The sequence below is a fragment of the Myodes glareolus genome, chromosome 1, assembly GCF_982192425.1.
Source record: "Myodes glareolus chromosome 1, mMyoGla1.1, whole genome shotgun sequence".
Taxonomy (NCBI): Eukaryota; Metazoa; Chordata; class Mammalia; order Rodentia; family Cricetidae; genus Myodes; species Myodes glareolus.
The window spans coordinates 106,158,688-106,302,866 of NC_142026.1; the positions used below are offsets into that span (position 1 = coordinate 106,158,688).

Genomic DNA, 144,179 nt, shown 5'->3' on the forward strand with positions numbered 1-144,179 from the left:
TAAATTTTTAGATTAACTGTATAGGTACAATATCTTAAAATATCAAAACATGTATAAAGTTTAACAAAATTACCTTAAATTTGTATTAAGATATAAAAATTTATATCAATATAAAGTATTTGAGACTAATGGTTGTTCACAAAAATCCACCCTTTTATTCTATCATTTCTAAACTATATCCTACTTTTTTCCCTTCGAAAAGGGATATCTAAATCTAATATCCTTTGTTTAATTTTTTCGTGACCATGACCAATAACAACTTGTAATAAACTGTCCCTAAGTAATAACAAACATCCACAACCCACCAAATGAACATAAACCACCTTCCCTACCTCTTGGGAATGTAGGTTTCATGTTCTCTAGACTGCTTCCTGTTATCTAGGGGTGACAGCATCTGAGAAGTTGGGATAGTGGTCGAGTCATGGGAGAGCTAGATGTATTTTTCTTGTTTAGTCTCTGTGAGATGGGAAAGTGTAGAATTCTGAATTCTGGATAGAGTAGAATGTGAAGCTGGATTATCTCAGCTAACAGTTTTAAAGTTGTTCTGAATACAGAATTTTGAAGAAAATGTAACAGAGACATTTTGAGAGGCTGGATCACCTGGGATAATTTTCTTCATTGGTTTTCAGTCTTTTTTTCCTGAAAATACACAAAATTTTAAAGGTAATATATATATCTGCATTAACACAAGTGTGGAATGTGTGATATATACAAGTTAGTTAAAGAAACATTTTGTTTTACATTTGAGCAGGTATCTGTCAACTTTATAACTCCCTTTAGACTGTATAAACAAGCTATAATATAAATCTTGATCCATCCATATGACATGTAATAAATCTTGTGGATTCTGTAGCCAACAAGATTTATCATGTTTTATCTAGTCTCAGTGTTGTTCCCATAGTAGAGAAATTAGAATATATGTTCTGTGTGCTGTAGTCTTTCTTAGTTTTTCTTTTTATGTCTGTATTCAAGATTTCCAAGTAGTCTTACTAAATCAAACTTGAACTTCACCAATTTTGAAGAGAACTATAACTTTTTATTTCCTATGGAAACAAATACACAACCTCTCCCCCAATGCAATATATTTTTGACTTACATTTTGATGGTAAGACATTTTTAAGATATACAGGTTGTTTTAATTTAGCAGTTTTCATAAACCAATGTCTCTCAGCAGCTATTTTTTGTACATTAGCATTTAAATATTCAAAGTACATTTTTATCTTTTTTTTTATTTTTCGAAGCAGGATTTCTCTGTGCAACAGCCCTAGCTGTCCTAGAACTATCTCTGTCTCAAACTCATAGAGATCTGCCTGCTTCTGCCTCCTAAATGCTGGGATTAAAGGCATATACCATTACTGCCAGGCCTAAGTACATTTCAAAACACATTGTAGCCTGTTAAAAGAGGTTATGTAAGACTGGACTTGCTTTTTTCATGTCTGTCGCCTCTTCTGACCTTGTGAGCGTATGGCATGCTGGTGACTGGCTCTGCCATCCTTGTTTCTGTGAGAGTCCAGTCTCATGTCAGCAGGTACAACCCTCAGAACCAAATTAGCCCAATCCAGTACTGGGACTTTGTTGTGTCTGCCTGAAGAAAAAGTTTGTACCCAACGCCTGCTGCTCAATGTGCAGTGACTACACAGCAGGGCCCCTTAACAGAGCCACACCTCTGGAAATTGAACTTAACCAAAAGACTGCTTCTTAAGCTCTAAATGGATATTCAAGCTGCATGTTGGGGGCCATGTGTAATGAGTTTTTCTCTGTCCCATCATCCAGTTCCCAAATGATGACACATAATTATTATTTATAAAAGATTGGTCTTATTTTAGGCTTGTTTTGTAACTAGCTCTTATAACTTAAATTAACCCATTTCTATTAATCTACATTCTGTCATGTACCACCCATCTTGCTTCTTCTGTGTCTCCTGGTTTCTCTATTGCTTGCCTAGATTCTTCCTCCTACTTCCTCTCTTGTGGTGATATTTTGTTTGTGCTGAGGGTCAGAGTGCGGAGCAAGTCATTATTAAGCCATAGAGGCCAGTCAGTGGTGGCACACACCTTTAATCTTAGCACTCAGGAGGCAGAGGCAGATGGATCCCTGTGTGTTCAAGGCCACCCTTGGTTACACTAGATTGGTTCAATCTCAAAAAGAAATAGAACCTGGTGGTGGCAGTACTTGGAAGTCACATGTGTTTAATTCCAACACTATGGAGGTTGAGACAGGAAGGAATATAGCTAGGTGGAGAGAGGAATATGAGGCAGGAGGAGATAGGAGCTCAAAGCATTCATTCTGAGGACTTGTAGAGACAGGATATTCCATTCTGTCTGAAGATTTTGTAGAAGTAAGAACCAATGGCTGGCTGCAATGTTTCTCTGATTTTTCACATTTCATCCACAAATATCTGACGCTAGGTTTTTATTATTAAGACTAATTTTTTTATGAAGACCAAGAGAGTGTAGGGAGAGAGTGCTCTCTCTCTCTCTCTCTCTCTCTCTCTCTCTCTCTCTCTCTCTCTCTCTCTCTGCCTGGAAGTCTTGTCTGTACCTCCCTCCTAGCTATTGGCCATTCAGCTCTTTATTTTAAAAAAAAATCACAACACTATATTTTCATACAGTGAAATATATTCCATGATAGTGATCTGCAGGAAACCCACTTCCCTCTTTCACTTTCAAAAACAAGGATCTCCAGTCTAGTTTTTGCCATCAATTTTAGCTACTGCTAAGTTTGATCTAAACTTGTTTTTTGAAACTAGAGAATTTCCATCCAAAATTGCCAATATTTGTCTGTATGTTAATACTTGGTAAATTTCTTCTTAAATCCTGTTTCTGAAAATTTCTGCTATTCATCCAATGAAGATTAGTTTTCAAATTTCATTCTGTGACTTTTCATCCAGATGTGTATTTTTCTTTCATTTTTTTCATTCATTTCTGCACACTTATAGGACATCTCTTTTGCTAAAGAAAAGAGTTAGGAGGCTATTGTTTTGGACTTAGCTCCTTTACTAGACTCTGGAAGACTGAACCAAAGCGAGATATTAAAATGACTCGGTTAGGCAGGCAGGGAGACTTTTGACCAGCGAGGGGCTCTGATCCTGTACCAGAAGATACAATGGAGGGATAAGTGTGCTGTTCCTGACCGCCACACAAGTTCGGTTAGGGAACACAGAATATTCCCGCCATCTTTACCTCCCTGGCTACTCCAAAGGGGCAACTTCCCCCAGCTAAACCCTCTCTCCTGCCACGCCATCCCAGCTTTCTGCCTGGAACCCCTTCCCTCCCCTCTCCCTTTTTCAGGGCTTAAATTCCTCCATCTCAGCCGGGGTGGGCACCGCGGGCTGGACAGGCGGTGAGTGCAAAGGGAAGGAAGTCCCTTTGTTCTAATAGCCTACCTGCAGCAAGCTAAGGCTGCAGGCAAAGTGATTCCTGGATAGCAAGGGGCACTAATCCAGTAGAAGAAGACCCAGCGGAGGGAAGAGCCATTGGAGAGCATCTGAAGGAAGAGATGGGCAGGCGCCAAGGCAAGAATTCCTCCAATAATCTGAAAAACAACATGAAAACGCCAGATCCCAGAGATCTTACGACAGAAGGACTTGAGCTCCCTATTCCGGAAGAAGTGGAAAACAGTGTCATTATGAAAGCAATAGAGTCTCTTAAACAGGTTATGAATAACTCTCTTAAAGAAATAGAAGAGAAATTTACCAAAAAGATGGAAGAAATGAGTAAAGAAATGGAAGACAAATATAACAAAAAGTTTGAAGAAATGAGTAAATTCGTAAATGATACCCTGGGAAACCAAGAAAAAACAATCAAACAGGTAATGGAATCAGTTCAAGAATTGAAAACTGAAATGGAGGCAGTGAAGAAAACACAAACCGAGGGCCGGCTGGATATGGAAAATCTAGGTAAACAAACAGAGACTTCAGGAACAAGCATAACCAATAGAATACAAGAGATAGAAGAACGAATCTCAGAGTATGAAGACACCATAGAGAAAATAAACGCCCTGACCAAAGAAAACAGCAAATCCAACAAATTCTCATCACAAAACATTCAGGAAATATGGGACATAATAAAAAAACCAAATCTAAGAATAATAGGGGTAGAAGAAGGAGAAGAATTGCAGATCAAAGGTCCAGAAAATATATTCAACAAAATTATAGAAGAAAACTTTCCCATCCTAAAGAGTGATATTCCTATGAAGGTGCAAGAAGCATACAGAACACCGAATAGACTGGATCAGAAAAAAAACCATCCCCTCGCCATATAATAATCAAAACACAAAGCATTCAGATTAAAGAAAGGATATTAAGAGATGCAAAGGAAAAAGGTCAAGTAACCTATAAAGGTAAACCTATCAGACTTACACCAGACTTCTCTATGGAAACCATGAAAGCCAGAAGATCCTGGATAGAGGTACTGCAGAAAATAAGGGACCATGGATGCAAGCCCAGACTACTATACCCAGCCAAGCTTTCATTCACTATCAACGGAGAAAACAAAATATTCCAGGATAAAAACAAATTTAAACAATACGTAACTACTAATCCAGACTTACAGAGAATATTAGAAGGAAAATTACATCCCAAGGAATCCAACATTGCCAACACTGCCTACAATAACTCAGACATCTAGCGACCCTTCACTCGCACAACCCAAAGAAGGAAAACACATACACTCTACTACCCAAAAAAAAATGACCAGAGTCAAAAACCACTGGTCATTAATATCTCTTAATATCAACAGACTCAATTCACCTATAAAGAGGCACAGACTTAGAGATTGGTTACGAAAACAGGATCCAACATTCTGCTGTTTACAAGAAACACACCTCAACCACAAAGACAGACACCTACTCAGAGTAAAGGGGTGGGAAAAGGTTTTCCAAGCAAATGGACCTAAGAAACAAGCAGGTGTGGCCATTCTAATATCTAACAAAATCGACTTCAAACTAAAATCAATCATAAGAGATGGAGATGGACATTTCATACTCATAACAGGAACAACTCATCAGGAAGAAGTCTCAATCCTGAATATCTATGCCCCTAATATAAAGGCACCCACATATGTAAAAGAAACTCTTCTAGAACTCAAGGCAGTCATCAAACCACACATGCTAATAGTAGGAGACTTCAACACTCCTCTCTCACCAATGGACAGGTCAATCAGACAGAAATCAAACAGAGAATTAAGAGATTTATTGGAGGTATTGAATCAAATGGACTTAACAGACATCTATAGAACACTCCACCCAAATAGGAAAGAATATACCTTTTTCTCTGCAGCTCATGGAACCTTCTCGAAAATTGACCACATACTTGGTAACAAAGCAAACTTCCACAGATACAAAAAAATATTAGTTACCACCTGTGTCTTGTCAGATCACCATGGATTAAAATTAGAATTCAACAACAATGCTACCCCCAGGAAGTCAACAAACTCATGGAAGTTGAACAGTCAACTACTAAATCACCCCTGGGTCAAGGAAGAAATTAAGAAAGAAATTAAAGTCTTCCTTGAATTTAATGAAAACAAAGACACAACATACTCAAACCTATGAGACACTATGAAAGCGGTGCTAAGAGGAAAGTTCATAGCAATAGGTACCCAAATAAAGAAAACAGAGAAAGCACACATGGGAGACTTAACAGCACACTTGAAAGCTCTAGAAAAAAAAAGAAGTTGATTCACCCAGGAGGAGTAGAAGACTGGAAATAATCAAACTGAGGGCTGAAATCAACAAAATGGAAACACAGAAAACAATCCAAAGAATCAATGAATCAAAAAGCTGGTTCTTGGAGAAAATCAACAAGATTGACAAACCCCTATCCAAACTAATCAAACGGCAGAGAGAGAACATGCAAATTAATAGGATCAGAAATGAAAAGGGGGACATAACCACAGACACAGAGGAAATTCAGAGAATCATTAGATCTTACTAAGAAAGTTTATATGCCACAAAGTTGGAAAATGTAAAAGAAATGGACATTTTTTAGATAAGTACCATATACCAAAGTTGAACCAAGAACAGGTGAACAATCTAAATAGACCTGTTAGTCGTGAAGAATTAGAAGCTGTTATCAGAAATCTCCCTACCAAAAAAAGCCCAGGACCAGATGGTTTCAATGCAGAATTCTACCAGAACTTCCTGGAAGAGCTAATACCTATACTCCTTAATGTATTCCACAATATAGAAACAGAAGAGTCATTGCCAAACTCCTTTTATGAAGCTACAGTTACCTAATACCAAAACCACACAAAGACACAACCAAGAAAGAGAATTACAGGCCAATCTCACTCATGAACATCGACGCGAAAATTCTCAATAAAATCCTGGCAAACCGAATCCAGGAACACATTAGAAAAATTATCCATTATGATCAAGTAGGCTTCATCCCAGAGATGCAGGGCTGGTTCAACATACGCAAATCTATCAATGTAATCCATCATATAAATAAACTGAAAGAAAAAAACCATGTGATCATTTCATTTGGATGCTGAAAAAGCATTTGACATAATTCAACATCCATTTATGATAAAGGTGTTGGAGAGACTGGGGATACAAGGATCATACCTAAATATAATAAAAGCAATATACAGCAAGCCGACAGCTAACATCAAATTGAATGGAGAGAAACTCAAAGCCTTTCCACTGAAATCAGGAACACGTCAAGGCTGTCCACTCTCTCCATACCTCTTCAATATAGTGCTTGAAGTTCTAGCAATAGCAATAAGACAACATAAGGAGATCAAGGGGATTCGAATTGGAAAGGATGAAGTTAAACTCTTGTTATTTGCAGACGATATGATAGTGTACATAAGTGACCCCAAAAACTCTACCAAAGAACTCCTACAGCTGATAAAAACCTTTAGTAACATGGCAGGATACAAGATCAACTCCAAAAAATCAGTTGCCCTCCTATACACAAAGGATAAAGAAGCAGAGAGGGAAATCAGAGAAACATCACCTTTCATGATAGCCACAAATAGCATAAAATATCTTGGGGTTACTCTAACCAAGGAAGTGAAAGACCTATTTGACAAGAACTTTAAGTCTTTGAAGAAAGAAACTGAGGAGGATACCAGAAAATGGAAAGATCTCCCCTGCTCTTGGATTGGGAGAATCAAGATAGTAAAAATGGCAATTCTACCAAAAGCAATCTATAGATTCAATGCAATCCCCATCAAAATCCCATCAAACTTCTTCACAGACCTTGAGAGAACAATAATCAAGTTTATATGGCAAAACAAAAAAACCCAGGATAGCCAAAACAATCTTATACAATAAAGGAACTTCTGGAGGCATTACCATCCCTGACTTCAAACTCTATTACAGAGCTACAGTATTGAAAACAGCTTGGTATTGGCATAAGAACAGAGAAATCGACCTTTGGAATCGAATAGAAGACACGGATATTAACCCACAAACCTATGAGCACCTAATTTTTGACAAGGGAGCTAAAGGTATACAATGGAAGAAGGAAAGCATCTTTAACAAATGGTGCTGGCATAACTGGATGTCAACCTGTAGAAGGATGAAAGTAGATCCATATCTATCACCATGCACAAAACTCAGATCCAAATGGATTAAAGACATCAACATTAATCCATCCACTTTGAACCTGATAGAAGAGAAAGTGGGAAGTAATCTACAAGATATAGGCACAGGAGGCCTCTTCCTAAGTAGGACCCCAGTAGCACAGACAATAAGAGAAACAATGTATAAATGGGATCTACTGAAACTGAGAAGCTTCTGTAAAGCAAAGGACACTGTCAGTAAGACAAAAAGGCTGCCTTCTGACTGGGAGAAGATCTTCACCAACCCCTCATCAGACAAAGGTCTGATCTCCAGAATATACAAAGAACTCAAGAAACTAGACACTAAAACTCTAATTAACCCAATTAAAAAATGGGGTACTGAACTGAACAGAGAATTCACAACAGATGAACTTCGAATGGCCAGAAGACACTTAAGGTCATGCTCAACCTCCTTAGCGATCAGGGAAATGCAAATCAAAACCACTTTGAGATACCATCTTTCACCTGTCAGAATAGCTAAAGTCAAAAACACCAACGACAGCCTATGCTGGAGAGGATGTGGAGAGAGGGGAACTCTCATCCATTGTTGGTGGGAATGCAAACTTGTGCAGCCACTGTGGAAATCAGTGTGGCGGTTTCTCAGGAAACTGGGAGTCAACCTCCTTCAGGACCCAGCAATTCCACTCTTGGGAATATACCCTAGAAATTCCCTAACATACTACAAAAGCATTTGTTCAACTATGCTCATAGCAGCACTATTTGTAATAGCCAGAACCTGGAAACAGCCTAGGTGCCCCTCAATAGAAGAATGGTTAAAAAAGGTGTGGAACATATACACATTAGAGTTTTACTCAGCGGTAAAAAACAATGACATCTTGAATTTTGCATGCAAATGGATGGAAATAGAAAACGCTTTACTGAGTGAGGTAAGCCAGACCCAAAAAGAGGAACACGGTTTGTATTCACTCATAAGTGGATTCTAACCATAATTAAAGGTCTTTGAGCCTATTATTCGTGATCCTATAGAAGCTAAATAAGAAGATGAACCTGATGAAGATTATTTAGCTATCCACCAGGAGGTAGGAAATAGACAAGAGTCCCAGGTAACCTCGGGTGCATGGGGGGGGGGTGTTGTTGGAAGGGGAGAGGGTTAGAGAGAAGGGAGTAGGGGAGGAATGGGGAAAGCTTGGTTGACCGGGACGGGGCGGGGGGTTGGGGGACGGAGGAAGGTTGAATATGGGATCAGGGAAGAATATATTTCAACTAAGGGAGTCATTTTAGGGTTTACAGGAGACTTGATTATATATGGGATTCCAGGTCCAAGGTGAGATCCCCAGATTGTTCTCTGGACAGAGGAGAGGGTGCCTGAACCGGCCTTGGCCCATAACCATACTGATGAATATTTTGCTTATCACCATAGATCCTTCATCTGGCGATGGATGGCGATACAGACGGAGACCCACATTGGAGCACCGGACTGAGCCCCCCAAGGTCCAAATGAGGAGCAGAAGGACGAAGAAAATGAAAAAAGCAAATAAGGACTGCGAGGGATGCTATCACCCACTGATACAAGGGGACGGATCTAATGAGAGTTTACCAAGGCCAGTTGGACTGCAACTGAATGAGGAAGTGATTCAACCAGATTCTCTGAATGTGGCCAGATTCTCTGAATGTGGCTGGCCCGGAGTCTTTCTGAAAAGCCATTGACAATGACACTGGGACTTGTTTCCTCTGCATATACTGGATTTTGGGGATCCAGTTTGTTTGGATACTCACCTTCCTGGACCTGGAGGGAGGGGGAAGGAACTTGAACTTCCCACAGGGCAGGAAACCCTGACTGCCCTTAGGGATGAAGAGGGAAGAGGAGAGGGAGTGGGGGGAGTGGTTGAGTGTTGTGAAGAGGGGCATAAATGGAAACTTTTATAATTTAATAAAATTACTTTAAAAAAAATAAAATGACTCGGTTAATGCTTCACCATGGGAACTGAACCATTATTGAGCCATTTGAAAGATTTTTTTTTTACCTTGAAGGTATATCTTGCAAATTTACTTTAGAATTCGTGTGTATTCCAAAGGTGCTGTTGAAAAAGATTAGAATGTTCTTTGTGTAAGCAGCTTGTGTGTTTTAAAAACTGAACTGAATATTAAATGATCAATAATAAAAATTGTAAATCAGTGATTATTATGTTAGATCAGATTTTTTTCAGCCCCTAAGGCATGTTAACAAGGAATTGGGTGCAAACTGTATAATTAATGTCACTGAAGTGACAGAAACAATTGGAAAATCTGTATCTGTTCACCCAATAGCTACCACTCATGGTATAGATGTTATGGCAACACACATATCACTTTGCATATTTCAGTTGTCACCTGTATAATCTTGCTTTCATCATGGACTTCTACATAATTTTATCTAACATGTATTAATTTTCTCTATCCTTTTCTTTAACTTTTTTTTATATAAAAGAAAATCACATTATCCAGTAAGAACATTTTTCTTCTCACAGAAAAATACTGGATATCCATCAATAATCAGTAATCTTAATAAGATCATACTATAAGGCAAAAGTGATCAGTTTGGGGATTAAAATAATTAGATCCAAAGCAAGAGCATAAATAGTCAGCTAAAACTTCAGACTAAGCCAGATGCAGCAGCATCTATTCCCATTATCCCAGTCTTCTTTAGCTTATCTCTCTGATCATCTCAAGTCACTCTGACTTGCTTTCAGTTCTTAGTTTAGCAAGCTACAGGGAAATATGGAAGGTAGTCTTCTACCCTTTTACCTCGTGGATTATTTCACCATGAAATACTTCTCTCACTCCTACACTTCTACCTTTCAGTCTATATTTTGCTTAGGGAAACTTTTCCTAATACTCTTTAGGCAAGATGTCTCCTTGTACACAATTGTAAACAATATGGTGGTGACCCTATTGTTTGATGTTGGGTCATAGGTGCCACAGTAGAGTGAGAAGCTCACCAAGACCTTAAACCTTTACTTTCTGGAGGATCAGAGAGGTACAGCCTTCTTGGCAAAGGCTGACTTCCAGCTGTCTCACTCCAGTTACTTTATTCAAACAATTACAAGGTTAACTGGGTCTGGGAAAGGTTCCAGCTATCAAAGTCATCTTGTTCCTGCTGCCCATGAGAACAGACAATCTACGCAAATCTCAGTCCATTTTGATTATAGCAAGTCATAATCAAAAGTAAGAATTCCAGGATTTCCATGAATGTCCTAGGACCAAGGTTGGTGCAACAGCAAGCTCTCCCATAGCACCAAGAGCAGACCCTCCAGAGAAACAGTTCTTGAACATTTAAACAGTCTTAAAACAATTTTGCAGCCTCTACTGATCAACACAATGTAGCAAAGGCTTTACTGAAACATTTCTATAAATGTCAGACATAAAGGCTTTACTATAGATTTCACTTAAAGCCAGACATTGCTATATCACCCCATATTTTTCATTTCTTCATAATATTTAAAAAAGTATAATTTAACAATCTATGTGATTATGAATTCAATATGTATTTTTCCTAAGCATTCTTAGCACACATAATATATGTTACTTGAATCAAAAATAGAAAGGTACTGATATGACTTCTTGTTTCAATGAATGTTTTTGAAAGTTTTTAGGCAACAGAGTATCCAGTATAGGCTTACTGTCGAGGCAGCTCATGTCTGGAAGGTTTGACATCAATATCATCACCTCAGGTTTGTCAATAGGAAATTTGCATCATAGAGTTCAACCTCTTTTTCTTTCCTTTTCTGGAGATGGTAAGAGACCTAGACAAAGGTTGCTTTTTCAGAGTACCAGTCAAAATTCTCTCTTCCATTCATGTGTCTCCAGGTGAAACCAAACATGTTCCCCTTCCTCTTTAATTCCTTTGCCCTTAAGTTGGATAGTTGCTGAATTGCATGGGAGACTGGCCCACTGCCTCTAACCAGCTAAGCTGAACAGTAAAGCTAGGGAGCTCCAGAGAAGCACTTTTTGTGGGTCATTGCTTTGGTTGCCTTTAACCAACCTGTGCTCCAGGAAACAGCTTCTGTCCACACTCCAAGGAGGTATGTCCCCTACAAAATCCATGAACCCTATATAAATGCTATCCAGGAAGAATTATCAAGATGAAACGCAGGACACAGAATTTAAAAACAATCATAAACTTCATTAAAGAACTGGAGAAATGTAAAGATGATACAAAGAAACTTAAGCCCAATGAATAAATGCCTCAGTGATCATCATCAACAGCAACAAAACAAACACAAAAGCTGATGTAAATAACAAAGACAATCCAGGACTTGAAAACAGAATTCAATAAAGAGATAGAAACCCTGAAGAGAGTTCAAGCAGAAATAAAGATGAATACAACTAAAAAACTCTAGTAAGAGCCTTACACATAAAATGAATCAAGCAATAGACAGAATAGCAGGACTCAAAGATAAAAATAAAGGATCCAGACCAGATAAACAAACAATGTGAAAAATTAACACACACGCAGACCATACATACATACGGGCATAGGAAACATACAGAAAATGTGGGACACCATGAGAAGACCAAACCTTCAAATTATAGAAATAGATGAGCCTAAAGAATCTTAATTCAGTGGTCTTTAACAAGTCAAGCTAGATCTTTAACAAGATCATAAAAGAAGACTTCACCAAACCATAAAAGTGTGCAACTATACAGATACACAGCGCACACAGAGCACCGAACAGACAGGATCAGAAAAGAAACTCCCATGGCATATCATAGTCCAAACACTAAGCATACAGAATTAAAAATAAGTGCTAAAGACTGCAACAGAGGAAAGTCACGCACATAGGTCACATATAAAATCCACAAAGGTCACAAACAAAAATCCACAAGGGTCACAGAAAATATATCAGAAAACAGCCAATTTGTCAATGAAAACTTTGAAAGCCAGAAGAGCCTAGAACAGTGGTTCTCTCCCTTCCTAATGCTATGACCCTCATGCTGTGGTGACTTACAACTATAAAATCATTTTTGTTGCTACTTCATAACTGTGATTTTGCTACTATTATGAATTGTAATGTAAATATCAGGTATCCTTTTTTAAATTATTTTTTTAACTCAATCTTTTCTCATTTTACATGCCAATTCCAGTTCCCTCTCCTTTCCCTCCTCCCTCAGAGTCACTGACTCTGAACTGAAGCAGGGGAACCTTTATAGTCTCAAACTAGGCCTTCTGAATGCAGGTGACAGCTATGTGAGGGGGGCAGTGGCAGTGGGACCAGAATATCTGTGTTTTCTGATGGTCTTAGGAGACCCTTGTGAAAGAACCATTTGACCCCAAAAGGGTCACAATGTGCAAGTTAAGAACCACTGACCTAGAGCAACACATTTCTTTTCCTTTCATCTTTTATAATTAAATCTTTTTTTAAAATTGAAAATAAATTCTTCTCTTATCCATTATATCCAGATCACAGTTTTCCTTCCTTCCATTCCTTCTAGCTTCCCCCTGTATCAGAGTTCCAGACCAAAGTACAACTGACTCCATGATGGAAGTACCATTCAGGCAGTAAAATTCAGCATCACCTACCAAAACTTAAAAAAAAAAAAATAAAAGACCCAATCCATTAATGTCCGTATAGTTCTGGGAACGTCTCAAAATGTAACCTTGTTTTGTATTTTCTGTATTTATACTCTGACTAACTTTTCTTGTTAAATTGTATCAACCCAGATCACTGTTTATGTGCGTACAAGATCACTCTAAGAAAGGCTCAGGCCTAATACAGGGTCCTGAACAACCAGCGTAGTCACTGGCCAGCTAATAAGACTTTCTATTGGTTTAAACCTATGTCCAAACAGTCTTCTCTGGTGATTACCCCACGACACCCCACCCACCTCTTCTCTCCTTCAGATTCACTCCCCCTCCATTTCCTCTTCAGAAAAGAGCTGGCCTCCAAAAGGCAACAGCCAGATGAGACAACACTGGATACAATGAGACAAGGCAAAGGCCCTCCCTCATATAAAGGCTGGACAGGGCAATCCAACAGGAGGGAAAGAGTTACACTGTCAGAAAAAGAGTCAGAGATATATGTGCGTACAGAGTTTTTGAGCTCCCACAAAAACACCAAGCTAACAGTCATAATATATCCTGTGGACCTGGTGCATCCCCATGCAGGCCCTGTGGTTGCTACTTCAGTTTTTGTGAGCCCGTGTGAACCCTGCTTGGTTGATAGGGGAGTTCAGCCAATCACATTCTGTTCGTGGGGCGTGTTGCCCTAAGGCAAAAGTTTACCTATAAACCTGGCGGGTGCAATTCCCTGCCCTCTCTCTCTCCCTCTCGCTCTGGCCTGGATCCAGCGTTCAGGATGGGTGAGATTCTGGTGTAAGTCTTTCCTTCTGTTTTATTAAAGCTGTATCTTTTATAAGACAGTCTGGGGACCTTTCATTACCGATCGCACTGCATCTTCACTTGGTTGATTCAGAGGAACATACTCTCTTGGAGTCCTCTATTTCCTCTGACTCCTGCAATCTTTCCTCCCCATCTTCTGCAGGGTTCCTGATAGATACCTCTAATTTAGACTCTTTCCTCTGCATAATGTCTGGTAGTGGGTCTTTGCACTTGCTCTCATCTGTTGCCAAAAGAAGCCTTCCTGATGACTAGAAAACACACTGATATAGCACAGACTCACGCTGGTTTCGTGAGTGCCACTTCAATCTCTGTGAGGCCCTGTGAGCTCTGCTGAGTTGGTTTTGTGGGGCCGTGTTCTTCTTGTGTTCTCAACCCCTCTGGTTCTACAGTTCCTCCCCCACAACCACTTCTGAAAGGTTTCTCAAGTCTGGGGGCAGGACTCAATTAATATCTCCGATTTGAGATTTCTGCCCTCCTAATATTTACCTGTAGGTCTCTCCATCTGCTCCCATCAGCAGCTGAAGGAAGCCTATCTGATGACGATTCGACTAGAACCAACCCAAGATTATAGCAGAATACCAGTAGCAATTATTTTATTGTTTTGTTTTTTTGTGGTGGTTTGAAAGAAAATGGTCGACTGAAAGAAAATATCTAGGAATAAACTAACCAAAGAGATGAAAGACCTCTACAAAGAAACCTTTAACTTTCTGAAGAAAGAGATAAAGGCAGTATAAAAGGTAAAGCTATCCCATATTCATACATTTTTAGAATTATTATTGTGAAAATTATCATCCTAGGAAAACCATTTAAGATCAAATCCAATTCCAGTTAAAATCCCTCTCTCATCCTCTGCAGAAATAGAATACAAACAGACAAACAAAAACTTCCAAACAAAAAACAATTAAAATATATCTGGAACCACAAACATCCAGGATAGCCAAGCAATCCAGAACAAATAGAGCAATATTGAAGTACAATTACAGACCTGAAGGTACGTTACAGGACCACTGTAATAAAAAGCAATATGGTAGTTGTTAAGTCGGGAGTGTAACCCCAGCCCCTGGCATCCATCCCAGATCCGTGGCCTGGGAGTTGTATTGGTCTAAACTCCAAATCCCAGCATGCCAGTTCCCACAGGGTATTTATGTGGTTTCCTAGAAGAGGAACACATGGTTCTGGGTTTGCGGTCATCCCTGCCATGCGCTCGGCCACCAGAGGGTGCTGTGCTTAATCAAACATGGGCATTTTATTTGGTTTAATCTGTTTTGATCTGATTTCTTTGTGCCAGTGTAGCGACTTGTGTTAGAAAATATTCCTAGCATCTGGAGGTCCCATTGGAGAATCGATGTGCTGTTCCTGCCAAGAGAGGTAGACTAAACCTTCCCTCTCACAGGAAAAATCTTTGGGTCTCTCGCATGCAACAGCTAATGGCAAATATTGCTTCTAAGACTGATATTCTCCAAGGACAAGGAGAGAACTTGGAATTACCTGCTAACCAAAAGCTGTCTTGTTTTTTGCTCATTTATTCCTGCCAGATCTGTCTAAAGGCAATTGACAACTCAAGGTACTGTTCTTTAACAGGTTTTATAGTCCAGAATTAACAGGTTTCCTTCTAACCTAAAGCAATAGCCTGTTGCTATGATACCAAGATATAAAATCTGTTTCAATTCCCTAAGCATATTTTGCAGGTTATTCCTGCTGCCTAAGTCAAGAGCAACCTACAAAGAAACACTCCTGGGACAACACTAAAAACACCTGTACCAGTTCCTGGGACTTCACCATTGGTACCAGCTCTCCCGGATCAAGAACAACTGTCAACTAAAATCTGGTTCTGTCTGCTATTGTGTCTCATCCCTTGGCTAGTCCCATGACATCAAGATGTAAATCTGTTCCAGTTCTGTTAGCATATTTTGCAGGTCATTCCTGCTGCACCTGTACCAGTTCCCGAGACTTCACCATTGGTACCAGCTCTCCCGGACCAAGGACACCTGCCGACTTTTGGAACAAGGACACCTGCCAACTAAAATCTGGTTTCAGCTCCTATTGTGTCTCATCCCATGGCTAGCCTCATTTCATAGGGCCGGTAATAACAATATTTTTTTTTCTCCTAGACACCTGCCTTCTTACCTCCCTCAAGACACAGATGCCTGGCATCTCCAGCATGGCAGCAAACAGGATGCTTTCCAGCCACACCTCCCGCTGGGCGTGAATCTGCCAACTCTCAGCTCTCCCAGCTCCCATGTCATCCCATGACTGCAGGAAGTAGCCAGACTTGAGTCTATGCCTTTTTTTCCAAAGGGATCCTAAAATGTTGGTCGTAATTATCACCACAACTTCCTGTCACCCCTATATTCAAAGAGTCTGGAATGTTAAGTTGAGAGCATAATCCCAGCCCCTGGCATCCATCCCAGCCCCCTGGCCTAGGAGTTGCATTAGTCAAGACTTCAAATCCCAGCATGCCAGGTGTGATCCCTCCTCGGGGGAGGTTCAGGACCACTCTTGCAGGGATTTTAAGTGGAATCCCAGAGGAGGAACACATGGTTCTGGGTTTGCAAGTGCTCCCTGCTTTCCTGTCTCCCCTGCAATGCTCTCTACCACTGGAAGGCACTGCACTTAATAAAACACAGGCATTTTATTTGGTTTAATCTGTTTTAACTAGATTTCTTAGTGTAGGCGTAGCGGCATGTTAGAAAGTATTCCTAACACTAGTGGTACTGAAGCAGATACATAGACCAATGGAATAAAATCAAAGGTCAATACATAATTATTCAATAATTTTTAAAACTTGTTAGTTTTTTAAAAGCCTAATATAAAGGTATACATTCATAAACTAATACAATTAAGTTTAGTTGATTGAATATATGATGGTCCCTCATTTAGAATAATAATTCATAATTTTTAGTTACTAAACAATATCCTGAAGAAGCCACGCCCACACTATATAGTCTACAAAGATGATTGACTACTTAGAACTTCAGTGATTATGGAGAGGTTCACAGGCAAATTTCCTGAATTATCTTACTCCCTTAAATAGTCATATATTACTTACTCTGTGTGCAGACCTACCATGCTCGGAATTGATAGGAAAAGCCTTTTAAATATATTAACATATTTTTAGCATTTTTGTCAACCTCAAAACTAAAAATGTCATAAGACAGTATCTGAGGCCTACAGCAGAGATTTTCAGAAAAAAAAAACTTCACAAAATTGTTTTGAACATGGTATTGGGGGCAGCTTAAATCTGAATCCACAAGCCATGATGATCACTCATATTTGGCTCTTGAATAGACTGTATTATTCTTGTTGAAAAACAAACAAAAAAGAATGTTCTGCTATGTTCCTTGTCTCAAAAATTGCATAAAAAGAGATGTTGTGTCAGATTTACTGGCATGTTCATTCTTACTTTTAACTAAAATGTAAATATAAATGTGTATTTTATAATATTAATATTAATATATTTTAATTATATTAATATATTTAAATATATCAATTTTAATATATTATATTCAATCGAACATATCTAGAATGTTATATTATCAGTATACAATCAATAAAAAATTTATTTGTAAGATGTTTTACTTTTTATTTTTATTTTTTTACCTTTTGATGTGAGGTTTTTTTTTGTTTGTTTTCCAAGACAGGGTCTCTGTGTAATTCTGACTATTCTGGAACTCACTCTGCAGACTAGGCTGGCCTTGAACTCATGGAGATCCTCTTACCTCTACCTCTGCCACCACTGCCCAGCAGTCACAAATCATAACAATATGGAAAATAAATGTCCTGAAACTTATGATAAGTTCGTAATTATGATTATTTATGTTTTTACTTATATATCAACTGCCTATGAACTGGAATGAATACCTTTCCACAGTTCCTTCATGATTCTCCTCAAGTTTTCTATTAGGATAACATGGAGGATGGAAGCTAGGGTCACATGTATCATGGGCAAATATGCTACCTCTGTGTAACAACCCTGTGGTTTTTTTTTGAAACAGGGTCTTATTAAGTCACTAATTATTCAAAGACAGGATGAGAAAATTGAGTGATTTGAGCAATGATTGGCAACTGGTGTCCTAAGGCTTCTCATGCCGAAGTTTGTTCTATATCTTCATTTTTATTGCTGTGTTCATCTATGATGTGGACCCAGAGACATGGCTGATAGAAAATCATCTTAACAATATGAGTAAGAAATAGAAAATAGAAGCTCATTTACTTCAGTTTTGTGAGACAAAAACAAAGAACATGGGAAAGAGAGAGAGTGAGGAAACCTTGAATTTTGGGTTTGAAATTTTATATTTTATTCTGATGACTGTGTGTTATTTTTTTAAAACTGAAGTGAAAAAAACTTTAGTTTTATTATTAAAAATGTTGTTCATTTGTTTTCAAGAACAAGCTTCATTCTCCTTTGTAGGACTTGGAGGAGAGATACATCATGCAACACACAACTTCCAATGAAAAACTCTTGTTCCCACACCTTCTTGTTGTTTGCTAGTGTTGGACAGAAGCACTAATTCCCCAGCTGGCTGCTCTGTGTAGACACTGCTGGTGTGGTCACCAAAGTCATGGAGGGTGGGTCGACCAGTTCTAATTGGCCCTATCATTTCTTAGCCACATGTGAACTGAGGGCGACTATGATCTCATCTTATACTAAGGAAAAGGCATTTACTTTTTACAATACATATGCAATACTTTGCTAGAGGCTTGGATTTGCTTATTTTCTTTGAGGGTCTCTGTTGTGATCTAGCTGCTCTTGTAGTCTGTAATTGACAAGGATGTTTGTGTTCTTTCTGGCCAGTGGTTTTCCACAGAAGCTGTAGAGGTATAAGTCTTTAGCTGGGGTAAAATAAAGCTTGCTGTTCTTCCACCTGAAAAGAAGCCTCCGTGTCTCAATCCTGGCACCCCCCACCAGTCTCAGCATCCAGGCCACGCTGGGTGCTGCAGGTCTCACTCTTTCCAAAGCTAGATCCACACTTATTATCTTCTTGCCTCAGCTTTCTTCATGCTGTGATCAGAAGTATGTACCTGATGCTTGGTTGATTCCTTATTTGAAAAGAAAAGGATTATATACCTTGCTTCACACTGAGCTAGACTGTAGAGTGCTTGTCTAATAAAAAGGAAGACCTGGGTTCAAGCCCTAGGACTGCAGGAACCAGGTGTGATAGCAAGCAAAGCAAAGCAAAAAAATGGAGTTAGATTTTTGCTTTAAATTCTCAACACTGCAAAGAAGTTATCTTAAAACATGTATGAAACCAGTGGAACCATATTTTTTTATAGTAGCATTCATGGGGCTATCTCAGGACTTGCCCGTCCTTTGTCTAAAATATTGTTTCTTTAGATATTTTAAAGAAATATCTCTCTTTTTTTCACTCTCTTACCTCTTTCTAATATTTGCTTATTAATTCTCTTTTCAATGAGGCTATTCCAGTCACTGTTCAAAAGACTCCCTAATTCAGCATACAGCATTCTCTGTCATGTTATATTCTAACTAATGAGCATATGTGTGTGTGCATGCTTGTATGTAGAAACCAGGACAATCTTGACTTTTAATTTTTAGGTACTGTCTTTCCTTCCTTTCTTTGTTTTCTAATTTTTTCTTTATTGTTTCTGTTTTTATTTTATTTTTTTTTTTGTTTTGGCAATGTCTCACCAAAGTAAAACTCTTTTCTTTTTACCTGAGACTCACCAAGTAAACTAGGCTGACTGCCCTGTGAGGCCCCCAGATATCTGCCTTCTCTACTTGCCTAGCTATACATGTTTTTTTTATTTATTTTTCTCTCATATAATACGTCCCAAACTTAGCCTCCGCTGCTTCCACTCCTCCAAGTCCCTCCCCACCTTGCCTCTCACCCAGATCCAGTGATCCAGTTTCCTATCAGAAAATAAAAGGCCTCCCAGTGATATCATTTGAACACAGCATGACAAGATGTGGTAATATTTATCAATGTCCTTTTGGGGTACCAGCCCCTCAGGTCCGTATAGAGTTTAGTCAAAGCACTACAACTACTGAAGGAAAAATAACCAACCAACCAACTAAATAAATAAATAAATAAATAAGTAAATAAATAAAAATAACTAAGAAGAACTACATTCTTCTTCTCCTCCTCCTTTTTTCTTCTTTTTTCTTCATTATCCTGTCTCTGCTAATTTCTGGGACTTCTGCTTCAGCTTCTGTTAACTCTTTTTGTTCTTACCTAGCTATAAAGACCTGCAAAATCTTGCAGGCATAAAGAGTAACCAGAAAACATATGTGAACAGACAAGAGAAGTTTATGGCCCTTGATCCATTAGCACATTCTTCCAAATGTAGCAAGATCTGAGAGACTTTTTTTGAACTGAAGTTTACACTTATTGCACTAAGCTGTTGAAACAAAGATGTATATCCAGTGGAGATTTGCCTTTCTCCAGGCTGTGGATAGACGGTAAATTAGTTTTCCTGATAGTAAAACACATGTTGTAAAGCTCCTGAACTAAAATCATCAGTGAATTGGGGTCAAGGTGAGCATGAGGAGTTAGGAATTTTTTAATGCAAGGTTAATTTTCAGTCATTGATTTCCTTATCTATAAGTGAGGGTAAACCAGGGCATGCTTATTTTTTTCTATCTATCTTAGCAGCTATGAATCAACAGCTCTAGGCATGTAGCAATTCTATTCTGGGATACCTGGGAATGCCTAAAATGGAGTACTTTTTCCTGTACCCTAAACACTTACCAAATGCCTGTCAATAAGGATAATTGCAGGAAGGCTATCTCTATGTTTATACTAAAGAAAGAAACAGAGACTTGATAGCAGAAAGCAGGTTCTTGACTGAGTGATTGTTTTCACACATAGCTAGGCGTTGTAATCAATAAACAAAAAAAATGTATGGAGAAAATTGTGCTCAGATCAAATAATGCTGAACTGTAGGAGATAAATCCCAAATTTGTAACAGGTGGGGATAAACTGCAGTGAAATCTGCAGCAAGGAACAGCCACTTTCTTTATTCACAAGGCAGTAATTTCAACCTGCCTTGCACCCTGGCCTAATCCTCTACACAAAGACCTTGGCTCTATTGGGTTGACGTGGGAAATGAGTTTGATTAATTACTGAATGATCTTATGACTCATAGCAGTAAGACTGGACACAAACCCTCAAATCTGGGCTCCACAAGGCAACCAGGTAGGAGGAAAAGGGTCCCAAAAGCAGTGGAGAGAATTAGAGACAAACCCACAAACCCCAAACTAAACAACCAAGCATGTATTCAGAGACCTAGCACAAACACATGTAGGCTCCATGGTTGCTGTTTCAATCTCTGTGAGCCCCCATGAGCCCTTCTTAGTTCATTCTGTGGGACATTTTCTCCTGGTGTCCTGGATCCTTCTGGCTCCTACAATCCCTCCTCTCCATCTTCAGCGAGGTTTCCCAAGCTCTGCCTAAAGTTTGGTTGTGGGTACTTGTTATGAAATTCACAAAGGTTACACAATAGAACTGCTGACATTTGAAAGGCCAACCCATCAGAGATTTATACATTGAATGGTGGTTACATTCATGTAGGCACAGTCCATAAAAGTACTACCTTTTGAATAGCTGGATGTCTCTAACTGCAAATTCTCATGTGTGATAACATGCTCCTTTTCTGGCTCTGCTTTGGAACTCTTTAAGCAGTGTATTCTTCACAGTTTAGAGACAATTTTTCCTGTGTTCTGTTAGTAGGATGACTTCCCCCCAAAACTGTGGAATTCTGCAAATAAATAAGACAGTCAAAACTTTTGTCCCACACTGCAATAAAACAAACAAACAAACAAACAAAAACTTAGAAGCCCGTTTTCTATAATTAATTCCCTGACAGTATGATTTGACCAGACAGAAATCCTTGTGGAGTGATCACAGGAGGGACTTTCACAGAACGGAATTGCAGGTATCTGGCAATTGCTAGATCTTGCTAGATCTAAGTCCTTATGACAAATATGACAAATGTGGGTGATATTAGAGGTGTCTGTCCTTGTTATATCACAGTCCTTCAGGAGATCAATAGTATCTATGTCTTCCTGAACTTCCTTAGTTAGGGTTTTCTAATGCTGTGAAGAGACAGTGTGTCAACAGCAGTTGTTATAAATGAAACATTTAGTTGAGAGGGCTCACTTACAGCTTCAGAGTTTCAGTGCATTACCAACATGGTGGGGAACATGACGGCATGTAGGCAGATGTGGTGCTGAGGAATAGCTGAGAGTGCTACTTCCTGCAGACAACAGGAAGTTGATTGGCATTCACACTGAGGGAAGCTTGAGCAAAAGAGACATTGAAGTCAGCCCCTATAGTGACACACTTCCTCCAACAAGGTCATGCCTCCTAATAGTGCTACTCCATTTGGGGACCATATTCTTTCAAACTACCACAGTTGGTGTCCCAATCCCATAACTGGGAGTCTTACCTGGTTTCAGAAGAGAGATGGTTCAGGGTGCATATCCTCCATTACTAGGAGTTCTCACTGTATTTTTTTATTTATGTACTTCTTTTCATTCTCTTTTTGTACTAGCATGTAAGAATCAAAGGAAGGGGTTTTGTCTTTTTGGCTCACAGTTGAATCTACCAAGACCCTAGACAGTGTCCAACATATGAAATTGCTCAACAAATACTTGCTGAATTAAATAAGCAAATTTTGAAATTTTCCAATAATTGAATGCAATACTTCATTGTATCTTTTGGTTTGTTAGAAAAAATAGCTACTGATGGCAGTCATTGCTAGGAGAAACTGTTTCACGGCAACTTTCTCATATTCTGGTTCTTAGAATTTCTGCCTTGTCTTCAAGATCAGAACAATAGCAATATGAATGTGCACGATAACATGGAAGGGGGAAAATTTCCTGCAGTTCCACTTTTATATAAAAAATTATAGGAAAATGTTAATTGCTAGAAGATGGAGAATTAGTCTTTCCCAAGGTTGAATCCCCTGATTGTTATCTAAGACAGAGTGGTCAGTCTTGAAACCATATACACACAAACATAAAAAAATGGGCTCAGCAGGTTCTATTTGTATTTATTTGTGCACATATATGTATATAGGTATGTCACAGGATAATCAAAGAAACAGGCTGTCAACTTGAAGGGACATGGGAGGACCTCAAATGGGGAGTAATAGGAAGGAGCTAAAGGGAAGAAAGGGAGTGGGGAAGTGATATAATTCTATTTCAACTAAAAATATTTTAAGAATTATCGATTTTAATGACTTGAGAGGACACTTTTCATCCTTCTGAGTATTTCTAGATTATTCCATATTTGACATCATATTCATTGGTCAGTCATATGTGAAGATGGTGCCTAGTTCATGTTATTGTCACTGTCAATTTTGAGAACAATCTTTTGAGACAGAATCATCCTGACAAAGAGGAGTTATTTTTCTTAAAGTAAGAAAGGGGCAGGGCAATGAGACGGCGCAATGTATAAAAGTGCAGTCGAAACTACTGAGCTGAATTTGATCTGTGGGGTTCAAATGGTGGAAGAAGAGAGAAGAGCCCTGTGGCTTGTCTTCTCGTGTGTGCTGTGGTACATCTATGTGCACACACACTACATAAATAAAATAATTTTAAAGGCAAACAATACACACTACTTCTTTTCATCTTTCTCCTAGACTGTCAATGCTGAGCTGAATCAAATGGACAGCACATCAGAATATTTCTCAAGTTTCTAGTTTCAGAGTGACTTCAGCTCAATCTGCTTACTGGGTGCTTAGTATATATTATAGCAGTGATTTTAACTGGAACTTGCTAACAGATCCAAAAGTGGACAATCTGGAGATGGAGTATGGAAAGAAATAAATCACTTAGCTTTAGAGGCACACTTTTCATATGCTGTTCACTGGATTCTTTTTGGGGACTTGAGGCAGGAGTCTCCTTGGGTACTTTAGTAGGAATCTAGGGGAAAGCTGTCAGTCTGAAACAAAACAGGGAAAACGTGTAAGATAAGAAGCTAGACTGTTTCATAAGCCATTCTCTTACATGTGACTGAGCAATCAATTTTTTTTATAAGCAGGAAATTTTCATAGGTAAACATTAAAGCTTCCAAAAGCAATTAGGGCAGCTTGACCTTCACCATTTATCCTGGCTCTGATTGTTGGTAACTTCTGTGTAGTTAATAGACATGGCTATTTGCGTTCCCAAAGGAAAGAGAGGGCTGTGCTGTAGAAAGAGGACAACAAACAGTGCAGTCATTCTTCTCTACGCTTTCGACTGTTTTAGAGTATGCCATCGAAATAAGAGGAGAATTTGTAGGACTTTAAAAATCGTGGAAAGAGTACAAGTGTTAGGTAGCTAGTTAGATATATTAACAGACTTGAAGGTAACCGAAAATGGATCCCTATCTCATAACTAGCAGTTTTATACAAGAATATATAAAAACCAGTGACCAATACTTCAGGACTGAGAGACAGAGACAGAGACAGACAGACAGATGGACACACACACACACACAGAGAGAGAGGGGAGGGGTGAGGGAGAGGGAGGGAGACACAGAGAGATATCTGAGTTATATCTCTTATTCTAATAGAAACACGGAGATTTTCTATAAATGCCGCTCTCTTTTCACACAAGAAGTAATCTAAATGGGTGCATCAGTCACTTGGACAGGTCCAGATGACAGGATTTAGAGCTCCGGGGAGAGCTGACTCTTCCACACTGTTTAAGAGATAACGCATAGCCTAAAGCATGCTGGTTGACACAATGGTCTCTGTCATTGTTCACTCTTCTTTCAGGAGAACATTTTCCTCCTCTGTGACTCCTTTGGCTACTGGACACTTTGACCTTCGAGAGGACCTCAAGTTGTTCTCTAATTATCCCTGCCTGTTTTATTAAGAGCTACACCTATACCTCTTCCAGATTAATTTGATAGTGGTCATAAGGACCTGGAGCTAAAGGGAGGCCAGAGCAGGATTCTGACATCACAATTGCCTAGCAAACATGGAGATTTACAAAAGTAAGGCATAGTAATTCATGGTATCTATTAAGAGCTTTAAATTGCTAATTTTTAATTTGTTCAGAATTCCTGTCCTGGTGATGTCTCGTAAGTAAAAATAAATAAATAAAAATAGGAAACAAATCAATTATTAGGGTATGTAGAGTAGGAAATGAGACATAATGTTTCAATTAAAACTCTATCGTTATATAGCACATTTATAACATGGGTTAACAAAAGCCAAACATATTTGGAATGTACTTTAAAAACTAAAAACAAAACAAATGATATGTAGTATATAAATAAATAAATAAAGCAAAATGTAAATAGGACACCGAGCAAAGACAGTAGCAAACCCTCTAACATTTCTGTAGATTTTGTAAAAACAAATAGAATAAAATAAAGGCTTAATTATTCCTGTAAATGAAGGGAAAAGCTCTCCATTCTTCTTATCAGAGTGGTTACTTTAGAAGGCTTATAATTGTAAGTACTTTCCCTTGTCTTTACAGACTCATATAAATCTTCTGAAAAGTAGACAGGTCTTTCAGCCATGGAGAGTTTCTTCCAGAACCTTGGAACCATCTCTTTGAAACACAAACATGAGACTGGTTGGTAGTCACCCCACCCCCAGCTCCTGGGGGAGGACAGGCGTCAATCCTCAGGGTTTATGTGCCTCTAAACTGCAAAACTGCCTGCTATTCTAAAAACATAAAATTCCCTCCTCCCCAAATAAGGTCATTTGGTGGAAGGAATGTCTCTCAATTACCAGATAGAGCTAAGGATGAACTGTGTGTGACAAACAGAGCTATCATTTTCCTTTTCCTGAGTAATAGTTCACTTGAAATATCTGCATTGGTTTGTTTTTGCATGATAATTATGGAGCGTGAGAACCCTTTCTATCTTTGGGATTGGTTCGTGGATTATCTAATATTACATTCTAGTTCAATGATAATTAAAAATTAGTACTTCCTCTCTATTATCTTTTTGCAGAGGATTTCTGAGTAGAAAGGAGATTTTGATTTTAATTATAATTATCAAACAATACTTTTAAAATTACACAATAAGCTTAATTATGTAATGGAAAATATGTATAATGACTATCAATATTCTATAGACTCACAATTTCTGCGTTTTTGTTTGTTTGTTTTTTGAGACAGGGTTTCTCTTTGTAACCTTGGCTGTCATGGAACTTACTCTGTAAACCAGAATGACCTCGAACACAAAAATTCATCTCTCTCCCAAGTCCTGGGATTAAAGGAGCGTGCCACCACTGCCTGGCTTAAAATTTCTTTATGCTTTGGTCTGAAATCATTTTGTAGCAATTTTATTATTTATTCACTTATTGTTGAAGCAACCAGCTCCTCCCTAATTGCCCTAAAGTCTTTAGATATGTGTGCTGTTTCATTTTTTTCTGAGGTGCAGGTGGTAGCATCTTCGACCTGAGAAACATGTCACTATCACATGGGATTTCTGGGAGAGATGCTAGACTCCTATCAACTGTCAATAAAACTTCCATTAGTATTCTTGACTACAATTTCCTTTGGTTTCTGTTTTTTGGTTTTGAAATACTTCTTTTTCTTTTTTTAAACAACAAAAATTCCTCTGGGATCGTAGGATGCTTATAGAAGTGGCATATACTTTATTGTTCAAACAGTTACTTTGAGAGTGAAAAGCAGAATTAATAATTACTAAGAAACCATTCTCCAATCAGATTTCTTCTAGATAAAACTGTATATATGTAGTTTCCAGGGAAAAAAAGAAGAAAAGAAAAAAAATCTACCAAAGTTATTGACCACCTAGGTATGTAATCTCACTTGCTCAGTTTTGTATAGTATGGTGAATCACATGGATTGTGTGGTGTTAAAAAAGTGTAACTCCCTATTCTCCATCCCATACACAAATGTCTTTTCCCTGTGGTCATAATTTATAAAAGACTAGTACCTATGAAAAAAAGGCTAGAACCTATGTTAATTTAGCTCTAAGACAGGCTAACTCAATATAAAGGTCTGAATGAGGATGGCCTCTGTTTTAGTTTTGGGTTACTTTTGCCATGTTATATTACCATGACCAAAGAAACTTGGGGAGAAAAGTGTTATTTCAGCTAACACTTCCAAACCACTGTTGGAAGTCAGGACAGGAATTGAAACAGGGCAGGAACCTTGAGGTAGGAGCTGTTACAGAGGCCATGGAGATGTGATGCTCCCTGGTTTTGTCTCCATGACTTGCTCATTCTGCTTTCTTATAGAACCCCAGGACTCCTAGCCCAGTGAGAGTATCACATATGATGGGCTGTGCCTCTACCCCATCAATCACTAAGAAAATGCCCTATAAGCTTGCCCACAGCCCAATCTCATGGAGGCATGTTCTTAATTGAGGCTTCTTCCTCTCAGATGGCTAGTTTGTATCAAGTTGTCATAAAAATTATGCAGCATAACCTCCATAGCTTCATATACTTGAATACTTGACTCCCACTTGGTGGAACTATTTGAGAAGGATTAGGATACATGGCCTTCTTGAAGGAGATGTGTCACTGGGTGTGGACTTTCAGGTTTCAAAATTCCATGCCATTTCCAGTGTTTTTTTCTTTTTTCACCGCATTCTTGGGGATCAGATGCAAGCACTCAGCTATCACTACAACACCATACCTGCTTGTTTGCTTCCATGCTCCCTGTCAAATAAGTGAATGTCAAAATATAGAAGAATGTAAATAGATCCATGTCTTTCCCCATGCTTCCCCATGCACAAAACTCTGAACTGCATAGAAGAGAAAATGGAAACTAGCCTTGAACACATGGGCACAGTAGACTACTTCCCAAATATAACACCAGCAACACAGACACTGAGAACAATAATTAATAAATTGGACCTGTTGAAACTGAGAAGCTTCTGTAAGGCAAAGGACACAGCCAAGAAAATGAAAACGGCAGTCTATAGAATAGGAAAAGATCTTCACCAATCCCACTTTGCATAGAGAACTGATCTCCAAAATATATAAAGAACTCAAGAAACTAGACATCAAAATACCAAATAATCCATTTAAAAGTGGGGTACAGATCTAAACAGAATTCTCAACAAAAATTCTCAAATGGCTGAAAGATATTTAAGGAATTGCTCAACATCCTTAGCAATCAGAGAAATGCAAATCTAAATGATTTTGGGATATCATCTTATACCAGTCAAAATAACTAAGATCAAAAACACCAATGACAGCTTATGTTGAAGAGAATGCAGAGTAAGGGGAACACTCCTTCACTACTCATGGGAATAGAAATTTGTACAGCCACTTTGGAAATCAGTATGACAGTTTCTCAGGAAAATTGGGAATCAATCTGCCACAATAACCAGCAATACCACTCTTGGGGATGTATTCAACAGATGCTCAAGCATACTACAAGGACATTTGCTCAAGATTATTTTCATAGCAGCATTATTCATAATAGTTAGAACCTGGTAACAACCTAGGGCCTCAACCAAAGAATGGATAAAGAAAGCGTGGTAATTTACACACTGGAGTATTTCTCAGTGGTAAAAAGAAATGACATCTTGAAATTTGCATGAAAATGGATGGAACAAGAAAAAAATCATCCTGAGTGAGGTAACCCAGGCCCATAAAGACAAGCATGGTATGTACTCACTCATAAGTGGATATTAGATGTAAAGCAAAGAATTACCAGCCTATAGTCCACAACCCCAGAGAAACTAGATAACAAGAAGAATCCCAAGAGAGACATGTATTGATCACCCTGTGAAGGGAAAATAGACAAGATCTCCTGATAAAATTAAGAGTGTGTAGGTGAGGGGAAAGAAGGGAGGGCAGAATGGGAGGGGGAAGAAGGGGAAGGAGGAGGAGAACATGAGGGAACTAGATGATCAAGATGTGAGAACAGAGGGAAAGCAAGGAATATCTTGATTGTGGGAAACATTATGGGGCTAGTATCCCAGGAATCCATAAGGATAATCACAGCTAAGTCCCTAAGCAATAATGGAAAGGGAGCCTGAACTGCCCTTCCCCTGTAATCAGGTAGATGACTATCTTAATCGTCATCATAGAACCTTCATCTAGCAACTGGTGGAAGCAGGTGCTGAGATCCAGAGGTAAGCACCGGACCAGGATTCTGGAGACCAGTCCAAGTGAGGAAGGAGCAATAATATGAGCAAAGGAGTTAAGACATGGGGGATACCCACAGAAACACCTGACCTCAGCTAGTGGGAATTCACTGACTCTGGACTGAGTGTGGGGGAAATTGCATAGGACTGGGCCCTCTGAATGTGGATGACAGTTCTATGGCTTGGGACCAGTGCTGTGGGAGCAGTGGAAGTGGGATCAGGATTTATCCCTAGTGCTTGAACTGACTTTTCAGAGCCTATTCTTTTTGGAGGGATACCTTTCTCAGTCTAAATAAAGGAACAAGGGCCTTATTTCTGCCTCAAATTGATGTGACAGACCTGTTGACTCCCCATGGGAAGCCTTACCCTCTCTGAGGAGTGGGTGGGGGTGGAGGGAGGTGAAGGGAGTGAGAGGAAGGGAGGGAGTGGGAACTGTGATAGGTATATAAAATGAGAAAAGATTGTGTTTTAAAAATAAATAAATTAATTAATTAAAAAAATCTTGGTATTGGCCCTGTGAGTTGATTCAGTTAGTAAAGGCTCTGACCATTTATCCTGGTGATCTGAGTTTGGTTTCTAGGACCTATTTGTTAGAAGGCAAGAACTGAGACCTACAAGTTATCATTTGACAGGCATTCTACAACAAGCATTTACTAACTCATACCTCTCATCCATTATATAAATATAATGTATATGCCAAGATATACCTCTCCTCCAACACACACATACACACACACACACACACACACACACACACACACACACGTTATGTGTAGAGGGTCCCTTGTTTGGGCAAAGTAAGTTATTGGCGGTGTTCATAGCAACCTCTCAGTAGGCCTTGGGCCATGAAACCCTGTTTGCCTAGAGGCAATCCATAGGTTCTTATCTTCTGTGAAAACAAAAGAACTTTTTTTTCCCAAGCAACATGTCCTTAGACCCAAATTCTGAAGTCATGATACCTTTATAATATACATGCTGGTTTAGCTTAGCAGCCCATACAATGAAATGTCTGTCTATACTTAGCTCCTTCACAGTCAAAAAAAAAAAAAAGAAAAAGAAAAGAAAAAGAAAAAAAGAAAACACAATAATATACAGAATCCAGATTCTGTGATTTTCCATTTTTATATGACTTATTTTTCTTTACTTTTTAATCTATCACTACCTGTACTCTGTATCTTTAAAGATTTTACCTCTTTTTTTAAAGCATTAACTTTATTTTATGATTCTCTATAATCTTTTTCTTCTCTCTCCCATGCCTACATACATTTATCCAACACCGTGACCCATTTTTAGGTCTTTTATGTCTGAATCTGTCCTTATTGCATTGACTATAATTATCTACTGTGTTGAAGAGCTTTTAAAATGCTAGGAAGCTTGGTTGCAGCTGCTCTGGATGTTGGCTCCGCCTCTCTCCAATTTTAAAATGATGGAAGTACCACCAGTGCTAACTCTGGGACCACCAGGCAGGAGCTGCACTCAGCAGTCCAACCCCAAGAATGAGCATGCAGCACATAAACCCTTTATATCTGAGTTACAGCCAAATCTGCCATGCAGAACACTGCACAGCCTGGAAACATCTCTGTGTATGGCGGCAGAAATCCACCATGTTCTCCTCTCCTTCTTGTGCATGCTAGTCGACCTGACCTGCCTCCTTCCCAGTCAGGGAGTGCCAAGTCACAGGCCTGGTCTCAGCCACTTTACTCCCAACCATAGTGGGCACAGAAACACCTGGGCCCACAAATGCCATTGAAATGCTGCATAGCTGGGGTTCATGCTGGTGGCATAGCTCAGGAAGCTGCGCTTTAAACCTACATAGTTTTTTTTTCTGTTATGGCTACTGAGTCAGGAAAATCTTTCTTAAATGAGCTGCAGCAGGCCAGCAGCAAACAGTAAGAAGATGTTTTAAACTCTGTATTTTTTTGTCTAGAATTCCTTTTTAACCCCTCTTAGTTGGCTACCTTTGGCCGCCAAATGTTACATGGTGAGGGTCCCTCGTTTGTCCTGGCAACCCGGCTAGCTTACATCCAAAATAACCACATAGAAACTGTATTAATTGAAACACTGCTTGGCCATTAGCTCTAACTTCTTATTGGCTAACTCTTACACATTTGTTTAACCCATCCCCATTAATCTGTGTATCACTATGTGGCTGTGGCTTACTAGAGATTCTAACTGGCGTCCATCTCAGACAGAGGATCCATGGCTTCTCTCTCTCTCTCTCTCTCTTCCCTTCTTCCCAGCATTCAGTTCTGTTTTCTCTGCCTACCTAAGTTCTGCCCTTTCAGCTAAGCCAAGGCAGTTTCTTTATTCATTAAACAATGAAAGCAACACACAAACAGAAGGAACTCCTACACCATTTGTTTGTCTTTAAGCTGGCATGGTTATTTCCCGAATCGAGCTAACACACACACACACACACACACACACACACACACACACACACACACACACACTGTCCTCATAACCAAAAGCAGAATGCATCTTTTTAAAACATGAGGATTACTTTTAACATTCCTGTTTAGTCTTGTACTCTATGCTCTTGTCAGGTCACGTAACTCAGGAAAAGTCCATATACCAAGGAATAAAACCAGCTTTAACAGTTTTAAAATAGTTAAAATCGTACTGAATGAATACACTCTCTTACCATATTGAACTCAAGTTAGAAATCAATAGCTGAAAGATAATAGTAAGTCTATAAAATATTTAGTGTTCAGGTGATAGTCTTCTAAGTAAGTCATTGGTTAAGGAGAATGTTTTAGACAGAGAAATAGAGCTGGAATTGAGCCAGAAGCTTTGTACCTGTCATATAGGTATATGGATTATATACATAGTACTGGATTATATTACTAATAATAATGGTATATGTCATATAGGTATATGTTCATAGTACTGGATCATATTACTAATAATAATGGTATATGTCATATAGGTATATGTTCATAACACTGGGAAGTGCTATGTAGCTGCTATGGGACAAAGGTCATCAAGGTTTTCCCAGTTGTGGACTATGAATCCTATAATACTTACTTATCTTGTAATATATACTGACCAGAGCAAAGTGGTTTGGATGTCCTAGAGAAAACCTACAATGTTCTAATTGGAACTGAGTCCTATTCCACAAGAGTAAATACATGCTTGATATTATACAGCCGATCAAAAAAAAAAAACCTATGGTTGGGATGCCACAGGTCTTAGTGGGAATATAGTGCTGGTATATTACTAAATAGACAGGCATTTAAACTGCCTTCTATATATTTATGTTTCTATTCTAGATTAGTGCTCCTCTCGGTGTTCAAGGGAACCTCTTTTTGTAGTGACAATTGAAGCAGTGATTCCTAACTGGTCCAGTACAGAGAACTGAGAACTGTTGAGTATTCAGCCCTAAATGGAATATTAGCATCACTCCTTACAAGGCCCAGGGAACATTATGGAAGAGGAAGTAGAAACTTAGAGAAAGTAGAGTACTTACAGAAATGCTATCCGCTGTATCTGTCATGGTCATTTCAGTCACAGTCACAAGGCAACTGTGACTACTTGCATGGACACATGAAAAGGGAAGGAAACAGAAGAACGGCAGGGATATTAACCTGGGTATTCCATTGCTGCAATAGGTCATGGCCCCATAAATTCACTGCAATATTGGCTGCTACATATGGCCTCAACCTTCCTTTCTGTCCTTCTGGCCCTATGCATTCAACCCACCTCATGTTTTGTTTCACTTGAGATAGTGTTCCAATTCCTAGGAATTTAATATCTGCCTCTTAAAAAGGCCAATCTGGATGCCAAGATTCTGGAGTAATGATAGTCACATCCACACCTGTGTCTAATAATCCTTTAATTATTAAATCCCTCATTTATATGCACTCTTAGGTTGGTCTTTGATTATTTATAGAAGTCAGCCAAAATATATGTTTCCTATTTCCTATGGCGTTTTTGACTCATCCTCCATGTCTGTTCCATCATCCAGAACAGTATGGTTTTTTTTATAGCAGGCACTAGATTGTTTAATTTTCCTGGTGAGACATGTTCTCCACAGTGACTGGAAATGACTGAACCTTGTTTGACATCAGGGCCTGGAAGAGGCCTCTGAAGGAGTTTCCTGGTGTTATTAGGTTGCCTTGTCTCTTTTCTGTAGATCTACATTCATTAGTCTGATGTTGGCTAATCACACCTCCTACATATGCAAGAATGCTGAGTCCTCCTATTCTTGTCATTCCTAGAGGAGACATTATTTCTAGGAATTCCTTGTCTACAGTCCCTTCTTAGATGTCCTATTCTTCCACAATTAAAACATTTGGCATTTTAGTGTCTCCTCATACTGTTGGAAATCACTTCTCCTACCCAAACTTCAGTACTATAGTCAAATATTTCAATATCCACTGTATGCAAGATCCATTCATCTATGGGTACTGATATGACCTTTAAAAGCTCAAGGATCTTCTTACATTCTAAGTTGGCATTTTCCAAAGCCAAAGATACAATTAGTACACATCTAATTTCAAGGTCTGTCACTACTAATTGTACAGCCTTAGTTAATCTTTGTAAGAAATTAGTAAAGTGTTCTCTCTGGCCTTGTTTAACCCTAATATATGACTCAGTTCTCTTTTCTAGTTCTTAAGTCCTGTCCCAATCATTTAAAGCTGCTGTGCTACATAGGGACAAGGTGTGTTTGCTGTAGCATGCCTGTTCCTAAGGATCAGAGTAATGACCCTTGCCAAGAATTTGATCTTGGGAAGTCTCAAATCCTTTTGCATTCCTCTATTACTCTAAAGTTTTTGCCTCTTCTTTCCAATAACACTACCAAAGAAGCTGAGGTCCATTTTCTAGGACTGCTGAGATTAATTGAAGCCCATCGTGTGGAGTAGCCTTAGTGCTTGAAGCCCATGTTTTCACCATTTCCCTTACAAATGCTGAATGTTACCCATAATTAACTATTGCTTGTTTTATTTCTTTTAGATTGCTCATATGTATTGGTTCCCATGCATAATCTTTGATTACCTAGCATACATTGTGCCAGATGCTCTTTCCTAGGAAATTACCAGATATGTGTTTGAAACTGTTTATGTTGTCCTATGGTCTGGTATGCACTGATGAGACTAAATCCTGTTCTTGTACCTTCTGTCTATGCTCATCAATTTCAATACATTTCTCAATTGTTTCATGTCTTTTTACTACTGCCTTTTGTAAAGTCTGAATATCCTGTGCCATGTTATCTTCTAATGCTCTCACTGAGGATTTCAAGATATGACAGTTGTTCAGTAAAGATAATGTCTCATCTTTGGAAATAATTTTGACTGTGTGCATATTAACTTATTGGAGATATATCCATTAATCTATCATAGCTTTTCAATATATTCCAATATTTAAACTCAACAGCACAAATTCTTTCGGATAATTTTGTCAAATTGATGCTATCCCACTCTGTAGTATTGAACTATTTTTTAAATGAGATAATATTGAAAACCAAACTAATTCCTAGAATCAAATAAAGAGATGTAGAAGGAAAGTCATGCAAGCCTTGCAGAATGCCTTCCATAGTAGAAGCAAAACAATTATTGAACTCCTGGATGTTGTCAGTCATTTTTTTCTAGTTTTTCAGATATTACTTGTCATAAGGCAATTATAATGAATTGGAGTGGGTGTACTAATTGTTATCGCCCTGCAGGCATTGCAGTTGCAGCCATGTGGCTGAGAGATGTTAGCAGCAGTTAACAGTGTGTGTTGCTTACTTTGGTACTGAAAAATATGCTTTGTTTAACAAATTAAGAGCAGTTATTAAGGTGATCAAATGATTCTGAGAGTTGGAGCCCAGGATAAAGAGAAAACCTAAAGTTTTCTGTCAGTTTGAGTTACAGACTGTGTGCACCATGGGGATTGCTGGCAGCAGCATGTGACCTGCATGCAAAGCACAGAGAGGCAGCCTGTGGGTTCTGAGCCAGGGAGCACTCGGCAGCCAGCAGCCTGCTACATTTGAGGGCTGACTAGGGTCCCGGACAAGACTGTCAGTGGACTGATCGCAACCAAAGAGCCATCTCTTCAATTCCTAACTCTCCCTCTTTTATATAATCCTGGAGTACAAACCTAGTGAATGGTGCCATTCATAGTGTGGAGCATGACACAAAAGTCTGAGGACTTCTGGATGAACTTGGAATAAGTAGCTTGGACCTGTGTGGCATCCAGTGGCTCTTGTGACCCAGATCTGCCTCAGGAAGCTTCCTGGTTCTGCATGGATTAACTTTATAACTAGAAAGTTTGTTCTCTGTCCCTTGTCCTTCCCTCTGGACAACAGTGGATCAAAACAGAACATTCTTGCACTTGACATCACTTTGGGTAGGTCCTGTAATCCCAGTTCCCTTCTTCTCATATAAGGATCAGAATGATTTCACCTTCTTCACATACCACATTACATTTGTTTTTGAGATTGAAGTCTGTTTTTACTAAAGCAGTCTGTATATTATGTATGTACTTACTAAAGCAGTTATGTATATTAGATATAAACTTGTAGTCTCTGGGTTATATAATTTTCTTTTGTCTGTTATATGAAGGTATGAATGGACTACTTCATAGCACGCACAAGAAACATTTATGTTCCAGGAAATACATCAAAAGAAAATAACAGTGGAGGAGAGAGAAGAAAGACTGTAGCATCTCATTCCCTTTGTGTCCTTCCTGGTCTTTCCCATTGATGTCCTCAGATGGTATCCTGCCATTTCCAACTTCGAATGCTGCCAGTATTAGTCCAAGGTGTACCGACTCACCATTTGTTTAAGCACTGTGTTTTTATTGTTCTAGATGCCTACAAATGAGGCTTCATTTCCTACTTCTGGTTTCTAGGTCTGGGCTTCTTGGTTACAGATCTTGTATATGCCATTTTTTTCCTGAGATTACTCGGTTTTACTTGGGCTCTGGACAAAGGAGGATCCAGAATTGTTTTTTGAAGAAATTGGAATGGTGACCACTTGTCAGATCTTTGAGCACTGTAGCTCTGGGTTCTCATATGTAGTTCTGTCCTCGAGTCCAGATTGGAAAATAGGCTTTAAAAATAAACAGCCTTCAGAGAACAAATTATGTGATCTTGAAATCTAAAGTAACTACTTGATTTCTAGGCTCTGAACACATCCTTCCAAAATTCACATTGAAATTTAATCTCATGGCAACACTGCTAAGGAGATGGGATCTTTCCAGTTATAGCATCACAAGACCCTCTCATGAATGGACACATTTGTAGCCTTGTTAAAGAAATGTTAGCTTTATCTACCATTGGAAGTTTTCCGTATTCTACTCTGGAAGGACACCACTCACGTGCTAAGTAAAGCTCAGCAACCAGATCCCATCTTAGACGGAAGAACCATTCTCACCACTCATCCTGTTGGCTAGCAACAGCTGCCAGAATTATAAAAACTACATTTCTGCTCCTCAGAAATTACCTGCTTATGGAGGTTTTATTACAATAGGATAGATGTGTTCAAACAGTGCTCCAGGAAAAGTGTCGTCATTTATTCTGGGGTATGTGGAGCGGGAAACTTTCAGTTAGTATTGTACTCATTGGCTGTGTACTTTACCTTCTCATACTCTGCATCCAAAATGCTTGGAAAACCAGAGTGAGCATTAAAAGTAGAAAGGAGTTCTCTAAAGTGAGTGTTGGTTGCAACATCTTGAAGCTGTAAACACATACAAACCAGGAGAACCACAGTCCAGCCACTGAAAGGCTCAATCAAACTCCCAATGAGAACACTGGTCACTCTCTTCTTTCCCTTTCCCTCTTCCCTCTCCCTCCTTTTTTTCCCAAGAAGATAGGGTTGAGGAGGCTTCCTCGACTTGTTCCCATTTCCAACTACCATCTTGAGAAATATTTATTCCATTTGTTATTCTACTCGATTTTCTTCTGTGATTAGAAATTGCAATAAGTCCAAACCTGAAATTCACTATGAGCTAGAAACAAATCACAGACTATGAATGTATTTTTACTAGCTGATTAAGTCACACAGGCAACAATTTATACAGAAATCAGATTGTGGGTAGTCAGGGTGAAGCTTGGCTTCTATTTCTTGGACGTGTGTATCTATCAGAGGTTTCACAGACCTGAAAGGTTGTCAGGAATCCTGATGATCTTGGTTGTCAACACAATTAGATCTGGAGTCAACAAAGCAACATGGCACTGGGAAGGTCTGTGTAGGTATTTCCTGGAGGGGGAAACTTCCTCACCTTTGGAAGGGAAAGACACTTATTCAAAGTAAACAGCACCTCCCAAAGGTATCCCACATATATAGAAGTTCAAGGAAAAGGCTATTGCTTCGTGTTTGCCCCTTACTCCCTTGCTTGTGAGTGCACTGTCTGTTGTTGCCTCTCATCATCACTCAGTTACCTCAGCCTTCAATGTGAACTAAAAACCAGGGGCTTATAAGGATCCTCCAGGCCTTCTTTACCAGGTTTCAACCTCTCCAGCATGCAACCAGCCATTGTAGGACTACACAGAGTGTATTATGCCAGACAATCTACAAATCTCTTCTTAGTATATATTCATCTTGTGTGCTCTCTTCCTCTAAGAAGACTTTTAAGTTGCTTCCAAATCTGGGTTTTTGTTTCCCCTAATTTAACAGGCTTCTCCAGTCTTATCTGTTGGATTCATAAGTTCACCAAAATGGACTGCATTTTAGGCCTTGTGATTTATTTTACTAATATTACTTTACTAATATAAAAATCATTTCCTACATCAAGAGAAGAGACTCAGGATCAGTCATTTCTGAAGTTTTCCCAAGGATGACTTTTCTTATTTGTTCTTTACCTTATTATGTTAATTATTTTTTTTAAAAAAAATAAGTACATTTTCTCACTTATAAATTCTAATTAAGAAAAACATTAACATTTGAAGTAATAGAACAATACACTAGAAATTTGAAATTTGTATCTACCTAAAAAAATTAATCTCATCACATAAATGCAAATCTTAGAGCTAAACACTCTCTTCAAAGAAAACTTTCTTCAGACTTAATACCATTTAGACAGGAACAGTGTTTGCAATGAGGTTGTATGTAGCTATCAACAGGATTGTCTTCAACTCTGTGGTTATTTCTAGGGAAGCTGCACTGAACAATGTATGCATCTGAGTTTGGACTCCAAGCTCAAGTAGAGTTCAGTATTGAAAGGAAGAAAATAAAGACATTTTTGTGCTTAAAACAGTAGGTGTTTCCAAACTTATTTTATTTAATAGCTTCCAATGGCTGAAGATTTCCATATCAAATAATTTTTTTATCAGAAAATGTACCTAAAATAAATTTAAAGATGTTTTTAGGAAACTTAATATTCTTTATGGGACCAGATGTTTTGGATATTTTGTTTTTGGGACTTTGTGGTACCTGACTAAATCATTATGTAGCAGCAAATCATGCTTTGGGGAAATATTAGCAAAATAAAACATAATCTTCATTTCTTATATGGACAAATGAAAGCTCTTGGTCATGTTTGAAGTGATAAATAACACAAATTACCACTTATATATTTTATATTTGGTTTGGGGATATAAGGCAGTATTAAAAATGTACATGAAAGTGCAAACATACACACACACACAGAGAGAGAGAGAGAGAGAGAGAGAGAGAGAGAGAGAGAGAGAGAGAGGAGAGAGAGAGAGAGAGAGAGAGAGAGAGAGAGAGAAAGAGAGGGAGATGAAGAGGGAGAGGGAGAGGAAGAGAGAGATGACCTCAAGTATTCTTCTAGAAGATCAGTTAGAAGTTTCAATAATCCTTTGTAAAAAAAAAAGGCAGTTTTTTTCATTATTTTTTCAAAAGCTACTAAGGGAAACATTTCTAAGTAGATATTCCTAATGAAATATTTCTGTAAATGGTTACACATATCCTTAAACCTTGGGATGATGGCATAATGAAAGGTTATGCTTTAGGGAAGAAAATGCCTACCCAGAATAGAAAAAGAACCAGTTACAAGTCACAAGAATTCAAAAGAAAAAATTTCAATAATAATAATTTCCATTTATCTGATTTTTTTCATAAAATTTATAAATAGCTTTAAAAGAGAACATAGACTAATCAATTTGTTTTAGTTTCTTCAGTTTTCTAATCAAGGAGTTGGACTAAACGCTAATTTTTCCAGCTCTAGTATTCTATGATTCAAGCTAATATAAAATATTAAAATGGTCCCATTGGTTTATTCAAATGATAATAGAAAAGGCGGGCTTAAACTTACAAAGCCTGGCAATGTAATTATTTTTGTTTTTTTGATAACAAAGAAAAGTAATAAGTGATGAAAGAGATTATCCAAAATTTGACCCTCTCAGTTTCTAGTCAGTACTCCTGTTTCCAAATCAGCCTGGCCATCAAATATATTACATTGTTTTGTTTTATTAAAGATTCCAGGAATCCCAAGTCCCCACCGCTAGAAATCTATTTTTTTTTATTATTTTTAGGCCTTCCCATTTTTAAAGGAGAGCTCAAAATTCTGTCTTGAACATAGAGAAGGGGGCTACTGATCATTCCCAGAATACCTGGGATACAGGGGTGCTGCCTGGGACACAGGGGTGCTGCCTGGGACACAGAGGTGCAGGAAAACAGATGTGAACACAGCAATGGCTTCAGCTTATCATTTCAACCCAAGGAACCACTTTTCCAAGGTTTTCTCTCCTCTAGGGGAAAAGTATAGAGCAATTAACACCCAGTTTCTTGGCTGTTCTCCTGTGGTAGAAAAAAGTCCTTCAAGAGTGAAAGAGTGGATCTATAACCTTCACTATCTGTGCCAAACTCACACTCTAGACACTTAATTCCACTTAAGCCCTGGAAATCTTCTTGCTGTAAACCACGAATCTAGCCATCACCATGCTACAGTCTCTAGCCTTTTAAGGCAATCTGTGATTTACAACTTATTTTACTTCAGGGAACGGAATAATAAGGTGGATTCCTCTTAGTGGCTACAGTATCGTAAGGAGAAAGCCCACTGAATTTTGCTAGGCATGAGAATTTCTTTTTGGGTGAAGTAGGTTAATACTAACCATATAACACAGTTGCTCTTAAATGAGAACAATTTACAACAAAGTAGCTTTTAAGATCGGCCATGTAGGATTCTGAGGCTCTCAACTTTCCGACTTCTCCTATGCCACTTATCAGTATAGATTTCATGCATCTGGTGTGAGCAAATTGTAGCCGTGATATATATATAAGAAACCACCGATGCCTAAGTTTAGTTTAAGGCCTGTTACACAGTATAAGAAATGCAATATAGTTTAGCTATCAATGAAATGTTGCTCCTGATCATTCTTCTTCTAAAAAAATGTGAATTAATTAGTCTTTTATCTGCTAATTTTTGGGAAAGACTTAGAAAAAGGAAAAATCAAAACAAGTAACTTACCTCCACTGAGAAAGAACTCCAGATAAACTGGCTAAAGTAAAAACTTACCACAATTTTAACAAAAAGTAAAATTCAGCACAATTTAATTCCTTTTCTCCCTCTCATTTAAGGAATGTTTGTTATTGAAATCAACAAAAGAAATTCATTACTTTGTCCTGTTATTATTAAGGCAGTCTTATGATACTGGCTCCAAGAATCAAGTATACAGTTAAAGCCAAGAGAGACTACCAGATGATATACAAAAGCACGGATGAGCATCTTATACCTGTTTTAGAAGACTGATACATTATACTTGTGATGTTTTCATTTAAACAAGAAATCAATAGTATCAGTTACCTTCATATTGGTTAAAATGCTATGTAAGATTGATTTCTGGAAAACTAATGTTTGGTTCATGTATAATTCTCATTTTTCAATGTAGTTAGTAGCCAAGGAAGTGTTTAAATAATATATGAATGTCAAATGCCTTAGGTATATACCTATTAAAAGGTATGCAAAATATAAATAGGACTGTATATTTTCAAAACTTTAAAATAAACACAAAGAATAGATAGGTCTACATGTTATAATTTAAGGTCAACACTAGCACATAATTTTTTTTACCTAAATACATTCCTATGACAATACATGCACCTACAAACACATGGTCATGCACAGAATCTTGTTTTCTGCATTTGCAAGAAAGTTAGACTATACAATATTGTACATTGTTGCAACTTAAATCATTTTGGAAAGTCAATGAGGATGGCAATAAAAAAAATCTGGTCTAAGAAATTAAAGTACAAGGAGATAATTATCCCATAGATTAAAAACACTGAAGACTGATGGAAAGATAGGGTATAGATTGCTTGTCCCAGTGATCTTGAAAGTTGCAGAAGAGAACAGGATTGTTTGTAAACACTCTGAATATTCAGTTTGGCAAAAGGGATGAGAACTTGTATAATCCAGCAATCTAGGCTAGAGATCTAGACCATCTGGGCTTCGGATTGCAGAGAGACTTTATAGCTGTAGGCAGTCCTCCGTAAGGCTGGGGGTGCGGACGGCGATCTGGATGCCCATCTAGATGGGAGTCGGCGATTAGCTGGTCTGGCAGGTCTGGAAAATCCTTTTTCATGTGAGGTTTTCACTGCAATGGATTCCTAAAACACAAATAAAGGCCATGATCTCCTTACACATGCCACTTTTATCCACAAAAAACATCAAAAGGATCATCATCACCACCATAACAACAATAATAAAAATGTTCATAAGATTTTGTGCTCATGGTTCCAACTGTCCTTTCAATAATTTTTCAATATTTATTTGTATTATATATAGGTGTTTTGCCTGTATGCACTGTGTGTGTCCCTGGCACCTATAAAGGTCAGAAGTTGTCATCAGATTCCCTGAAACTGAAATTAGAGGTGGTTACCAGGGCCTCTAGAAGAGCAGCAAGTGCTCTTAACTGTTGAGCCATCTCTCCAGCTCCCACAACCCTAGAACTGGCCTCCCTAATAAAGCTGATATTCTTGTACCAGGGGCAGGCAGTGAGGACAAACTCAGGTGTTAGTATTTTCCTTCATAGCCAAGCAATAGCCTCATTTTTAAAATTGTCCTTTTGGATATGTAAATTTAATTCAAGTTTTTTTTTTTTTTAAATGAAGCAAAACAATACAATATGTTCCTAAGGATCTACAGTAGAATGAAATTGAATGAATGAAACTTATGCCCTGGCAATGCTGAAGCATGCATGGGCAGCTTATATATGGCGGTTCTGTTGAACTTGTCCATATAGGGTTTCATGGTCTAAGCTGATGAGGACAACTGACCAGGTATCTTCCTCAAGAGGGCACCAGATCTCATTACAGATATTTGTGAGCCACCATATGGTTGCTGGGAATTGAACTCAGGAACTTTCGAAGAGCTGGCAGTGCTCTTAACAGGCAGAGCAATCTAATCAATGAAAAAGAGGAAACATTCAGCATCTAGTCTTAGTTAATGAGAAATTTGTTTGTTAATGTACATGTTTGCATGTCTCTGGTCATAGGACCTATAGAGTTTCAACTAAAATGAAGGGAAGTACAAAAGCCAAGGGATTCTTTGAAATGCTGACTAATGATAAGTCATCTTATTTAAATTGAATATAATATAAAAAAGGGCATTTTGTATAAGTCTTCATAGTAAATACCAATTTTCTTGTCCTCTCCCTTTACAATTAATGAAGACTGTAATCTTTTAAATGGACAAAAGAAAAAAGAAGTTTATTTAAATGCCCATTCTTTTTTGTTAATTTTCATGTGAAAAATATCTATGATTAGTTGTATTTTGTAGACCATTTTTTTAGTGGCAAAAACAAAGGATCTGTTTTTGTTTGTTTTAAAATTTTAAGCATTTAAAACAAGACATTGTTTTGAATGATTGCTTTGCCTTCACGCACATTCATGTTGCAAACCCTATGAGGCCACAAGGTCATGAAATGGGAAAGTCTGAATCAATCATAGCCAAGAAAGTGGAAGTTATTAAAAATTAATTTACTGAAACAATAAATCTTTAGAGTAAAACTGTAAGTCACAAAATATGTATTATGGTTTTTTTAAAGAAAGGAAGCAAACAACTTTCCATAGGTTTTCGAAAGCATCTTTTATCAATTATTTATTTATTTATTTATTTATTACTTATTTTTGAGGCAGAGTCTCACTACTTAGTCCCAGATGGCCTGGAGCTCACTTTGAAAAATCACTCCAGTCTCAAACTCATAGAGATCTACCTGTTTCTGCCTCCTAAGTGTTGAAATTAAAGACACAATCACCATTTGTGTCCTTAATATTACTTATTTGTAAGTAACGTACTAGATGAAGTTTTTAAAACTATACCCTCGTCTCGTATTAAGATATTGCTGGTGTGGGAGAATTATCTGTATTCTGTCAATCATGTATTTTAATAAAACGCTGATTGGCCAGGCAGGAAGTATAGGTGGGTCAACCAGACAGGAAGTAGAGGCGGGGCGATGAGAACAGGAATATTCTGGGAAGCAGGAAGCTCCCTCTGCCATTCCTGCCCAGATCACTGAAGAAGCAACATGTGAGCTGATAGCTGAAAAAGGTACCGAGCCATATGGTTAACATAGATCAGAATAATGGGTTAAGATAAGTCATAAGAATAAGTAGCCTGACCTAATGCTCCAATCAGTTTATAATCTTATGAAGTCCTGTGTGTGATTTTCTTTGGGGCTTGCCGAATGTGGGTTACTGGGCGGGACAGATACCCCAACAAGCAGGCCCCCTCATGTTACATATTGCCTCGCAGAGGGCCAAGATGTTAAGAAAATCCCAACATAGGTTTACATCATACTTATATGATCTAGAAACTAAACTGACTTCAGAGCTATTGCTCAAGACAGATGTAGTCCCTGGTTTCTCAACTGTGTTATCTTAGTCGAATCTAGTCCTTGCTCCACTTGCTGAATCCCACACTAAACCAAGTGTTCCACTTGACACAATTCTAAACATTGACTCTACATGATACCACCACTTACATCAGAACCACATTTGGTCCAGTTATCTCTGAAACATCTTGAATTTTGCTGGGCAGGCCTTGTCTCTGTCTCATAGGTTTTCAGCAGCTTTTCCACAACACCGTAATTTGATCTGGGATCAGCTGACCTTGGCCGGCTAGAAAAATTACTTGGTCTCCAATCATGCTCGTGGAACATGAGCTGATAGCTGCTGGGACTCGGACATGCCTGTATTTGTTTGACCATGCCTGTTGCAGAGACTTTTGTGGAATTACTGAACACATTTTCTATGGGTCCAGGCGTGTGGTCACTAACTTTCAAACCACCAGTCCCACTGTCATGTTCTGGCATGTCACCTCTATGAGCAAGTGAGCTATCAAGAAGGTTGAGATCATCAGGCGATTTTGAATCGTTTTGACTCTGCTGTATTGCTTGACAATTCCTGTCTGTTCTGAAGACAGTTCTGTTAAATTCATCAATCTTTGCTGCCAGCTTTTCATTCCTTGGAGTCTGTTCAGAACTGCAGCTGTAACTTCTAAGTGGATCTCTCTGTGTCACTGATGGAAGAAAGTCATTTTGTACATGAAGATCAAGCTGAGATTTACTAGGATTATCTGGAATCACCTTTTCAAATCTTGCTTTATTGGGTGTAAAACCAGTTTTTTGGGACTGCACAGAAGGGCTCTCCTTTGTACCTATTATGGTGCCACATAACCACGAATTATGTCCAATCTCTTCATTATCTGGAGGCTTGCTATCTATTTTGACTTCTGGTGTCAAAGAGGAAATCATGGTACTATCTTTCAAATGTCTCTCTTCTTGTGGAAACAGTGGAGACTGCCTCAGGAGGAGATGAGGATTGCAATTAGTTTTGTCTTGACTCTCAAGGGCCACCCACCTGTGATATAAACTTTCCTTCAGTCTTTCTTGGACTTGTTCAGAATATAAACTGGGGAAATTTCGAGAGGTACTTCTTGGAGGAGGAACTGGAGGGGTTTCACTTCTTTGTAAATCAATCAAACCAATTCCCCAGTTTTTCATAGGACTGTTTGGGAGTCCATTGGTACAGCTCAGATTCTTTTTCTGTTTTTTCTTCTCCGTATTGGTTGGAAGCCTGCCCTGGCCATTACGTATCAAGTAGTTCCCATGAGGTACACTGATTTCATTTGGCATTTCCTGGAGAACAGAATCAGACTTCATCCTAAACAATTATAAATCAAGGTATATTAATCACATTTTTTCAAAATGAACTTTTAAAAGAAACCATAGTTTAAAAAAGTATTGATGCTATTAGAAAAAGTCACAATTTACTAAAACATTATGTGTGTGTATAGTTATATATGTGTGTGTGTGTATGTGTACATATATATATATATATATATATAATGTGATAATATGAATAATGTGATATATGTGTATATATGTATGCTAAATTCATTTATTGTAAGACCTATTTATTGCTTTATTGTGGGGTAAAGTCTTCTGTGTCATATTCATGGTTCTAACCCAAATTTTAGTCAGTGTCATGCCTTATTTTTCCTAACATAAAACCTCATGCTAGATTCCAACTATGCAATGTAGTCTCTTGAGTTTCTGCTCCTGATGCTCCCATTTCTACAGTATTTTTCCTATCATTGCCTTTTCCTCATTTTCCTATGCAAGTTCTATTTTCTATTATATAATTCCAATTCAGCCTTCACTTTTCCCCTTGGATTTCAAATAACATTGGGAACAGGGTCAGTCTGAGTGGAGTGTCATGAACCCTAGGTAATTCCAAATGGAAGGTGTCATTTGAACTTGAAAGGAAGGTATTTTATTAATCAAAGAAAGGTAATAAAAAGAAAGAAACTCTAGCAAAGTGTTCCCATTGAGAGAATGAAGAGCATCCTGGATAGACTTAAAGCAGAGCGAGAGACAATGAAAGACACAGAGATACTAGGTTATGACAAATCTTAGAACAATGTTAGCGCACATGTTGAGGCTTTAAAGTGCTTTCTCAAGGTCGTTGGAATGACCATGGAAGCTTCACTTTTCAATAGTTTTTATTTTTTGGGGGGATTTCATAAATATATTTTGATCTTATTCTTTCATCTTCCTTTAACTCCTCCCAGATCCTCTCTACCTACCTACTCACTCAACTTCATGCTCTTTTTCACCACGACAGCTTTATATTCTATATAATTTGTAAATGGAGTCTGACAAGTCTTTGTATAAGACATGAATAGAGTAACAATGTGGATGACCAAACATCAAAATCACATAATAAAATAAATTATACATATTTAACGTATAAAAGGCTCCTACAACGATGTAAGATGAAGTATAGAAAACACCCATTAACAGAGGACAGAAGGGAGGAAGCTCAATGGGCAAATGAAGAGCAGTGCACAGTGACAAACTCTGTGGCAAGTCATCACAAAGCTCCTCAGGTTCTTCACAGCTAAATAATAATAAGGAATCTCATTGTTGTAGCATTCTAAGAGAAGCTCTGCTCCCTCAATGAGCTAAATATTGATACAAAATAATCTGTACTTAGCCATGTACAGAACTCCAAATTATTTTTTTAAACTTAGCTAAAACTTAGTCTTAAAATTACATTGTGATTCTACCTAAAACAAGAACTGGTGCCATATAGATATATAATGTGTTACTTTGAAGTACATATTCCTTTATTATATACCTGTTAAGAAATAAATGACCCAGTATTAAAATATTTAAATGGAACATCTTATACTTATATATTGTTGTTCAAACATCACATTATTATATTTGTCATGTTTAATAAATGATTTAACTGAATCTGCCCATTTGCTTATTTTTCCTCCTGCTGACACACTTACAATGAGAAAGAACTACGATAAAGGATACATATTCATTTATTACAGTCTATCTTAACTAAACACTAAAAGGAATATCATATTCCTAATATTTAAGTAATGTAATTGATTGGAAGATTACTTTTAAGAATTCATGAAATAAGGTATACACTAAGAGGCAGTTTAGATTCACTGAGTATAAACAGAATTCTTTTTTGATTTTCCAGTTTACAATGATCACATGTATGCCAGCCTACCTTCTGTGGTTAGAGCGCTTTCGGATTTCCTCTTGAAAGGTACATAGTTCTTCACTAACTTTTGCAAGTTCGTCAAGAGCCTTCACACACATAACACATAAAAGAGAACCTTTGTTATCACTCAGAAGTGTTCACACTTCTTTAGAAACAGTTTCTGGGTATCCTATCTTACTTACTGTGTTAAGGGCAACAGAACAGTTTGTACTCTCCTCCTCAGAAGATCTCATGTCAGCCCACACATCACATGCCTTCTCTTCTGTGGCCATCAGATTCAGAAGCCCTACTTTGTTTTCTGGGAGTATGTTTTGTTTTTTGTACACTTGATTTCCTTCCCTGAGGAAGTTCCTTTCTACTTTGTTCTTTTCCAGACCTTCTCGGTGATTTGTCACTCTGAATTCACATTGTCTTGAATTGCGGAGATTTGGAGGGAATTCCATTTTATCTCGAACATGATCAAGATCAATAACCTTAGAACGTTCATTCATGTTCATTTTCCTCCTCAGTTTTACTTCCTGGCAAAGCTGTAAGAAATAAAAATTAAAAATTTACTTTTCCTAGTTTACTTGATCAATATATTCCTTCTTTTCTTTCTTTTTTGATCAATATATATATATATATATATATATATTTAAAAGTAGAATCTCACTACATAGTCTTTAATTGAACCGCATTCTGAAGACCAGAATGACTTCAAACTCCCAAATATATACCTGCTTCTGCCTCTGAGCAGTGGAAATAAAGGTGTGCGCTTGTGTGTCTAGCTTTGATCCATATTCTTGATACTGAGCAAATCAATTGAGTTCTCTTTGCAATATTACTATATACTACCATGGGTATTAATGCTTGTGCATATAGAGAGTGCCTATAAAACAAGGATGAGTTAGAACAGTTGTGGTGAATCATGAAAACTAGTTTTTAGTAGGGCAAAGTAGGGATTCTGTTTTTCTGATAAGAAATTGGCTCATTAAAAAATTAAAAAATGGTTACAGATCTAAACAGAATTCTCAATAGAAGAATCTCAAATGGCTGAAAAACATTTAAGGAATTGCTCAACAACCTTAGCCATCAGGGAAATGCCGATCAAAATGACTCTGAGATGACCAGTCAGAATGGCTAAGATCAAAAACGCTGATGATAGCTATGCTAGTTAGGATGCAGAGTAAGGGGCACATTCCTCCATTGCTGGTGGGAATACAAACTTGTACAGCAACTTTGGAAATCAGTATGGCGATTTCTCAGAAAACTTGGAACCAATCTACCTCAAAACTCAGCTACACCACTCTTGAGCATGTGCCCAAAGAATGTGCAATCATACCACAAGGACACTTGCTCTACTATGTTCATAGTAGTATTATTGATAACAGTAGATATTATAGTGATATTTTTAATGACACAGTGATACACACGTTTTAAAAATGTTGTTTGTTTTTGTGCAGATTAAAATGAGTGCATTAGTGTTCCACATGATAAAACTGAGCTTGAAAGCTTGGGCCATCTATCGCCTCTGTTAAAGACGATCCTAAATTATTTTTTAAAGAGGCTGCCTCAGTGAGATCAGCAGATATTCTGTCAGCTCACCCCCAAAGTGAAGAAGGAAGCGGCATTCTTTTGAGACCTGTGTCTTGAAAAAGCATATCATTTTTTTTAAAAAAACAGACAGTCAAATAACTTTAAGGCGAATACCTTTATAGTTCACAAATGCAATAAACGTCTTTAATAATAACATACTTACTTGATAATTAACCATAACTTCATTTGAGAGAGTGTACATAACTAATATATTAAGGATACATGGTGCTTTTAGTTCCCCAATGTTAAGATTTTAATCACTCACCTCAAGGTTGTCACCAAACTACAGCAATAAACGGATTGTTTTGATGCTTACAAAGTTATCTGTATAGAACTGCTATTCAACATGTGTGATAGAAGGAACAACTCTCAAAAGTACCATGTTAAATCTGAAGATGTTATTGGTAGTCTTGTCCTCATTTAAGAATTCCTGAATAGGCTTGGTGTGGTGGTACTCACCTTTAAACCCAGCACTCGGGAGGGAGAGGCTGGAGGATCTCTGTGAGTTTGAAGCCTGTCTGGTGTATAGCACAAGTTTCTGGGGCTGTTAACAAAACAAACAAACAAACAAAAAAACAAAAACAAAAAACCCTCTCTCTTAAAATAAAACAAAACAAAATAATTCATGAGTAAAAGGACAATTGCTGTATTTTCGATCCCAAGGGAAACTGTGCTAATCATACACATGACCTTTCATTTTGCATGCTAAATGTATTGGGTTTTAGAAAGTTCCATTCTTGTGTATTATATCCAATTCCTTCTGTATTCATCTCATCCTTCAAGTTTGCCTTGGTATACTTTAACTTATGTGTAATTCTATGCCATTATAACTTCCCATAACTTCTCAACTTAGTTGAAAGAACAACTACAACCAGCCCTGCCCCCCCTCCAAACTAGTAAACTGTAATAAATGGAGAACATTTTGTTTGGCATAGGGAATTTGTCCTATGTGATACTCAGCCCTTGAAAGGCCATTCTTTCAAAGGACACAAACAGAAACAATTGTAAACACAAAAATTTCAAGATTTCTATGAACTCAATGTAGCCGTAATCTTAGTTCATATGTGAATTATGTTTCAAATGGTCTGAGTGCATATAGCCCGATTCTTCAATAGCAATGGCAATGAATGTAGACAGGGGCTCAGCAGAGATCTACAAGCATCTTCAGCCAGGTGCTGGAGGCCAGATACCAGATGCCAGATGCTGAATGCTTTCACTCGGTGATATTATTTTTTAACATCACTGATGTTAGAGACGTACATTCAGGAGTCTGCACTTTTCTAGCACACAGCTCAATAACCTGAAAATTTTAATACTAGATCCAAGTAACTTTAAGCAAACATTCTGTATTTTTTGAGCAATATATTTGTTAAACAAAAACCTTTGTTATGTTTACATAATCATACGATTTCCAAGTACTGTTTTTTTTGCTTGTTTGTTTATTTTACTTTTAAAAACAAGGGTTGATTCTCTGTAGCCTGATAAAATATTTACTTGTGTTTTTCTCAACCTTTTTATCTTAGCTTTGTATACTGTAGACTACACACACACACACACATATATATATACATGTGTGTATATATATGCACACACATACATAGTATATATATATATATATATGTGATATTTACATTATGATACATAGAAGCAACAAAAACTGATTAATTTTTTGGTTATGGGGGTCACCACAACAAGAGGAGCTGTATTAAAAGGTTGACAGTATAAACAAATTTGAAAACCACTTCTAAGTTTTCATTTTAATGCAAGGGTACAAAATAAAAGCAGTCTCAGAGACACCACTAGGTGAGGTTGTACTGACTTTGATCTAATGTATGTGTTGAGATATTTATTTCTTTGGAGGAGGAAGAGAAATTAAAGTAGTTCTCAATATAAAATGAACTTCAGCGAGTTTTTTTTTCTAGATTGGAGTTTACAGTATGTTTAAACTAAATCAAGCCATACCTCTTCGATCTTCTTCTGCATGACCTTCCACTGACTTTCCCATTCTTTTCTTTCATTATCAAACTGGTCCAGTAACTCCATCTTTTCCTTATGCCAGTTGATCTCTGTGTTCTCCCACTGCTTTTGCAGGTCCATGGCAACTGTGTGAGTGTCAGCCAAGGGGTTTCTGCTCATCTCTGCCTTCTCTTAACTGTTTCTTGGAAGTGTGGAAGTGTTTTAATTGAAGTGGTCTCACTTGCCTTTATAAAATAAAGATACAAGCAGATAGAGTCTCAAATTCATGTGCTTTCTGGAAATACCATTTTGCCAAGAGTCAAATATAATAATTAAACTACAGGAAACTAAACACAAAAGAAGCAAGATCTCTCCCATGTCAAGTGGGAAGACTGTACCAAGACCCAAAGCCAGGTAGTCACTGTGGGAGTCTCATGTCTTAGTAAGAAACCACACCAATCTTAAAAATGAAAACGGTCATTATTTTACTTCCTCAAATAAGATCTCAAGTATCATTACTATTCTGTGAGACACATTTTAAAACTTACTCATGGTCTCTTTTCTTTCATTGGGACTATATATATCTACATGTCTAGAATTATAACTATAGGAAACTGAAAAAAAAACTTTCTTATGTTACACTAAGTAGTGACCAAAATGACCTGATTTCTAACATTCAGGAAATGAACATTTAGGGTTTGATGAGACAATTTAAAATACCAGAAATAGGGACTAGAAAGACAGCTCAGAGCTTTAGATTGCATATTGCCCTTACAGAGGACCCATGTTTGGTTTTCAGCCCCCTTATTAAATGACTTATAATCCTCTGTAATTTCAGCTTTAGGGAATTCAACAGCTTTTTCTGAATTCTGTGGACACTTACAATGATACATGCACATACTCCATCCCCACATATACACATAGTTAAAAATGAACCTTAAAATAGCAGATATATAATTCTGTTATAAAAGTTGATATTTTATTTATATTAAAGTGAGGATATTCATAACATTATTATGAATTTTAGATAGTATTTTACATGTATAGCAATTTGAGAAATTAAAAAAAAAACTTTGGACTTTAAAATTCTTATTTTATCTAAAGAACATTTTTATTAATAAAAATAAAATCATGTATGTTTGTAGTGAATAGAAAATCTCATTAATAATAAATGATGTTATTTAAAATAATTATGCCAGTAAGAAACATAGAGTTATGTGTTGTAGTGAAGCCACTTGTTCGTTTCCTAGATGCCCAAACTCCTGAAATAACCACACAGAAACTATATTAATTAAATCACTGCTTGACCAATTACTTAAGCATATTGCTAACTAGCTCTTACATCTAGAATTAATCCATCTCCATTATTTTATATTTTACCATGAGGATTGTGGCCTATCAGCAAGGTGTCAGCATGTCTGCCTTCAGCAGTAGCTCCATGGCTTCTCTCTGACTCCACCTCCTTTCTCTCAGCATCCAGTTTAGTTTTTCCTGCTTACCTCTATTCTGTTCTGCACAGGCCCAAGACAGTTTTTTTTTAATTAAACAATAGTATTTACAGCATACAGAGGAGAATCCCACATCAGTTATGTGTAACTCAGCAGACTCACATGTTTAGCTTGTCAAGGTCTTGAGCTGATCTTCAGAACACACATGTGTACAAGCACGTGCGTGTGCGTGTGCGCACGTGCACACACAGAAACACACACACACACAGACACACACACACACATCAGAAAGAGAAAACGAAAACCAAACAAAAACCAAAACCATGATCATCAGCTTACTAACTCATGGCCATATTGCTTTAACCTTTCTGTTACTCATGCACAAATCTACCAATAGTCAAAGTTGAGGTGTTTCTGGCAGAATAAAGTCTGTATAATTATGTAGGAAAAACAATTTTGCATTCACCAAAGAGAACTGCATATTTTACACCCCGTATATTAGATGACCATGAAAGATAACTTTGTTTTTGTCAGGCCTCTCCAGTCAAGATAGGAATGAATTGTTACAATCTTGAAGGAATTAAAAGCATAACTCTTTGTGCAGGCTCTGCTTCTTAAAAAAAAAAAAAGCAAAAACCAAACCATAACAAATAACAAAAAAACCCTACTGATGTTGAGATCTATATTCTCTCAGAAAGCATTTACCAATGACACTTGGATAGTTTTTGCCGGTTTCCTTGGCACTCACTGTATCAAGTCAGTCAAGAAAAATAAACAGCTCCCAACTTAGTTCCAAACATGCTGTCATGAACCCTGTGTTAGTCACTCTAGTTCTAACCTCATTTTCTTCTCCATTATCCCTGGTTTTGCTTCTGCTACTCTTCACACCTATAAACCATGAAGATCTAACAAAATAAAGACAGTAAAGAATTTGCAGAATTTGGGTTTTTGTTTCGACTGATATAACCTTTACTATTGTTAATTATCTGGTTATATTTCAGGTCCATCTAAAGCCCATTCCCAGGAAACACAGACCAGGCTTGTTTTAAGAATGGGGGGAGTGGGAGGGAAATGGGAGGATGGGAGGAGGTGGAAATTTTAAATAAATAAATAAATAAATTTAATAAAAAAATTAAAAAAAGAAGAATGAGAGACTGCTTCACAGCTATCTGTAACAAACTGTGACCTGGAAGTATCTCAGTGGATATAAAGAATTGCCTCCAGGACATCTTAGGAAAATTAAGAGAGGTCTGAGACAACAAGAGGAAACTATAAATCTAATTAAGGACATTATGCAAAGGGGGTGGGATAATGACAAGATAGAAAAAAAGGTTTTATGATATCCCATGGCTTGTCCCAACTGTGTTTATAATTGCAAACACTCAGAAATAGTTCTCACAGTCATGTACCAATGGGTGCAACTTTTCCTTCATTTTAATTCCTACTGAACCATAGGCATGTCAGAGTTTAAAGCCTTTCTATTTTTATCTACAAGATCATCCAGCAATACTCTAGATCAGTTTTATTCCTAATAATAGGAGTATGTCAGCGCAGAAGACAGTTGTGAAGGCCTGGATCTTGAGCTCCCCCTGCATAGCTTCGAACTGAGCTAGTGTTACAGGGTTGATCTATCTACATAACCTCCCCTTTCCAGAGTCAAAGGAAAATCTATGAACTTCATCTAGTTCATGAAAGGTGATCGCTACTGTTAAAAACGAATGGTTTCATATAAAAAAGAAGGCTTGACCAAAACGTCTATTTACAGCAACATTTGCCAATTTTTTCCTTAGCTTTGCTAGCATCACAATCTTGTATTCATATGCATATAAGCACCCATTGTAACACAGCAAGAGATATTGCATTGTTCTCTAAAAACAAAGTACTGGAGGGTAGGCATAGAAACTGTGAGAAGTAAGCGACCAAGTGAGAGAATGTGTAGTAAGAGCTGAACACTACTACTATCACAATAAATTCTTGATAAGTGATTATTGCTTCCCTCTTGTGTTTCATTCCCTCTTTCCCTTCATCCTTTTCTTCACCCATTTCCATGTCGTCCTAAAGTAAAACTGATTATTTTGAATTCTACTTCCTTGGAAGCAAGTCTAACTGTGGAAACTTTTCTATTCCCTTTGACTGTGTCTTGCTTCAGTATTTTTCAACTTTCTTAAGGCCGTTTGCCAAGCCAAGTATGTAGTGCAAAACCATTCGTTGCTAGCAAAATGCTGAATAAATATATAAAACTCTTTTTTTTTGCTATCATTCTCAATTAAGTTTTTAAGATGCTAAGCTAAAGGGTCCATTTTGTAGGGACAGCATGTTCTGTGATGAGAAAGTTCAGGGTCAAGTGGATCAGCACATTCAAAAGCTCAGATGTAGTTCTCTCCACTGAAGCAACTATAAATGTTCTCTTTGTTCTTAGCTGTCACTCTTTCCCTCCCTCAGAATCTGGCATCTATGGGGGAGACAAGAAAGGATTTTTTTGCGTTCTGCATCCTCTTTCTCATATTTCCTTGCTCTCTGTTTTATTTCAGCTTTCCCCAAGTTCATTCAGAATAGAAGTTTACAGAGAAAATGTGGAAGGACAGAGGTAGCTGCATTTGTTAGTCATACACAAGTCCCTCCCCCAGCAGCACCAGACTGGCATTGTGTAATCCCTTTTAACCTACTTCTCCTCGACGCCAGAAGCCAAGACTGTGAACGATTGAGAGTGGTTGCGCAAGTGTGCTGATGGGAAGCAAAATGGTTCAGGGGATGGTTCAGCCCTGCTAGGGAGCAAAGTTTAGGAGTAGCCAAAGTGTCTCACAGGGGATAAATGATAACATACAAACTCTGACTAAAAACAACTTTTGGCTTGGAGAAGCAAAGACATGAGAGTAACAGCCTTGAGCAGAGGATGTATTGCTGCCATTCCACCCACTCCCCCAGATCTGCCTCAGTTTGGTGATGGCCACACTTCTTTACCTTAGGCATACTCAGTTCTTTCTGTGTCCCAGTTATGACCATTTCAAACTCCACCTTGTCCACTGAAAACTGGATTTTAGTCAAGTAAACTCTATGTGGAGAGGTTACTCTACTGCTACTTCTGCTTGCTCTGAGTATTTGTTCTGTGACCTCTTACTTCCTTTTCTAATAGATTGCTTTTCATAGGATTCAAGTACTTCACACACACAGGAGGATGCATACTCCAGAAAGAAGGGCAGAGACAGCATATCTCGCCAACTTCACAATTTCTAGAGGAAATCATTTGGCCTGGCAATGCTTTGCTCCTGATGAATTTGGAAGGACTAGAAAAGACCGTGCCTGGACCTCAAAGTACATCCCCACTTGTCCCCAAAACTCTGCGGCTCCTTTTCCAGGTTCTTATCAACCACTGATACCATTTCAGGCAATTAAGGAATCCCATTTCTCTTGTGCTGTTCATCAGAAAATGCACCTATCCAGAGACTCCCAACTTGACTTTCTAAGGAAGATAAAACGAAAAAGAAATTTCACTGTTGTTCATTGCCACTTCTGCCTGCTCCTTATTTTCGAGCAAGGCCAAAGAGATACACGCAGCACATTCAGTACCAAATCAATCAACTTTGTTTCCTCATTTGATTATCATCGTTTATTCTTGGCTCTCCATTTTTTTATTCATACTTTAAGTCGAAGCTATAGGCACATCAAGTTTAGTTTCCTCAACTGGCAAAATACAGGCCTTGATTAAAAACAGCCTTTGTCTTGGGGAAGCAAAGATCTAAGAGTAATAACCTTGAGCAGAGGGTGTACTACTGCCATTTCTTAAAGACTCCAGTGTCTCCGAGCTCACTCTGCAGAAACACTTACCCAGGAGTATAATAGTCATCTTAGATTAAACAACACTTTTTTTAAATTGCGAATTTCAAATAACAGCAAACTCAGGGGCTGTGAATTTTATTTTGCAGACAACAAAAATAATTCCATCCTGCCACAAATTGCATTCTAACAAATGAGCGGAGCCAAATTTTTGTGAGCCTCTCAGGAATAATGAGAAACAAGGTCTCAGGGTGAGGAGGGCACTGTCAGTCCAGGCTTGCAAAATCCACCCTCAGCAGCAGAACAACTCTTTCCCCAGTCAGTGGAGTCGGCTATGCATCCCGCCCACTGTCCTAAATCCCAGACACAGACATCCATCAGCGCGGGAGATGTTGACATCGACGATACTTAAACCTCAACCACAGCCTAAAAGGCAGCAGCTGCAACCCCTCTGTATCCTGCCATGATCAGTGTCTAGCTTTCGAATTCGCCAGAAAGAAACATACCTTCTTGTATTAGGGGGCAATCCTGCAGCCGGTCAGTCTCTGTATGATCAGTCTAGCAACAGAGGAAGCGGGGCCAAGAGCTAGTTGTCTTGTGGAACAGTCTCAATGACTCCTTTTCAAAACGGAGTCCGTGCATTCCCACAGCGGTTCTGACAAGCCCCTTCGCAAACTGCACCATCAAAGGGCCACTCAGCCCTGTGTCACAATAGCAGCTGGGGCTACTGTGACGTCAGGGACTTAGAGGCGGCCTTCAGGTCGCTGCTTCCAACCAGAGCTCTGTAACTTTAGAGCAGTGTTCGCACTCTGGGTAAACAACTCCAGGCCCAAGACATTTTTAACTTTTATAATGGAGCCCAGCATTTTCAAACTTGCCAAGTGAGAGCTGCTTGTTAATGGCACATGATGATAATGACCATATTTAGATTTCTTTTATTTGGAAAGTAAACTCATTTCTTAAGCGCAAAAACTATCCTTTCTCCAGCCCCTCTCTACCCTTAGCTAGTAACAGGAAGTAATCCTCAGTGCCTTTTTAAGTCTGGCCTGACATGAAGTAGACAAATATATCAAATAGAGTGAGAGAAAGAATCCGAAAACACACACACACACATTAGTCAAAAAAATATGTGAAAATATACTGAATGTCTGCCTTTATATAAAATAGAAATGGGCTGTATGTGAAGAGCAGCCTTGTATCTCTGTGGTTCTACGAAAGCAGAATGCCTGCATCTGTCCTATAGTGATATTTTTAAGCAGGGGTGATAGAATCGATGGGAAAAGGTGATACTTTTTAGGGGAGGGCAAGCGAAATATCAACAGTGGGATGACTGTGTACTTGATCCCATCCGCCCAAATAGGGAGAAACCATAAGAGGAGGCTGAGGGTAAGCTCTGTAAACCAGATCGAATAGGTCTGTCTTGTAGATGGAAGACAACTTTGTCTCCTCAGCTATCTCTGCTGATTGGTTGGTTGGTTGGTTTTGGTGTGTGCATGACTCAGCGTGTGTATATGTATATTTGGCTATACACACACACACACACACACACACACACACACACACACACAGAGTTTAGACAGTAACATCTCTAGGATAGTTTTGAACTAAATTCAGCAAATAACCTACACTAAATTTCAAGTAACAAGATTGCATCTTCACGTTGAAATTTCCATTTGTATACCACACTATCTGAAGCTTGATATAATTTTGTATTTTTTATTGGCCTATTTCCAGGTACCATCTCGTAGGTAGCTAAACTGTTTAAGAATGCTAATCTGCTCATAGCATAAATAAACTTATTTAGTTTATCACTAATTTATTTATACAATATAAGTTTTATTTTGTAGCACAGGATAGCCTGAAACTCACTATCATAGCCCTGATTGGTCTCAACTTAGTATAGTCCCCCTGCCATAGCCTTTCAAGTCCCAGAATTATGGTCAAAAGTCACCACGCTCAGCTCAGACTTAGACGTCTTTTCTCCATAGTAGGACTTTAATGCATGCAGAATAACTGAAGGAAATGCTTGCCCGCGGTTAGAGAGTCAGGCTCCATAATTCTAGCAGCAACAACAATCATAATAGTTACAGTAGCAACAGCAATTTCTCATTGCGAGCAGCTTTCTGCAAGGCTCTGTGCTAAGGACTCCAAGGGGATCTTTGTGTTAGTTTACTTCCCTTAGCAACTGTCTCTGCAGTTATTATTAACCTGATCTTACTTATACCCATGGCTTAGCGAGCTAAAGCATCTTGACAAAGCTCAAGAAACGCCTGTGAGGGGGAGTAAGACTTGGAACTACTTTCCCTATTTGGGAGTCTGGAATTTTGCCACAGGGATCTAGGTTTCAGTTTTTCTGACATCGTTTAACTGTGTGAGTCTACAGCCTCTGTCTCTGCCTTAAACAAATATATATATATCATAAGGTTGTAAGGCAAGGGGATACATGGAGGGACAGAGGGACAGACAGTTGCTCCCATTTGCCTTGGTGTTAAGGCAAATAGGAGGGTGAAGGAGGGAGTTTGCCCTGAAACATCACCTGAAACTATCAAATATTGCTTCTGGGAACTCTCATTTCAAAGCACTCAGTTTCTGTGCACTCTTTGTAGATCAATTTAAGACTTCACATCTGGGCAGGTCAGCATAAGCCAGGATTCCCAGAATATCAGAGATGAATGCAAGAACATCAGGAATTCAAGGCTAATCTCAGAGAGTGAGGGCATTCAGACCAGCCTCAGCTCCAAGTAACCCTGTTCTCCAAAAAAACAACCAACAAACATAAACCCACAAACAAAAGCCAAAGAGAAGAAAGAAAAAGGACTCTCCCCAAATTTCTATTAGATAGCATCTGGCTGGCTTACAGAAGTTGTTGTGCTTTGGACTTCAGTCTCTCCCAGTGCTATTTTAGTGCCCCTCTTTATGTGCTAATGAAAAGGACTACAGGTAGGTTTTTTTTTAAACAGGTAAACTTGTAGTACTTTTTATTAGCTTCTTGTCAGTAATGGTATTGTATGTAGACTTTGAACAAGCATTCACTTCAAGTTGAAAAATCATGTGACTATCTAGCAGCCTTCTGTTAAATAATTTTGTGTGTATATATGTGTGTGTGTGTGTGCGTGTGTGTGTGTATATATATCTCCTTGATCTCTTTGTGTGTGTGTCTCTTTGTTTCTCTCTTTCTCTGCCTCTTTCTGGCATGGGTATGAAAATTAACTGATAGAATACAAAGGCAACAACTGTTCAAAACAACTTCTTTCAGGAGTTTCCAAACATTTCCATTTTGAGATGAATTGCTATTGTTCTGTACACAAAATCCATGAATTTAAAAGACTAATGATGGTGTCCTCAGTCCCACAGTAATGGTGATATTTTTATTTATTAAGTCGATTGACATTTTTAAGTAGGTGTTAGAATAATGGAATATTTTTATGGAAAACCTGCAATTTATTGTGTAGTTAAGATGATTGATTTGTAAGCCATTTGAGTACTTGACTTCATCTTAAAATAAGAACCACACCCAAGTTATTGCTCTCATTTTAGAAATAATTATACGCTCACAATTGCTAATCTAATTTCTAAGTGTAACAGAAGATACACAAATATTGTAATAAAAGTAAATGGAGAAACACCAACCGCTATTAAGAAAATCCAGCAAATTATAAAGAGGATTTAAAAGCATTTGTACATTATCCACAAACTAGAAGATTTTGAAAAAGTTGAAGGGGGATGCTGAACACATAAATGGCACCAACAGGTGCTTCCAGAGTTACAGAATTTAGAGCCAAAATGATCCTCTGAAGTCATCTAGTTAACCTTCTCATTTTACAGTGAAGGAGGAGGCTCTGATGTGAAGTCATCTGCTCAAGGTCACAACACTAATGAAGCCAGGAATAGAATCCAGGATCTCTCATTCCCAGTGTGTTGCCTTGAAATTTAAAATTCTAATCCATTCAAGAGACAAGAACCAAGATCAGGGACAAGGCCATTGGTTGTGACCAGAGAAACAAATGTTGGCTTCTGGCTTTGTCAAATTCTGTTTTTTCCTATGTTGAATCAAGGGAGGTAATAGCCTTTCAATCGAGTACAACATGACAGTCATATAGCTAAATGTTTATTTTTGGTAATCAAGGCTTGGAGCCTAGGGAGATGGCTTCATGGGTAAAAGTGTTAGCCATATAAGCCTAGTGGGCCTAGTTAAATCCCTGAAATCAATGTAAAAATCTGGTATGAATCTGTAACCCTAGCACTCCCATGGAGAGATGGGAGGAAGAGTTAGGAGAATTTTCCTGAAGCTATAATACACGGCGTAGCAGCCAAAACTAGATACCCCATGCCAACAATGTGGAATGTGAGAACGGACTTCTCAGTGTTGTACTCTGACCTCTACTCATATGCAGTAGCATACATGTGCCCTCATGAGCAAGCACACACACACACACACACACACACACACACACACACACACACACTGGAGGGGGGCACATGAAATGAGTAGTAAATAAAATGTTAAAGAGGCTTGGGTCCTCAGTTACTAAGAAAAATTCTGTACCAAAATTCAAAGACATAAGAATTCTAGCACTGTAACTTAAAAAAATCCATGCATAAACACAGCAGTATGGCTTTAAACGTGACATGAAGCAACCTATAGTTTTTCTACCTGCTGGATGATCTTTAAGCTTCCCAAAAATAATTATTTATTTACTCTTTTTGAGCCAGGACAATTCTGTCTGTTATAGGACTGGGGAGCGACTGAGTTTATGGTTGTACAGCCTTTTTTCCCCTTCTTTATCATCCAGTCATACTTAATAGTAAAAGGGCACTGTGTTTCTGCTTTTTAGAAATGACATAAAAATGACTGAAGCACAGATCCTTTCATGCTAACATTAGAGGCCACACTATAAGTAATGTGTGTTAGGTAGTTATTCCTTCAAAAAATGTCTGCCTTGTACAGTTTCTTAAGGTACATGACCTCAGTTGTTCAGCAGAGCTCTTCAGCCTTAAATTATATTTCTAGATTGTAAGGAAGAGAGAACTGGGATATATTTCAGTTAAAATTTCACTTTAAAAAGAAAAACACTGCTGAGAAGCCACAATGTCCCAGCTCAGACTGTGGGGACTTGAAGAGTAAGACAAGTTCGTGAACTTCAGAAACTGCCACCCCGAGAAGAGTCCCAGAAATGGGGTCTGCAGTGTGACTCTTCACATTCGGGAAATGAACCAACAGACAGATGTGGGAGCCTTCTCTCCTACGTAGTTAAGGACAGCGTTCCAGCCAGGGGTTCAGTTCAGTGTTACAGCCAGCCAGAGGTCACGCTGCTCAGAAATTTATATCGAACTTCACATGAAAGCTGGAATATTCCCCTATTTTGAGTTTTTTTTTTTCAATTTGATCATCCAGAGTGGATGCCCAGGCTTTTGCTTCCTGCTTCCCGCACCTGTCAACTGTAGTCTTAAGTTCTCTGCATCACAGAAGACCAGAGTTTTAAGTGTGTATTAACAGAATAAAAATGACCCTGATGCATATGGGGCTCTGATTCTGAGTAAAAGTTGGGGTATCTACACCAAGAGTATTCTTCCCTTCAAAGTTACACACTTAGAATATTACATTTCGTCTAGTGCCCCTTTTTCCAGTGTTGGATGTGTTCCCCTAGAGTCATGGGATCCTGGCTGTTTCTTCTATTCTGAGGTCTGGTGACATGTCGATAGATATTTTAGTCAAGCAGATCTGCCATGGAGATTATATATAGGCACCTCCAGATATAATAAATAGTTCAAAGAAACACCTATGACAATCAGATTTTAAGTATTGGTCTGAATTCTGAGTAAAAAAAGCAACATTTGAGAAATATGTGTTACTCAAAATTAGAAAAAGGCCTTCCTTTAAGTTTAAAATTTTGTTTGTAGCATCTCCATCATATTATTTATAGATTTGTGACTTATTGTGACTGTAGAATCAAAATAATGGACTCTGCTAAAGTTATCTGTTCAGTATTCACCACAAGAGGGCCACCCTGAGTCGCTTCTCTTTGCTAGATAGTTTGGATGACATTCCTGGTCAGAAGGGTCATTTAGGGAGTGTGCTTTGGAGGAACAAGAATTAATCCATAGTGTTCTAAAAAGTGTGCAGCCCATAGTTATATACTAAAAGTGTTAGAGTTACCACTCTTGGGCAATAGCATTATATTTCCAAACGTCTGCTAAAATGGTAACCACACGGAAAGCCACGTGCAGGGTCTTCACAACTGGCACAGAAAAGAAGAACCATACTGCCATGCAGAAAGACTGGAAGGAACAAAGTAACCTAAGTATTGACGGGAGCTTGGGGTACTTACCTGTTTCAGTTATAGTTCATGGGTGAAAAAAGGAGCAAAGGTTGGAACGGAAGAAGCAGGGGTGGGAGTTAGACTTTGAGGCCTTTATGGACAGTGAGAATTGTAGCATTGTTGGTGAGAAAGTCATAATGATGAAAGGAAAACCTGGTGTCACACGTCAGGGTAACATATGGACCTAATGGAATCAGAGGACTTCTACAGCTGCCAGGCTCATCCCCCAAGGCCTCTCAGGGAGTCCGTGAGAACTTGGAAACATGATGTTCTGAAGGAAAGCTTGCTTGCAAATTTCTCAGACATCCATAAAGAAAGAGAGACTTGAAAGTTGTGATATTCACTGGAGAGATATTTTAGTGCCTGTATACAGCAGGCACTTAGTATGCCTGACAAAGAGTCCATGTCTGATCCTTTATGGTATACTGTGGTTCTTCATGCCTTTGAAATAATTTGCACAAACATATTTCGATAGCTTTGCTTTTTCTGATGCAGTTATTTGAAACGCACTGTAATATTTTGAATCTACTTGATTCCTAAAAATTCAGTAATTTCATACAAGATGCAATTTTGGATTCAATTTCATTTCTAAAGTCAGGAGTATGATTAGAGACACGACTTTATCTCCTATAGTGTCTTCTCACAGCAAAACTGTTACGTCCCAGATTGGGGAGATGCTCGTTTCTTCTCTCCAACTCTTCCTTTGCCTGGCTCACTGTAGTTTTTCTTCAAGGAGGAATCCAAACAACTGAGAACAATGGGAAGGCCCTCCGTGCAGTAGCCCCGACCCCAGTAGAAGATATACCTCCAAATCATAGTGCTGAGATTCTGCGGGATCAACTGAACTCCAGAATAAATTAGTTTTGGTGCATTGCCATATAAAAAAACTCTACTTTGGAAATTTTAAATAACATATATTTTAAAAGTGTGGTATTTTTCTGTTCAGGAGTTAATACTATATGAAATGGCAGAAGATGTTTTAAAAATAACAGCAAAAACTATAGATAGTCATGAAATTAATGACAAACTATACATAGAACTGAGTTTTTGGATTAATGTTCAAAAGACCTTTGGTGCAGGAGAATTGTCTGTATTCTGTCAATCATGTTTTAAATAAACGTTGATTGGCCAGGCAGGAGGTGTAGGCGGGGAAACCAGACAGGAAGTCGAAATGATGCAAGGAGAGAAGGAGAATTCTGGGGAGGAGGAAGTTGATTCTTCCCACTCCTGCCCAGATCATCGAAGCAGCAGGATGTGAGCTGCCCCACTGAAAAAGGTACTGAGCCACATGGCTAACATTGATCAGAAAAATGGGTTAATCAAGATGTGAGAGTTAGCCAGTAAGAAGCCTGACCTAATGGGCCAATCAGCATTGTAACTTACAGAGATCTCTTGTGTGATTTTACTTTGGGACTAAACAGCTGGGGGAACAGGGCAGGACAAGAACCCCAACAAGCAGGCCCGGCCTTTTCATGTTACAGACCTTATATGTACGTGTGTGTGTGTGTGTGTGTGTGTGTGTGTGTCCCTGTGTGTTTTCGGAGGTTTTCTGTCTTGCCTGGTTCCCGCAATCATTAAGTTCCAAAGAAAACACACAGAGTTCTACATTAGTTATAAACTGATTGGCCTAGTATCTCAGGCTTCTTATTAACTCTTACAACTTATATTAGCCCATTATTCTTATCTGTGTTAGCCACGTGGCTTGGTAACTTATTCGGAGGGGCAGTCACATCTTGCTTCTTCTGTGGCTGGGACAGGACTGCACACTAGGACTTCCTTCTTCCCAGAATTCTCCTGTTCTCCTTGACCCACCTCTAATTCCTGTCTGGTTGTCCTACCTATACTTCCTACCTGGCTACTGGCCAATCAGCGTTTATTTAAAATATAATCGACAGAATACAGACCATTATCCCACACCACCTGTGTATGCATATTTATGTATGTGGTGTGTGTGTGTGTGTGTGTGTATGTGTGTGTGTGTGTAGGGATAGATAGATAGATAGATAGATAGATAGATAGATAGATAGATAGATAGAAAGATAGATAGATAGATAGATAGATAGATAGATAGATAGATAGATAGATAGATAGATGATGGATGGATAGAAAGATAGACAGACAGACATAAACTTTCAAGTGGAGAAGGCATGGAAGGAATGTATAAGAACATAGGAAGAATAATCTGAGTCTATGACTCTATAACCTTTCGGAATGGCCATCATGAAAAGAAGCCACCATTACCTCCTGCCTCCTAACTAGTGGCACAAAAGCAGTATTTAAAAGCATGTGGGAAGCTACTGCATTCATCACAGGGCATACAGGATGTGACTTGTTCTTCTGTTGTTTCTTTCTGAATTCTTACAATTGTCATGAGAATACTGGGACACACTGATAAAGCATTAGTTTTGCCAACATGTGTATGGAACCATCTCACCAATCCCAAAGCAGATGTCAAACAGATACAGAACGGCTTATCTCATTCTACCTTCTGACTTGTCACGAGGGCTCTAGAAGACATCTTTATGGATACTGTTTTTTAATTGTACCAAAATCCATTATTTTAACAAACAGTCAACTTTTCTTACATTTCAATTTAACCCTTTGCCACTTTCTGTTCACTCCCTACAATCAATTAGGGCATCAGATTCCACGAGGTGAGACTGGGCTGTAGGTCTATGAGAATGTAGCTTAAACACTGAATAGACTTTGGGGGTTAAGGCTAGGCTGCCAGGCTGACATTCCAAACTTCAGTGGCAGATAATTAAATAGCCGCATCCCAGCCCATCCACATAAACTGCACATTCCTGAATCAGCACCAAAATTTTCATTGTTTAATGAGTTTCAGTCATTTCTATTTAAAAATAACCAAGCAGATTTCTGTTTTTCTTAAACCTAGGCTAAATTAACAAAAAACACTTGTTCCTGGGCCCAAGAATATGCCATAGAAGGGAATCTTTTCAATAAATTTTGCTTTACAAAATGATTTCCAGCATTACATTTAAATAGCATAGCTTTGAACATGAGAATAGAATATTCTTTGTCTCAGCATCTGTGAGATTTTGCAATGTTGACCATTTAAAATTAGCAAAAATAAAATAATTGTTCACTGAACAAAGTAATGAAAATAGTGCAGCAATGAGGTCAAAGGCATGACTGGGGAAGAGTTTGTGGTAGTGAAGGGAGATGCCGAGGAGAAGGGGGAACTAGGGACTCCTCACAGGTCTGGGGCACCATCTTTCTCATTCGCTTCCCAACTCTAGGTACTAGGTTCCCACAGAAGAGCCTCAAGTTATAAGAAGATCAGAGAAAGGCCACTTCATTGGTAGTTTTCCGAGGCCACCTTCCTCTCTCTAGCTCACCAGCATGATGCTCACTCTTTGACACAGGGAATTTTGACTCTGCTGCACTCTTTACACATCAGTTTTACTGTGTGTGCATGTGGGTGATCTGTGTGTGCACACATGTGCACGCATGTGTATGTGTGTGTGTGTGATGATGTGTGTGTATATCTAAAGCACAAGTAGAAAACTGGCTGGACAGTCGATAGGCCGGAGTTAGAAATAACTTTCTTAGAACTCACTGGTACAGTGAATCTGCATCCTCAAGTTTAGAGATGCTGTCAGAAGGAATGCAAAGCCCCCAGAATATGCAGGAGTAGTCACACCTGTCCTGTTTCAGTCTGCTGTCCCCCTCTCAGCATGTTATGAGAGTTCTATCTATGGAAGGTGTGACTGGGAAGTAATGATTATATAAAATTCTTGAATAAAAATCAGTCCAAGAGGGGATAGAGAGATGGCTCAGAGGAAAAGAGCATTGATTGCTCTTCCAGAGGACCTGAGTTCAATTACCATCAACCACTTGGTGGCTCACAACCATCTATAATGAGATCTGGTGCCCTCTTCTGGCCTGCAAGGTTACATGCAGGCAGAGCACCGAATAACTAATAAAAATCTTTATAAAAAGTATCAGTGTAAGGCATTCATATCAGTGCTGCTGTGGTTAGGATAAGCATGACTGCCAAAAAGTTATCTAGAGACAATGCTAGTTGGCTATCTCAGACAGCACAAGTCATTGCTGAAGTACTTTCACCACCACCACAGATATTTACACTAACTTAAGAAAAGCCTGCAGATTTTTTTTGTTACAGCATGTTGAATCATTGTGAGGGTTTGTTTTATTGTACACATCTAGTTATCTGTGAGTGCTCCTGGCTATGAATTCACATTCTATTCTTCTTGGTTCTCCTATCCATTACATTAGTATTTCTTATGTCTCCTTTGATTTTGTTAGTTTTGAGAAATTGCATTAGTGAAAAGAGTTTTTCTTTCTGAAAATTCATATTTTATGCTTATGATTGTTTGCCTTCATATCTATATATGCACCACAAGCTTGTGGCACTGGGACAGGCCAGAATGGGGCATCAGGGTCCCTGGAGCTGCAGCTGCAGAAAGACAGTTGTGAGATGCCATTTGGGGGATGGGAACAGAGCCTAGGTTCTCTGCAAGAGCACTGAGGGCTTTAAGCACTTTCTCCAGTCTCAGTCTCATCTTTTTTTTTTTCTTCTGAGACAGGGTTTCTCTATGTAGCTCTGGCTGTCCTGGAACTCACTTTGCAGACCGGGCTGGCCTCGTACTCACAGAGATCTGCTTCCCAGGTGCGGGGGTTAAAGGCATACCCCACCTCTAGCTCAATTCCCATCTTTTAAAAGTGGTACCAGCACTGTAGAGAACTCCCCGGTCATTGTGACATTTTGAAGCACTCTCATGCATTTCTAGAGGCTCCACAATCAGCTAAAACCCCTGTTTGGTTACGGGGTCTCACTCTCCAACTGCCATAGACATTTCAGGCAAATTTCAATTTCAACCCTTAAACATTTATGTTCAGTTACATTGAGGTTGAGGCTCAGAAAATTATCAAAAATCCTGCAGGCAGATTTAGGTTTTTGACGTGTGTGCTGCCATACATTTTGAGTCAGACTCTCAAAGTGTAAACCAAGCTGACTTCAAATTTGCCATTGGATGTGCCTCCATCTCCCCATTGCTATGACTGCAGGCTTGTGCTACCAATCTAACCAAGCATAGAATGTTTTTCCTTTCTTTATTCTTTTCTCCTGAGAGCCTACCCAAAACTTAGACTTTTGAATTTCAAGATTAAAAGCCAAATGTGACTGGGCATATATTTCTATGGTATAGCATTTGTTTGTCAGATAGAAGACTCTGGGCTCCACTACTAACACTGAAAAGCCAAAGGGAAAACACCCAATCAAACAAAATCTGATTCCAACTGCTAGTAAATCATTCATCAGACAATGCCTTTTCCCCTTCTTCAGATACAATTATAACAAAATAAAGTACAAAAAAAGAAAAGAATTCCAAGCAAAGACAAAGATAATAGACATTAATAGCAGTTAAACTGAACTTTTTGACTACTGTAAATTTTTCTAAATTTAAGTGCGTGTAGTGTGTTGGGGATATGGTGTGCATCTGTGGTGTGTGTGCAGGTACTGTTGCATGACAGTGTGCATGTACTTGTACCTATGGAGTTCAGGTAATGCTGTGTGTATGTATGTGTAGTGTGCATGCGTGTGTATGTGTGTGTGTGCTTGTGTGTGTGATACGTGGTGTTATAGTATTGGTGTGTGTAGGTACTGTATGCATGAGAGTATGTATGCATACTTATACTTATGAAATTAAGAAGGGAATGTTGTATATATGTATATGTGTAGTGTGTGTGTTTGTGGTATGTGTGTGTATGCGCATGTGTGTGTGGTATGCTGTGTGGTGGTAGTGGTGTGTGTAGGTACTGTATGCATGAGAGTGTGCATGTACTTGTACTTATGGAGTTCAGAGAGGATTGTTGTGTGTATGTATGTGATGTATTTGTGTGTGTGTGTGTGTGCGCACATGTGTGTATGGTGGTAGTGGCATGTGTAGGTACTGTATGCATATGAGTATGCAGGTACATGCACATGTGGAGGCCAGAGGAAGATGGTGAATGTGCTCCTCTAACACTTCTCTCCTTATTGCTCCATCTCCATTCCCCTTGCGTGTTACTTCATGTGGGCTCTGGGGAATTGAACGCAAGTTCTCATGTTTTTGTAGCAAATTTTCTTAACAACTGAACCCTAGCAAAAAAATATTCCCAAAGCTAATATCTACAGAGAAATGGAGCTGTAGGGGGCGAGGAAAAACACTCTTCTGCTGATTAAATCCTTGGAATGCCAAAGGCCAACATACCCATCTTTAACTGGAAAACTTTCCCCTTGTATCTTTTTCCTGTGGTCAAGATACTTTATTTTGATTTTCACATACACTGACCAATATGTGAACTGAGAAGACTATATGATTTTTCTTATTCTTTTTTCTTGAGGTCTGGCTAGATAGCTCAGGCTATCTTGCACTCACAATCCATTTGTCTTAGCTTCCACAGTATTGATGTCACAAGCATGTACCACCCCGTGTTGAGTGCTGGAATTTCTAGGTATTCCAGGATTCCAGTGGGTAAACTACCAACGTGATGGGAATTGTAGAATCTTTGATACGTAGAGTCCACCCAGGTGGCCTTAGGTATAGCCAGCAAGACAGGGATGCTAGAGTTCACCAAAGTAAATTTAGGTTTACAGAGTAGCTCCACTGGAACTATGCCTCTGGGTTTAGATGGTAACTCAAGAAAATTCTAGACACTGTATTTATTTCCCTTCTTAAGCTGTCCCTCATGCCATGTTGCTAGCATATTTTCTGCTGTGGAGACAGTTTGTATTGAAGGAAGGATTCCCAGCGACAAGGTCAGCAATATCTTCATGGAGAGATAGCTAATTTAAAGGAAAGTAGGATAAATTGAATGGGGGGGGATGACTATTTAGTTACTTATTAAACTAAAAGATCAGTTTGACTAATGCTTCCAAACACATTTTTGAAGTTTCGGAACATATTATTTACTTTCCAAGAGAGTTACAGTTCATCATTTACCATACTATTTTTACAGATATTTATTGGACAAGGACATTTTCTTTTTGGTCTAACACAAATAACATTGCACTTCTAAATCCATATAATCTATATCAGATAATTTAGAAAACACCTACATTTACTTATGCTGAATGACTCCATGATTTTTGAAAATGTGACCATCTTAAACATTTACAGGTTTGGATTAATACTCAGTTGCTAGGAATTAATTATAGACAGTCCATTTTTTAGAGTGAGCTTGTCAATTATGAATTAAAAGAACAAAATGAATATATAGAAGAAAGAGAAAACATGATTTACACAAAAATATGCTACACTTTCTTTTCCTTACCTGAAATCTTTTGGTCGCTGGGGTGTTCTATTGAATTTGACAGTATAAGGTGAGTTGTGGCTTTTTACAGAGATATGCAGTCTTCAGTGTTTTTACAGCGTCGGTTACTACAGAAATGATACTTCTTGTACGTCTTGTCTTGAAGAGTGGACAAAATAAAACAACTGAAAACACTACAACGAATGATAAATGGGGAAAGATTTACAGTACAAAAAACAGTGTAAAAAGGAAGACAAGTTTAAATATTGTTGTGTAAGAAAGTGATGAAAATAATACAAGGATGAGAATAAGTAAAATGATGGGCTGGAACATCTGGGAAGGCAAATGTGGAGACAAGGAGAAGAGCTAATTAATAATCATTTTAAACCTTATCTTTGTATCAACTTTTCAAAGCACTGACTCGATCTCAAAATAAAGATACTCCCCCATTAGACCTATATCTGCAAGTTCTTAAAATATTTTATTATAAATAGCACTTTCTCTCCTTCTGATATATATGTCTATATCCTCCCACCCACACAGTGTAGCTGATAACACCACATGCTTGGTATTCAAAATCCTGCAAAATGAAAACCAAAGCTAATAACAAAATATACTAAATATAAACAGAGAGTAACATTTAAGATTCTGAAAGCCAATGGATTCCATTATAGTCCCCCCCGTCCTCCACTCCCCCCGCCCCCCACCCCCGCAGCAAAGCATAGCAACATGCAAGGTAAGCGGTGGGCTGCAAGTTCTCTAGCTGTGGTCAGCAGGCAAGTGATCTACTAGCATGCTGCTGCGCAGAAACTGGGTTTTAAATATCAGTGTCTCAAGTGTGTTCAAAGCCATGCATGCTGTTGTACTTCGGTGGGTTCTCCAATGGATATAGGACATCAGGCTGCTGCAAGGGACGGTACTGCCTGCTTGGCTCCATAAACATCTTTTAGGTGGTTAACGTGAACAAAATGCATTGATCTTTCAGTGGCCACCATACCTGGCCAAAGCTGCTGGGTCCCATTCATCCGGTAAGCCTCTACAAGCCAGGAGGGAAATGCTGCTTTCCCCTGTGCTGGAATACTTATTATTATTTCTTTGAATTAGTATTGCCTTAAAGCTATGCTACAAACTTCTCGCTGCGGGATATCCACTATTGAACTGATGATATTCAACTAGAAATAAGCACCGTGTTACTTCAACTTAGGTAAAGGGATAACTTGTACGTGTCTCATCCATAGAGCTCTGGGCACAAACAAGATCGTGTCTCCTTACTACCAATTTGTACATTTATCAGGGGGTATCCATTAGTTTTGTTTAATCAGAAAAAAAAATTTTTTAGACAGGGTCTCACTATCAGCCCTGTGGGTTTAGTTAGAATCACAGAGATCCACCAGCATCTACTTCACTCAAGTCCTGAGATTTAAGGTGTTCAACACTTCCTCCGGTTTATTTAGCCATTTTTGTTTTATAATTTTAAACTCAATTTGGACCTTGCTCATAAACCTCAAATATTGAGGACCTTTATGTTAGGGAAATACTGAAAAATGTTGACCTTTTAAACTGATAATATGCATTAAAAATCTGTAAGTCATCACACAAAACCTGATTGTGTCACTGTTGAATTTCCCCTTCAAAAAGAACAGAAATAAGTAATTGTTAATGATCTACTGGGTTTTGGAACCCTCTGCCTGGTGGAACACAGTGTGAAAATAGAGGTGGCTTTCCGGGTTTCAAAGCCCCGCAAGGCTATGAGATGGAACTTCCCTAAGGTGAGATGTGGAAGTCGGAGTTGGAGATGCCCCACGAGGGACTGCAGCTCCACAGGCCAGCCTCGCCATCGCCATGGCTCGCAAAAGGCAGAACTGTACCTGACTCACGGATATGGGCTCCTCGGCGCCGCGGTCATCTGCAGACTTGGGCACCTCCAGGCGGTCGATGAAGGTCTGCAGCTCCTTGCGGAAAGCCTTCATCTGAGCGTTGATGCGGTAGAGCAGCTCGTGCTCCCGGATGCGGCTGCCGTCGTCCTCCTCGTCCATCAGTCCGAATAGGTCCCCGTTGGCCACATAGATGCGCGCCTCAGTGATGATGGTGCTCGTGTCTGCGATGAGCCGATCGATGGTCTTTCCCAGGCGCTCGGCCTCGGAGCGGATGTCCTTCATCTGCTGTCGATCCGAGAAGCTCTTGGGCCAGGGACCGGGTGCAGGGTAGAAGGAGCGGGTGGGCGTGAGCGAGCGGATGTTCCTCACTTCCTCGGAGTCGCTCTCGCCACCAATAGGCCCTTCTCGCTTGCGATGGGGAGGCCGGGAGTCATCGTCGCTCTCCTTCTTGCCCGCGTCGCTCTCTGCATCACTGTCGCGGGGGCTTCCACGGATACCCAGGTGTGAGGCCAGGTCGTAGCGTTGCATGTTGGACATGAGCACACGGTTCTCGTACTGCAGCTGCATGACCTTGCCGCTCAGCTCGTTGATCTGCAGGCGCGCTGCCTTCAGCTCCTCCTGCAGGGCCTCGGTCTTGGCGCTGTCGTGGTGCCTCGAGCTGTCATGGCCGCTGGACTTGTACTTGTACTTGTTGAGCTCCGCAGTGATGCGTTTGTTCTGCTCCTCCAGGTCAGCCACGTTCCTCCGCAGCAACTCCGTCTCGTCTTCCACCAGCTGCAGGTGCTGTCGCAGCTCTGACAAGGACTCGCTCTGCTCCCTCATGAGGGGGTTGGCCGAGCCGTTGAAGTCGTCGCCCCGCAGGTCGTCCAGTTCCGCCTTCAGGCCACGGTTCTCCACCTCGAGTTCCACTATTTTCCTGCCCAAGATGTTAGCTTCTTCCTCCACCAGCCGCAGCCGCAGCTTGAGCTCCGCCTCCCTCGTGCTTGGAGGTCCCCCAGCCTCTCCTTTGGGTAGAGGACTGTCCAGGTCCCCATAGAAAGATCTGTACTTTTGGAGTTCGTGCTCAAATCGGTCCTTTTCTTTATCAATCTTGGCCATTTTCTTTCTCATCAGGGCAGCTTCTTCCTTAACGAACTGCAACTGGCACTTCAAATCCTCATTGTCCTCCTCATTAGGGAAAAAGTGGGGAAAGGACAGGAGGTCATTTCTATGCAGACAGAAAAAGAACAACCAGGAGAAGACATCTGCAAAGATAATTTCTTTTCCTTGTAATTACCACCTAATGTCACAAAGAGAGGTGTGTTTTTTCTCCACATCACTTACATTCTTTGCCCAATTAAAAATTAAGGTAGTGTGTTTTGGAAACCAAAAGGAGAGAGGCTAAGAAAAGTGGGAAAATTTGGTCACCACTGTTCACGAAGGATAATGGTTACCAACCATTTCATGGTCCTCTCACCCATGTTCTTTTTATTTTGAGTTCCCCGCAAAGTGCCATAACTATAAAACCTGTTTACCCTAAGAAACGTGTAGTTACTTTGCACTCACTCATCACCATTTCCTGAGCATGGGTGTGAACCAGAAGCTCTTCGGCTCTTTACAAAACATAAAAAAAAAGAAGAAAAAATGGAATATGACTTCACTTTTCTTTGGAGCTAAGGCTCTCAAGCATTGTCAGGGAACAAACTTCTATCCACCGTTATTTGAAGGAAAATTGTTTTGAAGCCCATGAAGAAAGGAAAGTCTTATATTAGAATGATCTATGCAAAGTGAAACTGGCAAACAGGCTATTTGCATGGATTTTTGAAATAAGTTGTTCTGCCATCTGCTAAAACGGGTAGAACTGATTCTGTCTGTTGAGTAGTGGGTCTGGTGACGACTCTCTCATACATTCTTAATCCGGTCTCAGAAGCCTAATCATCAACTAAATTAAAGTACTAGGAAAAGCCTCAGAAGCCTAATCATCAACTAAATTGAAGTACTAAGAAAAAAAAACATAAATCTCATTTAAAAACGTTTATAAAAGTTATTATGTCTGTAGTGATTTGAAGAATTGGCCCAAAGGCTCACAAGTCTGAACACTTCATCAATACTGATAGAACAATTTGGGAAGGATTAAGGAGTGGAGCCTTGTTAGAAGGGCAGTGTCACCAAGTCCTAGCTTTGGGGTTTCGAAAGTCTTAGGGCATTACCAGTGCACTTTCTCTGCCTTCTGTTTGTAGATCAAGATGTAAGCTCACAGCTATTCCTGATGTCATGCCATTGCCCTGGTATCATGAACTCTAATCTTCTAAAACTGAAAGCTCAGTTAAAGACTTTCCTGTATAAGGTGCCTTGGTCACGGTATTTTATCACAATAGAAAAGTAACCAATACAATGTTCAAGAACATTTCTTCCAAAGATCATTTCTCAAAATTTGCTTTCGTTTCTTTATTTAGATAAACAGATATATTATTAGATAGGCAAATAGCAGAAAGAAAGAAAGAAAGAAAGAAAGAAAGAAAGAAAGAAAGAAAAATAGATAGATAAATAAGGGTCTGGCAATGCTATGCAAGCATTCTTCCAATAAGCGGCATCCTTAATCCTTCTTTTAAAGGTTGAAATAAACACCCCTTCTTTATTTAGACTTCTGAGAACTGATGTCTGAGAGACAGTCTGATAAAGAACTAGGGAGGATGGACTTCTGTTAGAGACGTTCCAGAAACAATGGTGAAGGGTACAGATCTTTTGCCCTCTTAGCAACTAACGAGAGGAGGAAAGACTGGAGAGCTGCTGGTGGTACACAGATTGAAGACTGCATTCCGTTTGCCTTCATGGTCTCACTACAGCCATCAGAGCAGATGAAACTTTCACCTCTTCACAGATGAGAAGGCTTATCACGGCAGAGCACAGGTGAGGAGGGGTCAGAACAGAATCTATATTCAGGCTGATTGCAAAAATGATTTTATTTGAGCTGTTTCTAGAACAGAAGTGCAAATAAGGAAAGTAGGGCAGTAGGATAAAGTTGAAGAAATAGGATGTGCTGCCCTCTGTTTTCCTTGAGAAACCATGTATGAGCGCAGATAGCTGAGGGGAAACATGCACAGAGTGGATGCTAAAAAGATACATCACAGAAAGCTTCCATGGAAGAATCCATTCCACAAGAGGAGAGAGAAGCAGCCTTGCAGGAGGCTCTTGAGATCAATGACACATTACAGCATTTAAGATCACAGCAGCTGAAGGTGAAAAATAACTCAGAAGTTCTGAACTTTAGGGTCTTGGTAGATTCTACTGATGACTTCAGGGACAGAAAGAAAAAAAAAGAGGAACAAACTTTGGGTGATGAATGTGGATTTAGGTATTTATAATGCTGTCTTTGTTGGAAAGCACTGAATGGAGACTATATAAACATCCACTAATAGGCATGTGGAATCTCAGGGCTGAGATCATGAATATTTACACTCTGAGACATAGAGAAATCTTATATTTGATTAAAGGATGTAAGAATAAGATGACTTGATGTGATGACTGAAACTATTGCAACAGTTATGGATGCAACCAAACAAGAGAAGAAAAGAAAGAGACAAGGATAAGAAATGCTCAAAGATTTGGCAAAACATGTAGTGTTGTGGGATATTTGTACACTATGGGAAGAAGTGTTGCTGTGATTAGTCTAATAAAGAACTGTATGACCAATGACTAGGAAGGAGGCATAGGCAGCAATTCATGAAACAGAGGACTCTGAAAAGAATTAAGGTGGAGATTCTAGGAAATGCAGAGAAAGCAAGATGTGCAAGAGGAGAGGTAACAGCCATGAGACACATGGCAAAATTTAGGTTAGTATAAATGGGTTAATTTTAGTTATAAGAGATAATTAGGAAGAAGCCTAAGCAATAAGCTATAGACCAAGCTTCCATGATTAATAAGAACTCTCTGTGTCATTATTTGGGAGCTGGAAGAACAAAGAAAGTTTTGTTAAATATGGCCTCCAAAATGGGGGCATGTATTTCCACATAGGACCCATGAAAGCATAAAAAACCCTTGAAACACACACACATAGAGCCAGATGTGGCTTCCTAGTCCTACAGTCTGTCAGGTGGGCCTCAATGCACAGAGACACAGCTCCCTGCTGCTGCTTGCAAGCTTGAGACAGCCAGTACCATGTGCATAGCCTTATGGCAGGTTTAAAACTTGATTCATGTGCTTAAAAAACACTACAGGTGTTTATTAAGTTCAGGTCCATGCTGAAAAGTCTTCTGAACAGGTTGCAGTATGCTTGAAAAGGTGATTAGGTGCTAAAAAAAAAAGAAATTGTGTATAGACAGTCATAGAAAAAAAGTTTAAAATAATAAGATTTTTAAGAAACGAGTAAAGCAATATTAAAAATTAGCCATACAAGGTTGAGAAATAGTATAACCAAAGAGTTTGGACCTTATACAGGGCTTCATTAATGACAGTTGCTGAGAGACATTGGATTATAAAAGGGACTACTAAATTAAACCAGCCTATGTACTTTAGGGATGTCTTGGCTTTAGGATGGAAATTCAGAGTAGAAAATGTGTTGTGTTGGAGGACAGGTCATGATTTTGTTTCCACAGGAAACAGAAAGCTGTGGATTCTTCCAAAATTAATACAAACCAGACTTAATCTAGGATGACCTCCTAAAAATCTTGGCTAAAGAAATAAAGAAATAAACCAAAATCTGTAAGAGAGATAACCTATATGATGATCCCTCTAATATGGGAACAGTTCTGAGGCTGAATAAGACATGATAGATCTTGTTGGCTTGTTGCATGACATATTACTACATGTGATCCTATCACATGGTATAGATACAGGCATGGCTATATAGTCCAAACCTACTTATAGAATTGACAGATGACTTTTACCAGCTCAAACATAAAAAATAAAATCTTTAACTGACTTATTCATACTTCACCTTCCATATTTGTGTTAATACAGATATGTATGTTACCTTTAAAAGTTTGCATCTTTTCAGAAAATAAAGAACAAGATACTAATGAAAACAAGTAGACCAGGTGATTTAGCCTCTCAGAACGCCTCTGCTGTAGTTTGCTCAAAATTATGCATTGAGGACAACTTGAAAGCTGCTTACTAAGATGGTCCAACTTCACAGACTACTCCAGCCAGGACTTCAGGTAAGCACTGTATTTTTCCACTACACAAACAGGACAACAAATATTATAGCTAGTTTTCCTAGGAATAGACCATTATCACAATTTTCTCAGAGTCCCCTAAAGATTCTATTGAGCCCAAACAGCAGGAAGTACTTTTAAGAACATGACACCAACATTCCCAACATGTGGGGTGAGTGGGTTTTTGGTCATTTGGTGGATGTTTGTCATCATTTGAGGGGGTTGATTACAAGTTGTTATTGGTCATGGCAAGGGAGGAACCTAAACAAAGGAGATTAGATTCTAGGATCTTATTCTAAAAGGAAAAAGGGGAAAGATAAGACCTGGGAGCAGCCTTTCCACTCCTCCCAACTATCCTCCCCTGCATCTGTGACCACCAGAGCCTTGGCCCTGCCTACACCTGCACAACCAACCACCAGCTTTGACCCCACCTGCACCTAGAAGAGTCCTGGACTCCAAGTGAAGACAGGGCCGTGCCTCTGGTGCTGTCTTCACTTGGAGGAAGAGCGACTACCTAACCCACAGGCCCCACCTGTACCAATTGGAGGAAGAGGGACCACCTGAAACACAGACCCCCTCTTACACCCATTGGAGGAAGAGAAGGTAGATAACCTTGTAAGAATGCATTTAACAGCTGGGCAGTGGTAGGACATGCCTTTAATCCCAACACCTGGAAGCCAGAGGTAGGTGGATCTCTGTGAATTCAAGACCAGCCTTTGGTGTGGGACAATTCTGTACTCTGTCAATTATGTTTTAAATAAATGCTAATTGACCAGTAGCCAGGCAGGAAGTATAGGTGGGACAACCAGAGAGGAAGTAGAAGCGGGTCAATGAGAACAGGAGAATTCTGGGAAGGAGAAAGCCCATTCCTCCGCAGTCCTGTCTAGACACTGAAGAAGGAAGATGTGACCTGCCCTGCTGAACAAGGTACCAAGCCATGTGGCTAACACAGATAAGAATAATGAGTTAATATAAGTTATACGAGTTAATAAGAAGCCTGAGCTAATGGGCCAATCAGTTTATAACTTATGTAGACCTCTGTGTGATCTTTTGGAGGACCTAAAGACTGTGGGAAATGAGCAGGACAGAAACTCCAAAAGCAGGCCCTCATGTTACAGAGAATGGTCTACAAGAGCTAGTTCCAGGACATCTAGGGTTATGACACAGAGAAACCCTGTCACAAAAAATAAATAAGTAAAGAGAGAAGGAAAGAAAGAAAGAAAGAAAGAAAGAAAGAAAGAAAGACATTCAACAACATAAAGAGTAATACAGTGCCACCAAAAACTAGTGTGATTCTACACTAGCAAGGCCTGAATATCCCAAATGCAGATGAAGAAAATGACCTTAAAAATAACTTTATGAAGATGATAGAGGCCCTTAAAGAGGAAATGAAAAATTCCTTTAAATAAGTAGAGGAAAAGAAAACAAAATTGGAAGAAATTAATAAGTCCCTTAAAGAAAGTCAAGAAAAACAATCAAACAGGTAAAAGAAATGGTACAAGACTTGAACACTGAAAGAGAGGCAATAAAGAAAACACAAACAATACACAGTTAAGCACTGGGCCAACTTCCTGGAGTCCTGTCATAGAGAGGGAATTATATGATCAAAAAGGTACAGACCATGATGGGGAAACCCACAGAAACAGATGACCTGAGCTCACTGACTCTGGACTCACAGCAAGGGAACTTGTATAGGACCAAACTAGGCCCTCTGAATGTGGGTGACAGTGTGTCAAAGGGGCAGTCTCTGGAGGAGTCACTGGCAGTGGGACCAGAACTTATTTCTAATGTTTGAACTGGATTTTTGAAGCCCATTCTCTTTGGAGGGATACTTTGATCAGCCTAAATATAGAGGGAAGGATCTTTGTCCTGTCTCAAAGTGATGTGCCAGACTTTGCTAACTCCCCATGGGAAGGTTTACCCTCCCTCAGGAGTGGATGAGGTGGGAGGAATGTAGGGGTGGCAGGAGCAGGGGAGCAAGTGGGAACTGGGGAAACAAACAGGACCCCTCATGTTACAATCACCACTACCAAAACCCAAAATAACAGGAATTAACAATCACTGGTCATTAATTTCTCTTAATATCAATAGACTAAATTCACCTATAAAAAGATATAGGCTAACAGAGTGGGTATAAAAACAGGATCTATCTTTCTTCTGTATACAAGAAACACCTCAACTTCAAAGACAGACATTACTTCAGAGTAAAGGGTTGGGAAAAGATTTTCTAATCAAATGAACCTAAGAAACAAGCAAGTGTAGCTATCTTAACAAAATAGACTTCAAAATAAAATTATTAAAAGGGAAAAACAAAGACATTTCATATTCATCACAGGAAAAAATCCATCAAGATGAAGTTTCAATTCTGAGCAACTGTGACCCAAATTCAAGGGCACCTACATTTCTAAAAGAAACATTACTAAAGCTTAAATCACACATCAAACCCTACACACTAATAGTGGGAGACTTCAACATCCTTCTCTCACCACTGGAAAGGACTGCCAGACAAAAACTTAGCAGAGAAATAAAGGAGCTAACAGATGTTATAACTCATTGGTTTAACAGACATCTATAGAACATTCCATCCAAACACAAAAGAATATACCTTCTTCTCAGCACCTCATGGAACCTTCTCTAACACATACTTGGCAACAAAGCAAACCTCAACAAATACAAAAAATTGGAATACCTCCTTGTATCTTATTGTATCACCATGGTTTAAAGTTAGAATTCAACAACATTAATTACAGAAAGCCCACAAACTTATGGAAATTGAACAGTGCTCAAATGAATCACTTGAAGAAATAAAGTGTCAAGGAAGAAATAAAGAAAAAATTAAAGACTTCCTAGAATTCAATGAAAATGAATGCACAACATGCCCAAACTTATGGGGCACTTTGAAGGTGGTGCTAAAAGGAAAGTTCATAGCACAAAATGCCTACATAAAGAACCTGGAGAAATCTCACACTAGTGACTAAACAGTACACCTAAAAGCTCTAGAACACAGAGAAGCAAACTTATCCAGAAGTATATGCAAGGAAATAATCAAATTGAGGGTTGTAATCAAGAAAATAGAAACAAAGAAAACAATAAAAAGAATCAATGAGACAGGGAGTTGATTCTTCGAGAAAATCAACAAGAAAGCCAAACTTTTATCTAAACTAATCAAAAGACAGAGAGATAATATCCAAACTAACAAAATCAGAATTGAAAAGTGGGGGCATAACAACAGACACTGAGGAAATGCAGAGAACCAAGTCATACTTCAAAAACCTATATACCACAAAATTGGAAAATTTAAAGGAAATGGACACAATATGGATAGGAACTACATACCAAAATTTCATCAAGACCAGATAAACAATTTAAATAGATCTATAACCCCTAAAGAAACAAAAGTAGTTATCAAAAATCTCCCATTCAAAAAAGCCCAGGGACAGATGGTTTCAACACAGAACCAGAATTTCAAAGAAGAGCTAATACCAATACTCTTCAAATTGTTCCACACAATAGAAACAGAAGAGACTGTTTCTATTATAAAAAGAACCAAACTCAAAAAGTCGATAGTTAGTTACTGATACCCAAACCACACAAAGACACAACTACAAAAAAAGAATTACAAACCAATCTCCTTCATGAATATTGATGCAAAAATACTCCATAAAATATTGCCAAACTGAATCAAAGAACATAGAAAAATTGTCCACCATGATCAAGTAGGCTTCTTCTCAGAAATTCAGGGATGATTCAACATACGAAAATCTGTCAACATAATCCACAATATAAGCAAACTGGAAGGAAAAAAAATCAAACGATCATCTCATTAGATGCTGAAAGAAATCTTTAACAAAATCCAACACTTTGTTATCATAAAGGTCTTGGAGAGATAAGGGATATAAGTATACCTAAGCAAAATAAAAGTGATATCCAGCCGTGGGAGCCGAGAAATACAGGTCTATTTCCCACATTGTCTGGTGAAGTCAGAGAATTTAGGAGACTAACAAGCACAATTTGCATCTTCCAATGCAGGAGATGGTTGCCTGACCTTTTTGAAGTAAGCTCTGTGCCAACCTGAGGTGGTTAGGATATGCTAATGTGATTTTGCTCCTTCCATCGTAACTATAAGGTCACCTGAAGAGGAAGTGTTTTCTGCCTTTGTAATGAAGTGGGTGTGAGTAATACCTGACTTGAGTCATCTGGCTACCTAGGCAACAGAATGACTGTATGAGTTCACCTCTTGTATAATGTTAATAAAGCATTTTGTTACATTCTCCCTCCTTCTACCTTTTGGTATAAAAGCTGTTGAAAAAACTAAATGCAAGGATTTGGGGATCTGAATAATCCCTGGAACTCCCTCCCAATACTGTCTCCTGGTTTGTGTTTTTTTTCCCATGCCTCTACTATGGTGTTCTATGTTGAGGCTAGCTACCAACATACAGCAAGCCAGCAGCCAACATCAAACAAAATGGAGAGAAACTCAAAAGTGATTTCACTAAAATCAGGAACAAGACAAGGCTGTCCACTCTCCTTATGTCTATTCAATATAGTTCTTGAGGTTCTAGCTAGAGCAATAAGACAACCAAAGGAGATAAAAGGGATACAAATTGAAAGAAGAAATCAAATCTCACTATTTGCAGATGATAAGATAGTATACATAAGTGACCCCAAAAATTTTACCTGGGAACTCTTATAGCTGATAAACACCTTCAGCAATGTAGCAAGATACAAGCATAACTCAAAATAATTTGTAATCCTCATATACAGATGATAAAATGGCTAAGAAAGAAATCACAGAAACATCACCCTTCACAATAGCCACAAACATAAAATATCTTGGGTTAACTCTAAACAGATAAGTGAAATACCTGTATAACACAAACTTTGTCTTTTAAGAAATTAAAGAAGATATCAAAAAATGGAAAGATCTCCCATGTTCTTGGATAAATAGGACAAGCATAGTAAAAACAGCAATCTTACCAAAAGGAATCTACAGATTCAATGCATTCCCCCATCAAAATCTCAACACAATTTTTCACAGATTTTGAAAGAAAAATACTCAACTTCATATGGAAAAACAGAAAAAAAAAATCCTGTACAAGAAAGGAACTTCTGGGGGCATCACCATCCCTGACTTCAAGCTCCACTACAGAGTTACAGTAATGAAAACAGCCTGGTGCTACATCCACGGCTGTCACGCCAGTGTAGCAGAAATGCTGACCGGACGGACTGTTGCCGTAGGATTGGGGTTTATGCTCCACGGAGCTGTCACCTCAGGCTGTCCCTTGGCAATCAGTTGTGGTCATGATGCCACCTGAGTCGCCATTTGCACTGACTCGAACTTGCTGCCCTTGGCACTGATATGGCTGTCTTTTCTTTGTTTTTCTGTTCTGTGTGATTCTTGCATCTTGCTAACAGATCAGACTATTCCAAAAAAGTTGCTGATATGAACAAGACTGCTGAGGACATTTTTGAGCTCTACCATTTATTATAGCCTTGAAGGAAGTAGCCAGTTCTGGGAACTGGGGGTCATCATTAGGACAATTCCTTGGTGTTAAAGGAGTTGCTCTTATCAGGAGAAACCATGGAGAGTCAGGTAGGGAGGAGAGTTGAGGTCAGTGGTGTGGGACGAGTTTCAACATGTCCTTGAGCAATAACCGCAACTGACATTTAGAATAGACTATGGACACATAAATTTGCTATTCTTGTTAAATAGAAACGTTGATTCCTTTTGTTTTATTTGCTGATGTATGCCTTTGCCAAGTTTCTGAATTGTAATGGTATAAAAGCTTTTGCCTGGCTGAAATAAAATCGCAGCAGCATATTCACTCAGAGTGTGTCTGACTGTCATTCCTGCGCTGATTCCTGATTTCTCCTGCAGCCTTCACCCTTGTTCTCCCACGGTCTGAGTGGCTCCCCTGAGCCGGTCCGTGGCACCTGGTATTGCTAGGAATATTTCTTAAGAAAAACCTCTCTGCTGAGGCAAATAATTCCAATGAGACTGAATTAGAGCAAATAAAGATGCCCACATTTGGTGGACTTTTTTGACCCTCCCTGGGCAGGGCTCATTGCTTGGTGAGCTTTCCTGGAGGTAGAGTCCAGACCAAGGTGACTTCAAGGGGAGGGGGCTTCCAAAGATTTAGGATAAGAACCCTAACTTAATATTTCAGGTATTGGCATAGAAACAGACAGGTGGACTAATGGAATAAAATGAAGACCCTGATGTTAATCCATCCACACACCTATGAAAACCTGATATTTGACAAAGAAGCTAAAATTATACAAAGAGAAAAAGAAAGCATCTTCAACAAATGGTGCTGGCATAGTTGAATGTTGACATGTAGAAGAATGCAAATAGATCTGCGTCTATCGTCATGTAAAAAACTCAAGTCCCAAAGGATCAAAAACTTCAACATAAATCCAACTACACTGAACCTCACAGAAGAGAAAGTGGGAAGTAGTCTTGAAACCATTGACACAGGAGACCACTTCCTGAATATAACACCAGAGGCACAGACACTGGGATCAACAATACAAAAATACAAAGAACTCAGGAAACTAGACATTTAAAAAAATCAAATAATCCAATTTAAAAATGGGGTACAACTCTACACAGAGAATTCTCAGCAGAGGACTCTCAAATGGCCAGAACATATGTAAGGAATTACTCAACATCCTTAGCTGTCAGGGAAATTGAAACAACACTGAGATACCATGTTACACATGTCAGAATGACTAAGATCAAAACCGCTGATGACAGCTTATGTTGGAGAGGATGTGAAGTAAGGGGAACATTCAACACTCCCCCATTGCTGGTGGGAGTGCCAACTTGTACAACAAACAGTTTGGAAATCAGTATGGCAGTTTCTCAGAAAAATGTGAATCTGTCTAACTCAAGACTCAGCAATTTTGAGCATATACCCAAAGGATGCACACTCATACCACAGAGCATTTGCTCAACTTATGATCATAGCAGCATTATTCATAATAGCCAGAATCTGGAAACAACCTAGATTCCCCTCAACTGAAGAATGGATAACGAAAATGTAGTACATTTACACAGGGGAGTTCTACTCAGTAGAAAAAAAAAATGACATCTTGAAATTTGCAGGGAAATGGAACTAGAAAAAAAATCTTGATTGAGGAATTCGAGAGTCAAAAAGGCAAACATGGTATGTACTCACTCATAAGTGGACATTAGTCATAAAAGAAAGGACTACCAGCTTATACTCCACATCCCCAGAGAAGCAAGGAGGACCCTAAGAGGAACATATATGTATCTCCCTGGGAAGGAAAAACAGACAAGATCTCCTGAGTAAATTGGGGGTGTGGGGAAGAGTGGGAAGGTACAAAGGGAGAAGGGAGGGGAGAAAGAAAGGAAGGAGAAGAACATGAAGGGAAGGTCAAACTGGGGGAAAGTCAGAGAGTGAGAGCAACAAAAGTGATATCTTGATACAGGGAGGCATCATGGGGTTAGCAAGAAACCTGGCTTGAAGGAATTTCCAAGGAATCTACAAGGATGACCCCAGCTAAGCATCTAAGCAATAGTATAGAGGGTGCCTTAACTGCTCTTTCCCTGTAATGAGATTGATGACTACCTTAATTGTCATTATAAAATCTACATCCAGTAACTGATGGAAGCAGATGCAGAGATCCACAGTTAAGCACTGGGTCAATGACCTAAAGTCCAGTCATAGAGAGGGAGGAGCGATAATATGATCAAAGAGGTGAAGATCATGATGGGGAAACCCACAGAAACAGCTAACCTGGACTAGTGGGAGCTCACTGACTCTGGACCTGACAACTGGGGAGCATGCATAGGACCAAACTAGACCTTCTAAATGTGGGGTGATAGTTGTGTAACTTGGGTAGTTTGTGGGACCACTGGCAGTGGACTAGTATTTATCCCTAGTGCATGAACTGGTTTCTTAGAACCCAGTACCTGTGGTGGGATACCTTGTTCAGTCTATATCGGGGGGTGGGCGAGGGCTTTGGTCCTGCCTCAAGAGATGTGACAGATTTTTTTGACTCCCTGTGGGAGGCCTCATGCTCCCTGAGGAGTGGATGGTGGTGGAATAGGGGAATATGGGGAAAATGGGAAAAGAGGGAGGAAGAGAGAATTGGGATTGGTATGTAAGTTGCTTTAAGTTTTTTTTTTTAGAAGATTGTTTGAAGAAAATAAAGGAGATAAAAAACCAATAAATCTTGGCATAGAAGCATTGTAGGCAATTATTGAAAAAAAATAGTTCACAGACATTCACTCTGTCCAAAATAGTTGAGTAGTAAAATATATCCTCCACTTTTCTATATAAAAAGGAGACAAGAAAACTCGCAATTCTTTGAGGTGGGGAAAAAAGTTGGGATTTCTGTCCATGTCGAAGTCTCACTCATAGGAAGATAAGGACAATATGAGAAAGGAACCATGAAGACAACACATGCCTAGCAAGATGCAAGTTGAGCCTGGCTTTGATCTGAAAAGTTAATTATGAAAGCTAATTTGCATTTTAAGCACTCATTCACTCTCAACTAAGATCTGGCATATGTACACACACACAGACACAAGCAGAGCCCCAGAAAGAATGAGTAGCTTATCAAAGGTCATGTGGACAGCATGCAACACCGGTTTTTTATTATAGATAATCTGACTTGAAAGTGACTGCTTTGAATTTTCCCCTTAATATTATTTCTTAGTGAATAAAGCCAGTCTGCTACTAGGGGAAGGTACAATGGATACATCAGAAAAAAACATAAGTAGATTCACAAAATTATATACAACATTTATATAGATCCTAGTCGTTTAGGCCAGATGGCATTGTCTTGACTGTAGACTGAAATAACAGCATGCTGACAATTTCTATCAATTTATAAAAGAAAGTAACATTATGTGAAAGTATGTGCCGAGCATTCCAAGTATTAGCACTACAAATAGATGCTTCAAAGTGGAATAGGATGGCACATGTTTACAAAAATGCCCCAAATAGGACAGGCAAATTCATAACAAGAATTGTCATGCAAGAATGGGATGCTTACAGCAACATAGTCTTCAACCTATCTGCAAAACTAAATCATCTTATAATTTTATAAAACTGGAATAATTTTTTACTGGCAGTTTCCACCCAATCAGCTTCCTTAAGATGGGTTTTAAAGATATAATATGTCATAGTCTGACAATCAGTGTGTTAGGAATGCTAGCATCTTCTGCAATACTGCAACACTACACTTACATACTTCCCAGGAAGTTCATATCCAAAAATCAGAAGGTTGTGGACTACGAGGTATCTTGACTTGTAAGGTACCAGGATGCCCTGAGAAAGTGGTGGAAGCTAAGATGTCTTTTGCAGGAAGATTCCTGCATGCTCCTGTAGGAGAAGCTCTATGCAACCAGGAACAAAGATGGGGATTCCTGAGAAAATGAATCCACTTTAACATAGTAAGCGTAATATTGAAAAGCAAGGTTTGAAAGAGAAATTACTGGGAAAAGCTAACTAGTAATTTCAGGATGGGAAGTGCATGGCATCTTCTAATCACTGAGGACAGGAAGGAAGAGGGCTCCTGTCTTCATGGGAAATGATCCACCACAGATAATTTGAAGTGAGGTGGCTAAAAATCAGGCAGAGACAGAACTTAACAGACAGAGAAAAGGGTTTCACTACCTTAGAATGAACCTCTGAGATCCTAGAAATGCTGTTCTATAAGTAACAGGAAGAAAACTGACCAAGAACAGTGTGGAAAGAGAGAGCAAAAGGGAAAACAATGTATATTTTAAAATGCTTTAGTTTAAAGAATTTAGATAATGTATCAAATTTTGACTATGAAAGCATCATCACTTTGCTTAAAGATGCCTAAAGAGAAAGCTAGTAATAATAATTATTAAAATGTATGCATCTGTACTCTACATTCCAACTTGCACACTTGAAGTTAGTATCTGGCTAAGTGTTTGGGGAACATTATGATGTCACTTCTGTCTCAAATATATATTTATTTTTCTATTTTAAAACCTAACACAGGGGCTGGAGAGATGACTCAGTGGTTAAGAGCATTGCCTGCTCTTCCAAAGGTCCTGAGTTCAATTCCCGGCAACCACATGGTAACTCACAACCATCTGTAATGAGGTCTGGTACCCTCTTCTGACCTGCAGACATACACACAGTCAGAATATTGTATACATAATAAATATAAAAAAATTTGTCCACCTGGTTTAAAAAAAAAACCTAACACATACATTAGCCCACACTAGTATAAGAGCCAGGTTTTACTATAATGTATTTCTAATGTTTTTTTTTCAAAGTATTTTTTTAGTTAGGGTACAAGATAATGAGTTGTATTATGACATTTTCATACATATGTATCATTGCAGGATTTTTTTTTGCTTTTGTTTTTCTAGACAGGGTGTCTCTGTAGCTTTGAAGCCTGTCCTGGAACTAGCTCTTATAGACCAGGATGGCCTCGAACTCACAGGGATCCACTTGCCTCTGCCTTCTGGGTGCTAGGATTAAAGGTGTGCACTGCTACCATCCAGCTATATCATTGTTTTGTTTTTTTTTTTTTATCATAGTTGACCCTATAATCCCTCTCCTCTCCATTTCTCCTTCTCACTGGCTGCCTTCCTCTCCAAATAGTATGACTTTTGCTTTCATTTCACATATTTATGCAATTAAATTAAATCAGTGTTCCCCATATGAGAAACATTATGTGATACTCTAATACACTAGGAGTTAGATGGATTCTCTGGCAGACATATTGGGGGCGGGCATGATATGAAATAAAGGTGGTGAAATTTTCACCATGGCCCGATTCCTCCTCACCCTCCTGACTAGAAACAAAAGTCTTAATGCTTAAAACAAAGTCCTTGTTGTTGTTTTGCCTTCCAATGGACTGCCTTGAAAAGTTCATAGGCCAGATCAGGACACATTATGCAACAGTTGTGGGCTGATCAACACCCTAAAATCAGGAGAGAAAATTGCTTCAGAGACTTTAAAACTCCAGGTCCCAAGAAAAAATTGAAATTTTCAGCTTCTGTCTTTGTTTTGCAGAGGCTCTTTTTCTCTGTGTGTCTGTGGCATGCATGTGTTCCCCCAGCCCTCCAGTAAGTACCTTCCTGCAGCAGCTTTTTCTGTTTGTGGTGTTTGAGACTTCTCTACTGCCAAGATTTTTCTGGCCTTTTCATTGTTCAACTCGTAGAAAAATTTTGATCTAGAGCAGTTTACTTTTCATCCATTGCTCTCTCGTTCCAGTGGCTTTTAGCTTATTAACATGTACATTTGGAGGTGCTTGATAGGTGCTTTAAGTTTTTATTTTGACATACCTCTGTGGGTGTCTGTTGAGTCTTTTTTTCAGATTTTGGCAAATCTTTACTTCCTCTTCTTTTTAAGGATAGCTGAAACAAGACAAGAACACGATTAGTTTGGTAAATGATAGCTTTTAACTCAATTGTTCCTAACTGTCCTAGTCTCATATGATAAAACCAAGACAAATAAAAGGAGTTCCTAAGGAAGTAAAAATTCCCAAGACAGATTCAGATACAATGTTCCTGGAACCAGAGATGTAATCACAGTAGAATGTAGCTAGCAATTAACCATTTACTGTGAAATACAGAAAAATAATTCAGACAAAAATACAGATCAGTGACTGAACATGCTATAGAGCTTGCATGTAAGCAAGTGTCTGTTAGCATTCTTTACCACTAAGAGAAAAAAGAAGAGAAGATTAAGTTTTTGTTCCTTTGTTGGTTTGGTTGCAAGAAGCTCACCAAAACATTTTCAGTGGACTCATGCAGAATGTAGAGAACTTCACCCTCTCACCCCACACCCTTTCAAACCCCACTGTGACACAATGGGAAGTGGAGAGTGGGTGGTGAGATGAGCAGGCAGCCTGGAAGCCTCAGGAATGTGGACTTTTCCCAGAGAGGCTTAGAGTCTAGATCATTATATAAACACTCCTATAATTTGGTGAACTGGTCAAAACTAAAATGAAACAAACACCAACTCACAGAATAGCAACTTGTGTTCATGTCATGGACCAGTACTCTGTAATCACTGACCCTCACTTCCAATTCTCACTCTTACTAATAAGAAAGACCTGTGTCAATACTAAGTACCCGTGAGTGACCATCTATCATATGCCACTAGGTATTGAGCTACAGAATCCAAGTTCAATTAGGTACCACACATTTCACCAGAGACTCAAACTAGATAAGGGAGAGACGACGCCAATTATTACAGTGCATGGTGGGAAATGCAATGTCTTGGGCTGTAAGCAGCGTGGACTATTTTTTTTTTCTTAGTGCAGCATCACCTCCATGACAAAAATGCTTGGCACTGGGCAGAGTGTGGAAAATATTTGCTGAACAAATGAGTAAATATAAAATACAAAGTTCTCCAGCCTATGAGAGGGACGGGAGTAGAGAGGTACAAAAGAAACAGAAATAGCTTCTTGAAACAGGAAGCCTTGTGTGAATATAAAGAACTGAAAATTAAATCTTCATATGTCAATTTCTCATTCGCCAGTCAGTGGTAAAGGAAAGTAACCACATAGATGGTGGGGGAATAGATGGCTGTAACTGTCCTTATTCAGGATGAAATTCAAGCTACACAGGTCAATGGGTAGAGAATGTAATTGTTTAGAAGGTTGAATTGTCTTCAACCTTCCTAATGCTGTGACGATGTAATACAGTTGTCTGTGCTGTGGTGACCTCCAACCATAAAATTATTTCACTACTACTTCACAACTGCAAGTTTGCTACTGTTATGCATTGCAATGTAAATATCTGATATATGACCATGTGAGGGTATGACCCATAGGTTGAGAACCAATGTTCTAGCACCCATTCACTAAGTTGTTTATGGTTTCCTGTTAAAACTCTACCCCTCCCTGCTTCCTGCGCAGCTAGTTGAGGCAACTCCAGAGGGGAGGGCTACAGGAGAAAACACGCCATAGACCTTGCTGTCCCTTCAAAGGATTAAAGCCATCTTTTATCCTCAGGTCTTCTCAACCATGCATATGGGTGAAATTATGCTCTTTTGTCTGCTGGTGAACATAGCCCTACCTGTCTAATGTAGATGCCTCTCTTGTTCTGCCTTCCATCTCATTTAAACCACCTCAGGGATCCAGCACATGGTGCCTAAACTCTGGATGGGAAACTGGAGGCCACCAGCTGCTTCAGCCCTCCACTGCAGCACCAACCTCCCTTGCTCTCCTAGGCTCACCTGCCCTAGGCCTGGCAAGGCTGCCTGCCTCTCTCAGGCAACTACTTCTCACTCAGCCATCTCAGTGCTTTCTCCTCTCCCTTTCCTGACACACTCTGACCTTTTGACTGGGAAGCTAAATGCCATTCAACAAGAACACAATTGCAACATGCCAGAACAAAGTAATTCATAGAATTAGGTTAGGAATTAAAGCTAATGGGACCCCCAAACTCCTTAGTCTGGACTTGAGATTTGCTCAGCTGAAGGCACTGAGGACTTTCCACTGGCTCTGAGAAAATTTGGCAGAGAATCTCAGAAATTTTCTATTGACCTGCCACTTGTCAGTAGAACACTCTAAAGCCTTTTTCAGGGTTTTTATTGAAGTTTCATGACCCAGGAATCACAGGGTCTGGGGGTATACCTAACCTATTTTCCAGGCATATTTGCTCAACACAAAACTTGGGGGACACTTTGAATAGCAGGATACTGATCTCTCTGTTTTTGCTTTGGTTCCATACTCATTGTAGGGTCAAAATTATCTGTTCCAAAAGACACTCCTAGCTTGTTTGTTGGCTAAAAGGAGCTGCGGTTAAGAGAATTAAAACCAGAAACTCTCTTTTGTCTTTCTATGCAAATCTGGCCTGAGTATATACAGAACAAACAGAATCATTGCCCAGAATTTGAAACTTTTGATTTTAATATGCAAACTGATTTAAGATAACTTCATAAGACAGAATGGTGAGAGTGGTCTGAGGTCCCTCACCCATAAAACACCCAGTTCATTTTAATCTTTCTCATCTCTACCACTCAGTTCTGGTTCGCAACTCTGCCCAGACCAGAATGTCTGCCCCTTCTGCCAGGCCGCTAAACTTTCATCTTTATAACCCCTGAGTGGGGATAGCATTCCTGCCTTTGGCCTGCCTTTGTTTCTGTCCCTCCAAACTTGGATATGTCTTTTTAGTTTTCTTAATACTAGCCCCCCTTCTTGGTTTTGTTCATTAAAATGTTCAAGGTTATAGATATCTTTGAAGGTCTTGCTGAAATGAAAATTTATCTCAGGATCTATATAAGCATTGGATTCACAGTTTAAAGGTATGTAATCCAGTAAGAATGACTAGCTTAAAATCTACCACAAAAGGAATTAACAGTTAAAAGTTCATGAATAATTAATCTTAATTTCCTGTAGCATATCATACATGTAACTTTCTTAGGAAAATAGATATTTCAAAAGGCAAAAAGGGGGTGTGCTTGAAGGAATTACCTTACCAGGGAGGTAGGTTCACATCTAAGTAAACAAAAACCATGTGACTTGCTGCCAACTTGACAAATGACCTCAGCAGGATGGAACAACCATATGGTTAGCTACCATCTTACCTGGTAACCTCACTGAAATGAAAGCAGTCATTTAATAAGTGTTGGTTACAAAATTGTTATTGGTCACAATCAATGTCTTTCTAAAAGAAGAAAGAGAAATATGATATAGAAATGATGGGAAAAGGGATAGATTATTAAATCTACTTGAATCTAAAAAACAACTGTTGATCTCAAAATGTTTTATATTGGTGGAGATTTTAGTTTATTTATATAAATTTCAGATTAACGCTGTTATACTATATGTATATATTTACTCTTGTTTAAAGGTATTGTGTTTAACTAAATGTTAAACTAAAAATGTAATGTATAATAAAGAAATACAGATTTACAAAAAAATACAGCTAGTCATCTATAATAGTCAAACTTATAGTTTTGTACAAAGATTTCAGATAATCTTTAAACACTTCAAAGACCTAGATAATATGACATTTAAAATATTTTAATAACAGGCCTTTTATGATAGTAAGATATGTCTGTTACTGGCAATATCAATCTACTTCAGAGAAGACAAAGGGCATCAAAAAATTCTATATAGGGTTTATTCTCTTCATGGCAAAAACTAGCTATGTGGGCAAAGAAACTGTCTTTGCTTGAATTGCTGAAAGCTACTATCTAAATTGAACCAATAAGACTTAAGAAAGGTGATTACCAAGCTTTGCCAAGACAAGATAGAATAGTTCTACGAAATTCCCTGCTTCAAAGGAAAGTCTATCAGATATGCAAGGACTATAGGACAAAGATGTATGCCCCAATGTTACAGAGGAACTTTGGTTGCCTGTCTAGGAAGCCAGCTATTTCTGTCCTTTCTCACATTTTTTTGGAAGTTGTTTGCCTGTACTTCCTGCTCACTCAGGTAATATTATTTCCTTCTCAGATCTTTGATGGAGTTAAAGACTAGATTATTATAGTTATAGTTTTTCTTAATTATGATAAAAAATAAATTAGATATAAAACTTTAAACTCAACAAGATAGGATAGATAATTAAATATTTTCTCTAATTCTCTCCCAGAATGCTGGGGGAAAGAAGGCAAAGTCAGGGAGAAGCTACAGAGTCACCACCAGAAACAGACACAAGTGGCTAGCCAGAACCTTACCCGTAGGCCATGAGCCTTGTGGTAAAATGCAGCATCATGGAAATGGGTTAATTCTAGATGTAAGAGCTAGCTATCAATACACTCAAGCTATTGGACAAATAGTATTACACATAATATAGTTTCTGAGTGATTATTTCTTGGTCTGGAAAACTGACAACGAACAAGCATCCTCTGGCAACATTCCTTGAATCAACTAACTTCTCAGTTCTATGAACCCTCAGAAAAAATTCCTTAGAGAAGTGTCAGATCAGCTTAATATCCATCAGGGCCCACTGAATTCCTTGGTAGCTACTGTGCTACATTAAAAGGGACTAGATCTGATTATTACTAATGATGGGATTTGTATCCTCCTCCACAAATAATGCTTCTTCCACAGCAATGCATTCTACCTGGTTTGCACTGGGGCACTACAGGTTTCTACAGGTAACAGACAAAAATTCAACCACAGGCCTCCTAAGGATGGACTTCTGCTGCCTCCCACTCTGGCTCCTACCCTTGATCTTCTTTCTTATGTTTTTACCCTGTCTTTTGAAATGTTTTTCTTCCTGAACTTCACCCCATAACCAAAATGTTCCATGTAAGCTACCTCAATGGCTCTCACCCTACAGTAGCTCCATTTATTCTATTTGTTTCCTGATACATCCACAAAAGACCCTTTTAGACACTGTGGAGAAATTCTGGCTGCAAGGGACCTTTATATTTCACCCTAAGCCATATACAGTTCTTTACATTGGTCATCTTTTTTCTCCTGTTCCTTTCTTTTGGTGTTCTGTAGGTCCTAATTTCTTCTACCAGCTCATTTTGATGCAGCACTCCTGGCAGTAGAACTAGTCACTGTCACTATAAGTCAACTGTGAGCCCACTTCCTCTCACAGATCCACTTCATCTCTCCCATCTCTTCTCCTCCCTCTCTCTCCACCTTTTTGGGAAAGCTCCATTTTACTCTACAACCAAATCATCTGCTTAATGATTATCTTTCATTAAGACTTTCCAGGAATAGAAAATAGCATTTGCATGATCCATCATAGCCAATCAAGTTAAAACTTCCCTCAAGCTAAGTGACCTGAGAACCTCTTTCTTCAACAGACCCAGAACTATACCCTTCCAACAATGACCCTCCACAGCAGGCAAAGAGCTAAGAGAGAATCTATGCCTCCATTTTTTTGTATCTCCATTTTTCTCTATCTCCTTGAAGTTTGAAATAATAGTTTCTTGCAAAAAGTCTATACTTCCCAGCTTCCTTTGAGGCAAGATAAAGCAGCTCCAAAAGAGAGAGCGGGGGTGGGGTGGGGTTTTGGTTCGGTCATTTCTGCCCTTCTAAAGAGTTGTAGCCATATTTTTCCTCAGATGTTCTCATCCACCTTTGTGGAATGAGACATTCTCAACCACCCAGATAGTTTTTCTTCTCTTTTTCTTGAGACACAGTTTCAACTAGGAAGCCCAAGCTAGCTAGAACTAGCCATAGTCCTGGTTTTTCTTCCTGAGTGCCCTGATTACAGATGGAGGCAGTTCACCTAGCCTCAGCCAGTGATTCTGCTGTTAAGTTTGCCTTGGCCTAAAGTTACTACTAAGATGCAAGTAAGATTGCTTAAGTCTGACATGCTGAGGTTTGTTCCCACATCCCTTATGGTGGAATAGAAGATCCGATTCCTGCACATTAATATCGTACTTCTATATACAAACCCCTACATGCCTGCCTAGGCAGACACCGGCCACAAGTCACTCCCAATAAAAAAAAAAAAAACAAATAAATGGAGGGGAGAAAAAACAAACAAGTTACAACTTGGTATATAGTTGAATGATATTCCAGTCCAAGTCTGTGGTATTTTATTGTTATCAAATAAATCACAAAGGAGAAAGGATTAATCAAGTCTCTTGCTAGACCTGGTGGGGAAAGCTAGAGATGACTTCTAGAATGAAATGGCATCTCATACTGAATCTGATGTAAAAGTCAGGTCATGGTAGAAGGAAATTTAAAAAAAAAAAAAGAAGAGAGAGGGAATTGTAAAGCTTTTGTATAGAAATAAAATCTATTTCTGAGAAATAAAAATTTAGTATGGATGTGGCAGGAAAGAAGTATGATATGAGATTCTTGGTAATCTAAATCAGATCTGAAATGAAATGGAAAAGGTCTGGATTCTATTTCATTCGTGGCAAATAATTGCTTTAATTAGAAGCCATGGTAAATTTTAAGAAAAAAAAAGTGTCATTAGAAACACAAAGACACACAGATGGCAGTCCAAAGGGCACATGTACAAGGGTGAGGAGGGAAAGCACGTTCTCATTCTGAAAATACTGTTCGTCCTTTGTGCCCATCCATTGCATGTATACAATATGATGCTAGTTTTAACTGTCAACTCGAGACAGTTTAGAAGCATCCGGGGAAGGGACTATCAATGATATATTTCAAATTAGGTTGGCATGTGGGCATTTGTGTGGCAGGAAGGTATCCTGATGGTGTTCATTGAGCCAGGAAAACCTGCTCAGCTTATGTGGCATCATTCTCTAGGTGGGGAATCCTGATCTGGGTGAGTGGAAGGAAGGGCATCAGCACAGGCCCGTATGCATTCATCCTTTTATCTTTGGTCTCTTCTGGCTGCTTCAACTTTTTGTTGTCTTGACCTCCCCACAGTGACAGACTCTAACTGGGAATGAAGAGCTAACCTAAACTTTCTCTCTTCAGTTGCCTTTGCTGGAATATTTTATCACAGCAACAAGAAATACTGTAAACAAAAGTTACTTTGGTGATCTGAATGCAATTGGCCCTCATAAGCTCATAGGAAGTGGCACTATTTAGAAGTGTGGCACTGTTGAAGTTGGTATGGCCTTTTTGGTAGAAGTATATCATTGTGGGGTGACTTTGAGGTTTCCTATGCTCAGGATACTACCCAGTGTCTCAGTCCCCTTTCTTTTCCCTTCTGATTGAGATGTACACAGCACCATGCATCCTGCCATGCTCCCTGCCATGATCATAGTGGACTGAACCTCTGAAACTGTAAGCTGCCACCTCAGTGAATGTTTTTCTTTATAAGAGTTGCCATGATCATGGTGTCTCTTCACAACAATAGAAACCCTAAGCTACGAAAAATATTTTTTCCTCTAAAGTTGGTTGAGTAAAAACAGAATGGAATTATTTAAAACGGGAAGGTAACAAATAAATAACATATGAAACAGAACAAAATGGAAGAAACCGTTATTCGAGAATGGCAGAATTGTAGAAAGTTATCGATGATGCTCGACTTTTGAAGTATCTTTGCAAAATTAAACCACATAAACAGCAGGAAGAAAGAAAGGAGTGTATCCCTAGACACATTAACCTCAGAGGAGAAATAGTGGCAGCAGGGACCCTGAAGAAACGGGATACAGGGAAACACTATCTGGATGGAACTGTTTTCAGAGCTAAGCACTTTGCATTTTGTCCTGTAGGAAATGTTAATGCGAGACCTATGAATTAGTCCTGGAGAAACCCTGAAACTAGGGCGTGCTTTCCCAGGGGGTATGTTGTGTATTACTCTCATTTAAATGCGTTTAAGTTGGGGGGGGGGGAAGGTTAAAATAAAGTCCTGTGCCAAATCATTCCCCTTGAAATAACGGTGCATTGCTTTTAATAAGACTCCGGGACTAGAATACATTTAAGGGTTGAATTTAACTTTGCAATGGATATTTAGTCATCTAGTCATATTTCAGTATTCTTTCATTAACTTTCTGATTTCTAATGACCAAAGATGGGGAGCTAAGAAAGATAGAGGAAGTTAGAGAGCCGTGACCTCTCCCCACCACTTCCGTTAGTTTTCTGCTCAATCTTCACTCACTCAGCCTGCAAGCCTCTATGTGTGTGTGGTAGGTTGTGAGTTAGAATCAGTTGGGGAGGTGGTGATAGCATCTCATGTCTTCTCTGTTGGCGGCTCAGGCACTTGGCTCTCTAGAGATGTTCATGGGAAATAGTTCTTATTCAGTTTCTTCTTTGCATTTCCAGCCCCATCTTGTCCAAAAGAGACTGTCATGCCTTCTCCCATATGAGGGCCAGGCAGTAGAGTGTTGCCAATAATTATGTGTGCACAGCAATTATACAAAATGAATTGTTTATGTTCCAAAAGTGTTAGTAGATTTTTTTTCTAATTGAAATTGGGCCTACTTCAGCTTCCTTTGTTTTGCTGTTTTTGGTTATTTTTTGTATTTAATTTGCAGCACATCTTTGCATCATTAAACAAATATTCCAAACAGTATAAACAAATTTAACAGATCTTAGTTTAATATTCCACAACAGTATATGATATGTGAGTCAGAGAATGGACGGTGGTAGGCCATATATACTAAAGTTGGAACATTATTTTCATCTTCATCAACGATAGCATGCAAATTCATGAAGCATTCATTTCATGTTTTTGGTTATTTTAACTGGGAGTCTTGCTATGAAGCCCCAACTGGCCTAGTACTCACTATGTTCCCCACCCTGGGGTTGACTAGCCCCAATCCTCCTGTCCTCTTGAGTGCTGGGATTTCATGTGAGCCCCAGATCAGACTTTGATCTTCTGAATTTGTAGCATCTTTATCTTTTCAGTAGTTTAAGAATCGAGAAAAGCTTGGGCAAAATTCCACAAAAAGATATATTACGTATATCATAATATAAAATGAGATCTATTTGTGAGGTAATTAAATCAATGAACTAACTCTATTAATGCCTGTGACTTTTATAGACCAATAAATGTGGCTACGTTCTTTTCTAAACACTTTGTGTATATCTCCTCTTAGAATCTGGCCACTGCTTTATGAGCTTGACATCATAGTATGATGTCATTGTATCTGGATAAACTTCCCAGCTGAGAAATGTTTAGCCAGCATCCACACTGGCTGTCTCAGAGCTCTAGATCTGAATATCTACATTTCACTGTGACCCACAGAAACAAAGGTACAGTCTAGCAACCAGCTCTATTATTTCTAAGCCTAACTACCCTTCTCTATGATTTCAGAGTGTGGAAGCACAGGCATGAAAACCTCCTTTACATATAGTACACATGTGTAATGTGTCTTTGTATATCATATAGAACAAAAGTGAATTATACACCGGTCGGCCCTCATCATCTGAACTACCTGTCATGTCATCTCAACATTGGGGTATATCCAGGGCCATACCCCAAAACACTAGAGGGAAAGAAAAAGAAGCAGGAACCCTGTCTCAGTTAGGTCTTGGAAACTGGGCACAGTAGCACGTACCTCTTATCCTATGTGTTCCTGAAGGAGTCAATAGGAAAAGGAATTCAATGCTGCTAACTTAACTAAACAGCAAATTTTAGACTAGCATAGGCTACATGCAACCATGTCTCAAAAAAACAAAAACCTAACAAATAACCAGGCCTTAGAAGAGCACAAAAGGACCTCTTGTCTCTAAACTCATCCTTTTCTTTACAGACATGAGAAAGAAAGACAAGTGTACCCAGACTCTTCTCAGAACACCGTGTCCATTCTCAGCCTAAGAGGGCGAGATAGGTTTCCGCCTATAGGAGCTGGAAGCCAGAGAGAGAGTGGAGGACAGCCGCTGCTTTATAAAGAAAGAGAGACCACGCCCCAATGGGCTGGTATCTTAGCGGATATTGGCTGAAGGAGCAGAAGGAGCTCCCGCAGCAGGTATGACTTTGTATCTAAAGAAGAATATGGGTAAGAGAGGCAGAGAAGTCAGTGTGGTTAGGCCAATCCTTTCTGCACCAAATCTCCAGTGGCTTTCCATCTTGTCTAAACTCCGGGGTATACTTTACCAGCTCTTGATTCTATAATATGTTTATCCTAGGAATAATGGATACGGTCTCACTCTGTGATTTATGAATACTGGTTTCAGATTCATGGTGATCTCCTTTCTCATCCTCCTGAGGGCTGGCCTTATAGGCTTCAACCACCACACCTAGCTTTTAAAAACATTCTTGTTGGTGTACTTCTTCGGGGAATTTGCCAATATTTTGACTCCAGAAAAGAGTTTTTAAAATGAAACTTGTTTTTAAATTATTTCAAAAACTCACCTTTCAGCACTAAATTGCAAATGCAGCTTTTTAATAAACATGTTTCAACGAGCACCAGAGGTGTGATCTGAATTAAGAGGGAATGAGTTTATCCAGTATTCATATATATAATACTGACTTGGATAATATCACAAATGTTTCTTTGATTTAAACTTTGTTTTCATTCTTCATTTTCAGAAGTAGGTTATATGCATATTTTTATGTGACTCCTTCCCAGATCTAAATTTCTAATTAAAATCTGTCAACCCCTGAACAAGTTATGGAGCGTGAGAGACTTTGGAGCACTCACTCTTAGATGGGAAATCTTCATCAAATCCCTCCTCTCAAGGTCTATGAGATCTATGAGAAGAGAAGAAATATTTTCGGGGCCAGAGGTGATGGTTGACTCCAAAGAAACACTGTCTTCCAGACACAACAATATTGCTGCACGTGTAAACTTAAAGAGAATATAGCAAAATGCCCAAGACTTGCACAGGTTCAAGACAGATTGGGTCCCAGCACTGAGAAGGAGAAGTAGTTAAGGTTCTCACCCTTAATCAAGAAGCTATCTGCAGTTGATACCAGATGGCGAAGGGATGATTTTCACAAGACTCCCTACCAAATAAGTCAGAGTTGAAAGAAGAAGGCAAATGCAAAGACAGCTTGCACAAGAAACCCTAGCACTAGGTTTGACAGCACTTCCCTGAGAGTGAAGAAAGCCAAAGGCAAAAGACAAAGAGAATGGAGCAAGGAGCGAAAGAAAGGCACCGCGAACTCTTCTCCATGAATGTTAAGTCAGTTAAGTCTCAGGAATTGACTGACACTTTAAAGCTAGGATTTGTTCCCAGGACATAATGCTAAATAGAAACAACGTGGATTTTTATGTTTACTAAGGATGGTAACTCCTTCCTTGGGATGCTCTGTTTTGTTCTTCTTGGGATTTATTTCAGTAACTCTGGGTAGCTGATCTCTCATCCTTTTGCTTTTGATCCTTCTGCTTTGTATCCCTCGAAAATGTCTCATAATCATTATATTAACTCTTTGCCATGTTAAATCTGTATTTTAAAGACATCATGGATATTTAATTCTTGTGCTGAATTTTAGTGTCTGAATTTTCTTATTCCCAGCAGTGACGTAGCCTTCCCAGTTCAGTCTCCTGCTCATTAGTCCATAGAAATCATCTGTGATGGTTAAATCTATATAATACAGTAAGGCTTTTTTTTAGATGAGAAAAATGCTTTTTTGATTTAAGATTTACATAGTTTGGACATATTATAAGCAAAGATTATCACCTGAACATGGCTAGGCATTAATCCCTGAGTTGTTATTCTCTTTGTAGCTACCAACAAGAGTCTTTCTTGCCCTTACTCTGGATTGCTCTGTGCTACAGGAAGACAATCTAAATGCTGTTTACTGGAAGACAGAAAGGATTGGGGAGAGTTCATTGAGCACTTAGGCTCAGCCACTACTTGACTCATACTTGTATTTGACCAACAAAAGACACCAGCAGGAATGCTTAGGTAAAAAGAAAGGAGTGATGTGGGTCAGGAGGGAGTGATGTAGGTCTCATGTCTTCATTCTTTCAACACTGCATTAAAATGTAGTAGCCAAGTCTCCTTCAGTCTGTCAACAGCTAAGAGACACCACCCGGTAGGCATACTCCACAGTTCCACAGTTTAGCTGCCACTGAATCTGTAATGCTCTATGTCCGTCCATCCATTCATCTATCCACCCATCTGTCTGTCTGTCTGTCTGCTGTCTGTCTGTCTATCTATCTATCTATCATCTATTCTATCGTCTCTATTCTATCTATCCTACCCTATCTCTAAATTCTTGGAGTTTACAGCAGTATAATTAGAAACAAGATAACTACCTTTAGAGTTCTTATAGAATGCAGTTATTCTAACTTATACTTAACCAGTCTTCCAAAGGAATCTAATAGCTATATGTATCTCTGGAAGAGAATACCTTCCATGTGAGCTTTTCCTAAGTTTAATGGATAGAACATGATCTGAATTTTTTTCTTCCATGCACAATAAGTTAGATGGTATATCTGCATAGTGCCACATTAACTGTCAATATTTAGCAATGCAATAGGGCACTGAGGCATCTAATTATTTACGTTGCAATTTAAGGTTCTTGGCTAATAGAATGATAAAAACTTTTGTGAAGAAAAGAAAACAGCTAATTTTATGAAACATTTACCTCTACGATTAATTGACTGGACAGTTGGAAATAACTGAGCTAGGCAGCAGAGGAATGCCTATTACTTTAAATTTTTTATTTTAAGTGTTTCTAAGTTGAACTGTGCTGAATATAGATGGCCCTATTAAGTAAATATGTAAGTATAAAATGGAAAATGTCAGGAGGGAAGCTTAATGACATCTTTAAATGCCATTTACCATCTGTATAAAGATCAGTTTAGAAGACCATAGAATCTAAAAGTGGAATTATAGTAAAAATCAAATAAATAATTGTATGTCTATTAAAAATACAGTAAAATCTTAAAAATCACCAAAACAACCAGATGTTTAATTCAGAAAACACTTCCCAATGCACAATGATATCGTGTGGTATCTATTCCAAAGCAGCGTGAATGTTGTGTCACAAAGGAACCTGGTAAATTCTGATCTAAACAGCTAACAGGATGCTCCTATGACAGCGAACTCATCTTCTCGAAACCCACTTCATCAGCCCCAGTTTTTACATGTGTGGCATGAATGTACAAATTCAGTAGAAATACGCCTCTTCAATTAAGAGAGCAAGGATGTTAGCTGTGCCATCAATAAAGCAGCTACAAAACAACCTAACACACTTTGTACTCTCGTCCACTTGATGAATAAAGCCTTTGTCTATTCTTTAGCATGTCTAGAGCAGTGAGGCAGGAGAGTGAAGCAGATGAGGCATTTGTCCACCTGCTCCTTCCTCATTGTGTTTATATTGTATTAAGGACCACTGAAAAAGTTGTCTAGATTTGAGTTCCGGGTCTGGTGAGCTTTTGTTTTGTTTTTTAATTCTCAGATAAAACATCTTTCTTATTTACAATTTTCTAATTTTTGTTTTTCAGACTCTCCTATTGCTCATCAGCTTTGTGTGAGGTTGTCCTCTGGTTACTATGCAAATGATGAAGGTGGACTCAATCAAGTCTGGGGGAATATAAGTATAGCATGTGGATGTTTGGGGGGAATTTATAGTATAGCATATGGAAAGCCTATGTTCAAATGAAGTATAAGCAGGCTTGATAGTACATGTCTATAATTCTAGCACTTGAGAGTTGAAGGCAGGAGGAACAGAAGTTTAAGGGCAAGCTCAGCTACACAGTAAGTTCAAAGGCATCCTAGGCTATATGAAAACAACAGAACCAAAACCAAAAAGAAATACTCATTATGAAATAGAGGTTACTATATTATCTACGTAGATGGTCAAATTGTATCCTAACAACAAACTGGGTGTTGAGGAATCTACAGGGACAAAAGCAGATCTGAGCCTAAACCTCAGAGAACTCAGCCTGAATGTTCTTCTGAAAACCTCTGGCATCATGGACATCAAATCATTAACTTGAGTGCATAGACTATCTCCATGATGACAATATCAGATAGCCCTTTCATACATACCTATATATACACACACACATACACATACACACACACATACACACACACGCACACACACATACATACATATACTTAGCAGCAATTCATACTTGCTAACTTAATGTCAAAATTTTATGGGTTTTTAGCTACATGCCAAAGTATTAGAGCAACACAAGATGTTACATTCTGGCAATTCCAGTAGTAGACAAAGGCACTTCTCTAGTGCCAAGCCTGATTGTGGTAGAGGGAAGCAGTAGACAAGAGCAGTGCTAATTTTGACTGTTATTTACTTTTTCTGATGCTGTGACAACAGAAACAGGTCAAGAGAGGAAAGATTTATTTGGACTTATGGGTTCAGAAAGCTCGATTCATGGTTGCTTTGCCCAGTGTGTTGGGAAACATCGTGGCAGTGAAAGTATGTGACTTAGGAGGCTGTTGATCTTATGTAGACAGAAAGTACATGTGAGGAGGAGACTAGAAACCAAACATCACCTTCAAATGGATGGAAATAGAAAACACTATCCTGAGTGAGATAAGCCAGACCCAAAAGCATGAATATGGTATGTACTCACTCATTAGTGGATTCTAGCCATAAACAAAGGACATTGATCCTATAGTTCACAATCCTAAGAATATAAGGTGAACTCAAAGAAAAACATATTTAGATTCACCTTGAAATTGGAAGCAGACAAGATCACCAGGCAAAAGTTGGGAGCATAGAGGTGGGGATGGGAAGGGGGAAGGGAGAGGGAGAGAGAGAAGGAAGAAGGGGAAGATTGGGGAGAGCTTGGGGGAGTGGGATGGTTCAGATGGAGAAAGGATGGATATGGGAGCAGGGAAGGAGATAGCTTAATTGAGGGAGCCATTTTGTGGTTGGCAAGAGGCTTGGCTCCTGACGGGTTCCCAGGAGTCCACAGGGATGACCCCAACTAGGACCATTGGCAGTGGAGGAGAGGGGACCTGAACTGGCCTTGTCCCATATTCAGACTGATGATTATCTTGAATATCACCAAAGAACCTTCGTCTGGTAATGGATGGAGATAGAGACAGAGACCCACATCCGAGCACTGGATTGAGCTCCCAAGGTCCAGCTGAAGAGCGGAAGGAGGGAGAACATGAACAAGGAAGTCAGAACCAGGAGGGGTTGGTCCACCCACTGAGACAGGGTGCCTTATCTAATAGGAGCTCACCAAATCTAGCTGGACGGGGACTGAATAAGCATGGGATCAAACTGGACCCTCTGAATGTGGCTGACAATTGGGGTAGACTGAGAAGCCAAAGATAATGGCACTGGGATTTGCCTCTACTGTATGTACTGGCTTTTTGGGATCCTATTCTATTTGGATGCACACCTTCCTAGGCCTTGATGGAGGGGGGAGAGCCTTGGGCTTCCCACAGGGCAGGGTACCCTGCCCTCTCTTAAGACTGGAGGGGGAGGGGAAGATGGGGAGTGGGGAAGTGGGAGGGAAGTGGGAGGAGGGGAGGAAGTGGAAAATTTGAAAAAAAAAGATACTGACCTCACTGACCTAATTCTTCCTGCTAAGCTTTACCTCCAAAGCATCCAGAATCTCCTCAAATAGCACTATCAATAAAATGTCAAGCATTCAGGCATGAGACTGGGTGCATTTATTTTCAAACCATAATATTGGCCCAAAGTCTGAAGGCACTACCTATAGTATGTAGATCTCAACTATACAGACTTGGAATTCTTAAAGATGAGAACTGAGATTCTTACTAGGGGTTAATTTAAGAGACTTATCTGTCATACATACAAACCTAAACAAAATTAGAGAATTTTATTATGCCTTTGGTAACATAAAGCCAACTTCCAAAACAGTCAAAGTTGTGGAGGATTAATCAATTAAAATGTCAGTAACGGAGAATTACAAATGTTTGAATGTGTAACCAAGGAATAATGCTCATTAAGTCATGAACCATACATAACCTCAATGCCAAGAAGCTAGTAGTTAATAGGCAGTTAGTAAGGACGGATATCACCCTAGTAGTTTTAATTGCTAAAGAACCCACCTCGGTTATGATACCATCATTTAATTCTCTGGTTTGTTTGTTGTAAAAACAGTGAAGTTTTTGTTTACTACATGGATTTTTGTGGCTTCTTAGAGCAGATAGCAAGGGCTGCATAAGAAAGCTGTAGCTCAGAGTATGAAGAATGCTCTACTTTGTCCTCAGTCATACATATAACAGCTTGAGTTCTGGCTCCTACAGCATAAAACTAGACCCTGACCTACAGGTTAACACAAAGTCCCCCTTTATCTTCTCTCTTCTTTTGCCTTATCTATATAATCCCACTATGGTAAAGAGCATGAAAAAAGGAATCATAAAGACTAAATTATGGTGACTGTGATTGTTAATATTGATTGTTAATTAGACAGGTTGTGAAGGGTTATCTAGACCGCATTGGGGTGGGAAGACCCACTGTAACTATGGTGACTGGTGTCCTGGGATGAACAAATGGTGAAAGTGAGATGAACACAAGCAACCATTACTCTTTTCTCTCTGATTGTGGATTCATGGTGACCTGTCACTTTGAACTTTGGCTGCCACCACATGCATCTCCTTGAACTGTAAGCTAAAAATAAACCATTCTTCCTTAAATTGCTTCTGTCAGCTGTTTTCTCACAGCAAGATAACTAACTCAGTAGTCAGATTCAGTTTTCCTGATGATTATAGAACTTGGAGAATGTCGATGGATAGCTGACAAAATTGAAAATGCACTTTTTATAAGGATTTTTGAAAGTAATGTTTAACTTATGTCCTTATAAATAAGCTTAGCACTGCAAATTTCAGATGTTTGTCATAAGAAATGACAGGTGAGGCCTTATGTAGTTTCCAGACTGTAGAGCGTAAACACTTTCTAATAAATCACACTTAAGTTCACGGGTCATAACAAAATATCTAATTTTATTTTCTGAAAACTTTTACTTCCTAATTTAATAACTGTGTAGATGAGAAGCAAACATTGCTCAGAAAGGTCATACATTCATGCTGGCTGTCATAGGGTCTGTTTGAATCAGTAAACACTTCTCAGAAACTGAGTGTTGCCTCCATACCTGGCCATGGTTGAGAAAGAAGTTCTTTCATTATCTCCCCGTCACTTTGATTTCTGCTAAACTCAAAACCATTCCACAGCAATGCACATCCTTTAGATTAAGTTCACTTTCATTTTCTCAGAACTTTTACTTGACTTAATTTTTAAACCTTTGCTTCAGCTGTTGACTAGTTTTAGGGTGAAGTTTCTAAGTCACTGTTTGAAACATGCTGGATTCAGAAGTCAGAGAGGTAAGCAGCTTTCAATGACTATATTAGTTCTTGTAGTGGAGACTTTTCTCTAGGTAAACTGCTGACTTGCCCTCTCAGGGGTGGGCCATTCAAAGCTCACCTCAGAGTTCTTAGATCATATTAAACTGGACCAAAGCAGAGACCAGGGATGGAAACTCAGCAAATTAAGCAGACCTTCAGACACAACAATTGAACAGTGGTATCCATTATGTTTTAAGCATTAAGGTCGATAGGAATGTTTGATAGGAAGTACAAGGATACTTAGAGTGTGCTTAAACATATGTGATTATCCTCTCTTCCCTTTCCTTCCTTTCTTTTTCCTTCCCTTCTTCCCTTCCATTACCTTCCCTTCCTTCTCCTTTTCTGCGCTATTGGAATATGAGGTTAAGAAAGGAACTGTGATCTGATCAACTCTGTGTGTATGTTTTGAGGGAGAGGGTTAGTACTGACCTGTCTTTTAAAGAAAATAATCATAAATTTTATGCATATGTTCTGTAATCAGTATTCAGTATATTTCACAAACAATACCAATTTCTTATCTAAGACCTACTTTGCTTCTGCTTGACAACTGGGAAAAGAGCCACTTACCTAACGCTGAATTCGGGAATTACTTCTTAGTATATGCCACTACATAGAAAAATTTCATTTAAAAGATCCAGTAAAATTTGCAATTCAACAAACAAATATGTTCAAATAAATATTTTTTGTCTGAAACAAACAATATTTCAAAATATTTTTGAAAATGTATTTACTAGTGTGGGAAATTTCTGGGTAGGTAAAGGCACCTGCTCTCAAGTTCAATTTGGGACTCACAAGGTAGAAAGAGAAAATCAACTCCCACAAGTTGTCCTCTGACCTCTATATGGATGCTGTGACTTATATGCATGAACATACATAAGAAGACAAAATAAACAAATAAAAGTGAAGCAAAAATGTGTTGACTACAAATTGTAACTTTGGGGAAGACAAGATTCGCAATGTTTTACGTGACAGACGTCTTTAATCTACTACTCCTTTCTATGTTGTTTGGCAAACTATTGGCCAAGACTAGAAAAATAATTCTTAGTGTTCAATAATACTGGTCATCTAAACAACATTGAGTATTAAGAGTATTTATTTTCAGGTGTATGTGCATGTGCATGTGAGTAAGTATATATCTGTGCACCATGCACAGGAGGCCAAGGACGTCAGAAGAGGACATGGATGCCTTGCAACTGGAGTTATAGGTGGTTGTGGGATCCCATGTGGGTACTGGGAACTGAACCCAGGCACTCTGTAAAAGCAGCAAGTGCTCTTAACCAATGATCCATTTCTGAAGTCTCAATTTTCCACATTTTAATGAACTATAAGAACCTGGATAAAATACTTACATGTTGAAGAATTCCCCATTAAAACTGCATCGTGGGCTCTACTGTCACGGATGTATCATTCAGAATTGCGTTTTTGGGCCTTATTATTTACATAAACATGACCTACCCAAACCAAGTACAGTTAGTAACAGTACATAATTTTACATAAGAAAATACATGCAAAATTGTGAATATAAAGTACATAGATTTATCTATTAAAATGCCCTGTGTGTAAGTCTCCAGATGTATTGATATGATCACAATGCAATTAAAGAACAGTGATGCTACTGGTAAAATTTATAGTACTAATTATTTCTGTGTTCTAGAATGAAAGCTCGTTGTAATAGGTGAGACATATAAACCAAACACACACAGAAAATAAAAGTCCCAAGGCAGATGATGCTATTGCAGCTGGACAGTTAAGAGTCCTCTAGAGCCAAGACTGGAAAATTTTAAGAAAATTATTTTCTCTAAGCTTTTTATGTAAGGCTGAGGAAAGAAACAGCAAATATAATAGAGATACTGAAATGAAGAGGTCCCCTGAATAGTTCTCATCATCAGATCATTCCCTTTGGTCTTATTTTAATGATTTTTGTTCAATTATCTATCATGGACTGGTTTTCAAACAGTTCAGCATTAAATGACTTACGAAGATTCCCTCCCCAGGATAAGCATAAGAAACTTTAAAGCATTTAAAAACAATGCTTCCTCTTATTAGAGCAGAAGTCTATGAACAGCAATGACCGATTTTACAGGGGCAAAACCTCACTCGACCCAGAGCCTCCCACAAAACCCTAACTTTATCTGATTTGTGAATAAATCTATCCTGACATCCAAAGAGCTTCTTGTTTGAGTACAAAAACTTTCACAAAACTCTCTATTGCTCTGATCCATTATGATGCCCAAAGCCAGACGGCCACTTTCTCTGAGTTATAGAAAGGTAAAAGCATTTCACTTCAGGAAGAAGACATACTGCTACTAGCAAATCAATGTTTCATAATGGGGATGAAAATGCTATTAAGATTCGAAGGCAGCATTTTAAGAGGTCCCTCTTGTTTGCAGTTGGCAGCCTATCAGCTCTTTCAATATAAGGAACAAATTGCAAAAGCCTAAACTAATTACCCCATCCTGCTGCTACTCAGTTCTTCCTCCCAAGTGCCTACTCCATCCTCCCAGAGGAAGACAATAAGCAGATGGATGTGTGCAGGTGCACAGGACTCTGTGCAGTCACCAGCTCTGAGAGCAATTGGTCAATACCCTTGAAGCTAGTTACAGTGTTAGTAAATGGTTCCAAACTCTAGCAGATGGTCTATTGGTCTCAAGGGCACTGTTCAACATCTATATGGATCCATATATGCAGCTAAAATCTTAAGATTAGCAGGCTGCTTTTATTTAATATTTCACGACTTTATTACTAGTGCCTTTTCTTCTTCAGAATTTGACATGGTTCTATTTTACTTCATGAGCAAGGAGAAAACATCAGCACTTTACAAATGAGAAAGCCAGTGGTTAAGAACCCCACCCTACCAAGTAGCCTAGCTATGATGGCGGCTCACCTTATTTTCATTATTTTTATATATTTTTTCTTGATTTATTTGAGGGATAACATAGCCCACATATGGAACTTGGAGATCAATGTTAAGGACTCGGTCCTCTCCTTTCAAGATATGGGTTCTGGGAGTTGAACTCAGATTGTGTCACACTTGAAGGCAAGTGCCTTGACCTCCCAAAACACCTCAGCAGCCTGAGCTCATTTGTAACATTGTTCTCTTAGGCTGTAATAACATGTAATAACACTCCATGATACCTTATTTCAGTGGGATACTTCTGATTTTAGACTATTCCCTATAGGTGCTTTTCTGACCCTATCTTGGACAGATGGTTATGCCTGTCAGATTAGTTTTCATTTTTTTTCATCACATTTAGTAATTTTTACATGTCCCCCAAGCCAGACATCTGTCTCTCAAACTTCTGCTTTTCTTCCCTCCTCCCATCACACATTTCCTAATATTATTTTTCTTAGTAAAAAGCTACTTTTTAAATGCTAGCACCCTGGGGTGGGTCCATTGCTCTGTGAGGAAAGTTTCTCGCGAATAAGCTTAAGACCTTGAGTTCAAATCTCCCACGACACAGAAATCCAGCAAGGCAGGATGTAATTGCAATCTCAGCACGTGTGGAAGGAACAGCAGCAACATGAAGCCCTCCTGCCTCTGACAATCTGGCCAAAGCAGTGAGCTCCATCCAGATTCTGTGAGAGACACTATTCCAAACAAATCAGGGTGAAGATCAATAAGGGCAAATACCTGATGTTGACCTCTGACCTCCATGCACGTGCAAATGCAGGTGAGTGCACCAGCATATGCATGAATGTAAATATATGGACCCCACACACAGTAAACACAGAAAGCTGATGTCTTGCATAAATGCTGCTAAATTTCCCTGGACTTCCATGGCTGTCTTATTTAGTCAAAGTTTGAGTTGAGGGTTTGATTACACCTCGGTGAACATGAATTATCTTTAATTTGTGTGGTACCCGCGTTTTCCTAATTGAGAGCCAGAGTCCTTAAGAAAGAAAGCATCCCAAGGAAGTGATTTTTATTTTAATATGGAGGAAGGCCCATCTGTATGGCTAGTGGATGAGTCTACGAGCATATTCCTCTTTTCAGGACACAGGATGAAAATCAGAAAACACTTATGCCGTTCTTTCCTTGCAGATACCTCTGTATGTGTTTGTGTATGAACGTGTAGAGATTTGAGGTTAGTGTTAGGGTTCTTTTTCTACACTTTCCACCTGTAGAGGGGGAGCATGACCTTTTACTGAATCTGGATTTCACCATATCAACTAGGCTTTCTGGACAGAGAGGCCCTAAAATCTGCCTATCTTTGTCTCCTCATCTCCCCAAGACCAGGGTTACAGATGCACAATGCATTTCATGGCCTACTTGGCTTAACAAGAGTGTCAGGAATCTAAACTTGTACCCTCATGCTTGCTCAGTGAATATTTCATGCACTGAGCTATCTCCCAGCTTCTCAGCTTCAGCCACTCTTAAACACAAGTTTCTGCGTATTCACTTGAGAAATATCCACATGATTCCAAATTACAAGGTAGCTCTCTTTTTATCTCTGGCAACCAAGTAAGGTATGATGTTGCTTGAAGGTTTTTTAATGGTATAAACAAAGGTCAAGACCAAACTAAAATCACACGTGAACAGGGGAGAAGCCTAATGAGAACAATGGAATTTCTCATTTCCCCACACTAAGTCATTTAGTGATCTTCCTTTACCCCTTTCCTCAAATTCATGTTGAAATCTTAATCCCCACGTAGGAGATGATACCCAGGTAGGATAACCTTATTTGGAAATAATTTCTTTACAAAGATAATCAATTGAAAGTAAAATCATTGGGGAAGATCCTCGTCTAATATGACTTGTGTGCTTATGAACAGGAAGTGTTGGGTGTTGGAGAAATATGCCAGACAATAAGATGCTTACCTTGTAAGCTCAAGTACCTGAGTTGCATTCTTAGTTAGCATCACATAAAAAGATTGAGTGTTAGCCAGGTGATGGTGATGCATGCATTTAATTCCAGCACTCAGGAGGAAGAGGCAGGCAGATCTCTGTGTGTTTGAGGCTAGCCTGGTCTACAAAAAGGGCTCCAGAACAGGCTTTAAAGTTACACAAAGAAACCCTGTCTTGAAATTTTTAAAAAAAAGAAGAAGAAGAAGAAGTCTGGGCATGGTGTTGTATGCTTGTCAGCTTGTTAGCTGTATCTAATCAGCTAAGATTAGATGGATTCCCGGGGCTTTGTGGCCAGCCAATCTAGCCAAATCCTTGAGCCACATATGCTGGTGAGAAACCCAATCTCAACAAACAAGGTGGACAGTTCCCGAGAAACACCACCTGAGGCTGACCTCTGCCCTCCACAAATTTCCACACAGTGTACACACACACACACACACACAAACACACACACACACACACACATATGCACGCACCGGATGGAGGGCAACTCAGAAGTTTCTAAGCAGGTAGCCACAGGGAGCTTGTCTTAGAAACATGAAGGTGATCAGCAACAAGTTGAGGAGGGAGGTCTGGGGTAGATTCTTCTCTCAAAGCCCTCTGAAGGGACCAACTCTGCTGAAACTTGACTCTTGGGCCTCTCGCCTCTAGGGCTGTGAGACAGTAAACTATCTAGTACGTGGTGACAGCAATCCTTGCAAACTAACCAGCTACCGTCTTCATTCCCTCCCCCATCAGAAACACAAAATTTGAAACTCTACAACTATACACTATTCTGAAGATAATATGCATACAATAACTTTGTATTTAACTTCACAACTTTAGGAAAGATATGATTTGTTCTCTAAATGGCAGTGTCCTGAACTGTAAGATAAAATATGCCATAGGAGAATCTTTTCCTTTAAAGATTTCAGTAAAAATACTGAAAATCCTTTAAAACAACCTTTACAGTTTAGAATAAATAGAGAAAAGTAGAAGTTACAGGCTTTTCAGGGTCATTCCATTAGTTCTGGGTGAAGGTGTAACATGTGATTCTCAATCTTTGTATTTTTCGACAGTAACACAGAGACACTCTGGACTCGTGACCAAGACACATATTTCAACCATGGTGTTTTTCTTATTTTGCCATGTTGAAAGGATGCTTAGGTAAAATGTGAGTGTCACACATCTGCAGTTGCAGACCTTGGGAGGCAGAGACAGAGGGACACCTCAAGCCTGAGGCCATCCTGACTTACACAAAGAAATCCTAAAAAATTAATTAGTTAATATATGAAATATTAAAAATAAAATAAAGAGGTGTTTAAAGTTAGGATAATATTAGAAAACTTGGGACAAAGATCACAAAAAATAGTCTGCTCCACCAAAGAGCTTTTCAAAGTCCTTACATTTACGGACTCTCAATTGTGCTGCTGATATTTTTCCTGTTAATAGCAGACACAAGTGGCTCAATACTCGGTCCTTGCAGAGATTAATATTTTTGGGAATTTTATGTATCTAAGCAGAGAAAATTGTTCAGGAATCCATTTCTTCTTTTGCCTATTTTTCATTCATAGTTTTCATACATTACATTGACAATAATTCAAAGTAGCTTTAAAATATTTTAGTACGGTGAAAATGTTTATCATGACTCTAGTTACTTATTGATAGACTTTTTGTTTTCTTCTCTGATGACTTTCTGTGACCATTATTCTTTTGGAAGATTGGATATTTACAGAATGAACATGGGGAAGAGAACTTTGAATCTACCCTAAAAGACAGAACTAAGGTGGATTATTTTGAGGTACAATTGGGTGGATACCAACTGGGAACAAACAAAACCTTTCATCAGAGCTCTGAAGGGATTGACTTGGCTGCTGTGAGAGATCTTTGGGATTATATTCTGAACATTAAACAATTTGGGAAACGTTGTTATAGAGAAAACTCAAATAACGGTTGGACTGGATGGAATGGGATTCTTGACTCTGCCCATTATAGAAGCTTATTGTTCTATGAACACAGCAACAATCTTATAAAACTGTTTGCCTCAACTAGCACAGACGTCACTTTTTCCCTTCTTAACTTGATATCATGTGTGTGTGTGGTTTGCTAGTAAATATATTTAATTCACATGCATTCCTATGACAGAAACATGAACATCAATTTGTAGCTCACAGCAAGTTAAACTAGACGGTCATGCTAGAGTATTTTTCTTGTTATTCCACTCAAGGCAATCTTTTAGTTCTTACTATATTGAGTAGACTGGAAAGTTGTAATCAGGAAAGGAAAATTCCAAGCAGTGATATTAGGCTTGAGGTTCTATTCTAAGAAGCTAAACAAACATGCCTAGTCAGTCATGAAGTCAGATACTAACCTCCTTCATTTTTTCCAGTTCATTTTGTAAGGCTTGCTTCGCAATTTCAACTTCTATAAGTTGCTGCCTCAGCTTCTCATTTTCATCTTCTGTTGTTGTTCTCTTTTCTTCCACATTTTCCAATTCATGGTGAAGTCTCACAGATACATCCTTTGCAACCTACAACGATGTGTTTGTAGCAATGAAACATAGTTTTACTCATATTGAAGGCATTAAAAGCCAATGTTTCCATAGCACTTACTATGTGGCAGTGTTTCCAATACCTGATCTATGTGCCATTCATAGATCAATCATATAATCCTTACCAAAATCCCATAGGATAGATGCTGTGATTGTGTCTGCTATTAAGTAACACGTGCAAGGCTGCAGAACTAACAGGTAGCCAGACGGCTGGCTCAACTTTATTCCTTAACCTCACTACATCAGAGAAATATGATAGATTTAACAAGTCTTCTTTAATTTTACAGTAGAACTATGGGCCACATGATTCCACTATTGCCCCCATGTGAAATGGAGGAAAAGACATTTTTAACTACTGGGTATTAGGGATTTGCTTTTTCCCCCTTAGAACTCCAGCTAGTTTCAAGTACTTAAGATTAGCAAGCATTCTACTACTTGAGATTCTTTTCTGTTTTAATACTAGTATATATTTTTACCCCAACTTTTGAGATCATCTTGAAGATTCTAGAGCTTTGAAGGGACACTTAACATTTAGTGTAGAGTCTCAGGACACAGCCAGTCCTGGTTTAGACTGAATAAAGGGAGTTTGCCTACCGTCAAACTTGTTTTAAGGCCCAGGTGCATTGCATGCATAGACCCTATGAAAAAAAGTGCTTTTGGTTAAGAGTACTGGATGCTTGTCTAGAGGACTCTGTATTCAGTTCCCAGATGCTATGCCCTCTTCTGGAATCTAAGGGCACCAGACATGCATCTGGGGCACAAACATATGTGCAGGCAAAACACAATTTGTGTGTGTGTGTGTGTGTGTGTGTGTGTGTGTTAAAGTGCCATTGGTGCCTCTCTAAAGTGGTTTCATTAATAAACTCTAACTCACAGATTTTTCTTCAAAATCAACCAATAATATACTTAATAATGTTACAGTTTCCTACGAGTCACTATGTGTCCCAAAAGAAACAAAATGAACTAAGCAAGGATTTACTCAGAGCTTCCTTTAAAACACCTCTAGGTTAGTTAACTTCACTTTCATATTGATGAAGTTAATATAGATAAAAGTATATTTGGTTGTCAGTAGTGATGAGTTTAACATCCAGTTTGCCTTGAAAATAAATCTGCCTCCTGTCAAACTGAACCGAAGAGAGAACACCGAAGCAAACGTGTACTGCGACCTTTGAGCTGTCTCAAAGCCTGTCTTCTGGGATACATTTTGGATGGGCAACTTCATCACAAATTGAGATGTCCTCTTTTGTTTCATTCTCCTTCTTCAAATGGGTTGCTGCTTAGAGTGTAAGGGGAGACCTCAACTATTTTCTCAATGCTATTCTGGATGTCAGTGCTCCACAGAAACCCACAGTGCTACTCTTGAAAGCCCGATTCCATCCAGCCTTCCGTGGGAATACATCATTAGAAGCCAAATCACTGGAGTCCAGGCCATGCAGAGTCTGTGCTTAACCATAACCATGGATGGCCTTGTTTCAGGCTAGGAGGGAAGAACCCTTTTCTCATTACTTCTGAAAGAGTTACTCCCAGGAAATGGCCCCTTCACACACACACTCACACACAGACACACTAAACTGAACCTTTCCTTCCGCTTCCGGGATGCTGACATTTTGTGGTGAAAGCTAGCAACCTACTGCCCTTTGCCAGTCATCAATGAAGGCCATTTCAAAGTAAAGAGCTCCCACCAAAGTCTCCATCCGCTGACCCTGGTGCGCCCTCGTTCCCCCTCCCCCACAGCTGCAGACCTTGAGGTCCTGCTCCAGGCTGCGCAACAGCTCGCCATCAATTTCTCCAGTCTGCGCGTAGCGGAGCCTTTTGCGCTCGGCTTTGCGGAGGCGGTACTGCAGGATCCGGCAGTTTTTGTTGGCTCTCTCCAACTCATGGCGCATCTCCTGCAGCTGACAGGCGTCCTCCTCAAAGAAAGTATCCCTCATCTCGTCCATCTCGGTCCTCAGCTCGTCGATCTCGTTCTGAGACAGTGACAGACAGGTCACAATCATCCTTTCTTGGAGCCCCTCAGATGCGCACCGCATACATCCCATGGTTACTCCCAGTACCCAGGTTTACTGCCTCCTCCTCTGGGAGACAGGAGTGAAAGGAGGTTGAAAGCAGAAACTAGAAAACCAGGCCCAGTTTAGGCCTCCTTCTTTCTTTCTGTTACTCTAGCACTCTCTGCCTGTGAGAAAGTGGGGCAAATCATGATAATTGGATAAAAAAAGGCCTGGATTTGGTTTTAAATGAAACGCAACGGCATTAATATTAGGTTCCATTTCAAATTGGGAGTAGGCCATGGACCTCCCCCTACCTTCCCAGTTTCCCTCCCTCCCTGTGGCCCTAACAGGTTAGCAACCTTCCAACCCTACCGGGACACGCCCTAATCCTCGGAGGCCCCACGCTTCCCCTCCCCCATTCGGTCCCCACCCCCTATCCTCCTCACCTTGAGAGTTTCGTTCTCTTCCCGCAGCTTCTCCATCTCCTCCTGCATATCTTCCTGCTCCTGGAGCTGCTGCGGGTGCGACTGCGACGAAGGGGGAGCCGCCGCCTGCATGGCCCCGCCGTTGCTAGTGCTCTCCGCGCTCTGCTGGGGGCCTTCGGCGGCGGCCGCCATTGGGGAGGAGGAGGGGACCACAAGGGGTTCACAGATGGCAGGGGCGCCGGCGACCGGGGAGCTGCGGCTGCCACCGCCACCGTTTTTAGTGTGCATCTGAGCCGCGGCCGCCGCCGCTGCCGCCCGCTCCTTCTTGAGATGGAACTGGATGAGCTCAGACTGCAGACATCCCTCCTTCCAGTAACTCCCTCCACCTCCGCTGCCGCCCCCTGCGACGCCGCTTCCAGAGTTTCTGCTGCCCGGGCCGGGGGCTCTGCTTGCAGTAGCGGTGGGTGGTGAAGGGGAGACCCCCTCCCCGCCGCTAATACCCCTCTGAGATGCCCGGACGCCTTTCCCTCGCCAAACCCTGGGCGGCGGCGGCTGCGGAGCGCCCCCCTCCCGGTCCCCCGGGCCGCCGCCGGCTCCTCCTCCTTCCCCGCCCCCTCCTCCTCCCCCGAGCGGAGGGGGTTCCCCGACTTTCGAGGGCACTGATTCTATCTCCCGAGATGTCTCCTCTGGCGGCCCGGGCCTCCGGGAGCTCACAGAGGCCAGGATCGCAGCGGGGGGCCCTTCAGCACCAGGCGCGGGCTGGACAGCTCCTGGGGCAGCCCCTTTGGGTACCACGGGCGTTGCCTTCTCCGCCCCGCCTCCGCATCCTCTGGAGCCGGCCCCAGAGGCGCCACGACCGGTTATCTTGTTACCCTGCTGCTGCTGTTGCTGTTGCAGCTGCTGCTGCCGAACGGAATTCAGTTTAGTGCCGACGCCAAGAGGGGACCGCGTGGCCGCGGCGGTCTGTCGGAAAGAATTGTCCCTAGGCCTAGCAGGTGATTGAGCTCGCTGCTGCTTTCTGCTACTGCCCTCTGGATGCAGGCGAGCCTCCGTGGCTGCGGCGGCGGCAGAGGCTGAGGTTGCGACTGGGGCAGCGCCCCCGGACGGTGGCTGACTCATGGCAGTCTAGGGAAAGCCTACCGGATGTGACTTGGAACCGTCCATCTCTACGCCATCCTCTTCTCTCCTTTCTGCCTCCAACCTTCCTTTCTAAGCTGGGACGGAAATAAAAGAAGAGAAATATGCAGTATGTTTACATCGTTGCAGAGTCAAAGGTGAATTTGCTGGACAGAGAAAAAAAGGAGATTTGGAAATTCAGCGTATAATTAAACCCTTGACGAAGAAAAGGGTACAAGGCTGTTACTTCTCACTTTGCCCAACGTGGCGCTGTTTCAATCTTACTCCATCTCAGTCAATGGCAGATGAAGCTTGCATTCCTTAGGTAGCAGGTTTTGGAAAGGGTGAGACACGGGTTCAGAAAGAAATGAATGGGAAAAGAAATGGTGGAGGGGGCGGAAGAATAAGGTCCTGAAGAGACTTCGGAAGGCAAAGGAAATGTTTACACATAATAGTTGTCAAACGAATTTCTTCAGCTTCAAATCTGTATTTAAAACACAGTTTGGTGGGGAAATTTTTTTATTTAATTAGTATCCCCAGGTGTCAATTAAAGAAACACTGTTATGATGTAAGATCCTAGATAATATCTACTGTAGATAAATGACATTTTTCTGATTCTGCTCCAGCCCCTAATGTTTTCTTTAGATAATTACGGCCAACTTTCTTTCGAACAGAACACAAAAGAAAATGCAAAGAATGACTATAAATAAACCCCAGTCTCAAGAGTACAAAAAAAAAGGCTCATCAGAAATAAGATTCAGTCATTAGCAACCCCAAAGAGATTATTTTTATAGCTCAAAAATACTTTTTGGAAAATCTGATAAGCAGGCTGTGAGGTTTTCAGTGACGAATTCGTCTACACTCACTTGTTCTGTGCTTATGAAGCACTGAGTTGTAGGTGCAATGTAGAAAAGAGTTTCGTTTTGACCGTCCCCCTAGATGGTATATAGTAAACTAAGCTGAACCTTTAACATGCCCACGCATGGGCCCGGAGAAGTGGCTCAGCAGTTAATAGCACTGACTGCTATTCCAGAGGACCCACGTTCTATTCCCAACACCCACATGGAAGCTCACAACTGTCTGAAACTCCAGTTCCATGGGACCTGGCAGTCTCTTCTGACCTCCCTGGGCATCAGATCCTTATATGGTACACAAATATACATGCAGGCAAAATAACCATACACATAAATTTAAATTTTAAAAATGTTAGAATATTCACTCAGTCCTATGGAGCCAAACTTTGAAACAGAAGACTCTATATCCAGAAAGCCATTCATCTTCCTCTATGGTGTAAGATATGTGGTGTTACCTTCCCAAAATAAACAGACCACTTTAATCTGGAAAACCACAAGCTTCTGCCCTGTGTTCCTGTCTGGTGACCCAGTCATTTGGCCCACTTTTCAGGAGAACATTATTTATCTATGAAACACAGAAAGACCTCAACTACATACAAACTTCTCTTACACACACATCTTTTAGGAAAGACGATTTCCCAGGAACTTTCTTACATAATTACTGCTATTATCTGTTGTATCTGAAGAATATAATAATTTCTACCTTCGTAAAGAAACAGCAACCAAATACCCCACATTCTTTTCTTCCTCAGCAATCTCTTTTCAACTCACTTTGTACTACAAAGATTAAGGAAAGACTACTTCAGAGGGGAAAACAAAGTTACCCACTGCTAGAATGTCTGGCCTACTTTACCATGGGTCAGACTAATGTGGGCCATCCAACTTAATTATACTGGCAATACAAAGTTATATTTAACTAAGCAGAACCACACAGGAGCTGAGAAGTCATGAACTGAAGCCTGACCCCAGACAACTTTAACCTCAGAGAAAACTTGGGTTTCAGTAAGTAACTCAAACAATCTAAGACACCTTGGTGACTGCCACTAGCAATGAGAAGGTACTACATCCAAGGCTTTCTACAGTAGAAATTGTCATCCAAGTAATTTAAGCAAGGACTAAATCAATCCTTTCCATCTCAAATCCTATTAACGGACCCACCCCGTTTCTCATCCTCATCTCGTTAAAAATCCAGAAGTTCTCACTTCTCTGCAGAGGCGTTGCTTCCAGGAAGTTGATGCAAATCAACACCGCTTTCTTCCTGATATTTCGGAGTCCTCGAGGCTATTTTTCTGTCTTTCAGAGAGAGTTCAACTTCGTGCTCTAGAAGACTTTCTCGCTGAGCAGGCTAGCTTGCATGGGATCCACACCCACTCGGGTTCTCCAAACAAAGGCGGTAACTACAAAGACGCGGAACTCTGGGAGCGGGTTCCTAGCCGGCGGTGCTTAGCTGGGCTGGAATTGCAACTGCAGCAGGCCAATGCTCCGGGTACCAAGCTGTGCCAGACGCTCCCCAGGAAGTAAAGCAGTATTCATGAGCTGACCTCACCGGACTGGGCTGGAAAGAGGGCGGGATTGGAGGGAGGGCAGAAGAGAAGTAACGGGAGTGGTTGTTTAAAGAGGAAAGAGTAGGTGAGGACGGGGAACAGGGGTAGCTGATGGGAGGCAAGAAGACAAAGGCCAGAGTCACGCCCGAGATGGAGAATTATCAGCCTGGCTCATCAAAATCCTTGCCCTACTCCCATTTCCTGTATTTGGCAGAAGACTCCAAAACCGCTTAAAATCGGATGTATTGGTTTCCAGCAAAGCTTTGTCTCGGGTCCGATCAATCTCCATCAATTATTTAATTGAGTTCTTTTCTTTGGGAGGCCAGTTGGAGCAGCCTGCGCCTTCGGCCTTACCCTCTGGAGTCTCCTGATGCAGCTGAAAGGCGCTGGCGCACGGCTGCCGGGAGTTCTCTTTGTTCACTCAGTTTAATTCTCAGTCGATCTCTCCACGCACGGCTTCTTCCCCACCCCCAGCTCGGGCGGAGTCCTGGGATGGCATTTCCGCGAATAGACAATGGTTGTCCCACAAACAAAGGGTTCTTGAACAGATACGAAGGAACGACTAATTTAGAGCAATCCGAATACTTACAAGCTTCCGGGACGGTTGCTGATGATGGTGAAGTAGCACTGGCCACTTTTCCCCTTCACCTCACCAAAGACCAGTTTCTTCAAGTGAAAACAAGGTGTTAGTTTCTGAGATCCACATTTTTTTTTTTTACTGTTGTGTCTGTGAGTAACAGGAGTCAGGAAAAATATATCTATAAAGTATTAGCTGAACAGGGGATTAAGAAAAATTTGTTTCCAATTTATATTTATCCGTATTGTTCCACAGTAATAATATTCATAAAATATGAGGGAATTTTTCCCCTTTTCCTTTTAATTTTATTTTAGAGAACAGGCTCAAGAGCCTCCTTTCTACCCCAAAACATCCCCTTTGTAAGTGTGCAGGTAAGAATATATTAACCTTGTATTAAAGGGGCATTTTTAGACGTTAAACCTCTGTTACATTGTTGTGGTGGTTTTGTGGGGGCTAAGACTTATATATTTTGCAACACCATGTCTAGCCTAGTGTTAATTTAGCAGGAGACTTTATTTTATAAGTATTCATCCTGTCTTATGGGGGAAATGACAATGATTTGGGAGTCATTTACACAAAAGCAGTTTGCTACAGTGAAATGAATGTATGTAATTTATATCTCTAGTGTCATCAAATATGGTATCACAAAGAAATCATTTCAGGCTGTAAAACAGATGCTATGAACTGGTTTGTGGCCAGTACTGTCCAAGGTGCTGGCGATACAAAGAAAGTCAAGAAATCGTCTCTGTGCCAAGAAGGCCCAAATACATTGGCAAAAGTTGAGATAACTGAGACAATATTCTTATTCTTGAACATGAGGGAACTGAAAAAGAGAATCCTGTGATATCTATGATGAGACGTTCAATTGTTGATTTGCGTACCAAAATAGACCCACAAGTTATTTGAGTTTGTGTTAAGCACTTCCTCATCATGTAACCCAACAGAAATTGCAAAATTATTATTGTGGGTCTTTCTTTGTTTTTGAGTCAGGTTTCAGTATGTAGTCCCGGGTGGCCTGGGGCTCATTATGAACACCAGGCTGGCCTCAAAAGTATCTGCTTCCTGAGTGCTGCAAGGATTGTGGTTGTGGAGCACCATGCCCAGTTCTCTAAATTGCAGCATTCATAAGAAACAGCAAGATCCACATTTCCCATTTAATGAAAACTAGAATAATGGATAAAAATACCTCTTAGATCAATCTTTATAAATAAAACATTGATATAAAATAATCTAAGAGCTTGTCTGAGAGCTAGTGACCTGCTTAGACGTCTCCATTTCAGTGTTTGTTTCCATGCAATAACTTTTATTCCATGAAAGTCTAATAAAGTCAAGAATGCTTGCATCAGAAGCCATGTGCCCAGAAAGTTTGTTTTGTACTTTAAGAGTATGCAGTCTCAGTGTTGAAAACCATAGCCATATCAGATGCCTAGCAACAATGTTGATATATCTTTACAAATAAAGTTTTTAAATAAAATTGTATTTTGGTTATCCCCTTATTTTCTTGTGAAATAAAATCACACTTTGGCATCAGGCTGCAGAGATGACAGAGTTACTGATGTCACTTGCTCTCATAGAGGACTGACACTTAGTTCCTGGCGCTCTCATGACAACCCACAACTGACTGTAAGTACAGCCACAGAGTATCCAAGGGCCTCTTCTGATGACACTGCACACACACGGCACCCATACATATATATTGGCAATACATAAATTGAAATAATACACACAAAATAAAAATAAACATATTTGAAAAAATTAAAGTTCTTCAATTAAGCGAACATCAAAGTTAATTATGCCGATTTCATCAGTGTTCAGAAAGCTTTGGCATTATTTTTGCTGTTTCAGAATTAGGCTGACTGACTGACCTTTTGTTGTTTACTTGTACTAATGAGTCATCTTTTCTATTGCACAGCAATATAACCCATCTTCCGTCCAGGGAAGAAATCTAAGCTTCCAACTTTGAATCCCTTAAATACAGAGTTTAATATGGGAATCTTCAATTTTGTGACTTAAATGAGGCTCAAATATTTTAGTACTGACTACCTTTATCTTTCCCCCTGAATTGGTCAGACATTTTCACTTTTTACAATCTATCCCCCACAACTTTTTTTCTTCTTCAAGTATAACACAGTTATATACCTATAGTCCAGAGAAATTAAATGACTTTATCAATTTCATAAATGGAATTTAAAGTTCCATTTTTCATTGCCAAGCATGCTTCTTATTTGCTCAAATATCCTTTTTGAAATGATCACAACTTAAAAAATCAATACATCTAAGGTTGATTTACCCCCATATCTCAGCTCAATCTGTCTACCTATGCATAAACTATGTTTGTTGGCAAAACTATTGATTTACATTCTATGTGAAAATTTTTCTATCCTACTTTTTGCCTAAAAGAAATTCTATATACTTTATTCACTTTAATCTTGGTAAGGGTTAAACTTTATATATTTTCCCACTGAATATTGACTTTTATTGCTATGACATATTCCTTTGTTTCAATATTTACTTGTCTTCAAAATACTTTTATTGGTGTGTGCGGTTCTCGGGATCAACACTGGGTCCTTGTCCATGCTAGTCCTTAATTTTACCTCTGTGCTGAATCTGCAACTATTTTTGTAAAAGATTAGTACTTATCCTTTATTCTTTCTTTTACAATCACCACCAAAATCCAGACATTCACAATTCTGTTTAGACTGTTGCAAAGACTTTTTAGTGTGGATTATAGATGCTTAAGTGGAGTATGGTAGTTCACACCTTTAATTCCAACTGAAGAGAAGGGATTGGCATGATTTTAATGTCAGCCTTGGCTCTATAGTGATTTCTAGTCAATCATGGGAGTTGGTGTGAGACCTTGACTTTAAAAACACATTTGATACACACATGTGCATGCACACACACACATATACACACACCAAAACACAATAGAATGATACGATCAATACTTCCAGTTCTTGTTTTTATTAAATATGCTCCTTATGTCACCACAGATAGTTAAACTCTGATTTTCAAGGACGTACATCAACCTTATCTGCAGCAAAAAGTGCTTCCTAATCAGCTACAGTGATGCTCCTGTCCTACTAAGATTTAGTCTCTTCCTTTAATGATACAGAGTTGGAGTTTATTTTAAAAACTGTTTTAATATTTTATGAGTATGGAAAGAGAAGGAGGGGGAGAGAGAGGCAGAAGAGAGCAGTGAGAGCTCTGTACATGCAAGGATTGAATGGGGTTTTCAAGAGAGGCAAGAAAGCATTTTGTTGGATTTTGACTAAGTAGAAGCTATTGTTGTATATGTATCTTTATTTGAAAGATCTGCTTTAGTAAATGAGAATATAAATGTCTTATTTATTTTGTTTTTGTCCGTGTCTTACATTATACTCCAGGTTGGAATAGAATCATTATATAGTCCAGGCTGGCCTTCAACTTACAGAAATCCTCCTGCTTCACTATCTACATTTCAATATGTGTTACGAGTACATTGTTTAAGTATACAGGCTGAAAAGTTTTAGATGATCAAAGGAACTCTTATTATTTATAGACCAGAAAGTGATCAAGTTACCTCTTCTGAGGGCAAACATAACTCATAATACAGTTTGCAGGATTTTTCTCAAAAACGCACAAGTTTACAGATAAGTGAAAATAGATTCGTAAATGCAAAGATGATGTGTGTGTTAGTCATTGGCAAAATTCATTTTAGCATGGTTCATTAGTTGTTTTAAACCATCTTTGAAATGTCTTTTTTATAAGGAGAGGTACAGAATATTGTTTCCACGCAGTCAATCTGTACAGTTTTGGTTTTGTTATTTTAGTTGTTAGATGTCTCAAAATTCTTGACGCTCAGTCTATGAAACACAAGGGAGAGGGTTTCCTTTCCTTCTGCAGGCTCCCTTGATCTACTTGGTCTTTCAGTCCTGCCAGTGTTTATTTCTGAGACTTTGGTGCATGACTTTAAGGATTGGTGGTGTTGGCAAATAGTCCAATATCTGAAGCTTAATCCTTAATAAACAGAACTTTATGTCCTCCCTGTTCAAATATGGAGCCTTGGCCTGTCCTATCTAGGGGAAATGATGTGGGATTTCCTTCTGTATGCTGTGAATACCATTGGTTAAAAAAGAAGTAGTTTTGGGCCTGTGATAGGGCAGAACAGAGCTAGGTGGGAGAAACTAAGCTGAATTCTGGAAGAAAGAAAGAGGCATCAGTGAAAAGCCATGTAATCCCACCCAAGATAAACACTGGAACTTCACCCAGTAAGCTACAGCCTTGTGGTGATACACAGATTAATGGACATGGGTTTAATTTAAGATATGAATTAATCAATAAGAAGCTAGAACTAATAGGCCAAGCAGTGATTTAATTAATACAGTTTCAGAGTGGTTATTTCGGAAGTCTGGTCAGCTGGGAACATACAAGTGGCCTCCCTACGACAGGGAAACATGAGAAGGTTTTAGTTAAAGACTTGGGAGTGTTACATGATGGCAATCTCAAAGAAAATATGGCCTTGCTTTAGACATCAAACTTCATTAACTAGGACAGAGCAGATTTGGTCTGCCTAACCCTAAATTTAGCACCAAGGAAGCTTTTCCACCACAAAGTACTGCAAAGCATGATTTTCTCAAGTCATTTACTTTTGATGTAGGCTCTGACATAGATGTAATTTGGTTTTACAAACTTGGAAGAATGAAGAAGAATACTTTGGCCTCTTGTCAGAAATATGTACAAAACATTCCTCTTTAATAACGGCAAAAGTTTCCTTTTATTCTTCTGTCAAAAATATAAAAAGATGCCTTTGTAGTATAGCTCTGCTCATCATATTACCCTCTGAGATTAAAAGTGAGGTCCTTTAAGTAAGTGTTGATTTAGAGAATTCAAGACAGGATTCCTATAAAGAATGCTAATAGGAAAATTGGGTACAGTTCAACATGATCAGTTGTGTAACATAAGGGACTGGCTTGTTGGGGTTTCTGTTCAGCTTGGTACCCCACAGCCAGCAAGCCCTAAAGAAAATCACAAACAAGACTCCATAAGATTATAAACTGATTGGCCAATTAGCTCAGGCTTCTTGTTAACTCTTATAACTTATGTTAGCCCATTATTTTTACCTATGTTAGCCATACGGCTTGGTAGCTTTATCAGCTCTCAGCTCACATGTTGCTTCTTTGGTGATCTGGGCAGGAATGCCGGAGGGAGCTTCCTGCTTCCCAGAATACTCCCATTCTCTTTGCTCCATCTCTACTTCCTGTCTAGTTTTCCCGCCTATACTTCCTGCCTGGCCAATCAGCATTTATTTAAAATATGATTGACAGACAATTCTCCCGCACCACAGTTGTATAGGTTCAACATCAGAGATCTTTCCAGAGACATCTACCTCAGTGAAGTGGAGGTCTTAATGTATTGTGTAGAAAGAAATTTCATAGCAAAGTTGGAAGTCATTCAGTAAAAAAAAAAAAAAAAAAAAAAAAAATATTTTAATATAAATTTAAACACGGGAGTGGGAGGCAGAAGAGAGGAGACTATCAGCAGAATGGACTACTGTTTCTTTTGACATAAGCACTCAAACCCTTTCTGCTTTTGTATCCTCTTTGTCAACCCCATAGTCTTCAATTACCTCATTTTTGTTCCAATTTTGTTATGTTTTAAAGTCTAGTTCAAATTTAAGTTCTTCACAATATGTACTTAGTCTATCATGATGGTCAGTCTTGGGTGTCACCTGGACTGGATCTGAGGTCAACTAACAGATGAGCCATGGGACACAACTCGATGACCTACCCTGAATGTGGGTAGCACCCTCTGGTAGAAGTACAGACAAAACCAGGTCTGAGAGGAAAGCTTTATACTTTCCCCCTCCATGCCTTCAGTCCCAACTTTCAGTTCTATTCTATTGTTGCCACTCATACAACTGCCTCTACCATGAGTGTCCATACTGGCTCTGTGCTGTTAACATTCCTTTGTAGGGATTGGAACCTAGTTTCTTTGGGGCCTCCAATATCGGCGAATCAATCCCACACCAGTTATGTTTTAAGGGGTTATTTATTTTGGGGGGTAAAACTTACATACACCATAAACCGTCAGGAAGGGAGCCTAGTCGCAGGAGCCGGGAGCAGGAGCCAGGAGCAAGCACCGGAACCAAGAGCCGGAACCAAGAGGGCCTGATCCGGATCTGCTTCTCTTTTTAAAAGAGAAATATACCACGCCCCAGTGGCCTGGTATTTTAGCAGCTATTGGCTGACGGAGCGGAAGTCTCTCCCCGCTGCACTGTGGGCTCGTATTTCAGCAACTATTGGTTGAGGCAGCGGAAGTTACTCCCACAACATTCCAAAGCAAGCCATAGATTAAAAGGCCCATGCATCTCCAAGAACACCCCAGACTTTGCATGTCAGGCTGAGACTGCTGCAACATTTAGTCTTGTGGACTGAACCACTGCCAGGGTCTCAGCCTTTCTGGTGTAAAGCCAGCCATTGTTGGCCTTTCTAGATCAGGCTGTAAGCCAATTGAATATATCCCCCTTTAAAATATTTAGTCATTCTGTATGTTTTGTTCCTCTTGGGAACAATACTAATAAAGCTGTTTAATAGTTTTCTGAGCCTCAAGCATTTTTAAAATGCATTTTTATTCATATATTCATATATACTACATATATCGCTATACTTGGTGTGTCGTGTGTGTGTGTGTGTGTGTGTGTGTGTGTGTGCTTGTGTGTATTTGGGTAAGGTTGATGTTAGATAAATTAGTGTTCTGAAATGGTGTAGGAGGGTCTTCTGTCTATACGTTGCTTTCATTGGTTAAATAAAGAGACTGCCTTGGCCTTTTGATAGGACAGCAGCTTAGATAGGTGGAGTAGACAGAACAGAATGCTGGGAGAAAGAAAGCAGAGTCAGACAGACGCCATGGCTCTTCTCTCTGAGATGGATGCTGGTTAGACTCATGCCGATAAGCCACAATCAAGTGGCAATACACATTAATGGAGATGGGTTAATCTAATATGTGAGAGTTAGCCAATAAGAGGCTAGATATAGTGGGTCAGGCAATGTTTAAATGAATACAGTTTCCATGTAATTATTTTGGGTAAAGCTAGCCGGGAGCTGGGCAGTGGGACGTGGCAGAAAGCAGCCAGCTGCTCCTTTTACAACACTGAAAGAGATCTCTTCTAAACCTGGAAAGCATGGACACAGCATGACTAGATGGCTCAGACAGCCCACTTCTACTTCCCTAGCACTTTTTAAATGTGGATTCTGCTGGTTGAATCCAGGTTCTCATATTTGCATGGCAAGCATTTTTTCTTGCTGCAGTTTTGTAGAATGATTCAGGAAGTTCTTATCACAAGGCATTGAACACCGTGGTCATAACTATTGGTAAGTGGTGACTATGGTGTATACAGCACTGTAAACTGCCAAGAGATATTAGCTATCAATCTTACTGCCAGTACTTCTATGTTTCTTTAGACAACTTTTCCTTTCCTAAATTTCTACAGAATTAATGCTATGGAGATGAAGCACACACTACACATAAAACATTGTGCAGTGTTTTATGATTGTCCATCTAGATGGTAAATATCTAAAGGTAAAATTTTCTCCAAGAAAGAATTGATACCTGGAAGCTGATAGATATATATAAATCACTTAGAAGGGTCCTACCAAAAAAAAGGCTGTTATGCTGGGATTTGGTCTCTTTCTTTCAGTAGTACTTTAGCTGGGAAATGTGTCATTCTCCTGACCTTTACTGGCATGTGTATGAGGTCACACACCAAATTTATTCCCTGGACTGTACTGGAGATAATAATGAATCACAGTGTCTTTGGGCTATAGACACCATGACTCATCTTTCTACGTCTAAGTTGGCTACTCAAATCATGTTATATATGGAATTCAGCATGATTCTGGATATCTCAATAAAGGTTCTGCTACAATCTCTCTGATTAAATGTACAATTTGTTCTTGTTTCTTTCTTTGTGAGATAGGGTCTCACATATCTCATACTGGTTTTAACTGTCAGGAATGGCTTTGAAGTCCTCATTGTCCTGCCTCCACTTCCCAAGTGCTGGGATTATAGACTGCACCACTACACTTGGGAAAGTATTAATTTTTTGTTGTTAATTATTTGTTTTATTGTATATTTATTTGTTAAGACAAATCTCACTATGTAGTCCAGATTAGACTTAGATGCATGAGCTTCCTGACTCAGTATTCCATATCTGAATGACAGACATGCAGAACGATGTTGAATTTATGTGTGATGCAACTTAGCATTGTGACTTAATGTTTTAGTTTACTGTGAATATTGAATTAAGACAATAATCTGTGACATTACCATGAATTCTTTAATTATTTATGTTCTTGCTTTTGCCTGTGCTTGCAATTGGGTCTTACATAGTCAAATATTGCTTTATTTCATAAATGTTTATAAATATAAATTTTGGTAGTTCAGAACTATTCATTTCAGTTTAACCATTCATTGTAGCCAAAATATAGATGAATTACTGGTTTCAACTTTACCTCTTTTTCAACCCAAACTTTATCTTAGTTGAAGATATCAACAATTCCAATATTTATCTTATAAATTATATATACATATATATAATATATAGATACATGACCACGATTAACTTTTCCTCTGCTGTTAGTAGATTATTAATTCACAATCAACATATTTACTGTGCAAGTATTTTAATGACCCTTGTTTCACTTTCTCTGCATTCTCTTGTAGCTTTTGGCATTCATGAAAAACTAGTATGCTTTAAAATAAGCACAACAGACTAAGAAAAGTAACATCATGAATTACTTCATATTTCACTTGGAAATTTTGGTACATGATTTACATTCATTGCCGCCATCTTTTGGAAATAAAATAACATAAATTTCCTTTTCAAGACACAAACTAGCTAAGATCTTCCTAAAAATCAATATGTCAAATGTATATACGTAAGTATATATACATATATTTTCTTTGTATATATGCTCAATATTAAATGTTGTAAAAAGAAATGATGCTAAAGTCAATGGACAGATTTCTGAAAATGAGAGAAATTATTCATTGTATAACATCATAAGCTGGGTGATGATGAACATTTATAATCTCAACACTTATAAATTTAGGGATGAGTTCAAGATGAGCCTGGACTTCATTGGGGAAACAGGTCACCCTAGACTACAGAGTTAGACCCTGTCTTAAAACAACTTCAAAAACAAGTCCTAAAATTTACTTGGCACAAGGTTATGGCTTCATGTGAAAAGTAAAACTTTAAAAGTGGAAAAGGATTAAGAGAGGGCATTTTCCCATCACCTCTACTGTGCTTTACAAATGTCTGAAAAATATCATCAAAATTAATGCTGACTTGAAAATGGAACAATAAGAAGTCTTATGTAACTGGCAGAATTTTAAACTAATGCAATCACTTTGGTAAACTCTATAGTTTTATGCAGATATATTGAAAGCACCAGTTTTTATATCTGGTACTCTCTCTCTAATCATGAAGATAGAATTTCTGTTACATTTATCCAGATATATGATTGTGATATAAAATCCTCAAAGTTAAATGAACAATAAAATTTTAATATATTCACCCAATATAATACTATAGAACAGTGGAAATAAATGAATATCTATAAACAATGTGATTTTAGTGCTAGGCAAAATTAATAAATCACAAACAAATGTCTAAATATTTAAACATTAAGGATTTCCACATTGAAAACTAGGTAGTATATTACTAAGGATATATGTAGAGAAATTAAATCAGATAAGGTAAGGTAAGTATAACAATATTCTGACTGGTGGTTAATGAACCAATGAGATATTTCAGAATTAGAGCTAGATTTAGGTGCATGTGGTTTGACTGAATTTCAGTCCTTAACTATATCCCTATTTGTTGGGAAATACTATTTTCAGGTGTGTAATTTTGTTTACACAGCATTCATTTAACTCCATGAAGCTGTGTTATTGTGCCTGTCTTGTAGAGAAAGTGTCTTTCATGCCTTGTTCTGCAGTCATTTAGTCCCAGAGAAACACATAGAGGCTTTTATTAATTATAAACTGGCTGATCTATTAGCTCAGCTTAGTATTAACCAGCTCTTACAACTTAAATTAACTCATAATTCTTGTCTATGTTTAGCCACATGGCTTGGTACCTTTTCTCAGTGTAGTATTTTCATTTTGTTTCCTCCACATCTGGGTGGCGACTGCAGACTGAACCTTTCCTCTTCCCAGAATTCTCCTAGTCTGGTCACTCTGCCTATACTTCCTACCTAGCTACTGATCAATCAGTCTTATGAAACCAATACGAATGACAAATCTTTACCTGGTAGAAGAGCATTATCCTACAGCACTGTCTAAAACACCCGATGGTCCGAATAAAGAGATAAATAACTAATAGCAAAGAAGGAGCAGGGATAGGAGGGGCTTGCAGGCAGAGGAGAACGGAAAAAACAAGGAGATCACAAAGCAAGAAAACAAGGAGAGGGGGACATCAGAGGCCAGCTACTCAGCCACCAATTAAGCCATGGAGAAAAAAGTAAAGAAAGGCATACAAGTAGAAAAAGATAATAGTCCAGAGGCAAAATGTAGTCAGGTTAATATAAATTTAAAAAGCTGACAAGAAACAAGCCAAGATACGTTCAGGCCTTTATAATTAAGAAAAACCTCTGTGTAAGATTTATTTGGGAGCTGGGTGGTGGGCCCCAAAAGACCAAATGAGTCAGATATCCCACAACTCCTATTTACTTTCTTCCTCCAAAATATGTTTTCATTTATGTTGGCTTCTAACTCAGGAAGTTTTATGATTTTAATGAAACTAGTTGTGTGTCTAGAGTTAGCAAATCTTGGAGAATAAGGTATTCAGTTTCTTAGTACCTCCTATGAAATTTCAGGCACTACTCTCATTGCTTAGCACTAAGTCACAGTTTATCCTTGCACAAATGTGCAGTTGCACAGGTACCACTCCTACATCTGTGACATGGCTTAGCTCAAGCTCATTAATAAGAAAAATCTCACTAGCCAATACAAATCAGATGGAGACTTGATTGCTTTCCAAAGCAAAGTTAAGACTGAAACCAAAGCAAAGGGAAAACAATGCTGAGATGCTCAAACAATCAACAGGCACTCCAGTCTCATGGTGAAAAAAGGGAAAAAAGTAGCTCTGTTTCTCAAGAAAAGGCCAAACAAGCCTTAAGCAGTGGTTAATAACATGAACGCCTCTACAATGCATAGTTAAAAACTGCCTAGATCGTACCATGTGGAAGGAAAGACAACTGTATAGGGCATGCTGCCGTGTTACTCTGTACCTTGAAAACTCTAAATTGAAGAAAGTTATGGGAACAGTTCACACAAAGTGTTTCATTATGGGAAAAGATCAGACCTGATGGATCCAGCAGGCTCGAGAATTCTCACTACTTGTGAGACTTATACTGTCATATAAAACAGACAGTTCAATACTGCAAGTGGATTATGAAATGAACTTGTGATACTAATCTAAATTCAGAGGTTGACTTGATGCAACTACTACAGGCCCAAAGTACACAGAGCTTACTGTTAAATAGGCAGGCCCCAAATACTTTCAGGAAGAGGGCAAGTGTCTCACCTATCACTTGGTGAGGCAATCAGGACTATTTGAACATATACTTTTGGGTTTATCAAGCTTTTGTTTACATGGACTAAGAATAGGAAGTGGGAATGAAGAGAAAGGAAGGAAAGAACAAACAAATGAAGGAAGGAAAAGGAAGGAAATTGACATGAAGTTCAAATTTTCATTCTATATCCCAGAAATTTGATCACAGCTACTCATTTACTCAGGGTACAGTTGTATATATAGCAAAATATTTTTATGTCTAGATTTTCAGGGTTATGCAACAGTAAAAATGGTAGATGGCATAGGTCAAAAATTAAAGTTTAACTTCTTATGGTAGCAATATCACCGTCAGCTGGCTGGGATATGGTCACTCTGCTGAGATAGGTGTCATGGATAGGCATGCAGAACACTTTCCAGTACTGACACATGAATCCATGAGCCATACTCTGTATCTTTAATAGAGTCTAATGTTGTAGATCAGGATGACCTTGTTTGTGCAGTCCTACATGTTCGCATTACAAGCCTGCACCACCCAGGCCGGAATAATCCTTGACTTTTGATAGCAGCCAGTAGCCGTGGCAAACAGCTCTTAGCAGCATCAGTTGGCACCTCTATTCCAGATCTCCTGCAAGTCTCAGGTTTTGGGAACAGTTTGCTCTATGGTCACAGAGACAGCACATGAAGCTTACAAAGTGAGCTCAACTGCCTTCTTATACAGTCAGTAAAAGGCTGTTTGTATTAGAACAGATCATCGCAAAAATGAGGGATTGTATTCATGTCAATATGGCATTGTTCATCTTGCACTTCTGGGCCCTCTTCTCTTCTAGGTAGAAATGATAGTAAAGTTGTGGTGCTTTGAATGAGAAGGTCTCCAGTAGCCTCCTCTGTGTGATTAGGATATGTGGTCTTATTGGAAGGGCTGTGCCACTGGGCTGGGGTGGGGGAGGATGGCTTTAAGTTTTCAAAACACTTGCATCATTTCCAGTCTTTCTCTGCCTCCTACCTGTGGATCAAGATGTGAACTCACAACTGTTCCTGTAACAATGCCTTTGCTCCATTGTCATGGACTCTATCAAAACCTCTGAAATCATCAGGTCCAAATTAAATGCTTTATTATATAAGTTGTTTTTTGTCATTGCAAAGAAAAGTAACTAAAACAAGGGTCATCTAAATTTCACCAAGACTTGTGAAGACAAAATTCAGTTCTAGTTGTTTGTACTAATGGGGCCACACTTTCCAGAACTGTAACTGTGCTTTAACAGCAAGCAGTTGCTGTCATGTGGCTTCCTTTAGGCTTTCTTGGACTGTTCAAAATATCAGGTAGTGTCACAAGGTTTGTCTGTCGACTGACTGCTCAAAGCAGTGAGGGCACCTGTTTGATTCCGCACTTTTCTGTGGATACCCAGGCCCGATTCAGGCGCGCGCTTTCCTGAACTCGGGTCCACGAGAATGGATGATTGTCCTAAGGGTTTAAACAGACACCCACAAAGAGACCTGCTCACTTACCAAAGAGTAAATGGCCACTTTATTAAACTCAAGTCGGGTATTTATACCAGTGGGCAAGAGGGCAAAAGGGAACGGCCCCCTCCCATCAGGAGCAGTGGAATAGGATGACAGGTGCCCAGCGCCTCAGGCAGAATCAGCTGTGGGAGCCAGGCGTGGCAGGCGTATAGGGCCTGCAGCTGGAACCTTGTTTACAGGTGGAATTACCATAACAAAAGAGAGCCAAGTTGTTTCTAAACTATACCCTCAAGCCAGTGCTAGTGTAGAATCTCCAGGGAGCCAGAGGTCAAATGGCCCTGCGAATCGCCAGGAAGAAAAGGGAAAAAGACCTGGGTACCTACAGGCACCCAAGTAGAAACTCTCAGATGTACACAAGAGAGTTAAATCACCCTATCTCCCAACATCTTTGCATATTTATAGGAAAACAAACATCTGAAGGAGTGCTTACAACAAGGATATATCATTAACATCCATGCTAATTTAAACAGTATTTTAATAATGCTTAATGCCCACCCTTCATGATCTGGAGAAGTGAAGCCTCCAATCTGTCTCAGAAGATTTGCTGTTCTGGCCAAAGTCATCACCTCCTGAGATATCAAAGACCAAATAGAAAAAAAAAGGTGGACTGAAGATTTTTGTTATTGTTTGTTGGTTCGTTGGTTGGGGACATTTGTGTGTGTGTGTGTGAAAGAGAGAGACAGAGAGAGAGGCAGAGAGAGACAGAGAGAGAGAGACAGAGAGAAATGCATGTGTAAGTCAGAGGACAACTTGCAAGAGCAGATTCTGTTTTTCAACCATGTGGATCCCAGGGACCCAACTCAGTTGGTCAAGCTTGGTAGAAAGGACCTTTTCTCACTGAATCGTCTTAACAGCTTTGATGGGAAGATCTTAAGAGGTAGATTAATCTGTTATAAAGTCTTAATCCTATTGGTACCAAGAATATTTCTGAATGGGTATGAAGCGTCTTTTAGTCATGCCTTTAAGAAAGGCATTATGCTGCATAATCATAATCACATTACTGTGCCTTGAATTTGAAACAAAATGGGGCCAATTTAAGCATTGTGGATAAAGGGTAAATTGAGTATCTTTTTAGAGGGAAATGTATGGAAACATTAATGAGGTACAAGTAATACCTATACGTGTGAGTAAAAAACTGTTTTAAAGTGCAGAAGCATTTATACCAAAGATTTTAAATTGACCTTTGGACTTCTTTTTGCTTCATTTTATAATGAAAATTTAAATTTTCTGAATTTAGAATCTATATTTTCTCATGAATTTGTACTACAAACATGTCCTATTCAAAATAACATGTCATTTTGCTCTACGTTTAATGCCAGTTCATGCTCTATTCAAGTTAAACTGAGTTGGGTATCTTTTCCTGAGTCACATCACTTTGCTTTATGCTTTAACTGTTGTTTGATAGGTCATACCAGGAATTTACTATACCATTGCATAGACCACACTGTTGTATTTACTACATTTATATAGTTTACAACCTTTTGTTTCAATTCATAAGGTCAAATTTGGTGCATACACGCTTATCATCTGATATTGGAGGTCCTTCTGTCTATGTGTTGCTTTTATTGGTTAATGAATAAAAAAGCTGCTTTTGACCAAAGACTTAACAGAATATAGCCAGGCTAGAAGATGTGTATATATATGTGTATACACACACACAAACATATCTATATCTATATATCTCTATCTCTATCTTTATATCTATATCTATCTATCTATCTATCTATCTTCTATCTCTCTCTCTCTCTCTCTCTCTCTCTCTCTATATATATATATATATATATATATATATATATATATATATATATATATATATATATACTGGAGAGTAGGCAGAGTCAAGGAAAAGCCATGTAGCCTCACTGGAGTCAGATGCCAGACAGAACTTTACCTGGCAAACCACAGTCACATGGCAATACACAGATAAATAAAAATGGGTTAACCAAAGATATAAGAGCTAGCAAGCAATATGCTTAAGTGATTGGTCAAGTAGTGATTTAAATACTACAGTTTCTGTGTAACTATTTTGAGTCTATATAGCCGGGAACAAACAAGTAGTCTCCAACACCAGTCATCTCTGGATTTTGGTGGAGTAGGTATTCAGAAGTGAATTAGCAATTGATATAAGTCTCTTTTACTTTTATTAAAAGTTGCTATTTTTCCTTTGGAGAAACAGAAGGAGAAAGGGAGAGGAAAGGGGAGAGAGGAAAGAGGAGAGGCAAAGGAGAGAAGGAGGGAGTGGGAAAAAGGGAGGGAAAGAGAGGGGAAGGAAGAGGGGGAGGGAAGGAGAGAAAGGAATGTTAAAAATGAAAAACAGTTTTCAATTTGAGAACTAAAATTTCTACACCTAGGTGCTGTGGGAGTTCCTTCCACTTCTTCAGCCAACAGCCTTTAAGTATCAGTCCACTTGAGCATGGTCTCTTATACTATAACTGAAGCTGTAAAGCATGCACTTGCTCTCTTGCTTCCGGCTGCTAGAACTAGACTCAGTTCCTGTTCTCATTCGTGCAGAGGACTGTTATCCAGGACAGTGATTTGTAAGTCTCCCCTTTATTATTCATAATTCTGAACTAGTGTGGGATTATTTTGTGACGTCCATCATCACCTAGGTGGCCACAAATGATAGCTTGGACCAGAATATGGATTCTCTCTAACATGTAATTAACCTGGAGATACAGGCTTGATGGGCTAGCTGTTCTTACAGAATAATGAAATCTATGTGATATGTTCTGTCTTTAGCTAAGTGAGATGATAATCTGAGGCAAGCCATTCTCGTGAGCCTGGACAGTATTTTCGTACCCCAGTGGTGAACAGGTTCTAGCTATCACCCCAAATTCTCAGCAGTTTCAGTGCTTTCCTGAGCATTCTGTAATTTGAGCACGGGGACTAGGAAGTCTTTTGTAAATGAGAGGTTTCTGCATACCTCTGGTTGTACTTGAATTTGCTGTTCTAACTCCACATCTGAATTTTTGGATCATTCATGCTCATGGCCAGTCAGTGGCTTTGGACTTTCAGTAGTGTCATCCTTACTTCGTTTTCCTTCCACTACATGTACAAACTTGTGCTTCTTTTCATCATTGTTATAGGTTCAATTGTTATATAACTCTATCTGATATACAATTCCCCAATTATTAGTGATAGTGGGCATCTTTCAATTTACCTATTATTTTGTTTGTGATGATGGAGATGGACATATCAAGCAAGTACTCCATGCTGATCTCTATTTCTAGTTCATTTATTTAAATAGTTATTTGGACAGATTCTTGCAATGTATCATAGGCTAGCTTAAAACTCTTCATCCTTCTGTTTCCACATCGTGAGTCCTGAGATTACAGAAGTGAACCACTACCTACCTACCTTCCTCCCCTCTCTTCTCATTTCCTCTCTTCCTCTCCTCCCCTGTCCTCTATCTCCCCCTTCTTTCTCTCCTCCCCCTCCTCTATCTTCTTTTCCCTTCTGCTCTCCCCTCCTCCCTCATCTTTCCTCCCTCTGCTCTCTTTCCCTCCTCTTCTCTTCTTTTCTCTCCTTTTTTTTTTTTTTTGCAACAGCGTATGAAACAGAACAGGTTGACCTTGTACTTACTATGTAAGAAGATAGCTCTGAGTTCCCATTCTTCTCAACCTTCTAGTGCATCCCGGCTTGTGCCACCACATGGTGGTGCTGAAGAACCTCTTGGTCTCCTTTATTTTTCTGCAAGATTTGATTTTTCTTATTGACCTTAGCAATTTGTTGTATTTTAGGCAGTATATCTTTGTATAATGTAGTCATGAATTTTCCCTGCTGTCTGAATTAATGGGAAGATAAAAAGCAAGTTTATTTGCAGAAACAGTTTTCATCCATCATATTTACAGCTGCTAGGCTCTGCATCTAGATTAGAAAGGTCATCTAAATGAAATATTTGCAATTTAATTCTACAAATAGGTTGTTAATTTCATTATCCCTATTTTATACATGTAGAAATTTAGGCTAAATGAGATTATTTTTCCAATGTGACACGCTCAATCAGTGTTGGGATTATATTTTATTCAGGGACTCAGCTCCGCAGTGTGTCCTCTGAACTATTATATGAATCCACTAATACTATAAACTGCAGCATTAACATGGATAAGACAGTCATCTGCTCCACGCACTCTGTGCAGCAATCTGGTCCTCTGTCATCAATCACCAATTATGAAAACATGATTTATGCACCATGTAGACATTTAATAGAACATCTTTCTTTCATTCTTTATATTTTTGTATCATTTATTCCCATTTTTCTTTCTTTCAGACTAACCTTAAAATTTGTTAAGTTTCAAAAATTTTTTATCATTATCTGAATTTTATGTTAATTCAGAAAAGCTAATATCTTCATAGTACCTCATTTTTTCCATAAGACTGGTTTTGCTTTTCAAACTATTTCTCAATATTGTTTCAGGTTTAAATTTAATTTTAATTTAGTTTGAAATGAGAGATTATGGTATTACACATTTCTTTGGGTTTTGGTCGACTTTTTTCAAATCTTATTTTTTAATGTTTTATTGCCAAGTATAGAAACTATTGCTGTATAATCTTTTGATTGTGCTGAGGAATAAACCTAAGACCTTGAGTTTTGTAACTTACTCCATCACTGAGTCATCCTGGTCCCAGCTTTTTGATTTTATTTTTATTTATTTGGAGACAATGTCTCATTCTGTTGCCCAGGTGAGACCTGAATTTGCGATCCTTCTGCCTTGCTTTGCCCATGGTTGGGATTACCAGTGTGTACTACTGTATCCCACTATTGTTTGGTTCTTAACTCTATGATGTAACTGAATACACTTGTAAATTATGAATAATTGCTATAGTTTGAATCCTGAATGCCTGGCAAAACCTAAGTGTTGAAAGTTTGATACCAGAATCATGGCCCTTGGGCAGGAGAGCACTTACAAGCAGCGTCTAGTGGAGTGAAGCTGGCTGCTGGGGCATGCCTTTAAAAGGTCTACTGGGACTCTGGTCCCTCCTTTCTGTGTTTCTCAGTCACCACAACGTGAGCAGTCTCCTCTACTAGGTGCTCCCACCTTTGCGTAATGTGGTGCCACAGGCCCAAAACAGGAGGATCAAGTATCCCGGATTGACACTCCTGAAGTAAGGAAACAAGATAAACCTTTCTTCCTTTTGAGTAATTATGTCATCTTTTTGGTCTCAGTCATGCCAGGCTGACAGATTATTTATCTATTATTTTAATTTTACTTTATTCATCAAATCTGCCACTGAAGTAACTATATTTCTTGTGTTTTGAGTGAGCTTGTGTGTCTGCAGGTTAATTTCCTTCAGGTGGACGATCCGTTTCTTTTACTGTTGTTTGTTTTGTTTTTGATCTTTCCCTTTTGCATTATAAAGTATCAGAAAATTTGGCCACTAGGACTGGGCAGATAAGGACACCGACATGCCAACCTGGGGCTGCCTGACTTGGGCAGGGAAGAGAAATCACAGAGGTCAGGCACCATTATGGTGAGCAAATATATGGTGGGTATGGGAGAGAGAGCAGAAGGGTTCAGGGTCTGTGTTGGTGTTCATGGCTCCTGTTACCATGGAAGGCCAGGTGACTGCCCAGGGTTTGGACCATGGTCTGAGGCCCTGATGGAGTCTGGGGACATGCTGCTAGGCCCATGCTAATCTAAGAGGACTGTGCTGCCACCCAGCCTCATGGTGACTTCCAAGCCCTAGCTGCTGCCAATGGCCATATCTTGATCGGTGATCCTGCTGCAGCTGGGGTCTGTGCTGATGCTTGTTGTTTGAGTTACCACAAAAGCCAGTTTGAATCGTAAATTGAACCATGTCTTGAAGTATGAGGGCCTGGAAAGCTGGTCCCATCCCTCACAGGAGAGCTGACTCCACCCCTCCCCTCAGCATGATAGAGCTGGCTCCTCCTTCACCTGAGGAGGGTGTTACCAGCCGCCCTGACTGGCCAGCTTGGCAACCACCCAGGCACACATCCATGGCTTTGATTTGGCACGCTCTGAAATCTATTCCATCTGTGACCTGCTGGGGCATATAAAGGAACTAATCCCTAGGAACCACAGCCTCTGGATCTCTATGACTCGGGGCAACAAGCAGAATATTTTGGAGGAGTTTCAGTGAGGGTCCAATATTGCAGTCAGAGGCCTTGAATCTGACCAACAACACATTGCGTAGTGAACATTTGCAAATAAAGCTGTCTGGACACAAGGGTCTACTGCATGATACACAGCAGCACCCAGTGATGCTAAAGCAAATGAAGAGGGGATGGAGAGGCAGGAAAGGCAGAAAAGCAAAGTGGTTTTTGTTTGCTTGTTTGTTTTTTGTTTGTTTGTTTTCGCTTTACATTTGTTCATTTGTTTTTTAAACTAATAGTCTTATTTTTATTATTTATTTTTAAGTTTTCCTTTGGGAGCATGCTGCAAGGGTAAAGGGTGAATACTGAGAGTTTGGGAAATGAGTGGGATTATGATGCATGATTTGAAATTCCTAAAGAATCAATAGAAAATGTTTTAAGAGCTGGCCAAAATGCAGAGAACAACTGACAATGGGGGGGGCCAAGTCTTGTTGATCCATTAAAAATGCAACCCTATACCCAAGGTTCATCATCAAAGAAGATGTGGAAGTAATGGAAGAGTCAGATGACCAGAAGATCTACTGTGTCACAGTGTTTTCTATAGGTGACAGAGAAGATGAACCCATGAGACCTCAAAAATATGGTTGCCTAGCTAAGCCCTGCACAATGACAACACTAACTGACATTCATTGTGGCGGGGGGAAATCCCCCAAGGCCCCATCTCTAGATAAAACTATAGGAATTAATAACTTCCTAGAGAAGAGAAGCCTTTGACAGGAGGGAGGCACAACATCACTAATTAAAGAAGGTTCAGCAGCTTGTATTTGTGCACATGTATGCATATGTGTGTGTGTGTGTGCATACACATATATGCATCAACACTAATTGAGAAAGAGGGTATCATGAATTGAGAGGAGTATTTGTGGGGGACATGGAATGAGTTGAAAAGAAGAGAAGGAGATGTGGAAATTAAATTCTCAAAAAATATTAAAAAGAAAGCTGGGCATAGTGAGTACATGCCTTTAATCCCAATTCCAGCACTCAGGAGGCATAAGCAGGTGACTGTCTATGAGTTGGAAACCAGCCTGGTCGACAAAACAAGTTCCAGGATAACCAGGGCTGTTGTATAGAGAAACGCTGCCTGAAATTTAGAAAAACAAACCATAGAATGTTAGCTTTACATACTTTTAGTTTTGCTACTATTTATCGGTACTATTTACATACTATTTCTATGAGGCTTTACTTCTCTCACTGGTGAGAGGAATCATCAAATGTAAACACACTTACAAACACATAGCTGCATATTTATAGACCCATCAAGAAAAGTATACTCACTTACATGATCATCCCAATAGATTTTCAAATGTTATTATTTGTGCTGGTGTTATAATAACTGTATTGTTTAAGAATTTTAGTATAGCACATCATTTAGAAATATGCCTCTTCTTTCAAATGCAACGTGAAATGGATCAGATGTCAAGGTTTTCAATAAATTATGTAAGTGATTCTTTGCTGTGGGAAACAAATAGGTGGCCCTCAGAATAAAATAAATCGTAGTCAAGTGTAGTGACAATGACATTTTCCATTGCAGAGGGCAGCTTTGGAAACTTCTGAGATAGGACAGGCTACACGAAGTCACATGGCCCTAGCTAGAGAGCTATTTTTACTCTGAACCCATAAGTCCAACAGATTGTTTAACACAAGGCGGTCATGCTCTTTTCCTTTGTTGAGGAATGATTTGCCATGGCTATTGTTTGGTTACTTTGTTTCCCCTCTAGTCACACCATAAGACTGTCTTGGAGTATGGGTTCACTCATCCCAGAAGCCACGACAGCTAGAACAGAGAAATACAGTCATAGGCAGGTATATATTAATAGTATCAGAACAACAGACATTCTTTAGTAGTTGGTGGAAGAATGGGTAGTAGGCCCTTATTTCTAGTTTCATCTATTCCTCCTCCTACTTTTTAAACAGAAGTGATCTGGGGATGTATTTAAGTACATAAAAAGAAAAGGGTTAATTGAAAATGGGATTCCATGATGCAGCTTCTATAAAGTCCTCATCCATGATGGGGTGGCACTTTGTGGTGATGCAACTCTTTGAGGTCCCATGTTTCTATAAGTAACCTATTATCTGTGCTCTTTGTAACCAAGGGTGAACTAAGGGTGGAGCATCTATGTGGGTATCTAACACAGCTGTTTTCCTCTACATGGTATATCTTGTTGCTATAGCAGCAGCTGCAGGAGCATGTAGATAGTAAGGCATGCAACTAAAGATAAGTTATTAGAAAGTGGAGCATCCTGGCGAAGGGGGAGATGACAGGGTAACAGTCTTCTATGTGAATTAGAGTGGCATGGTTCTTGCTGAGTAGAGCCTTTCAAATAAGTATGCAGCTACCTTGAAACAGTTAAAAGAACAGAATGCATTGCAGTTCCTAAAAATAGCACTAATAGGAAGATGCTGCAGGTACTGCAAGGCCCCTGCTATAGTTAGTGAGGCATACAATCGAGGCCAGTGTGGAAGCTCAGTGAAAACTTACGTATGTGAGCAGGAATCCACTAAGGAAAGTGGACATATGGCTAGCATCCTCCACATTAGCCTCTGATTTGGTAAGGACATTTTATAAATGAGAGCATGAAACGGATGTGCTAACATGAAATTAGTTTGGACCAAGAGGCCAAAAAGAAAATTGAGTACGAGTTATATCTTTATTAAAAAGGTTCTTTGAGGAGGATCCCAAAACTTGAAATCCATGAAAACTGATTCATTTTAAAGAAGATGAGATAAGTCAACAGTGATTAGAAGCCCAACTTTTAATATAGAGGAAAGGAAAATAATTATTCATTATGAATATGGAGGCCTTCATGATGGTCTAGTACAAGGAATTAGGTTTGGCAGGGACTATATTGGTTCTGAGCTGCTTGAGTTGAGAAGTATGTCTGAGCATTAAATGAAAGCCAGTTTGACTTTTGACACTATGGGATTGTGAGCAGGTAGGATCAGTCTGAGTGAGACAGAAATGAAGAAATTGTGGTGGAACTGCTCATTGCACCTTTAGACAAATGCTACATATTCTAAGCAATATAAGGGACACAAGTCTGTGTGGCTTAAACCAAAATGCAATTGTAATAGCAGGCAGAGGTCCCCATGCACATGAGGGACTGGGGGACAATAGAAGAAGAACAGACAAGCAAGAAACCATTGTGTTTGATGTCCAGTTCACCAGACGTGATATAACTGTGTTCAATGGAGAATTGAGGAAAATGTTAATTCTATAGGGACCTGGAAATTACTATGGAGCTTCAATGACTTTGCTTAATCTTGTGCTAGGGCATGATATAAAAGTTAGGAATGGCTGTGGAGGATTTGATTACTTAGGGCAGCGTGTAAATCAAGTTTGTCATAGACATTCAGTTTGTAAAGTGCTAAGGTAATCTAGAGAGGGTTAAGGAAAGGTAAAGTGGCATGTCTATGTCAATCAAAAGGAAATGTGGCAAGGCTTATTGCAAAGTTCCTGAGGGGACAAATTGACAAAAATCCAAATGCTGTGCCAATGAGCTCCTGGAAGAATTTCAGTTCTGAAAAACTGTTCATAGAGGGTACAATTAATAAAATCAATGCAGATGAAAAAAAATAGCCTTGTCTTAGGCATGGAAAATTGTTGCCCCAGGGAGGTAGATACACAATTCTATCATGTAAAGAAGTATGTGCTGGGGATGGAATTGTTTGCTCAGCCTAGGGCTCTCTGAGAAGCCAGGTGTGGCTGAAGGAGAGACGTTAGCAGTGTCTGTAGTTCCTGCACTGGCCTAGAGCCAAGCAGCCTGAGCGGGAGTTAATAGCATGGCTTCACTCCCCTTTGGACCTTGGCCAAGTCTTTGGATCGAGTCAGCCCCATTGCGCCTGTCAGGCCGAGAAAGACATGTTGCAGATCCATGGAACTGACTCAGGAACAGTAAGCAGAACACATACATACACAGAGTATGATCAGATGGTGCCTTATACCCACACCGAAGACACCAGCATTGCTCCTTTCAGCAAATCACTCATACCAGCAATGAAATTTTCCCATGCTGTATTGGATATTATTTGTGTTTTCTTTTTTGTACCTTTTGATGTGGAATGTCCTTAAGTTTATGTGCAGGTTTGATTGGTTGATGAATAAAGGTGTTTCAGCCAATGGCTTAGCAGAGTAAAGCCAGGCAGGAAATCTGAACAGATATGTATAGAGAGAGTAGGCAGAGTCAGAAGATACCAAGTAGCTGCTGAAGGAGAAGATGTCAGAACTTACCGGCAGTCCACATCCTTATTGTGCTACACAGACGAATAGAAATGGGTTAATTTAAGATGTAGGAGCTAGCTATAAATACAGCTAAGTTATTGGCCAAGCACTATTGTAATTAATATAGTTAATGTGTGATTATTCTGGTCTGGGTGGCTGGGAAACAAACAAGGAATCTCTATTTACACCCTCTGATGATGATTCTTGAGAAAAACCTACACTTGCTTAGACTGGACACTGGAGGGCTTTCACTGACCCTCTGTACTCTCTATAAATGGGCTTCATTACATGGGTGTTACAATGAAAATTTCTTTGAGCCTTACAGGTTTGTAAAGACATATGGAAGAATAGTGAAGACAGCAAAGGTTTCAACAAAGGCACTCTATGTGAAAGGGAAACTGAAGCCATTAGGCTGTTGGAGTTACCTGTTTATGAATTATTGGACAGGGGGACCAATGGCCCGCAAAATGGTGAAGCCACTGCTGTTGACTGCATACGAGAACTAGACTGTAGGACGCTGTTGTACTGGAGGGATGAGCTGTCTTTGTCTTGCCAAATGCCTTGTTAACTTTTACATTTCTTTCTTTGGTCTTATTTCTCTTTTCCTCAAATATTGGAAAACTTTGATTTTCTTTTCCTACTTTGTTTTCAGTAATATATTGTAGTTCTAAACTCTCTCATACATGCTGACAGTGCTTTATTTTGTTCTCTTGGATTTGGGGGTATAAATTGCGTTGTTCCTTGTAACTTACAAATTTGACTGTCTTTTTATGGTCCTACTCTATGCATTTCTTCTTTCTATTATATTCCTTTCTTTTATCTTTTCTCCTTTTGTTATTTTTTTCTTGCACTTCTATTCTTTGTTCTTTCTTGGTTAAAGCTTTAGAAAAAAATGATGAATACTAGTGTTCCCATCCTTTCATGTGTAATCCATGTTTTTATATAATACTCTCTATGATCCCAACTATAACAATTAAGTGAACTTCTTTTCAGTCAATCTTGATGCTGGTTTCAGTTCCTGCTATACTATGTGGACCAAGGGCAATTTGAAAATGATGGCCTGAGAGCCCTAAAATGTGTACAACAAGTCTCCCCTGTTTCACTCACCTTCTACTCCGGTTTAATCCAGGCTTACCTAAAATCACTTCTCAGCAGGATTTTAATTGTGCTTTCACAACTTCCCCAAAACTGTCACAGTAAGCTAATGATTTCAGAGATGACTCTTATTTATCAACTCTAATCTCATCAACACCAGGTCTTCCAGAAGTTACTGAATCTTCTTTCAATTCTCTTGAAACTTATATAGCTTTTGAGAATTTGAACAGAGTTTAAGTAGACAAATAAGTTAGGTCATCCAACTTGAAACATGAAATCACTACGTTAGAACTAAAACTTATCATTTCACATTTTGTTATCAAACCATATATGAATTCTCTCTGAAGTAAGAAATACCTCATTAAGACAGCTCCCACTATTTACAACTAACCACCAAAATTGTTACCCTGCTACATTTAGTAAACATTATAAAAAACCAGTATTTCTAAAGTAAATATAAATATGTGAATTATACTGTGAATATAAATATGTTGACCCCTTCCAAAGAAATGAAGACTAACTACAAATACTGAATGAGTACTCCGTATTGAAATTATTCTGAATTACATCTTTGTTATGTTGATAAAGAGTGATCCCAAGGAAAAACAACTGACTTTTAGATTACACCAAAGAGTAAACAAGAAAATCCTCCTGTTTTTTTGCATAACAGTTCTTTTCCAGAGAGACGATTGTAGGCTTGTGCATATTGATGCTTCTTCTTTTGAAAGGTTTGCTACTCTGTGTTCTTCAGCACGAGGTTTTGTGCGTTTCTCACAAAGTTCATTTTCATTTAAATCACATTTTGGCAGGCCAGGAATCCTGTACTATTTCATGAAATTTTTAGACAAGAGATAACAAGGAAGGTAACTTCTCTTCCAGAAAGTTTATAATGAATGTGTGTGTGTGTGCATGCATGTGGAGGTGAAAGGTCAGGTCCTGAATCTTCCTTCTTCCTTTTTGAATTACTGAATGTGTATCTTGACAATTCCGCTAGGCTGTCTGGCTGACCAGTGAGTTCTA

The 144,179-nt window shown here is 39.2% G+C and overlaps 2 protein-coding genes across 5 annotated transcripts; both read right to left on the minus strand.

Annotated features, from left to right (window-relative positions):
• Positions 1-38,122: 38,122 nt before the first annotated feature.
• Kiaa0408 (KIAA0408 ortholog) lies at positions 38,123-69,415 on the minus strand. Of its 2 annotated transcripts, none has more exons than XM_048425143.3 (6): positions 69,228-69,415; positions 50,393-50,631; positions 47,038-47,382; positions 46,862-46,941; positions 43,810-44,989; positions 38,123-41,434 (listed from the first exon to the last, which is right to left on the minus strand). In XM_048425143.3, exons 2-6 carry the CDS (start codon positions 50,564-50,566, stop codon positions 41,261-41,263), a joined length of 1,953 nt encoding a protein of 650 aa, XP_048281100.3. In that variant the 5' UTR covers positions 50,567-50,631; positions 69,228-69,415; the 3' UTR covers positions 38,123-41,260. The 2 variants fall into 2 exon arrangements, with proteins under 2 accessions (XP_048281100.3, XP_048281101.3); XM_048425144.3 differs by lacking the exon at positions 69,228-69,415 and adding an exon at positions 56,115-56,323.
• Positions 69,263-118,611, minus strand: Mtcl3 (MTCL family member 3). 3 transcript variants are annotated; one of them, XM_087911248.1, is made up of 7 exons: positions 117,687-118,611; positions 114,580-115,772; positions 113,888-114,112; positions 111,966-112,124; positions 87,518-87,589; positions 71,075-72,247; positions 69,263-69,539 (listed from the first exon to the last, which is right to left on the minus strand). In XM_087911248.1, exons 2-7 carry the CDS (start codon positions 115,675-115,677, stop codon positions 69,429-69,431), a joined length of 2,838 nt encoding a protein of 945 aa, XP_087767374.1. In that variant the 5' UTR covers positions 115,678-115,772; positions 117,687-118,611; the 3' UTR covers positions 69,263-69,428. The 3 variants fall into 3 exon arrangements, with proteins under 3 accessions (XP_087767374.1, XP_087767375.1, XP_048281098.3); XM_087911249.1 differs by having other exon boundaries at positions 71,084-72,250; positions 117,687-118,606; XM_048425141.3 differs by having other exon boundaries at positions 71,075-72,250; positions 117,687-118,605.
• Between the last annotated feature and the right edge of the window lie 25,568 nt (positions 118,612-144,179).

Bases quoted from the DNA above. Each gene is read 5' to 3' on its own strand.
- Mtcl3 (XM_048425141.3), bottom strand. From the start codon at position 115,677: ATGAGTCAGCCACCGTCCGGGGGCGCTGCCCCAGTCGCAACCTCAGCC. The intron at 114,113-114,579 runs GTGAGGAGGATA...TCACTGTCTCAG, and splicing joins AAGAGAACGAAACTCTCAAG to AACGAGATCGACGAGCTGAG. The intron at 69,540-71,074 runs GTACAGTTCTGC...TTGCCTTCCCAG, and splicing joins AGCCCATATCCGTGAGTCAG to ATGTTCCAGCCCATCATTTT.
- Kiaa0408 (XM_048425143.3), bottom strand. From the start codon at position 50,566: ATGAGCAGAAACCCCTTGGCTGACACTCACACAGTTGCCATGGACCTG. The intron at 46,942-47,037 runs GTAAGTAAGATA...ATGTGTGTGAAG, and splicing joins GTTCTGTTGCCCTTAACACA to GCTCTTGACGAACTTGCAAA. The intron at 41,435-43,809 runs GTAAGTGGTGGT...TTTGTGTTTTAG, and splicing joins GGACCAAATGTGGTTCTGAT to GAATCCATTGCAGTGAAAAC.